The sequence below is a fragment of the Myodes glareolus genome, chromosome 1, assembly GCF_982192425.1.
Source record: "Myodes glareolus chromosome 1, mMyoGla1.1, whole genome shotgun sequence".
Taxonomy (NCBI): Eukaryota; Metazoa; Chordata; class Mammalia; order Rodentia; family Cricetidae; genus Myodes; species Myodes glareolus.
In genome coordinates, this window is record NC_142026.1 from 56,290,102 (window position 1) to 56,434,280 (window position 144,179).

General features: G+C 42.2%; 2 protein-coding genes and 1 long non-coding RNA gene across 12 annotated transcripts; 2 read left to right on the top strand and 1 right to left on the bottom strand.

Moving 5' to 3' along the window:
* The first annotated feature begins 10,028 nt into the window (after positions 1–10,028).
* Zfp14 (ZFP14 zinc finger protein) lies at positions 10,029–44,150 on the top strand. 7 transcript variants are annotated; one of them, XM_085692133.2, is made up of 8 exons: positions 10,033–10,093; positions 10,927–11,079; positions 13,289–13,357; positions 13,879–13,966; positions 29,894–30,033; positions 30,306–30,432; positions 31,897–31,998; positions 37,523–44,150. In XM_085692133.2, exons 5-8 carry the CDS (start codon positions 29,899–29,901, stop codon positions 38,884–38,886), a joined length of 1,728 nt encoding a protein of 575 aa, XP_085548259.1. In that variant the 5' UTR covers positions 10,033–10,093; positions 10,927–11,079; positions 13,289–13,357; positions 13,879–13,966; positions 29,894–29,898; the 3' UTR covers positions 38,887–44,150. The 7 variants fall into 7 exon arrangements, 6 of the variants coding, with proteins under 6 accessions (XP_085548295.1, XP_085548259.1, XP_085548332.1 ...); XM_085692206.2 differs by having other exon boundaries at positions 31,900–31,998; XM_085692169.2 differs by lacking the exon at positions 10,927–11,079 and having other exon boundaries at positions 10,029–10,093.
* A 10,446-nt stretch (positions 44,151–54,596) lies between these two features.
* On the bottom strand, positions 54,597–106,233 carry Znf568 (zinc finger protein 568). 4 transcript variants are annotated; one of them, XM_048438813.3, is made up of 10 exons: positions 105,882–106,233; positions 104,649–104,712; positions 103,101–103,361; positions 102,226–102,284; positions 93,378–93,504; positions 93,124–93,219; positions 66,967–67,016; positions 64,392–64,515; positions 62,947–63,042; positions 54,597–60,222 (listed from the first exon to the last, which is right to left on the bottom strand). In XM_048438813.3, exons 3-10 carry the CDS (start codon positions 103,132–103,134, stop codon positions 58,781–58,783), a joined length of 2,028 nt encoding a protein of 675 aa, XP_048294770.2. In that variant the 5' UTR covers positions 103,135–103,361; positions 104,649–104,712; positions 105,882–106,233; the 3' UTR covers positions 54,597–58,780. The 4 variants fall into 4 exon arrangements, with proteins under 4 accessions (XP_048294770.2, XP_085546983.1, XP_085547106.1 ...); XM_085690857.2 differs by lacking the exons at positions 103,101–103,361; positions 104,649–104,712; positions 105,882–106,233 and having other exon boundaries at positions 66,967–67,013; XM_085690980.2 differs by lacking the exons at positions 54,597–60,222; positions 62,947–63,042; positions 64,392–64,515; ... (1 more) ...; positions 104,649–104,712; positions 105,882–106,233 and adding an exon at positions 85,614–88,751 and having other exon boundaries at positions 103,101–103,261.
* Positions 106,234–106,494: 261 nt separating this feature from the next.
* Positions 106,495–121,142, top strand: LOC125403713 (uncharacterized). Its single transcript, XR_007233028.3, has 3 exons — positions 106,495–106,809; positions 113,466–113,549; positions 120,381–121,142. It is a non-coding gene; the product is annotated as an uncharacterized LOC125403713 (long non-coding RNA).
* Positions 121,143–144,179: the final 23,037 nt, after the last annotated feature.

The following is a 144,179-nucleotide window of genomic DNA, read 5'->3' on the forward strand; positions in this document are numbered from 1 at the left end:
AGTCTCAATTTACCTTTTATAATTAATTCAGAGACTTTTTCCACATAGGTTTTTAATTTTTTACTTGGTTTGTGTGATAAAAAGATCCATTCTAAGATAATATCATCTCTCTGCATTAAGATTCCTGTAGGAGAAATTCTGGAAGGCAATATGACAAGAATACAACTAAGTTTTGGATTCATCCTATCCACATGTACCTCCTGTAATTTTTCTTCAACCATTGTCAGTTCCTTTTCTGCTTCAGCTGTTAATTCTCTAGGACTGTTCAAGTCTTTATCACCATCCAAGATTTTGTTAAAATAAATTATTAGATCAGGTGTTATCCCAACAGCAAGTCATGGGCTAGAAATGTCTCCTAACTATCCTTGAAAGTCATTAAGAGTCTGTAACCAATCTCTTCTAATTTGTGCCTTTTGTGTCTTAATTTTTCGTAAACCTATTTTATAACCTAGATAATTGAAAGAATCACCTCTCTGTATTTTCTCAGGAGCAATCTGCAATCCCCATTTAGGTAAAACTATCTTTACTTCTTCAAACAGTCTCTCTAAGGTATCTATGTTTGAATCAGATAGCAAAATATCATCCATGTAATGGTAAGTTATAGACTTAGGAAATTGCTTGCGTATTATTTCCAATGGTTGACTTACAAAATATTGACACAAGGTGGGGCTATTTAACATACCTTGTGGGAGGATAATCCACTGATACCTTCTAGTAGGCTGAGAGTTATTATAAGTAGGCACTATGAAGGCAAATTTTTCTCTATCTTTTTCTTGTAAAGGTATAGTGAAGAAACAATCCTTTAAATCAATAACTATGAGAGACCATCCCTTTGGTAACAGAGAGGGCAAGGAATTCCAGATTGTAGAGAGCCCATAGGTTGAATAACCTTGTTGATAGCCCTAAGATCTGTCACCATTCTCTATTTACCAGATTTTTTCTTAACAACAAATACAGGAGAATTCCAAGGGCTGGTAGATTCTTCTATATGTCGAGCATCTAATTGCTCTTGTACCAGCTGTTCTAAAGTCTGCAACTTTTCCTCAGCTAAAGGCCATTGCTTGATCTATATTGGTTTCTCAGTCAACCATTTTAGAGGTAGGGCTGTTGGTACCTCTGAAGAGTCATCAATTGCTTTGAGTTCTTGTACAGCCTGAATGGCCGGTTTTCACCGTCTGTAATATCTTTTAATATTTTCCTCAGAAATATAGGTTTTAGAAGCAGCAGGAATGTTAATCTGGGTATTTCATTGCTGCAATAGGTCACAATCCCATAAATTCACTGCAATATTGGCTACATATGGCCTTAGTTTTCCTATTTGCCCTTCTGTCCCTATGCATTCAACCCATCTCATGCTTTCTCTTACTCGAGATAGGGTTCCAGTTCCCAGGAACTGAATATCTACCTCCTGAAGAGGCCAATTCAGATGCCAAGATTCTGGAGTAATGATACTTACATCCGCACCTATATCCAGTAAGCCTTCAATAAAAATGCCATTCATACACACTCTTAGCTTTGGTTTTTGTTCATTTATAGAAGTCTGTCAGAATATGTTTCCTCTGTATAGAAGTCTGTAAGAATATGTTTCCTCTGTTTTACCAGATTTCTTGACTCATTGCCCATATTTAACTCATTCTTCAGGCCATTATTGCTTTTAACAGCAGGCATGGGGCTTTCTAATTTTCCTTACGAGGCATGTTCTCTGCAGTAACCGGAAATGACTGGACCACATTCGCCATGTGGACCTGCGAGAGGCCCCCCCATTGTGTTTCCCAATGGTAACTGGTTGCCTTGTCTATCTCTTGTTGATCTACATTCATTCGTCCATTGTCTGCCTTTGCCACACCTCCTACATAAGCCTGAAGCCTGAGTCCTCCTATTCCTGTTATTCCTAGAAGAGGAATTATTCCTGGAATTTCATTGTTTGCAGTCCCTTTTCATATGTCCCATTTTATCACAATTAAAACATTTGGTATCTTGATGCTGTCTTTTACCATTGGAAATTGCTTCTTCTACCCATGCTTCAGTGCCATAGTCAAATGTATCAACATTCATTGTATGCAAGACCCATTGCTCCAAGGGCACTGATCTGATCTTTAAAGGCCCCGGGATACTTTTGCACTCTATGTTGGCATTCTCATAAGCCAAAGATCCAATTATTATATGTCTGGCTTCTGGATCAGTTATTCCTATTTGTACAGCCTTAGTTAGTCTTTGTAAAAAAATCACTAAAGGGTTCTCTCTGACCCTGTTTAACCCTGAGATATGATTCCACTCTCTATCCTGGGTCCTGAACCCTATCCCAAGCCTTTAAAGCTGCTGTGGCACATATGGATAAGAGGTGGTCATCATAAAGAGCTTGTTCCTGAGGATCAGAGCAAAGTCTGTCACCTAGAATTTGATCTAGGGAAATCTCAGTTCCTTTAGCTCTTTCCTGCTGTTGTAAAAGTCTGGCCTCTTCTTTGAAAAGGCACCTAAAGTGCAATTGAGGGCCGCTTTCTAGTACAACTGAGGTTAACTGAGCCCAATCGTGAAGTGTGGCCTTGTTACTGAGAGCCCAGGTTTTGAGCATCTAACAAAGGATGAATGTAGTCCGTAATTCACAATTGCTTGTTTAATTCTTTCAGATCATTCATATGTACAGGCTCCCATGTATGTTCCTCAATGATCTTAGGGTTTTTGGAGCCTTTCTGATGTTATTTGAACCTTTTCTGATGTTATTACTGGAAAGGCAGGTAGAACTCTGGGAAAACTATCCTGGAGAGAGTTTTACTTACTGACGGAGTTAAATTTTGGCTTTCTACCCTTTGCTCCTGTTCATCAGAGTTTATAATTTCCTCAGTTTTTTCAAATCTGTTTACCATTGCCTTCTGTAAGGCCTGAATCTCCTGTCCAGTATTATGCTCCAAAGCCTTCATTGAGGATTCTAAGGTATGAAGTTTGTCCATTAGAGATAATATCTCATCCTTGGACATAATCCTCATGGCATGTATTGTGCCTTCTTGTATGGAAATTCTGTCAATTAATCTATCATACTCCTTTGATAAAGTCCGATTAATACATTCAGTGGTTTGAATCCTCTCAGCTAATGTTTCAGCACCTACAGTCAAGGACTGGATTTTACGAGCCAAATCAGCTGTTCCCTCCTCCAGAGCAGCGAAGCTCTCTTTAAATGGATTAATATTAGACTATACCTTCTCAAAATTTTGCTCAGTTGACTGAGTCATATTAGACAAAGATCTAATCTCCTCCTTGAGAACTCCAAACTCTTTCTTGAGGAGGTTGGTGTCAGTCTGAATTGTTTTTGAAATTATGTCGACTGACTGAAACTTATCATCTAAGATGGTCATGCCCTTCCTTAAGCTTTCAACCTCTTTTCTAAGAATCCTGGATTCAGTCTGTAAAGACTGCATCATCATAAAGAGGCTACCAAAGACAAGAAAAATGATGAGCCCCAGAAATAGCCAAAGAAGAGGAATATCATAAGCATCTTGTAAAATCTCAGCCAGAGAGTAATTAAAAAGCCTTGGTTATATTGTCCGACATTTTCAATCAAAAGAAATTTTACTTGTATTTATTTATTTATTATTAATTTTTTCAACCGAAAGATATCTTACCTGTAATGACCATTGTCTGCCAGTAGGTGGCGGGGTGCACCTGAATCCACGTGGTGGGCGAGTCAGAACCGGAAAAAAATTCTAAAATATATATACTCAAATCCAAAGGTTAAACTCACAGACTGTGTGCTGTGTGGGTTACTTAAATACAGGAGGGTGGAGGCGCAGGCCGGACTCAGCCAGGCTCCGTTTGTTGGCTCACTCCCTCCCTTGCTCGTTCCGCGGCAGCAGCAGGGATGCAGATCAGACTTGCCAACCCACTGAATTCAAGCCAATTAATCTGTGGAGGAACAGAGAGCCCAAAGTCGAATCCCCACGGCGCGGGAAATGAGGCGTTTCTAAAACCTTAAAGGGCTCTGCCAAAATGATGGGTGTTGTGGTCGATCGATAAGTTAGAATTAACCAGACCAGTTTAATACAAAAGATTTAATAATTGGGGAAAAGAAACAGTTACACAACCAAGAATCCAAAGAACACCAGGAGCGCGGAGAGAACAAAGAGAGAGAGGCTAGCGCACCTGGATGCTTTTATCCTTTTTTCTTGGCCTCAGGGGGCCACACCCTAAGCAGAACGTGATTGGCTGAGCTTCCCCATCAGTGGGTCCCACACAAAACAAAAAGGTGATTTTCAATCAGAAAAGTCACTTGCCCTTTCTGTGTGCTCGTCTATTTAAGCTTGTATTTTTTCTCTTTCCATTGTGTGTGCATGCATGTTTTGTATGTATGAGAGGCTCTGTATGCATGTGGAAACCTGGGGTTGATGCCAGGAATCATTCTCTGTGGCTCTTCCACCTTATTCAGTGAGGCAAGGTCTCTCATTTAAACCCAGGGCTCACTAGTGTGGCTGTTCTCATGAGCTGGTTTGCTGTAGGGATCCTCTGTCTGCCTTCCAAGTCTAGAACTACAGGCGGTACACCATGCCTGCTCAGCCTCTATGCAGGGTCTAGGGATCTGAACTCAGGTTTCAAGTCTGTGGCAAGTACTTAACCATTGAGCTGTCGCCACAAACCTAAACCATTTACGGATCAATGTTGTATTTAATCAACATCTGAAAAGTGTTAAATATCAGTTTGTTTGTTGCTCTGCATAATTTTTCTAGAGTGTTTAACAAAAAGCAAGATTCTCTTTTTGTTCTTTGTTTTTTCTTTATTTTGAGATAGGGTTTCTTGGTGTAACAGCTCTGGTTGTCCTGGAACTTGCTCTGTAGACCAGGGTGACCTCGAAATCACGGAGATCCTCTTGCCTCTGCCTCCCAAGCACTGGGATTAAAGGTGTGTGCCATTACTGTCCAGCCAAGCAAGATAATCTTTATCAATTTATATTCTTTCTCAATCTCAGTGAGTGCTGCCATTGAAGAGGACAGCATCATTCTACTGCCAGATTACAGTATCTTCAACCAGCAAAATTGCTCCTTCTGTCCCCGTTCCTGGAACGTGTGTGGTGGTGGTATTTTGAGACAGGGTATTAGGTAACTTAGGCTGGCCTTGAACTCCTGGTGTTCTCATATTTTTTTTTTGATTAATAATGTGTTGAATATCTTTAAATAGCCACTCCACGATTAAACAATGCAACTTGCTAATTTATGTCTTTCCCATGTTTCTGTTTCTGTTTTGTTTTGTTCCCATTGTTGCTTATTGAAAACACTGATAACTTTTGATCTATGAAGACATGTGACTTGTTCTTCCCCAATGCAGAGGCAGGCGAATCTCAGTGGGCTCAAGTTCCAGGACAGCCTGTTGTTGCACAGAGTGAGTTCTGGGACAGTCAAAAATTACACGGTGAGACAGTGCCTCAAAAAACGAAGGGAAGGTGCTGAGGGATGGCTCAGCGGTTGAGGACCTAGGTATGTTTCCCAGCACGCACATGGAGGCTCACAACTATGTGGAACTTCAGTTTCAGGTGATCTGTTGCCAAGTACACACCAGGTACGCATGTGGTGCGCACACATAAACACACATGTATGTGCATGTAAGCACTTCTCATCACTTTCCAGACACCCTGCACAGGAACCTTCGTCGTAAACCATGGGCTCTATCGGCCTTTCTTGCTATGCTGTTCCAGTGGTCTGCTTACTCATTTCTGCGCCAACGCCATGCTGTTCTAACCAGTGCAGTACAAAGCAGCACACTGACACAGCCTAGGAAAGAGCACATCAAGGTGCCAGGGGGCACCTGGCAATACTGACTTGGCATTTCTAATAAAAGGGTATCTTAGTAATGTGTGGAACAAACCCAAAGGAAGGGGAGGAGGGAGAGACAGAAGTTGGCTCTGCAAGAGGGAGACAAAAAGGGAAGGACTCAGGCTGGAAGCTGAAGATCAGCTTGCTTCGGTTGATGGGGGAGGGAGTGGGCGTGGCTTGTCTCTTAAAGGGCCAGAGCAGACCATTACAGGCCACACCTTTTGGTGGCATCGTGTATATATAAAGGACATGGAAGAGGAAAGTTCTCTTTGCCAGCTTGCTCTGGCTCTTGCTAGCCAGTCCATTCCTTCACTAGCATTAGAGTCTACTTTTTTAGGATTCTGGCGCATACTGAAGGTCAGCTGAGACATTCAGCTTCACAGACTGGGTTCTTGGGCATTTCATTGGTAGATAGCCATTGTTGGAATAGCTGGACCAATAGAATATTTACTAATATTCTAGTAAATAATGTATGTGATTTATAATTGTATTAATTATATAAATCAATAAAAACTACTAGAAATAATAAACCACACATACATTCATTTTATCAGTCTGGTCCTCTAGAGAATCCTGACTAATACACTGACCTTGAATTCACTCTGTAGCCCACACAGGTCTTGTGTTAGGTTTCAAACTCAGACAAAAAAAAAAGGGGCTGGGTTCCCCGTTAACATATCAAAGCAGACACTGTCCATCAGCTTCTCTCAGTATCCCCAGAACCTGTTACAGAGACAGCTTGACAGGCATACCCCATCCCTTTATCCCAGAGCTGGCCTTCCCTTCCCTTAGCTTCTCTGGTCCCTATATAACCTAGTCATTTTGGCTACTTGGTATTATTATTATTATTATTATTATTATTATTATTATTATTATTTTATCTATTGGCCACTGCTCCTGGCTCCCATTCCCCTGACCTCTTGGCTCTGGCTCTCCCTGTTGCCTGTCCTCACACGACCCAATTCAGTTTTCTAATCATGTTCACTCTGGACTCCTTCAGATGTCTCTGCCTGTGCTCTCCCTCATATCTATAATAAAAACCTCAACCCCTTAGGAGCAGTACTGTCTGTTGAAGCACAACTGATAAAAACTCAGACTGGCTCTTACCTCTTCCTCAGCCCCAAAATGGTGATCCTGCCTCCAGGAATCTCAGAATGAGACTGAGGTAGAGCCAGTGACTGGCTGTTTTTCTTTAGTGACCTATCGTGGTCCAGTCCTGACATAAATTACCTTTTGGACCAGTGAGGAGGTGTGGCAATAATTGAGGCACAGTTCACATGGCAATATCAGGAGAGAGCCTCAGGGTTCATTCAAATTCTGAAGACCACCTGCGTAAATTATCCAAACAGCTTTTATATCTAAAGGTAAACTGAGGGGGAAGTTCATTAGCATTCTGTTTCCTGGGTAGTGGACTTAGGTCACTTCCACGACTATGGCTACCCTGTCACATAGACTGAACTAACACCTCTTCCCCAGGCAATCTCCCAAATTACAAAGAGGGAACAGAGTGACATTAGCGTATCCTGACCCATTTGTATAGGATGGTGTCAGTTTGTCTCAAAAGGCAAGGTGACCACCTCCTGTGTGGCAGGTGTAAATTGTGCCCTGAAATTCTGGTCACCATACAATGTAGAAATATGGGCCTGTATAATACGGCCCTAAGATCCATTCCCTCTTATTAATTTTAATAAAACCTGTGCTTCTGCAATAGGAGAGATGACAACATCTGCCTTAGGCAAAGACTTCTTCATTTACCCAAATTTACCCGTCCTTGGAACGGGCATTCTACATTCACGCAAGCTCCTGTCTTAGGCATCTAGGGAGAAGAAGCTTTAAACCCGTCTCTAACTGTTGACCTCTGTAAACAAAAGAGATTAAGGGAGAGATACTTCTGAGCTCTGTCTCTTGGAGCCAAACTTTCTAGTCAGGAGAGATCATAATGTTTTATGCATAATCACGCTTCTTAAGACTGCAGTCTCCTATTTAAAGAGAGGAGGATCACCTGAGTTAAAAATGTTTCTTCAGCTGTCTAGAGCACCTCTTAACAATTTTATACTGTATCAAAATCTAGCATTCTTAACACATGCATTAAATCCAAACATTTACAGGGTGTGTCAAACTTTCCTCAGCATCTTATAAGCAGTTACAAACATTTTCAGGTCAGTATCATAATTCTAGAATAGGAATAAACAATAAATTCATAATTTAACATATCACAATTTTTAAAGATCCACATTAATCAAAAGACAAGAAAAGCTTTTCTGTTGGGTGAGAGTCCAAATGACATTGCTGTTATCAAATACCAGTTCCATTATCTAAGCAGTAATTAAACCCTTAGGCTGCCCCGCAATTAAGTGAAGAGGGGTTTTAGTCATTTCCAGTTGAACCCCAATTTCTGTCTCTGAGTTTTTTTTGTTTATTTTAATTATGCTTCAGTCTGTAAGCTTTGGAGCCTATGAAATGGTTTGGTAACAGGTAAAAGAAGAGGTTCATGTGAGGGTCCAAGGGTTATCTTTGTAGGGGTGGGTAGAAGAGAGAAAGAAGGACTCCAAGGGTGTAAGAAGCTGGCCCTCCCTAGGAAGGACAGGATTTCATCCTTTGTGGTGAGGACTGTGAGTGATTGGATTGTTTTCTAGTTAGGGTAATGGCCTTATAAATTTGAGTGATAGGTAATCCCAGATATGTAACCTGTGGAGTGGACAGCTGGACCTTAGAGGGTGAGAGCCTATACCCCCAGCTGGACAGAAAGATTAATAAGGTAGGGATGTCTGCCTGGCTAATTTGCAGACTACAAAAGAGAAGATCATCTGCATATTGTATGAGCTTGCATTTAGGAAGAGACAAAGAAAATAAGGGAGAGGCCAGAGCCTGGCCAAATAAATGTGGGCTGTCCCAGAACCCTTGGTGTGGACTGTCCAAGTAAGATGGGTAGAAATGTGAGTGTCCAGATCAGGCCAAGAGAAAGCAAGGGTGTTTTGTGATATGAGGGTGTTATGGCCCCTCACGTGAACCTTTTCTTGCACCCATTACGAAGCCATTTTGTAAGCTCCAGTGCTTACAGTGTCCTCATTTTATTCATTTTCATTCATCTTGAATTTGCAGTCTTCCTGCCTCAGCCTCCTGAAGTTGGGATTTGTGCTATGAGGTCTGGCACAAATACAAAGATGTTAGAAAAAAAAGCAGAATTATCTTTCTAGTCGTGGAGGCCTTAACTTCATCATCAGCAATTGTTATTCCTTTGCGGTCCCTTTAAGGACTAACCACGCCCACTCCCAGCCACTTCTGACCTCCTGGTCGCCATCTTAACTCTCTCTCTTCTGTCCGTCTCTAGGCGTGTGTACACGTATCTCTGTACCTCCCTATGTTTCTCTTCATGTCTCTCTGTTTTCCTCTTCTTTAAGTAATAAACGTCTCCCTCTTCTCTAAGTAATATGTGTAGCCTTATGTCCATTTACTCTGCCGTCCACCGCATCCAGCCGCCTGACTCTACTGCTTGCCCGGGGAACCTGCACTGCTCTGGCGGCAGCCTCTGCCTGGCTTGCAGGCCACTCGGGGCATCCCAACATATCGTCTTTTTAAAGAACAAAAGCAATATCAACCAATAAAACAATACACTCACTGACTGGAAGGGATGGCAAGAAGGAACAGTGGGAAGAAAGAAAAGAGAGAACGCCTAAGAGCCTGAGCAACCTTTCCATGCATAGACCGCACTGCTCCTCTTTTAGAGGATGTCTTTAAAAAGCAGCTTGTTTTTAGTTTATATGCATTAGCGTTTTGCCTGCACGTATGTCTGTGTGAGGGTGTCAGGTTCCCTAGAACTGAAGTTATAGACAGTTGTGAGCTGCCATTTGGGTCCTGAGAATTGAACCCAGGTCCTCTGGAAGAGAGGGCAGTGCTCTTAACGCTGAGCCATCTCTTCAGCCCCTCGAGGATGTTTTTACTGAGTGCCCTGATATATATGCCTACACCCCCTCACTGGGATGTGTATTTCGAGTACCTACTGTGTGCTTGTCTCACATATTGAGCCTATGATGATGGGAGCGCAAGTTTTTAACCCCAGTAGTTCAACAACGCAAACCCTGGAAGACCCAGGCTTGCTCAGTGGGGTGGGGGTTAGAGGATGTCTCAGCCCTTCCAGCTGGTCCTCGATCACACCCAGAGGCCTCCGCCCCCTCAAGACCCCATCACGCTTGCGCACTCCGAGGCGGGCGACCCAATCTCTCCCACGTTGGACTACATTTCCCACCGGTCTGCGCGCGGCATCTTTCCGGCTGCCTAGCGCCGGGCGGCTGAGAGAGGTGAGTTGGTCGCCGGCACTGTGTAAAAGGGAGAGGGGGCGGTGCGAATTTGGCTTTCCGTTAGTTAGTTTGAGAGACTTGGAGTCGGTGACGCTGAGTGGACACTGGGTACCCCACCGTGTCCTTCGTCCTCCCGCTGCACGGCTCAGAGGCCCAGCATGGCTCCGAGTTACGTGTGCGAGCCCCAGAGTGAAGGCCCCCCGAACAAAAAGACGGCACAGCCGCAGTGGCAGAACGGGTTTGTCCGCGCGCCCTTAAGGCTGCCCGGGGTGGCCGTCGCCTCTCAGGCTTGTCCCTCCTGTGGCGAAAAGTGTCTCTGTCCGCGGCTTAACATTTCCAGCAGGCTGTGTGTGTGGAAGTGGTGGGAGTGACTGGTCGCGGGGGTGTGTCCCGAGGCCGCCTAGCCCCGCACCTTCCCGGTTCGTGATTCGTCCTTTATCCCGAGCTTGTTCATCTTCGGGAATGCGAGGGAGTCAAATGGATGGAGGAAACGTTGTTGCGTTACGTAGAAACCCAACATTACTATTATATATGTGGAAAAAAATTAACCAAGTTACTTTCTTTTTTCTATGAATTGTAATCCTTATTTTTCCGAGCACGGGGACATTTACTACTCTTTACTGTGAAAGACTAAAAATCAGCTTGGCCTGAAAAGGAGCAGCAGTTTGGTGTTAATTAGTCCAGGGAGAAGAGATGGATCCATGCAGTTAATAGAAACCACCACGCATAGATTATGCCTATGTTGTTAAATTCAGGCCCACCCCTTCTTTGTGAGGTTACAGTGTTATTTTTAAACTTATATTTCTCTTATGTGTATATTTGTGTGAGTACAGGTGCCAATGGAGGCCAGAAGAAGGTTTCCTGTTCCCAGGAACTGGAGTTACAGATGTTTGTAAGCCTCCATGTGGGTGCTGGGAATTGAACTTGGATCCTCTGCAAGAGCAGCCAGTGCTCCTAACCATTGAGCCATGTCTCCAGCCTCACAGGTTTCTTTTAAAATCATTTTTTAAAAAAAATTTTCATTTTTCTGTGTTGGGTGTTTTGCCTTCTTTTACGTCTGTGCAGGGAATCGTGTGACTGGTGTCTGAGGAGGGTGTTGGATTCTGGAACTGCAGTTACAGAACGTTTGTGAGCAGTCTTGTGGGTGCAGGGAACTGGAGGTCCTCTGCAGAGCAGTCTGAGGTCTTACCTGCGGATCCATCTCTGCATTCCAGGATGCAGCTTTCTTACCCTTGAGGCTTGCTTTGCTAGTTTGTTTGTAATTATTGGGAAAGATTCGTGTGCTAAACCACTCTCATTATCTATAAATAGCACTTTTAGTGTGTAGTGTGTCTTTTTTTTCTTTTTTTGAAACAAAGTTTCTATTTGCATCCATACTGACCAGGAATTCACTATGTAACCCAAGCTGACCTTGAATTTGTGGGTGATTCTCCTGCCTCAGCCTCCAGGCTGCAATGCCAACGCATGCATTGATCTTCAGTTAATATGTGTCTCTTCTAATCCCATCTCAGCAGTAGCAGCGGTTCAGACTCCTGCATCACCAGTCCCCTTCAAAGCCTTTTGTCTGGGGGCTGGCTGTGTACCTCACTGGTAGAGAGCTATTCTAGCATACACCAAGTTGGGGCTATCAACAGCACTTTGCGGGGGGGGGGGGCGGCAGGAGTGGCTCACACCTCCATCTCACCCTCCCATTCTAATTGCTCCAGTGCGGCTCCCGTCCTCAGTGTGTCAGTCACGATTTTATAACAGGCTACAGGCTTTTCCCAGTTCTCTCCAGTTTTAACACCCGAAGTGACCTCTTAACCTGGTGCTTTGTCCTTCTGCCTCAGTGACTAATGGGGCAGCTTCTGTACCCTCCTCCCAGTGGTTATTCACACAGGGATGAAAGAGTGTTAAGCGCCGCCAGACATTTCCCTCCGGACCTGCATTTTCCCAGCTGTATTAGGCTGATCTGCGAGTAAAGCTCAGTTGCCTAGCCAACTCAGCTCATCTTTGGAGAGGAGATCCAGGCTGCCTCCAGCTCCTGCAGCCGCCACACCCGGCATTGCGCCAGGTGTCACTGATCTCTGCTGCCCTGAGTTAGAAGCAGGAAAGTCACAAAACAGTTTGCACCGGGCAGTGGTGGCGCACGCCTTTAATCCCAGCACTCAGGAGGCAAAGGCAGGCGGATCTCTGTGAGTTCGAGGCCAGTCTGGTCTACAAGAGCTAGTTCCAGGACAGGCCCCAAAGCTACAGAGAAACTCTGTCTCGAAAAAACAAAACAAAAACAAACAAACAAACAAAAAAACCAGTTTGCTTGGTAAGAGGGACTTTCGCTTTTGGACTCCCTCTTCTAGTGCTGGGATTCCAGTCCAAGGCCTTGTGTGTTGGAAGCAAGCACTCTACCCCTGAGTTATCTCCCAAGAGTCCTCTGCATTTGAGTCTTATGAGGAGAGGAAAGATGAGAGGGGTCGTCTTTTCTTTTCTTTTTTCTTTTTTTTCTTTTCTTTTCCTTTCCTTTCCTCTTTCTCTTTCTTTCTTCCTTTCTTTCTCTCTCCCTCTCTCTTTCTCTCTCTCTTTCTTCCTTCCTTCCTTCCTTCCTTCCTTCCTTCCTTCCTTCCTTTCTTTCTTTCTTTCTTTCTTTCTTTCTTTCTTTCTTTTTTCCAGTTTTTCTAGACAAGGTTTCTCTGTAGCTTTGGAGCCTGTCCTGGAACTTGCTCTTGTAGACCAGGCTGGCCTCAAACACACAAAGATCTGCCTGCCTCTGCCTCCTGAGTGCTGGGATTAAAGGCCTGTCTGCCACCACCTGGCTGGGTCGTATTTTCAGACTGAGCTCATTGTAGGCCACTGATTCGCGTCTTAGGGAGTAATTTAGTACTTTAGTGTGCTAAATTTAGTAATTTAGTGTAGGTTCTGTGGCTGAATTGCTAGGGTACTACACTGAAACCTGTCGTTTTTTCCTGGTTTGATTTATCTCTTCACTCTGAGGCCTACTATATAGGGTAGCACTGAGTAGATGAGCTGACTGAGGGCTGGGGATGTGGTATGCTGTTGGCCTACTGTATCTAAAGCCTTAGATGCCTTCCTCAGTGTGACAGCGACTGCCCCCCTTCCCGAAACAAAGAAGAGAAAAAAAAATGTAAATCCCATAGGTAGTACTTGGCAGTGGTCTGCTAACTTAGAATAATTCCGGCTTTCCTCCTCTCCTGTGTCCAGGAATCAGGAGTAGTATGCCACATTTGCTTTATCCATGAACAAACAAGGACTGCCTGCCAGCTGGCCATGGTGAGACAGGTTTTCTTTGAGTTTATTTTATGTGTACAAGTGTTTTGCCTGTACCATGTGCATGATTGGTGCCTAAGGATGTATGTAAAAGGTATCAGATTTTCTGGTACTGGCATTATAGATGTTGTGAGCCACTGTGCAGATGCAGGGAACTAAACCTGGGTCCTCTGCAAGAGCAAGCGCTCTTTTTATATTTATCAGTGTGTGTGTGTGTGTGTATGTGTGTGTGTATGTGTATGTGTGTGTGTGTGTTTCTCTTTGTGTTTATGATGCGGTGTTAGACCTCAGTCAGAATCCTTTAGGGGTACCTGGGCTCCCCCACCGTGCCCATCTTGTGTTGGGTTGCCTCAAGAGCTTTCTATAGAAATCTCTGGTCTGGGGTGGGCTTGGGAATGGGTACAGTAATGAGGAATGATTCAGAAGCAAGATGGCGGTGGGAGAGGGGAAAGCTGCTCTTACTAACATGAGTTAATTTGGGAACTTTTAGGCATATCTGGACTCATAGGTTCTTTTTATTCCAGCTTTGCTTGTCTGAACCCCAGTTTTCCATAGAAAAACAGTGAAGAGTCAACCAGCTTCTGCAGTTCTAACACTATGGCCCTAGCCCAGGTAGGTTAATGTTTTTCTCCTTTCCCCTCAGGTGTATGAGTCTGCTGTCTATCTCCCGAGTGCTGGGACTGCAGTGTGCACGCACATTGGGCATCAGTTTCCTTGAAACACTCAGTTTCTAGATGGTTGTGGACATGTGCTCTATGCCACACCCACCCCACTCTTATTGGGATGGTTGGAGACACAGCCCATTGCTGTACATGCTTCTTCCAAGGCTCAACCTCCCCTAGGCACACTGTTCCTTCCAGAGCCCCAGAGAGCCCAGGTAAAATGCCATGAGAAGAACCCTCATGAGCTCTGCAGAGTGTTCCTCTAACGTTTTCCAGTGGAGAGCTTTGGGGTTTAATAATTCAAATATTTTTTCAATGTTTTATCTTTGTGTGTATAAGGATACATGTGCCATGTTGCATGCGTGGAGGTCAGAGGACATCAACTTTCTCTTTTGAACTTTATGTGGGCTCCAGGGATCAACTCAGCTTTACCTACTGAGTCATATTGTCATATTGCCAGTACTGAGTTCTAGCTCTTAAATTCCAGGGGGAAATTTTGTCTTAGTATAGTGTTTAGTTATTTTGTTTTTTGTTTTTTTGTTTTTGTTTTTGAAACAGGGTTTCTCTGTGCAGCTCTGGCTTTCCTGGAACTCTGTAGACCAGGTTGGCCTTGAACTCAGAGATCTACCTCTGCCTCCCAAGTGCTGGGATTAAAGGCATGTGTCCTTACTGCCCAGCTTGATTTTTTTTAATTTTGTTTCATACAGAAAATATTTGTGTCGCCAATATATAGTATGACATTTCATTATCATTTTTAAAGCTGTTTTCATCTGTGCATGTGTGCATGTATGTGTAGAGGCCAGAGGCTGACTCTGGGTGTCTTCCTCAATTTGATTTCCAACTTATTTTTGAGACAGAGTATCCCTGGACATGGAGTTCACCCACTCAGCTGGATTGCTGGCCAGCAAGCCCCAGGAGTCTTTCTGTCTCCATTTCCCCCCATGCACGTACAGGCGTGTAATTATCGGCATGTGCCTGGCTTTTTGCATGGCCTGCTGGGAATCCCAAACTCAGGTCTTCATGCTTCTGTGGCAAGACCTTCACTGACTAAGCAATCTCTCTAGTCCCCAAAATGACACTTAACAGCCTTTCCAGTGAAGTTTGTGTACAAATTATACATGTTTAGCTGAATAACTTTTCAGAAATTGAGTTTCCTTTACTTCTAAATCAAGAAAGGGATATACGAGCTCTTTAGCTGCTCTTGAGTCAGCTCCCATCCAGACAGCCCAGATGAAGGGACAATGCTCACTTCAAACACCCAGATTAATTTTACCTGGTTTGAGTTTACTTTTTCTTTTTGTTCTTTGTTTTTTCCTGTCTCTTTACTCCCCTGTCCCTCCTTCTCTTTTCTTCTTCTCTGTTTTCTTTGACAAGGTCTTACTGTGTAGTCCAAGCTGGTCTTGAACTTGAAATTTTCCTGTGTCCATTTCAGAATACACCAACTCTGCCCAGCTTTAATTTTTAAGCTTTAAGTGGAATGATGTACTTCAATACATTTTTTAAACATTTATTTATTTTTTAATTCATTTTACAATCTAACCAAGGTTCTCCCTCCTATCCCTCCTCCCACTCCCCTTTGCCTCCCTCCTCCCACTCCCCCTTGCCTCCCTCCAGCCTACCCACCATGCACTCCTCCCAAAAGATAAGGGGGTCCCATGGGAAATTGACACTGCTTGACACATTAATTTGGGGCAAGACCAAACCCCTCCCCTCTGCATTAAGGCTGAGCATGGCATCCCCTCATAGGCAATGGACACTAACAAGCTATCTCCTACACCAGGGATAGATCCTGGACCCACTGCCAGGGGCCCCTCAGGTAACCCAAGCTTCACAACTGACTCCCACATATGGAGAGCCTAGTGGACCCATGGAGGCTCTACAGCTGTCTGTCCAGAGTTCATGAGTTTTCACGAGCTTGATTCAGCTATCTCTGTAGATTTTTCCGTCATGATCGTCACCTCCCTTGCTTATATAATCCCTCTTCCTTCTCTTCGACTGAACTCCCTGAGTTCAGCCTGGTGCTTGGTTGTGGATCTCTGTATCTGGTTCCATATATTACTGGAAGAAGGTTCTAGCTTCTCTGGAGCTGTGGATTGTAGTCTGGTTATTCTTTGCTTTATATCATCTATCCACTTATGAGTACATACATGTTTGTCTTTCTGGGTCTGGGTTACCTCACTCAGGATGGTTTTTTTTTTTCTAGTTCCGCCCATTTACCTGCAAATTTCATGATGTCAATGTTTTTTTTTTTCCACTAAGTAATACTCCATTGTGAAAATGTATACATTTTCTTTATCCATTCTTCAGTTGAAGGGAATCTAGGTTGTTTTCAGGTCCTGGCTATTACAAATAATGCTTCTATGAACATAGTTGAGCACATGTCCTTGTGGTATGATTGAGCATCCTTTGGATATATACCCAAGAGTGATATTGCTGGTTGAGGTAGATTGATTTCTGATTTTCTGAGAAATAGTCATACTTATTTCCAGATGGTTGTACCAGCTTGCAATTTCACCAACAATGCAGAAGTGTTCCTTTTTCCTCACAACCTCTCCAGCATAAGTTGTCATCACTGTTTTTGATGTTGACCATTCTAATAGGTGTAAGATGGAATCTCAGAGTTGTTTTGATTTACAGTTCCCTGATGACTAAGGATATTAAACGATTCCTTAAGTGTCTTTTGGCCATTTGAGTTTCTCCTGTTGAAAAAATTCTGTTTAGCTCTCCACGCCATTTTAAAATTGAATTGTTTGGTATTTTGTGAGAGGGACCAGTCTCAACAAAAATACGACTTTCCAGGGTAGGGGCAAGGGTATTTAGAAATATAAGTAAAGAATACGGGGATGCATTTAAAAATAATGAAACAGAAACCATGGAATAGTACTGGGAAGGCATCCAGTGAATACTGACATTGCCCACTTTTCATTTTCCATACACTTTTACACCCCAATACCACAGGGGGAATGTAACATGAGGGCCGGCTTGTTGGGGTATCTGTCCCGCCCAGTACCCCAACAAGCCAGCAAGTCCCAAGGAAAATCACACAGAGTCTACATTAGGTTATAAACTGATTGGCCCATTAGGTCAGGCTTCTTGTTAACTCTTATAACTTATATTAACCCATTATTCTCATCTATGTTAGCCACACGGGCTCAGTACCTTTCTCAATGTGACAGCTTACATGTTGCCTCTTCGGTGGTCTGCCCAGGAGTGGCAGAGGAACTTCCCTGCTTCCCAGAATTCTCCTGTTCTCATTGCTCCACCCCTACTTCCTGTCTGGCTTTCCTGCCTATACTGCCTGCCTGGCCAATCAGCATTTTATTAAAATATGATTGACAGAATACAGACAATTCTCCCACACCAGGGGAAGAAGACAAAAGACTGCTTTAACATGACACAAAGGACAACCAGAACAGTTATTTGTTTCAGTACTTTGAGACATCAAGTCATTAGCATTCTGTTGTTTAGGCAGTGAACCCACCCTAGACCAAGTATCCTGAAGGCAGCCACTCCAAGGTCAATTCTCCTATTTCAAAAGAAGAGCAGAAGTATGCTTGAATTTCCTGACCATTGGTAAGGGTGTAGTGGATCTAGCTGTGTGGGCCTTCTTAATGTCAAAAGAACTAAGTAACCACACCCTGACTAAGGATGTGAAGCCCTGATTGTTGTTAACAATTGAGTGACTTCAAACTCTCTGACCTTCAGACAAGGTGGCAATAGGCTCACATTTTTGGGCATCCACAATTTTGGTAATGTGGGATGTCCTTCTGTATATGTGCTGTTTTTATTGGTTAATGAATAAAGCTGTTTCAGCCAATGGCTAGTAGAGTAAAGCCAGGCGGGGAAATCTGAACAGAGATGAGTAGGCAGAGTCAGGGAGACAAGCTGCTGAAGGAGAAGGATGCTGGAACCTTGACAGTAGACCACAGCCTTGTGGTGATACACAGATGAATAGAAATGGGTTAATTTATAATGTAAGAGTTAGTTAATAAGAAGCCTGAGCTAATAGGCCAAACAGTGTTGTAATTATATATAGTTTCTGTGTGGTTATTGGGTCTGGTCGGCTGGGAATGAAAGAGCAGTCACTGCTTACATTTTGGTGTCTAATTTCTTGAGCTTTTTATTTATTTTTGAGATAAGCCCTCTATCAGATGTGGGATTGGCAAAGATCTTTCCCCATTCTATAGGCTGTTGTTTTGTCTTGTTGATCATGTCCTTTGCCTTACAGAAGCTTCTCAGTTTCAGGAGGTTCCATTTATTGATTGTTACTTTCAGTGTCTGTGCTACTGGGGTTATATTTAGAAAGTGGTCTCCTGTGCCAGTGTGTTCAAGGCTACTTTCCACTTTCTTCTCTATCAGATTCAGTGTAACTGTTTATGTTGAGGTCCTTGATCCACTTGAACTTGAGTTTTGTGCAAGGCAGTAGATATGGGTCTATTTGTAGTCTTCCACATGTTAACATTCAGTTATGCCAGCACTACTTGTTAAAGATGTTTTCCTTTTTCCATTGTACCTTTTTGGCTTCTTTGTCAAAAATCAGGTGTTCATAAGTGTGTGGATAAATGTCAGGGTCTTCAATGCTCTTTTTATTACTATACCTGTATAGTAGAGCTTGATGTCAGGGATGATGATGCTTCTAGAAGTTCCTTTATTGTACAGTTTTGTTTTAGCTTTTCTGGGTTTTTTTGTTTTCCCATATGAAGTTGAATATTGTTCTCTCAAGGTCTATGAAGAGTTGTGTTGGGATTTTGATAGGGATTGCATTGAATCTGTAGATTGCTCTTGATAGAATTGCCATTTTTATTTTGTTGCTCCTACCTATCCAAGAACATGGGAGATCTTTCCATTTTCTGATGTCTTCTTCAGTTTATTTCTTTAGAGACTTAAAAGTTCTTGTCATACAGGTCTTTAACGTGTTTGATTAAAGTCATCCTAAGATAGTTTATATTTGTGACTATTGTAAAGGGTAATGTTTCTCTGATTTCTTTCTTGTCTCGTTTATCATTTGTGTATAGGAGAGTTACTGGTTTTTTTTTTGAGTTAATCTTGTATCCTACCACAGTACTGAATGTGTTTATCAGTTGTAGAAGTTCTCAGGTAGAGTTTTTCGGGTCACTTATGTATGCTATATGTATTTCATACTTATCACTGTGAAAGTGATAGTTTGATTTCTTGTAGGGTAAAAGGGACAATTGGAGTAGGTAAACTAACCAATCTGTTAAGTTTCTATCTGGCAGACCTGTTCAGTGGTAAGAGTGGGGTGTTGAAGTCTCCTACTATTAGTGTGGGGGGATTGATGTGTTATTTAAGCTTTAGTAATATTTCTTTTACAAATGTGGGTGTTCTTGTATTTGGGGCATAGATGTTCAGGATGAGACTTCATTTTGATGAATTTTTCCTGTGATGAATATGAAATGGCATCCTTCATCTCTTTTGAGTAATTTTAGTTTGAAATCTGTTTTGTTAGATATTAGGATAGCTACACTAGCTTGTTTCTTACATTGATTTGATTGGAAAATCTTTTCCTAACCCTTTAATCTGAGGTAATATCTGTCTTTGAAGATGATCTATGTTTCTTGTATGCAGCAGAAGATAGATTTTGTTTGTGTATCCAATCTGTTAGCCTGTGTCTTTTTATAGATGAATTGAGTCTGTTGATGTTAATGGATATTAATGACCAATGATTGCTAGTTTTTGTTTTCATTGTTGGTGGTGGTACTGTGTGTGAGTTTCCCTTCTTTGGGAATTGCTGATGTGGGATTATCTATCTCCTATGTTTTTGTGCATGCAACTAACTTCCTTGGTTTTGAGTTTTCCTTCTAGTACTTCCGGTAGGGCTGGATTTGTGAATAGGTATTGTTTAAATCTGGTTTTGTCTTGGAATATATTGTTATTGCCATTTATGGTGATTGACAGTTTTGTTGGGTATAGTAGTCTGGGCTGGAATATATGGTTTCTTAATGTCTACATAACACCTGTCCAGGATCTTCTGACTTTCATTGTTTCCATTGAAAGGTTGAATGTAATTCTGATAGGTTTGCCTTTATATGTTACTTGGCTTTTTTCCTTTGTAGCTCTTAATGTTCTTTATTTATTCTGTCTGTTAAGTGTTTTATTTATTATGTGGCGAGGGTACATTTTTGGTTTGGTCTATTTGATGTTCTGTAAGCTTCTTAAACTTTCATAGGCACATCCTTCTTTAGGTTAATAAAGTTTTCTTCTGTGATTTTGTTGAATATATTTTCTGTGGCTTTGAGCTGTACTTCTTTTCCTTCTTCTATCCCTTTTATTCTTAGGTTGGTCTTTTCATGGTATCCCAGAATGCCTCGATATTTTGTGTTAAGAATTTGTTGGAGTTAACATTTTCTTTGATCGATAAATCTATTTCCTCTATCGTATCTTCAATGCCTCAGATTCTGTCTTCCATCTCTTGTATTGTTGTTTATGCTTGTATTTGTGGTTCATGATCATTTCCCCAAATTTTCCATTTCCAGAATTCTCTTTGATTTCTATTTTTTTTATTGCCTCTTGTTCAGTTTTTAAGTCTTTAACCATTTCCTTTACCTGTTTGATTGCTTTTTCTTTCTTTTCTTTAAGGGATTTGTTGATTTCTTCCAATTTTTTGTTTGTCTTTTCCTCCATTTATTTAAGGAAAATTTCATTTCCTTTTTAAGGGCTTCAATCATCTTCATGAAGTTATTTTTAAGGTCATTTTCTTTTGCTTCATCTGCATTGGGATTGCTGCTGTGGAACTATCAATCTCTGGTGGTGCCGTATTGCCCTTTATGTTGTTGAGTGTATCTTATACTGTTGTCTACCCATCTGTTCCTCCAGTCGGTATAAGTGGAGCCTGTGCTTCAAGGGGCCCCTCTTCCTCCAGTTAGTGCAGTTTGTGGCTGTGTTCCATTGGTCACTCCTCCAGATGCAGATGGGTTCATGGCTCTGGTGGTCACTCCCTTGGTGCAGGTGGGTCTGTGGCACTGGTGGGTCTTATGTGACAGTGTATCTTTTACAGAGAATGACACTGGATACTGATTGTATCACAGGTGCTCTTTCCCAGAGGGACTTCTTAATATTGTTTCTGGAAGCCCCTTCTGGCCTAGAGCTGGGGCTGTCACCACTCTCCCTGTCTCTGATATTTTTAGGCTGGGGTCAAGGCTGCCTCCATGATCCCTCTCTCTCTCTGATGCTTCTGGGCCTGGGCCTTGGCCACACTGTGCTCCCTCTTTCTCTGACTTAAGTACATTTCTTTTACTATCCAGGGAGACTCTGATCATATTCTAAGTAGTATTGCTAGCCCATCAGAACCACCATTGGCTGTTTCAGAGTACATGCATCTTTGGTGTGAATATATGGAAAGACAGCTGACATCAACCCCTGACTTGCACGTGTGTTAAGATTTTACACTATGCTGCAGATTTTAATTAGATTTGTAAGAAGGACTTTTGTCTGCTGGGCTATTGAGTTTTATAACAGTTTGAACTTTCTCTGATGATTTTCACAGAGGCTATTTTCTGAGAGGTTCTTTTCCTCTTTTACTGAATTATCAGTATCCTCTACCAAGCCCTGAGTCCGTGCTGGGATAATAAAGCTTGTTTCCCTCAGTTCTAAATCAGTTTAGGTTTTCACCGCCTTCCCTTCTCTGTTCTTGCTATACAAAGTAGTTGGGGCCAGGCATGGTGGCACATGCTTTTAATCCCAGCAGTTGGGGAACAGAGACAGGTGGATCTCTTGTTTTCAGAGTGAGTTCCAGGACAGCCAAGGCTACATAGAAAGACCCTGTTTCAACCCAAAAGAAGGGGGGAAAAGTAGCTTGTGTTAACTAGCTCTTGACCCTTGTTTTGAGAACAGCAAAATGGGCATTGCATAAATGCATAAAACTGTATTTATATAAGCCATTTCAATTAAAAATTTATGATTTGTTAAATTCAAATTCTTAGGGCTATTAATCACATAAGCTAATGAATCTCTAAATCTCAGAGTTTAGGCATTGCTTCTGTATCTAAGTTTTTGATTTTAAGTTAAGGAACCCTATTCCAAAGTATATTTTTCTTTTTGGAGTGTCAGGGATCAAACCCTGGGCCCCATATATATGAAGCAAGCATGCTGTCAATGAGCTACATCACTAGCACCTAAAGCATATTTCTAAAACAATTAACTATGTGAAATGAGTTGGTTTAATGTAAATTGTTAGTTAGATTTAACCTTCTAAGTTCAAATTACTGTAGAACAAAAAGTTTTAAAATATCTTTTGAGGGGCTGCAGAGATGGCTCAGATGGTTAAGAGCATTGCCTGCTCTTCCAAAGGTCCTGAGTTCAATTCCCAACAACCACATGGTGGCTCACAACCATCCGTAATGGGGTCTGGTGCCCTCTTCTGGCCTTCAGGCATACACACAGACAGAATATTGTCTCCATAATAAATAAATAAATAAATATTAAAAATATATCTTTTGATATTTAAAGACTCGGATATCCAAAGTTATACTATAGTGGATTAGCGATGTTATGTTTTAGCCTGGATAGATTCATTAGTAATGATAAAATGAGGTAAATCCTTTCTGAAAGCTATAAAGTGCAATGTTAGGATATGTAGATGGAAACTGATGCCTAGCCATGGCTGGACGGAAGGTGGCTTAAGAACGAGTAAGAGTTAGGATTACGGGGTATGGTAGGCTCTTGCCTACCGGGTGCAAGGCTCTGGGTTCGATTCCTAGCACTGCAAATGAAAACGAAGCCATTACAGGATTGGTTTGTTGAAAAGAATTCTATTGTTCATAATGACCTTGAGAGAAATCTGGTATAATATTTCAGTGTTCTATTTAATGTAACAGTTTCATCATGCAAATAATGATTTTAGCAGTAACAAAGATACAAAAATGTTTCTTATAATAAATTAATGCTACTTGGAAAAAAATTTTACACTATCTAAGGCTTTCCAATTGGATGGGGTAGGTAGGGCTGTCAGTGAGGGTTTATGTGATAAGATCTAAAAATCCATGTGAGGCTGGGCATGAAGGGCATACCTTTAATCCCAACATTCAAGAGCAGAGGCAGGAGAATCTCTGTGAGTCTATGTTGTAGGGAGCATGGGGCCCTTTGTTCCGTCCCACCTGGCTAGCTTAAACCTGAAATAACCACACAGAAATTGTATTAATTAAATTACTGCCTGTCCCATTATATCTAGCCTCTTATTGGCTAACTCTCACATCTTGATTCAACCCATTTCTTTTAATCTGTGTTCACCACAAGGTTTTGGCTTACCAGGAAAGATTCAGCATGTCTGACTCTGGCGACTCTATGGCGGCTCTCTCTGACTCTGCTTTCTTCCTCCCAGCATCCAGTTCTGTCTTTCCTGCCTACCTAAGTTTCTGCCCTATCAAGAGGCCAAGGCAGTTTCTTTATTTAACCAATGAAAGGAACACAAATACAGAAGGATCTACTATACCATTTCCCCTTTTCTGTTTAAACAAAACGGAAGGCTTTAACTTTAACATAGTAAAATTACATATAACAAAACAGTTATCAAGCAAGAATTACAGTTACAATATTTATATCTATTTTATCTTTTATCGTAACAAAGGAAAACTATAACTATCTATTCTTCAACTTCATCAAAGACTCCAGAAGGATATAATATTACCTAAGTAAACAGGAAATGGATTATAAACAACTTCCAAAACTAGAAATGACAGAGACATCCTACTGCCTAGACAGTCACCCAAAGTTCTTTTGTACCGTTGGGGCATCCATCTTAAGCCTACAGGCCCATAGTATCCAGCAGACATTTCCATGAAGCAGGAGATTTCAAAGACAGTTCAGTCACTTTCTTTTGTATCCTGCAGAATGTCTCGCAGACTCTTTCATGAAGCAGGAACTCCAAAGGACCATTTCACCTTTAGGCAAGTTCAACCGTCATCTCTCTGTGAGTTCTTTATGTCCAGTTTATGCAACAGCCCAGGCAAGAGCAGTTTCTTGCCCAAATAGCTAACCAACTCCATAAGGAGCCTCTACAATGCCCATCTTCCTCTTGAAGTAGATTGGTGCTGTCAGGAGCAGACGTGTCTCATTATCATGAAAAGCCCTAAGTTATTAAAACATTTTAAATGCCATATTCTGTAGTCTTTGAAAGATATGAAGAATGCCTAACTGAAATATATCTCTATATATCTAGAAAATCTAACATGACTACAAGCTTGACTATTATCGATGATTATCCATTAACAACCTACATTTCCTAATTATACATTACATTTTTAAATGAACTACACAATCACAATACCTTAATCAAAAGCAGAAATATACATATAACAAGATTGACCTTAAATTAGTATCAGTAAACCAAGATTCATATCAATGCAAATTATTCATATCTATATCAAGTCTACATAGTGAGTTCTAGGCCAGGCAGGGGAACATAGTGAGACCCTGTCTTGAAAATCAAAATCAGATAAATAACTAATGTACTATCATCTTTGTTAGGGCCAGTGGCCTAGCCAGGTGATCCAGAAGCCTTCCTTCCCATCTAGTTCTGCTGTCTACTGGGTTATCTCCAAACCTCCTCGGCTTATACCTCTCTGGTAGCCCACAAAATAGTCATGTGAGCCATTCACATTTTCCCATGGGAACTAAGGAGCACCCAGTCCCTTTTCAAAGTCTTTCCAAGGGCCTTTGTTCCCTCCCCTCCAGAGGGTGACCTTTTATGATTTGTGATGCCTTCTCTCTGGCTGTGAGTACATATGGCCAACAAATTGCTGTTGGTCTCGACTGTATTGTGCCAGTCATTATCTTAGGGTGGAAGAGTGCTTGTTCAGCACTGTAGTTAAGAGAGCAATGCCGGGTGGTGGTGGCACACGCCTTTAATCCCAGCTCTTGAGAGACAGAGATAGGTGGATCTCTGTGAGTTTGAGGCCAGTCTGGTCTATAGAGCGAGTTCCAGGACACGCTCCAAAGCTACACAGAGAAACCCTGTCTCTAAAAACAAAAAACAAAAAAAGAAAAACAATGATAAGAACAGAAACACACACAGAAGGACCAAGACCCATCTCTGCTCTGGGCATGGTGGGCATCCCTGTGACCCTAACGCTTGGAAAGTTGAAGAGGCCAGCCTGAGTTCCATAGTGAGACCCTGCCTCAAAGAGAAAAGATAAATTTCTTCCAGAGAGAACACCACAGCAAAGCCCCTGTGCGCTATCATGGGATGCACTTGATTTGAGCAAGCAGTCTCAGCTTTGCTGCCATTGACATTTTGAGCCAGAAAACCTTTAATGGTATGGAATTACCTGTGCACTAAAGCCTGTGTGACAGTTAATTCTGGCCTCTATCATTAGGTCCCTGTAACTCTGGCATACCCCCTGTTGTGACAACCAAATTGTCTCCAGATATGGCCTTTTTGGGAACAAAATTGTTCTTTGTTGAAAAATGCTAGTCCTGTGGGGCATTGTTGTTCCGCGCTTGGTCTCGCCTGCAAGAACCATGCGGGACACAGGATTCTTCTGCAGAAATAGCTTTAATGTCTCTTGGGAGCTAGAGCATAAGCCACATGGCGGAGACCCAGATATGAAGGAAGCCATCCCTTATATATGAAACAGACCCTGCTTCGGACGTGTCACTCTTGGATTGGTCCGCTGCGCCCAGTCCCAGGTGATGCCTCGGGAGTAGGCGGGACAGCAGTGTGAAATTACCGAGCACATGTGCGTTCACCTGGCGGTGAAGCCGGATATCAGCGCCATCTTGATGATGGAGAATGTGGCTGTGGCCCTCTACATCTCCCCCTAATTTTACTTCTTTGCAGAAAGGCAACTCCCTCAGAAGGTAAAGATAGAGGTTGCACTTCCCAAAATGAAAACATTAAAATGGGCTTACACGGAATCTGCCCCTAGGCTCATGACACCTGGAAGTTATCCAGCCTGCCCTCTGCCATTTTTCTGGGAAAGGGGAATATACGGCAGGAAACCCTTATGCAGGGTGACTTATCTCTCAGAGAGGGCCATTTTCTGTGCGATGCTTTTCAGCTCCACAACCTTCAGGGCTAGCTAAGCCAAGCACTCCACCCTGTGCCATGGACCACAGTCCTAGGGGTGCAGGAGCTGGTTGGCTTAAACCTTACTGCTTTAACATAGATAACCACATATCAGTAGAGGCTCCCTGTTCCAGGGCAGCCAGTGCTGTGCAAAAACCACTTTGTCCCTAAGACTTTGGGATTTGAGTCAGCAGACCATCCAGAGGAGAAACACTATTCCATAGCAGGACTGTTCCAAAGCACTTCCACCCCCACCCATTCTTTGAAGTAGGGGATGAAGGACACGACCCAGGACTGGAATCCTTTGGCCAGGCTTATGTCCACTCGTGTGGAGTTGATTGTCACGATGGACCGTCTCAAGGAGGACAGCAAATCATCAAAATTCTCCTGCAAGATACAAAGACAATTCTCGGGACAAGTTAGCCACTTTTATAAAGTTCTCATATGGTACACTGGTCACACATAAGGCTGGAGTTTTCCATTTACAGCCCAATTGGGCAAGCTGCCATAAGATATCCACCTGTTCTTGTACTAGGTCAATTATTTGATTAAGAACCATTATTTTACCTCTAATAGATGTATCTATGGTAACCTGCTGATCCAGGGCTGTAGCCACTGTGGTAGATAACTGATTGAGGGTCTCTGTTTTCCATGGTATAGGCCGTGCTGCCATTTAAAAATGTATAATGAACAGAGCCATGGCAATAGCCATTCTTGGCATCGGGGGCAGCTCCTCCATCATTTCCCCCCCTTTTGTTTAAATAGATATTTTACAGAGAGGTGGATGGCTCCATGTGTCCCAGAATCAATCGCTCACCAACTAGCCGATGTACTGAGCACGGTCCAGGCAAAAATCAGTCACTGTACCTGGGAACACAGGGGCGCAACTCTCCAGCTGCATCAAGAAGTCTACCAGAGGCGTGTTGGAAACTATGGGCTTGGGCTGGAGAGATGGCTCAGAGGTTAAGAGCACTGACTGCTTTTCCAGAGGTCCTGAGTTCAATTCCCGGCAACCACATGGTAACTCATAACCATCTGTAATGAGATCTGACATCCTCTTCTGGTGTGCAGGAAAACATGTTGTGTATAATCAATAAATAAATTAAAAAAAAAAAGAAACTATGGGCTTTTTTTTTTCCCTAGGCCGCACTCTGCAGGCGTAATTGTCGTTGGACAATGTCCCTTTAGGGAAGCCCCGCCGCCTGCCCCGGGCTCCGTGTATGGGGACGCGGCTTGCCAGCCTCCATTGAGACCGTCCCCCGGGTACGGTGGCCTAGGGTTTCAGAGCCCGCCCCGCCATCCTCCGAGGGCTGCGCGGCCCTGGGCCTGTTTGCTGCGCGGCTCCGCGTGTCCCGGGCCAGGAAGTGGTGGCTCCACCCCCAGGCGCCCCTGCCTTCCCAGCGGCTGTGTTGGTGGGGGAGTGTGGCGGGAGCCGACACCTGGACCGGTAACTGAGGTGGCATAGTCCGGCAACATCTCAAGGTCCGCGCCAGAGCCGTTGCGGCTCAAGGGGCCGATGGGAGAGGCGGCGAACAGGGCCGCTTCCCTACTAGCAAACTCTCAACACCTGTGCCACAGCAAAAGCGGCTGTAAACTCTCACAGATCCAGCCAATGACCCAATCACCCCGAAATCCAAGGGCCCTTTGCATCCACCTCCCTGCGGATCCCGAAACACCAGACAAGCCAAGTGTATATACAGCAATCTTTCAGGAGGACTTGAGTTCTTAAAATGCTAAGCAGTTCTTAAAAACTTAAGTCGCACTATGTAGATGTAATACGGTACTGCCTGTTTACTGCGGCTAAACCTTAATTGCGCTTTTATTATGATAATTACGACCAGTCCTGCCTGAAGTCAGCATAGTTTAGCATAGCCAAATGGAACCAGAGCCATTTTAGCCTCAGAGACCCTCACAGTTTTAGGTACATTGTAAGCCTTCTGGCCTGGCTGCTTGTGGCACCGCTCTCATTTTCGGTACTGCTGTGACACCCTCCAGGCCAGGCACCAACTGAGCCGGCGCAACATGCCCTCCACCATAGCCACCGAGCAAAGCTCCGCTCCAGCCGCAGCTGCACCCACTCCGAGCCCAAACCGGTGTATGGAGCAAAGCGGAACTCAGAGAAGCAGGCTTGCTGCTCTGCAATCACTGAAAGGACCTCATTTAATCTTTTAGGGAATTTGGGCGCCGTTAGTCTCTCTGGCTGCTTCCTGCTGTATTGGGACGCTGCATTTTAGGGGTAAACACTATAACATTTCAGGAGGTCTCGGTGATTCAAACCACGTGGATCTCAAGCACATACTTAGGTTCCCATCCTCCATGGAGGCGAAAACAGAACCTCTCCTCCAAAACATCATATTCTTAAGCCCATGTTTTAAATTTAAGCTACCTTTTTTAGCAGTTCCTAAATTCAAATATCTTTCTCCTGCCCAGTACATAAAAAACAACGCAAACATTTTCTCCCCCATTCTTTACCGGAGGGTCATTTTTAACTTATCTGAGTGCGCGCACAACCTCCCACTGCTGCTCAGTTTCTGATACGCTCTCTGGACTTTAGAGCGTACCTCTCTGAGCATGCACACCTGCAGTTCTGAAATCCTCCTGGTCTCTGGCGGTGCAAAGTTTGTCTTCTTCCCGGGTATGGCACCAGTTGTTGTTCCGCGCTTGGTCTCGCCTGCAAGAACCACGCGGGACACATAGGATACTTCTGCAGAAATAGCTTTAATGTCTCTTGGGAGCTAGAGCATAAGCCACATGGCGGAGACCCAGATATGAAGGAAGCCATCCCTTATATATGAAACAGACCCTGCTTTGGACGTGTCACTCTTGGATTGGTCCGCTGCGCCCAGTCCCAGGTGATGCCTCAGTAGGCGGGACAGCAGTGTGAAATTACCGAGCACATGTGCGTTCACCTGGCGGTGAAGCCGGATGTCAGCGCCATCTTGATGATGGAGAATGTGGCTGTGGCCCTCTACAGGGCATGTTGAGGATACATCTGTAATCTCACCCTTGGGAGGTGAGGCAGGAGCATCATTGTAATCGCCCTTGCCTACGTGGAGGATTTAAGGCTGGCCTGAGCTCAACCCCTGGGACTCACATGGTGGAAAGAGAGAATGATTCTCGTAAATTGTCCTCTGAGCAAACACATAAAATAAATAACTACATAGATGTAGAAGGGAGGAAATCGCCTCCCTTCTGGTCTGGGGTGCTAGCTAAAGAGTGTTTTCATGACTTAGTGTCTTGTAGCTCAGGGACAAAGCCATTCCCTGAGACTGCTGGGCAGGATGAGGAGGGTGCCTGTCATTCATAGGGTCAGATACTCTAAACAAGAGCTAGGTGAGCATTTGGGATTGCGCCAGGCTCAAAGATCTAATTTGCTTTGTTTTGTTTCAGTGTCTTACTGTGTAGCCATGACTGGCTGGCTTTAGACTCACTGTTTAGACCAGACTGGCCTTGGAGTCATGGAAATCCACCCATTTCTGTCTTCCAAGTGCTGGAGTTAAAGACCTGCACCGCCATCATGGGCTCAAATATCTACATGTTAAAGAGATACTAGATCTATCTAATGTAGTCAAGGCGAGGACAAGTATTTACCAAAAATTTAAAACTAAAGAATTGACTGTAATAAAGAACAAATTTAAAATAGAATCTAACTTTGTAGTGAACTTGAATCAGTCTGTCTCAGATATTTTGTAGTGGATCTAGAATGAATTGTTTTCTTTTTGGAAGAAAATGTGGTCACTGTGTTTTTGTGGTCAGTGAAGCTGAGTGTCGCTATTTCTGTAGAGCTCATAATGGGAGCACACAGTGTGCTATACTGTCGGGTTCATCCATGGCGTTTGTTGTATTTATTTCCAGAATGAATGAAAAATCTAACCTTGGGCTGGCAAGACGGCTTAGGAGGCAGAGATGATGGTCTGAGTTCAGTTCCCGGGATCCACATGGTAGAAGGAACTGGCTCCTATTGGTTGTCTTCTGACCTCCACACATGCGCTGTGGTATGTCCATGCACACACACACACACTCTCTCTCTCTAAATAAAAATGAAAGAAACGTGTATTTTAAAACTCTAACTCTATGTGTGACCAGGACTATGTAGGAGCATGCCGTCACTCTGAGGCACTGACTTCTTGCTGTCTGTGTTCCTGTCGTGTTCAGCCCCATGCTGTGTGCTCCCCACTTTGCAATACAGTCCTCCTTCAGTCTCCACTCTCTCCTAAAAAAAAAACTTTTCTCATGCACTACCACGAGTTTGCTTTTTTTTTTTCAGGGTTCAGTGACGTTCAGGGATGTGGCTGTGGATTTCTCCCAGGAGGAATGGGAGTTCCTGGACTCTGCTCAGAAGAGCCTGTACAGGGACGTGATGTGGGAGAACTACAGCAACTTCCTCTCTCTGGGTGAGCGGTCTGCCCCAAAGGGTTAGCTTTCCCTTCGCTCTTACCTTCTGCTTGGTAGATTGGAAATAGGTTCTTCCATTTAACACCTAACCATTCTTGGTCTGGGGCGCCTTCTCATTTTCTCAGACTGATTCCTGGCTTCCTTCATGTTCAGGTTTCCTGGGCATCTGGATTTGATGTGGCAGAGGTATTTCTTAGAAAGCAGATTGTATACCACATGAGAGCCCAGAATCCATGTAGACACTCCCTGCTCCTCTCTAGTTTCAAAGGCAATGCACGTGGGATGGATACAAGCTTAAAACTTGGGGAACATGCTCTTTTCTGGGTAACAGCCTCTAACAGTCTACCTGCTTCACGTTTGTAAGTTAAAACCTGGGCTGTTGCTCAGTAGTCGAGCATTTGCCTAGGGCGTGTGAGGCCCTAGGTTTAATCCCAGTACCACAAAAATAGTTAAAAATCTCAGCATTTTGTATCTTACAGTGAATAGATCTACTGAAAGGGTCTGACTGTTTCTTCCCCTCTCAGCCCTGTGAGCACAGTAAGAATCATAGCTAAGACATGTGTGTTCTGTGCACTTAGTGCTTAGGTGCTTTTCCGGGTGCTATGCAACTCATCAACCCTTACAACCACTCCTGAGAGAGATGCTGGCATCATCCTCTTCTCTGTGCTCAGGCACAAGAGGTTGGGGCCGTGGAGACGACTTAGTGGGTAAAGCACTTGTGCAAATGTGAGGACTTGGTTCAGGTCCCCAGAAGCATGTAACAGTGCAGTAGTGCCTGTGTGTAGTCTTGCATTACTGTGGTGAGGGAAGAGGCAGAGACAGGAGATTCCTGGAAACTCAGGCCTGCTTGATGAGCACAGGAATGAACAACAAAAACCCTCATTTCCGACAGTGGAAAGCTAGGAGTTCTAAGGTTCTCTGATTGTATGTGTGCTATGGCATGCATATGTCCACTTACACCTAAATATACATGTGAGTGCATGCATGCACACGTGTGCACGCACACACGCGCACACACTAATTACTGAGCTGGCCAAGGAAACAGGCAGGATGTGAAGTAGCCTGTCTGTACTTGTAGTCATCACACAGTGTGGCCGCTCTGCAGAGCCAGGCTAAATCACATGAAGTGTGCCCTTAGTCATCTGATGTTCATTCTTTGTGGTTCAAGGTTTCCCTAAAATGGTTACTCTGGAGCTCCGTAGTGTGAATTTAATGCTTTAGTTTATGAAGTGCCATTTTGGAGACAGGCAAGGTGGTGATCCCAGTACTCAAAGGGCTGAGACAGGAAGATGGCCACCTTAATGCTGGGCTGCACTGTGTACTGAGTGCCAGGCTGGCTGGGCTTCAGAGTGAGACCCTGTCTCCAAACAGCACCATTTGACTTATAATTAATTTAAATTTTAGTGAAATCTGAAAGTAAGGATTTTTAGGTTTATAATTTGATTTGACATTTTTCTATTAAGCAGGACTGTCTATTTCTAAGAGAGATATAATTCTCTTACTGGATGAAGACGGGAAGGAGCCTGAGGTAGTTGTGAAAGAAGGGAGAAAAAGATATTGTCCTGGTGAGTGAGGGTGAGCTGGTGTGGGGGGCTGTTGCTACAGCCCAATGAGGTGTGGTCCTTGCTGAGAGATTTTGGGGGATTTCTCTTCCAAAGTCTTGGCCTCAAGCTTGAGACCTGAAGCTAATTCAGATTTTAAAAAGTTATGTATGTATGTGAAAGAGGGGTGGGAGATAGGCATGTATGCCATGGCATGCATGGAGGTCAGAGGACCACGGAATGAAGTTGGTTCTCTTCTTCGTCTTCCCATGGGTCCTGGCATCCAGCTCAGGTTAGCGGGCTGGTGTGGCAGGCACCGTTCCCCGCTGAGCTTTTCTCTGGCTCAAATTCCCATTTTTAATACTGAAGTAGCAAAATTGCCTTTTGTTATTGGTGGTTTTTCAAGTCAGGCTTTTTCTGTGTAGCACTGGCTGTCCTGGAACTCGCTCTGTAGACCAGGCTGGTCTCGAACTCACAGAGATCTGCCTGCCTCTGTCTCCTGAATGCTGGGATTAAAGATATGCATCACCACTGCCTGGCTACTTCCTGTTGAACTTGATTACATTGTTTCTCAACCTCCATATTTCCAGCCTGCTTTGAAGGAAGCCATTATCAGTAGAACAGGAAATATTCCCATGTATTCAAGATGAATAGACAACCCATCCCTGACCTGACCCCACCGTTTTATCTGAAATAACCATTGAGAATGCATTTGCTTCTGTAAGCTTGCTTCTTGCTATATAACCAGCCCCAAATTTAGCCCGACACGCTCAGCCACCCGAAAGCTGTAGCGTCCACGGGTGCCCGTGTAAACAAATAAAAAAAATACCTCTTGCTTTTGCATCCAGTGCGGACTGGTCTTGGTTCTTGGGCATCAGGGTCCCCAAGGGGAGGACACCCGAATCGGGGATCTTTCAAGCTTAACATCCTTTAAGGGATCTTTCGTAATAACATAAAAAAAAATGAATATAGTGTGAATTGCAGTAACGATCTGCTGGGATAATTATTAATCTGGCCTTTAAATTCAGCAAATGCAATTGCTCAAGAAGCATTATTTTAAAATAATCAGTCTGTTTCTTAGTATAAGGAACTTGACCATAGTCAGTTCTCTGCTAAATCATCTCCTAGATTCCATCCTGCTCCTCTGTGCTAAGCAACCTACTGCTTCAAAATAAGAGTTTAATATTTTAATTGGCAAAACAGGAAGGTGCAGCCATAAAAGGTGGACCGTTTTCCCATAAAACTGCCGTAAGAGTAAATTTTGTAGGCAATATAAATGCTTGCCAAGGCTGAATCTTAATTCATACTCTACCTGCTTGACTACCCATCTGGCAATTTCTGAAGGCTGTCTACTGGAATTTGGATCACTACTCCCTTTAAGAATTTCACTTATTGGTTCAAGGTCTCCCCATAGGATACTTTAAATAAAGTCTTAGCCATTGGATATTTTATTTAAAAATTGTAAGCTGTCTTTCTAATCCAAGTCGCAAGTCTGCCTAGCTGCCTTAGTTGCTCGTTTACCTTCCACAGACCCTTGACTGGCCTGGAGCTGCAGTTCCCGGAGGCTGCTTTTGTGCAGCTTGGCTGTCAGGCGTGGAAACTGGGATCTGGGCTTGAAGCTGTGGTGGGGCATGGGCCATGCTCCTTCCACTGCTTGGCCGTCCTGTCTGGGTCCTTGGGTCCAGACGGCCTGTTATTGCCTGTTCTGCCTGGGCAGGTCACAGGTCACGTTTAATGGTCCTGCCACAGACCAGCATTAGATGTGAAAGACTCCCTTGGGCGTCTTCTCTCGGGAGAGGCCCCGTGCCCCAAAGATCAGTCGAAAACACGCAGCCGGATGCAAGCAGCAAGAGGTTTATTGGGGATACACGGGTACCCGGGGCAACCAAGTCTCTCGAAGGACTTGCGCGCCCCAGGTTGGGGGTGAGGGGTTTTTATAGGAGAGCAAAAAGTGAGGTTTACAGAAGCAAGATGCAGGGTGGTAAATTTTTAACCTGGTTAACAATGAGGGGAATACTCAGCGGTTTATTGTTTCTCTTATCCTGCCTCCCCCTCTCCCGGCTGGCAACCCTATGTCTGATTTGTACAGCCCCTGACTTGTGAGCCCTGCTTTCTACGTGACTCAGGCCTCGCAATCTTCCCTTTCTTTGTTCCTATGACCAATCTATAAATCTCCTGTCTCACAGCCAGATAAGGCTGTCTTTGCTCAGGTGTCTTTGCCCAGCATTCCGGAGAGGTCCTGAGCTCCGGGGGCCTCTAATTAAGCTTGCTATCTGAAAACCTTTGCAGAACGGCATAATTGTGGTTAAGGCGAGTTAGGGTCCTTCAGATGCAGCTGACAATGTTAGCTCAGGTTCTCAGGTGTCCGCCATTACAGCGTCTCTGAGACTGCTGTGTGAGACCACTAGCTTAGGCAGTTATTGCCACGCCGATTCTTACTATCCTTGCTTTTTTACTTTAAATCTTGTGATCACAAAATTAGGAGAATTCCTAAGTCTTCTCCTCTGTCAAAATTCATAGGTTTATCCATAGAGGCTCCTTGGCTCAAGGGTCAATTAGCCTATAGGCATTTCCACTGACTGACCCTGAGCTCTGACTGTGGCAGGTATACCTCTTGAAATTTTCCTGCCTGCCTTTCCTGGTCCCACAAAGTGGGTCAGACTCAGCTGACATGCATGAACTGCCACAATCTCAGCTGTAACCTAGGCCAATTCTAGGTCAAATGCCATACTCCCTTCTTTTCACCCACTCAGTAGCAATAGAGGCTGTGGCTAGGTAACCAAAGCACAACCGCCTGCAGGGGTGAAGGCTTGCAGGGGTGAAGGTGAGGCTTTATTTCGGCCTCTCCAAGACCTGGAGCAGCCCGAAGATGGTGGTGGATAAGCCACCAGCGCGGGGGCAGGAATATAATATTTACAAACTCTAGAAATTTCTGCCTTTGTTTCTGCTTCATTTCAGCTCCTCTAGCTATCAAAATACATCCAAACGACTGTACAGACAGTTGAATCCTATGTCCTTGTCCTATATCTACAAATACTTACAGTTTTACTCCTGATTTTATACCCCACCTTTCTCTTTCCTTTTTTATATCTGCTATTTATTTTTAAATGCTAATTACTTACCTTCCACCTGCGGTGCAGTTTTCTTGTGGGGTCCCTCACGTGCTCCTTTGTACACCTGGCCACGCTTCTGTGTGTTTTGGGGTTCATTGGTCAGCCCCTCGTTGTGGCACCATTTGTTGGCTGACCACCCCACACTGGGCACCATTTGTTGGGGCCAGCCTGTTGACAATCACCTGCAGAGCAGAACTCTCTGAGCAACACCTAGGTGGGCCCTTTGTTTGAGGTAGAAGCACAGTAACCTGGAAGGAACTAGAGCTAAACCCCAACTCTCTGACCTTTGGTCAATGTGGAAATAGGATCATAATTTTGGGCCTCCACATTAGCATCTAGGTGGTTGAGTTAAATGAAATCTCTTCTGGGGGATGCCCAGGTGAGAATTTTTCTCTCTGAAGTGAGTTTTAGTGATTCAGGCCCATTTCCTGTATAAACAGTTAATTTCCTGGGCTATGATCCTGTGTTAGTTGACACCAAGGTGAAGGGTAAATACAGATTATAGTAGCCTGTTAGGGTCAGAGCAGAAGACCAGTAGATCACACTTCCTGACTCTGCTGTTAGAGCAGACATACTGTCTCCTGTATGAGGCTCCTTTCTTATCAGTGAGTACAGTCCTGTCAGTAAAGATAGCTGTGGGGGACTATTTTTATGTAGATTTTGGCTGTGAGAACAAAGGCTTGACTGACTGAATCCTTTTCACTTCAAGGATTCATGGTGTGGGGAGAGGTATCTGGTTCTCCTCCAGGAAAAGTCAGGTTTATACACTGCTGGGATGCCACTGAAGGGAGAAATGCCATGATTTCACAAGATTTCTGCAGAATTGGCAGTGGCTTATCCAAAGGACAGGTGTGCCCATAGCTCTGCAAGAACAGGTTAGTTCAGGTGGAGTGTACGTGTACACTTCCTGTGGATAGTCCGATAGGTCTGTCAGCTGTACGTTCACCATATAATACTTGTAGACTCACCACAGTATGGAGATACATACATGCCTGAAATCTTAACATTCAGTAATGTAGGCTCGGCCCCTCATTAAGATAGGCTACAATTTCATCCACCTTAATGGTAGCTTGCCTATCTTAAAGCTTCTTTTCATGTGTGTGTTGGGGAGAGGATGTTCCTGTGGGAGGTTGTGCAAGCGTTTGGGTGCTTGTTAACATGTGTGCGCGCGTGGAGGTCTATGTGGGGTACCTTCCTCAATGGCTTCTTCACTTTATTTTTTTGAAACACAGCCTTGAACTGAATCTGGAACTCACTGATAGGCTAGCAAATCCCCAGGTTTCCTCCATCTCTGCCTATGTGGTGCTGGGATTAAGGATGCACACTTTTAACCCAGGCCTTTTCTGTGGGTGCTGGGGATATAAGCTCAGGTCTGCATGCTTCAGAACAAGCACTGTACTAACTGAGTCGTTGCCTCAGCTCCTCCTTCCTTCCTTCCTTTTTTTGAGTCAGGATCTCACTGTATAGCCTTGACTGGCACAGAACTCACAGAGATCCACCCCCTTCTGTCTCCTGAGTACTGGAATTGAATGTACCACCATACCTGTCGGCGATCCCTCTTTCCCTCCCTCCCTCCCTCCCTCCCTCCCTCCCTCCCTCCCTCCCTCCCTCCCTCCCTTTCTCCCTCTCTCTTTCCTTCCTTCATCTTGGAGACAAGGACTCTTACATATCCCAGGCTAGACTTGAACTCACTATGCATCCTATGTAACTAACTTCTCATCCTCTTCTTCCATCTCCTGAGTGCTGGGATTACAGTCAAGCGCCACCACACCCAGTTTGGTCTTTACATGTTTTCTTCTTTTTGAGATGAGATCCTGTGTCACTCAGGTTGACATCTAACTCAGTGTCAAGTTCTCCCCCATAATCCTTCTCTCTTAGCCTTTCTTAAAGTTGGGAATATAAATTCTCCAGTTGAGTTTTTGTTGTTGTTGTTGTTGTTTTTTGGTTTTTTTTTGTTTTTTAGTTTAGAGATTATCTTATTTTGTATCTTAAGCTGTTTTGAGACTGTATAGCCCAGGCTGACCTTAAATGTGCAGCATCCTCCTGCATTTGCCGCCTGAGTGCTGGGATTGTAGATGTGAGCCTACTTCGCACCCAAAACAGGACTTCTTAATTTTTATGCATTTTAATATTCATGAAGTGGCTTTGGCCACACTAAGCACCTTTACCCCTTGAGATAGCAATTGTAGTGTTGTTAGTGTTTTACTGATAAATTGTACACAGTTGTATGTTAATGTGTGCTGTTTTTCCCATGGATTTTTGGTGCAGGATTTTGTATAGAATATGGGTTTTGGGGTGCACCTGTGTAGTATTTTTTTCAGAAATACCTGTTTACAGGAAGGATAGTGGGCATGCCTTTAGGTCCTTCAGTTTGTCTATAGAAGTTTTCCTCCTGGAACAGGGATGCAGCATATTTCTTTCTTGTTTTCTTTCAGATTTGGTGGCCAGATTCAAGACCAATACTTCATCTGCAGACAAGGATATTTATGGAATATATTCATTACAGTGGGAGTTGATGGAGAAACTTAAAAGCCACAGCCCTCAAGTTTCTGGTCCTAGAGATGATTGGGAATATGAAAGCAAGGATGAGCAACAAAAGGAACCACAGGAAGGTTATTTTGGGCAGTTGAAAATTACCTCTGAGAAAGGCACATACAGAAAGCACCGTTTCCTTACCGAGTACCAGCAAGTGCAGAATGGAGAAAAGTTCTATGAATGTAAAGAGTGCAGGAAAACCTTTATCCGCCGCTCAACGCTTAGTCAGCACTTGAGAATCCACACTGGTGAGAAACCTTACAAATGCAAGGAATGTGGGCAGCCCTTCAGACAGCGTGCACACCTTATCCGACACCACAAACTCCACACAGGTGAGAAGCCGCATGAGTGTAAGGAGTGTGGGAAGGCCTTCACAGTGCTCCAAGAACTCACTCAGCATCAGCGGCTCCATACCGGGGAAAAGCCATATGAATGCAAGGAGTGTGGAAAGGCCTTCCGGGTGCATCAGCAGCTGGCTCGGCACCAGAGGATTCACACTGGGGAGAAGCCGTACGAGTGCAAGGACTGTGGCAAGACCTTCAGACAGTGTACACACCTTACCCGGCACCAGCGACTGCACACTTCCGAGAAGCTGTATGACTGTAAGGAGTGTGGGAAAGCCTTCGTGTGCGGCCCAGACCTTCGAGTCCATCAGAAGATCCACTTCGGTGAGAAGCCCTATGCTTGTAAGGACTGTGGCAAGTCCTTCAGGATATGCCAGCAGCTAACTGTCCATCAGAGTATCCACACTGGGGAGAAACCCTATGAATGTAAGGAATGTGGGAAGGCCTTCAGGTTGAGGCAACAGCTTGTTCGCCATCAGAGAATCCATACCCGTGAGAAGCCCTACGAATGTCTAGAATGTTGGAAGACCTTCAGTAGTTACTCCCAGCTGATTTCACATCAGAGCATTCACGTTGGCGAGAGACCCTACGAGTGCGAAGAATGTGGAAAAGCCTTCCGACTGTACTCCCAGCTCACTCAACACCACAGCATCCACACGGGCGAGAAGCCCTACAAGTGCAAAGAGTGTCGGAAACCTTTCCGGCTGCTCTCCCAGCTCACTCAGCACCAGAGCATCCACACGGGCGAGAAGCCCTACGAGTGCAAGGAGTGTGGGAAGGCTTTCCGGCTCTACTCATTTCTTTCTCAGCACCAGCGGATCCACACCGGAGAGAAGCCCTACAAATGTAAGGAGTGTAAGAAGGCCTTCAGACAGCACTCACACCTCACCCAGCATCAGAAGATCCACAGTGGGACTTAAGCAAAATCTCAGTTCTGAGTTAGGTTGCAAAATGTCAGGAAACCCATTTTTGAGAATAATTTATTTCATGCTTATAAGTAAGCATAAGAAAGACTGTGATGCTTTAAAAACTTTCCACTCTCACTTAAATGTTACCTATCTTCAGGAAATTCCTATGAAAGAATAATTTGATGAATGTAGGAAAATCTTTAGCCTTATCGGTCATCATCTCCATCTGACTACACTCTTCCCATTGTGATACCGGACAGGACACTCAATATTAATGCCTTGTTTCCCTCACTGTCAGAATGGTGATGATAGTATCCATACGTGTTATTTATTGTTATGTAACAAATTACTAGAAAGCAGTAGTTTAAATAATATACACTTAGTATCTAAAGATTTCTATAGATCAAGAGTCCAGGCAAGCCTTAGTTGGGTCTTTGAAGTTGCAGCTGAGGCTGGCTTTCATCTGAAGGCTTAACTAGAGAAGTACCCACAATGAAGGCAACAGGTTAGACACCTGAAGCACCTGAATTCTTTGAGAGCGGATACGTTGAAGTCCTCAGTTTCTGGATGGCTGTTGGCTGAGAGATGAGTGAAGTTCCTGGCCACATTGACCAGCCCAGTGTGGCTGCTGGTTTTTTTGTTTTGTTTTGTTTTGTTTTGTTTTAATTTTAGGTAAGGAATAGACTAGGCTGGCCTTGAATTCACAGAACTTCCTCTGCCTCTGAGTGCTGGGATAAAAGGCTTGCGTTACCACTGCCCAGGGTAGCTGCTGTTTTAATTGTGGAATCCGAAAAAGGTGGTTGCTAGCAGGATGGAAGTCAGCTAGCAAGACTGAAGTTATAATCTGTGTAACCTAGTCAAAAATATTCCACCATTTTACCACCTTCTGCTGGTTAAAAATAAGTTCTCACACTCAAGAAGATCGCATGAAGCTGAAGATTACAAGACAGGGACCAGGGATGGAAATTAGAGCCCACCTGCTGTACTGCATAAAAGAATTGATTTAAGAATGAAGTAGCTAAGACTTGACAGAGAGCAGTCATGGTAGCATGCATCCCTTAAGTGATGTCCATGATTGTTGGCAATATTGTCAGTTCCTATAAAAGGAAGATGATTCTATGGAAGTAATACATGTAGAAATGCTTCTTTTTATGTCTCTGCAGTTACAAACCTCAGAGTAATCTCTTCAAGGTAAGATCTAGGAGGTTATAGTAATTGGGAGATTTTTGTCACTTCATGATGAAGAGACTGAATTTCACGAATGTGGGTTGTTAAAACTTAACCATTAAAGAATCAGAGAAAATGACATCTTCAAATTTAAAAAAAAAAAGCAGATCATTTAGAATCCCTTCTCTGACGAGATTCAGGATGAGTCACACAATCTCAAGGATAGCATTAAAGACAACTAGCCACCTGGGGATTTGGCTTTTATGCATACACATGTGTAAAGACTGGGGCTGGAGAAGGGGCCTGGTGGTTGAAGTCCATGCTGTGTGAGCACGAAGACCCAAGTTTGGATCCCAGAACCCATGTTAAATGCCAGGTAGATGTAGTTGCTCACCTGTGGTTCCAGCCTTTGGAGATAGAGCCTGGATGTTCAAAGCAAGTTGGCTAGTAAGACCATATTTGGCACATCGCTGAGCTCTGGGTTGGATTAAGAGACCCTGCCCAGTACATACAGTGGAAGAGTAGTCAAAGATTGCTTCTCAAATAACCTAGGACCTCCACATGCACCTGTGTGCATATTCACTACTCACATGAGCCCACACACATGCAAATGCATACCTCATTCACACAAATATTAAAAAGTTTTACAATCAGTATACCTTTTGTTACTCGGGTTGCTGCATTTTCAACCTGTGTTTCAAGCTGGACCTTTAATTATCGTGCTTATGACTGCACAATCCAGTCAGCAGTAGATGATGGTAGGACACCAACTCATCGTTTTAGTTAGAAATTTATTTATTTATTGAGACAGAGTCTTAGCATGTAGACCAGGCTGGCCCAGAACTCAGAGATCTGTTTGCCTCTGCCCTCAAGTGCTGAGATGAAAGCATATGCCACCATGCCTGGCTAACATCATCTTAAATTAGCAGAGGAAAGCAAAATGAACATTTATTTTTCTTTTCCATGTGAACCACTTTTCAGTGCCAACAAATCTTCATCAAATTCAGGTTTTTTTTTTTTCCCTAAACAGATTTCACCAGTAAATGCTGAAAAACAGAGAATAGGGGAGGGTGTCACCATTTTCTAGACTCTAGGGGAATAGTGGGTTCAGAAAATGAACTTCAGTGAATACTGGATTTTTGTTGTTGTTTTTGTTTTTTGTTTTTTTTTTTTTGAGACGGGTTTTTCTATGTAGCCTTAACTGTCTTGGAACACGCTCTGTAGAACAAGCTGGCCTTGAATTAACCGAGATCCACATGCTTCTGCTTCCCAACTGCTGGGGCTAAAGGCGTGCGCCATCACCACCTGGCTGAATACTAGGATTTTTATGTGAAAGACTGTGTGAGCACTTCTGATCCCTTCATTGGCTTTGACTTCAATAAAACTGACTGTCGGACAATAGCCACCTCCTGATAGGGGCAGCATGCCTGCCAAGGTCAGCTAAGGTACCTGGAATGGGGGTCCTTAAGACCAAAGGATGTCAGATGAAAGAAACTGAGACATAAGACACCGGATAGAATCGGGAGGTCTGTTTGGTAGTCGGTTGATCCAACAAGCAGCCAAACAGCCGAGAGTTTATTTTAGAATTTGCTTATATGCAAAGGCAGAACTAAGCACAGCACAGTCAGTATCCAACCACAAGACCATTCCTGTCCTTGAGTGAGCAGCCTCCTACCTAACCTGCACTTGCTGCTCGGAAGCAGCCTCACTTTCTACCTTGATGTTCCTGAGGTTTGTGTCAGTAGAATACTTTCTTCTAGGTAGAATATTCTTATGGGCAAAATGCTCTTTTCCCATGGGCCAAATCAGAACTCTCTCACAACCCTCACGGTTATTGGAAAAAGAAGAGCAGACAAGTTTGAACTCAAATGACTCAGAATGAACTCCAGATAGAAACTGAGTCACACATGAACTCCCTCAACTTTTCAAGTTCTTGAAAATCAAGAGCTCCAGGAATGGATGGGAAGAGCAGATTCAGCACAAAGAATTTTGACCAAAGTTTTTCTCAGAACAACTTACCGGAATTCTACAGCTTTGTGTGGCATGAAAAAGAAAAGGGGAGGCACCATAAAAACAAAACTAAATTAAGTATGGGCGTCACCTTGAAATAGTTTAAAGAAAAAGAGTAAGAGCATATTGGAAACAGAAAGAAGTGGCAAGTGGGTTATGACTGTGTTAGAGATGCATTCTAAAACAAGATACACCAATGTGCATTACTGGAGAGCCAGGTCTGATGGTGCACACATGTGATGCAGAGACACTGGGCTTAGGGGACTAGCACATCAGGATTGCTAGTTCAAGGATAATCTGGGCAACATAGCAGGGCTAGGTATAAAATGAAACGGAAAAAAAAATCTGGCAATAGGGTTTGACAAAGTCAGGCCTAGTGCTGCACAACTTTAGTCCCAGCACTTGGGAGGCAGAGGCAGGCAGATTGCTGGATTTGAGGCCAGCCTAGTCTGCAGAGTGAGTCCCAGGACAGCCAGCGCAACAAAGATAAATCCCTTTTCAAAAAAATGGAGTTGGCCAAACGAGTCTAGAGTGCCAGAGCATTGCTAGTGGCCGATTGTGGTTATTTGATCATGGAAGGCCATTGTTCCATTTCCACCTTAGTATGTGTCTGAAATTCCAATGTCTAACAACCAGAACAAATAGGAAACTGTGAGATGCCTGCATATTTAAGCTGGCTAAAGGCCACCGAACTGACTAGGAGGCAAGTGACACCCTTTGATACACCAAGGGAGTTCTTTGTGAACTTGATACACAAAATGGGTGTTGACTATCAACAACTGTGAAATAGATTAATTCAGTACTAAAGCAAGCAAAAGCTTTAGGAAATAATCCTTAACAAGATTTTCAAATGAGCTTGATTAAAACAAACACTAGTGAGGTGTGATGTCATATCTGTGATGCTAGCACTCAGAAGGCTGATGCAGGAGATGTGGGAGTTTAAGGTTAGCTACATAGCAAGACCATGGCTCAAGAAATAGTAATAGTGGTAATGATGAGACCATAAAAGCTACACCATGTCGGGGAGATGGCTCGGTAAAGTACATACTGCTAAAACATGATGACGTGGATCCCAGTAACCATGGGAAACCAGCTGTGGCTTTTTCTTCTGTTAACAACCCCAGCACAGGGTGGCGATGGTGGTGTGCGTGGCACTGGGAGAACCTTAGACTCACCTCTAAGACTATCTGGTATCACTAAAGATCCAGGTTCAGTGAAGACTTCAGGTTCAGCCTGAAAATGATAAGGCAAGCTGGGCATGCTGGCACACACCTTTAATCCTGTCAGGAACCAGCCTTGACAAAAAATACCTCTCGCCAGGGTAAAAGCATGGGGATTTAGAAATATAGTAAAGAATATGAAGACATGAATGAAGATAATAAAAAGGAGAAACATAGGATAGTATGGGGAGGGAGTTCCAGTGAGTACAGAAAACTCGCCTGTGTTTAATTTTCAACTGCTTAAAAATACCCTTGATCTCAAAAGGTAAGACAAAAGACTACATTAACATGATATAAGGAAATGAACATATCAATTGAAAGTTGTGGGCTACATTCACAGTTAAACATTCTGTTGCCAGAACGAAACTAGTTACTTACACCCTGGACCAAAACATTCTGTAGGTAAACCCCTCCCTGGGTGCAATCCCAAGTTATCTCCATAAAGGGAACTGGAACTTAATTGGATTCTTAGATGTTTGCTTGAGGTAGGAATAGATCTACTTCTCTATTCCTGGAACACAAGGTCTGGCAATTAACCACACCTGTAGACAGTCACCTTAAGAGAGCAGAACTCTCTGATCAACATCTAGGTGGGACCTTTGTTTGAGGTTGAGGTAGAAGCACAACAACATTGAAGGAACTGGAGGAAAGTTCCAACTCTCTGACTTTTGGTCACTGTGGAAACAGGCTCACATTTTTGGGCCTCCATATAATCCCAGCACTCCAAGACAGAGACAGGTGTATTTCTGTGAGTTCAAATCCAGCCTGGTCTATAGCGTGAGTTCTAGGACAGCCAGGGCTGCACAGAGAAGACCTGTCTCAAAAAAAAAAAAAAACAAAACAAAACAAAAAGAGGTAGAAAGCTGCTGAGGAAGACACTTGATGTCAATCATCTCCAGATATGCTTCCACTCACACATAACAAAAGAAAAAAATAAAAGATAACTCCAAAACACATCTAGAAAAGCTTCATATCTTAAAGCCATGTTCTTACTAGGTCTAAGTGAAGTATGTATTACAAAAGTTGCCTCCTAGTGCATGAAATGAGGGCATGATCACTCCATGGTGTGGTTGAGGAGAAGATTTTTCCTGTAGATATGAGGGAGAGAATAGTCAGAGGTATCTATAAGAGTCCAGAGCAGGGAGAGAAAGTGGTAGACTAGACATGGATTGGGCCATGAGAGGGAGTGGGGAGAGAGTGAGAGAGGCAGAAAAGGGAGAAAGCAGAGAGGAGGGCTCATGGAGAAAATGGTAGGGTTATATAGGTATGAGAAGCTTGAGGGAGGGGAGTCCATGAGCTGGAGTTTAGGGTAGGGGGCAGGGTGAGAAGAGCTGAGGAGTCAGGATGCCAGCATGGACTCTCTGACAGGTACTTGTGATGCTCAAAGAGCCTGGAGGCCAGCATGTGATTTGGTGTGCTAATAGGCACCACAGATTGTCATTTGCCCCAGGTTTATTTTGAATTTGACATTTTAGCCTTTTTGTTAATAAGGGCCAACACCATCTCTTCTGTAACTACTTCTTGCTAAAATTAGGATGTTGTGGTCAAAGCCCAGGAAGACTGGAATGCTGATGTTGGCCAAAGGCTGGGAAGGGAGAGATGAATGTAGGCTGGGGAACATCTACTTCACTAGCTGTCCAGGTTCTGTAGGACCACCTGGGTCTAGTAAAGTACAGGCCACTTTGGAGCAGTCTGGGGTGCAGGTTCTGATGCTGGTGCTGTCATGTTGCAAGCAGTTTGGAAACAGTTTGCTGTGTGAATTGATTGGAAATCTGTTGGGACTGATATAAACTAGGAACAGAAGGTGAAGTTAAGGAGCTTAGGGGAAAATCTTTGTCTTGGGTGTATACTTGAAACATCCTGGCCCATGGTTCTGGTGGTTGTAGGTAGGGGAGGAGTCCCAAGATGGGGGAAAAGGGAGCCCCCCCCCCTTATGGGTAGGCTAAGTAGGAGCAAAATTTAAGCTGTTGATTGACAGTGCTTACCTGAAGTGCGTTTGACCTGTGAGAGGTGGATCCATTACAACTCCCTGATGCTTAGTGAACTTTTCAGCTTCACAAGAAATAAACATTTTAGGTTTATTAGTATTACTATTACTTGTAATCCTCACTGTAAACAGCTGGTATAGACTCATGCCCTTCAATCCCAAGGGCTGGGGTGATAGGCTGTTGCCACCACATCAAGCTTTTTCCTTTCCCTTTTTTCAGATTTATTTTGGTGTGTGTGTGTTTGTGTGTGTGTGTACACACATGCATGCATGTGTGTGTACATGTGGAGGTCAGAGGACAACTTTGAGAAGTTGGTTCTTTCCTTCTACCGTGTAGTTTGTGAGGATAGAATTCAGGTTGTCAGGGTTGGTGGTAGATGCCATGCTCCCTGCTCCCTTTCTTATTGTGTAGCTCTGGGTCATAGGGATTGACACTTAGGTCATCAGTAATGTCAAGGGCCTTTGCTCAGTGAGCCATCTCATCAGGCTATCTAAGGAACTTTATTCAGCAGAAACCTCAAGGTTGGTGTCCTGGCTAGTTTTATGTCAACATGACACAAAGCTAAAGTCATATGAGAGGAGGGAACCTCAATTAAGAAAATGCCTCCATAAGATCATGTGAAGTTCTACACCTGTAGTGCAGCGCCTGCACTATAGGACTGTTAGCGCTACTATTATGGTTTATGAATCTCTGGGCAAGGGGCTGGAGATTGAAACATGCAGACACAGAGACAGACAAAGAGATGAAGACATGGGTCATCCTTGATACAAGAATCCCAACTTTATTGAGCTCAGGGGATCCTTAACTGAGAGCCATGCCCCAGCTCTCAGGCTCTTTCAGCTGCAGACCCATCAGAACCCACTCCCCCATTCCCCCAACCCCCACTCCCACCATCAAGGTCTCATGCTCAGAGCAACTGCAGGCTGTTCAGAGCAGAGGAAAACAAGTTTTTTTTTTTTTTTTTGCTCAGAGCAGCTGCAAACACAGGAAAAACAAGCCGCTTATGGGGAATTCAGGGTCTGGGACAGACTCCAAAGCAACAGAGAAACCCTGTCTCGAGAAACCAAAAAAAAAAAAAAAAAAAAAAAAAAGGAAAAGAAAAGAAAGAAAAAACCAAAAACAAACAAGAGCCAAAACCCAATTTCATACATGTATGCAATGTACTGAGTCACTTCCACCCCTGTTACTCCCACTCATCACTCATCCCACCCCCACATCTGGAGGCTTCTTTCCCCAGCTTGACTTCTACTTTCATGTCTCCATGTTGAAATCTAACTTTCTCAGTACTGTTTGTTGTAGGTACTATCTTCTCTTCTTCAGAACTCAGGTCACTGTGGTTGTGTCTTGTATGTGGATCCTCAGTTCTATTCTGTTGATCTGTGCCTGTTTTCATGCCAGCATCATGCTCTTTTATCACCATGGCTCTATAGTATAATTTGAAGTCAGGTATGGCGATCCTCCGGCAGTGTTTCATTACTCAGGACTGCTTTTGCCTATTATTGATTTCTTTTTGTTTTTTTTTGGTTTTTTGAGACATTGTTTCTCTGTCACTTTGGAACCTGTTCTGGAACTAGCTCTTGTAGACCAGGCCAGCCTTGAACTCACAGAGATCTGCCTGCCTCTGCCTCCCTAGTGCTGGGATTAAAGACATGTGCTACTACCACCTGTGTTATTGTTGATTTTATAAAACCTTTTATATAATTTGTGGAATGTGTTTTTCCGTGCCTATGAAGAATGGTCTTGGAATTTTTAAAATTGGGATTGTAAGAGACACTGGATTATAAATGCTGCTATATTAAACTAACCTATAAATTTTAAAAATATCTTGACTTCAAAATGGAAAAAGGTATGTTTCTTTGGGAGAGAGGTTATGCTTTCTTTTCCACAGGAAATGAGAAGATTCATTCCAGGTTAAAGATTCTCAGGTTTGATTGAGGAAGATCCCCTGAAAATCCTGACTACAAACATAAAGAAATAAACCTAGAAAAACTACAAAACATGTGATATATATTTTACCTACTCAAACATAAAAGTAAAATATCATTTTTGGCTAACTTGTGTACAACACACAGTCTATACTTGTACCAATGCAGATATGTGTGTTATCTTTAAAAGTTTATGTATTTTCAGAGTAAGGGGACAAGACACCAATGAAAATAGATGGTCCAAGTGACCCAGCATCTCAGAATGCCTCTGCTACAGTGTCTTTAGAGTTTTGCATTCAGAAGAGCTGTAAGGCTACTGGCTGAGGTGATCCAACCTTACAGACTGCTACAGCCAAAACTTAACCATTCTAAATTTTCTCAGGGTCCAAAGATACTAGCTCTCCCAAACAACAGGAAGTAGTCTAGAGAATGATGCTCACATTTCCAAAAGATGGATTATTGATGTTTATTATCATTTAAGGGGGTTTGGTTACAAGTCATTATTGGTAATGATCAAGAAAAAAAATGCTGAACAAGAGATTAGATCCAATTATCTTATTCTCAAAAGAAAAAGGGTGGATAGAAATGATAGGAGAAAGGGTTGAATCTACTTTTAAACTAAAAAAGCAAGTACTAGTCTGAAATATTTTACATTGGTATGGACTTCATTTTATTAATAAAATCTAAAGTTATTTTTGCTATACTATGTGAAAGTTTCTACACATTGGGGTATTGTGTTTATGCGACTCTTTTAAAAATGTAATGTATAATTAAGAAACAGGTTAATAGTTATCTAAAATAATCAAACTTGTAGTCATATTAGGTATGCTTTCAAAGTTAAACAGACATATTTAGGTAGATGGTATTCAAACACTTCAAAGACCTATATAATATAGCATTTACTATGTTTAATAACCTAAGACTTTTTATGACAGTGAGACACATCTGATAGCATCAATTTGCTTCAAAAGAAGGTAACAGGCATCAAAGAACCTCCATATGGAATTTGCTTTATTTGGGGCAAAAGCTAGCCATTTGGACAAAGAAACTACCCTTGCCTTAATTGCTGACAGTTACTGTCCAAATTGGACCAACAGGACACAAAATTGTGACTGCCAAACTTTGTCAAGACAAGGTAGGAGAGTCTTTCAAAATTTCCTGCTTCTCAAAATTGTTTGTCAGATATTCTAGGACTGAGTCCAAAGATGGATGCCTCAGTGTTGTAGAACTTTCGATGCCTGTCCAGGCAGCCAGATGTCCCTGTTGTTAGGTAACATTTACCCTTCTGGGGTCTTTGATGGAGCTGAAGACTAGATAGTCAAAATTAAAGTTTTCCTTACTTATAATAGAACATACATTAGGTATAAAACTTTAGACTCACAAAGATAAATTAGAGTACTTTCTCTAATTTTGCCAAAAACAAATAGTCTGAATATTGTAACTGTAATTCTTACTTGATCACTGTTTTTTTCATATAATTTTACTATGTTAAGTTAAAACCTTCCTTTTTAGTTATACTAAAAGGGAGAAATGTAGAGTATACTTTTACAGTGTGGGAATATCTGTTGCTGGGGTTGGTTAATAAAGAAGTTGACTGGCCAATAGTTGGACAGGATAAGGTTAGGCAGGGGAACCAGACTAAGACACTAGGAAGAAGAAGGGCAGAGTCAGAGGGTTGCCAGCCAGATATGGAGAGGAAACAGGAAATGTGAAAGAAAAATAATGCCACGTAGCAGAATGTAGATTGATAGAAATGGTTAAGCTGTAAGACCCAGTTAGTAATAAGCCTGAGCTATCAATCGAGTATTTATAATTAATATCAAGTCTCTGAATGGCTATCTGGGAGTAGCTGGTGTGACAGGGTGGAATGGAGGTCTAGATGGGAAGCTCTGCTTACAGGATTGCATTGAATCTGAAGACTGCCTTTGTAAGAACTGCCATTTTCATAAGACTAAATTCTCCAAACCCATAAACAAGGGGGATCTTTCCATTTGCTAGTGTTTTCCTCAGTTTCCTTTTTCAGTGTCTTAAAGCTTTCATTTTTTTAAAAATATTTATTTATTATGTATACAATATTCTGTCTGTGTGTATGTCTGCAGGCCAGAAGAGGGCACCAGACCTCATTACAGATGGTTGTGAGCCACCATGTGGTTGCCGGGAATTGAACTCAGGACCTTTGGAAGAGCGGGCAATGCTCTTAACCACTGAGCCATCTCTCCAGCCCCCTAAAGCTTTCATTTTAGAAGTCTTTTGTTTCCTTGGTTCCATTTATTCCCAGGTATTTTATTTTATTTTTGTGGTTATTGTGAATTGCTTTCAGCATGTTGTTTGTTATTGGTGTATGGGAAGATTTCTGACTCTGGTTTCTCAACTTTAAGAGTTTTGCAGTAGAGTCTTTAGGATCTATTAGTATGGATTCATATCATCTTCAAATGGGGATACTTTCTTTTTTCCTATCTTTACTCCTTTTATTTTCTTCTCTTGTTGATTGCCCTGGCTAAGACTTCAAGCATTACACTGACTAGAAGTTGATGGAGTGATGATACCCTTGTCTTGTTCTTGCCTTAGTAGGAGTATTTGAATTTTTCTCCGTTTATTATAATGCTAGCTATAGGCCTGTCATACATAGTCCTTTTAAAGATTTATGTATTTCCTAAAAGATTTTACATGTATGTCTGCTTGTCTGTATGTGCACCATATGCATGCAGGTACCCCTGAGAAGGCCAGAACTGTGAGCTGCCAGATGTGGGTCGTGGAAATCAACCTCTGGGCCTTCTGAAAGAGTATATGCTCTCAACTGCTGAGCCATCTCTCAACCCCCACAATTTAGGAATGTCTTACTTTCATGTGTATGTATGTGTATGGGAATTCCTGGTGCCCAAGGAGGTCAGAAAAGAGCATAAGACTCCCTGGAACTGTAGTTATAGGCAGTTGTGAGCTGTCCAGGAATGCCGAGAACATCTCAAGAGGAAGTGCTCTTAAATACTGAGTCATCTAATCCATGTTTAGCCTTTCTTACAATAGGTTATGCCCTTCTATCCCTGGCCTCTCTAATATTTTTATAATGAAGGGACGTTGGATTTTGTCAAAGGTCTTTTCTGCCATCTATTGAGATGCTTGATTTCTACCTTTTATTGTGTGATAAATTACACTTATTGATATACACATATGTTCTATTCTTGTACTGCTGGAAGAGAAGCAACTTTGTCATGCTCTTTGAAAATATGACCCTTGCAGAAACACACACAAAAATAGAAGCCGAGAAAATGGTCACATATTTATTTCATTAAAGAACCAAGTAAATAAAAAAAAGAAAATATGACCCTGAGTTCAGTCTGAGTGTTGAAATTTTTTGCATCTATGTTTATCAGAGAGATCGATCTGTCATTTTCTTTTTTTTTCCTTCATTTTTTAAATGGATTTTTAATGAGCTCTACATTTTTCTCTGTTCCCCTCCCTGCCTCTCCTCTCCTCCAAGGTCCCCAGGCTCCCAATTTACTCAGGAGATCTTGTCTTTTTCTACTTTCTACTTCCCATGTAGATTAGGTCTATGTAAGTCTCTCTTAGTGTCCTCATTGTTGTCTAAATTCTCTTGGATTGTGGTTTGTAGGCTGGTTTTCTTTGCTTTGTTTAAAAAACCACCTATGAGTGAGTGCATGTGATAATTGTCTTTCTGTGTCTGGGTTACTTCATTCAAAATAATGTTTTCTAGTTCCATCCATTTTCCTGCAAAATTCAAGATATCATTTTTTTCTGCTGTGTAGTGCTCCATTGTGTAAATGTACCACATTTTCCTTATCCATTCTTTGGTCGAGGGTCATTTAGGTTGTTTGCAGGTTCTGGCTATGACAAATAAAGCTGCTATGAACATAGTTGAACACATGTCCTTATGACATGATTGAGCATCCTTTGGATATATACCCAAAAGTGGTATTACTGGGTCTTGAGGAAAGTTGTTTCCTAATTTTCTGACAAATCACCACACTGACATCCAGAGGGGTTGTACCAGCTTGCATTCCCACCAGCAATGCAGAAGTGTTCCCTTTTCCCCACAACCTCTCCAGCATAAGTTGTCACCAGTGTTTTTGATTTTGGCCATTCTTACAGGTGTAAGATGGAATTTCAGAGTTGTTTTGATTTGCATTCTCTGATGACTAAGGATGTTGAACATTTCCTTAAGTGTCTTTCAGACATTTTAGATTCCTCTGTTGAGAGTTCTGTTAGGTCTGTACTCTTTTTTTTTTTTTTAAAATTGGATTATGTGTTCTTTTGGTGACCAATTTCTTGATTTCTTAGTAGTTTTTGGAGATCAGACCTCTGTCTGCTGTGGGGTTAGTGAAGATCTTTTCCCATTCTGTAAGCTGTTGTTTTGTCTTGTTGACCATGTCCTTTGCTTTACAGAAACTTTTTAGTTTCAGGAGATCCCATTTATTAATTGTTTCTCTCAGTGTCTGTGCTGCTGGGGTTATATTTAGTAGTTTCCAGTGCCAATATGTTCAAGTGTATTTCCCACTTTCTCTTCTATAAGGTTCAGTGTGGCTGGCTTTATGTTGAGGTCTTTGATTCATTTGGACTTGAGTTTTGTGCATGGTGATAGATATGGGTTTATTTTCATTCTTCTACATGTCGATATTCAGTTATGCCAGTACCACTTGTAAATATGTTTTCTTTTTTTATTTGATATCTTTTGATTGTCAAAAATCAGGTGTTTGAAGCTATGTGGATTGATATTGGGGTCTTCTATTCGGTTCCATTAGTCCTCTTGTCTGTTCTTATGCCAATACCAGGCTGTTTTCAGTACTGTAGCTCTGTAGTAGAGTTTGAAGTCAGGAATTGTGATGCCTCCAGAAGTTCTTTTATTGTACAGGATTGTTTTGGTTATCCTGGGTTTTTTGCTTTTCCATATGAAGTTGAGTCCTGTTCTTTCGAAGTCTTTGAAGAATTTTGCTGGGATCTTGATGGGCATTGTCATTTTCTTTATTTTTTTTTAATGGTGTCTTTATCTTGTTTTGCAATCAGGATAATATCAGTTTCATATAAATAATTTAGAAACGTTACTTTTCTGTTTTAAGAAATAATTGAGTAATACTGTTGTTGGTTTTTGAGATTTTGGCAGAATTCTCAACAAATTTATCTGGTCCTTGACATTTTGTTTTTTAATAGAGATTTAAAAATCTGTGTTTTGTGTTTTCTTTCTTCTACGTCCATAATTAGAAGATTTGGTGTTTTCATGGTGTACAATAACTCTATGTTCTTTTTTTTTTTGAAAAAAAATGGATTTTTTATTCTATGGGTATGGCTGTTTTGCTTACATGTATGTATGTGTACCATTTGTGTGCCTGGTGTCCACAGAGGCCAGAACATGACATTGGCTCCCTGAAACCAGAAGTATCTTGAGCCACAATGAGGTTCTAATAATTGAACCCAAGTCCTCTGGAAGAGTAGCCTGCACTTTTAATCATCAAAGCCCTCTCTCCAGCCCCTTTTCACTTTTAAAAAATAACTGACCTTTACTGAGTGACCCCATTCCTCTACCTTTTCTTCTATTCCTGCTACTATTTCCCATGTGACCCACTGTATTGCTAAGGGTTTCCACTGGACCTTTAATTTGACTGAGTCTTTCACTTTCAGAATAATTTCAGTTTGGTTTTTCTTAATTCTATCCCTTTATTGAATTCTATTCTATCTCGGATAGACTTTATTTTCTCTTTTTCCTCTTGTAGTACATTCATGTCTTTGAGTTGTTTAAAAGAATAATTATAACTGCTGTGGTTTGCAGGAATCATACAGTGAGATTTCAGCTGGTAGAGCACAAGGTTGACCCTCCCCCCCCCAGAATGAATGCGTTGTGATGGAGAGAAACCCAGTTCATAAAGCGCTGGCCCTACCACCTTTTGCATATCATCTGACTCTTTCAGTAGATCTCTTGTGAAACCATAAGCATTCACCCTTGGGGCAAGATTCAGCAGAGTATGGATTATTGGGCACAATTCTTTCCCATGTACTAGTATATTGGGCTATCCTAACCACTTCGTGGGACCTCCTGTGGGAAATTTAGTCACAGTCAATAACCTTGGTCCCCACAGTCTAATCTCTGCTTCATTCCCTGAGGCACATTAGAAGCCACCTTCTTGCCACTATCTTCCATTTGGCAGGACATGCTGTCAGGAAAGGAGCCTTTCGTATAGATCGCATTTGGGACCTTCAAGGATAAAGGGATGTCCAAGCTCAGAGAATTGCCTTTGTTTTGTGTGTATATAAACTGGAGATTTTACAGAATAAGAGAACAGCAGGAGAAAAAAATGCTGATGCAGAAAAGTACATTGTGGAGAGTTCATTTCGCCCTCAGCTCTAAGTCCCATTCTTGCTGTGAGTCTTCCTCTGGACTCTGAGGGGACAATGAGGCTGGATCTCAGAGGTCCCTGATATATATATATATATATATAACTATATTCAGTTTTGTTTTGTCTCTCTCTCTTTTTTTCCTGGAAGTTCTTCCAAATCATTTTCATTAGGAGCCATCAGTATGGTTTTAGTAATTTTTTGGGAAGACATGTATATTTTCTTTTGTGTCTGCCAAGGAACTTGCACATTTGGAGTTTATGTTTTGCTTTTCATTTTTTTCTAGAAATTCAAGGTTTCCCCCCCCCCCCCCCAGCCGAGTGTACAATATTCAGGAGAGGACTTAGTCAATGGGCTGAGGGCCTGTTTTCCTTTGTGGGGCTGATGTTTAGGGCTAGAGACTAGCCCTAGTGTCCCTCCTGCCTGGTCTGTAGCTAGTGCTGAGACTGTGCAATTCCCTGGGCCTAGGCACCATCCTCTGGACTACTCAGGCTTCCTCTCTGGACCTGCAACTTCCACTGCAATTTCTGCAACTCCCTGTATGCCTTTAGTCACAAATAGTCACTTTTTACTGGGACTCTGCTGCTTTTGGCAGATGCAACCTAGATTCTTCAGCTGGCACATACTGGGGCCCAGACATTTCCTCTTGAGGTGATCAGTGTGCAGATTCATTCACCAATGGAAGAGTTAATGCAGCACTTCCCGACTTACGCCACAGTACAGCGGGCCTATACCTTTATACTTTCTTCCTAAGTTAAGCATGGCTCCTGAGTTTTGCTAAATGCTCTTTAAATGAAAAATCTTTATTAAATCCCTCAGTGCTTAAAATATATAGATGTTATCTGCTTCTGTTGTTCTCTCAGTGACTATAATACATAAAAATGGGAAAAAAGCAAATACAGCAAGAATTAGGTCTGCCCTTGACAATCCCACACACTGTCCACGTTACAGCAGGATGTTACTCAGAAGTGTGTACATTTGAGTTTGCTATTACAGACCCAGTGTACTAGGTTATTTCCTCTGCAGGCCCAGGAAAGAGAGCTCCATGAAGGAAAAGCGAGACGTCATCATATTTTTCTGAAATGATTTATTTTATATAATTTCAACCAAAATTAAGCAAACAAGAATCCATGTTTAAAATATAGTGGGCCATTGTTACACATGCTACTGAGCCTCTCAATTTTTAGGAAAGAAGATTTAAGACCACAAAATACAGAAAACTACTTGGCATAGAAGATAATTCAGAAACAAAACCAGTAAAACAGCATACAGACAAAAGCTATTAAAATAAGGGCGAGAAAACTACACCTACAGGCACAATCCACCAGCTGCCGCTTAAGTGAAGGTTTGATTGACACAGTATATTCAGTTTGGCCAGAAAGGTAACTGACATCTTTGGAGAGCGACATCATTTTGCTTGGGGCTGTGCTGTGCATCACAAGACACTGAGAAGATCTCTGGCCTCTGCCCACGAGACACAAGCAGCAATCATCTTTAAAGTGACAAACAAAATGTCTGTGGACATTGGCAGATAGATGTCTACTGAAGGTATGGCAAAAGTGGCTGAGAACTGCTGGCTCAAACGGGATGCAAAGGGTGTATGTAAACAGGCTCCCAAAGCCTGAAATACTGTCTGGCCCTTCATAAAACAACATTTGGTAACTATTATTTTAATATAAACAAGGGCAAATGACATACGCTAGACTAAGACAATAAACTGCTAATGTGGCAATATGATCTAGCCATGTTTCTACAAAAAAAAAAACAAAAAACAAAAAAACAAAAATAAAACCAAACCCAAAAACAAACCAAAACAACAAACCCAACTCCAGTTTTTGTTTGTTTGTTTTTTCGAGACAGGGTTTCTCTGTAGCTTTGGAGCCTCTCCTGGAACTAGCTCTTGTAGAACAGGTTGGCCTTGGACTCACAAAGATCCACCTGCCTCTGCCTCCAGAGTGCTGGGATTAAAGGCGTGCACCACCACTGCCTGGCCCAACTCCAGTTTTACAAAGGGAGGCTGACAGCAATGTGCAAGTCACAGAAACAAAGCTCAAATGTCTCATAGGCACAGGAGACGCTCAGCCTTGCTGGCAGTTAAGAAGTGCAAATGGAAGGCACATTTTCAGTCCTGGTTTACACAGTTGGGAAACACACACATTTCTGTTGAGATAATGGCGAGTTTCACACAAAAATAATAAGGCACTGAGTACATTTTAAATCTACTATGTTAAGGCAAGGATTCAAATCGCAGGAGTTCACCTGCTTTACAGAAGCAGACACTCCAACACACGGCAATATCTGGGTCCTGAACTCACTGCTGATGGTAAAATGACCTCAACACTCGGTGGTGAAGAACAGGCTGTGTGAGTACATGAAGCTAGTTAGATCTGTAAGTGTTGACTAGAAAGAGGTTTATAGTATATCACCACGTGAGGAAAGGTGGCTGCACTCCTCTGTGTGCATGCACAATTCCATTCAATACCCTTCCCACCCAGAACCTGTTACCAACATGAGAAAAGCATGGGTGTGCCCCAGCTGGAGTGTGCATGGAGCACAGCATCCACTGACTACTAGCACCTACAACAGTGTATGCAACGTTGCTTCCCTAAAGTCACTACAGTATATTCTTGCTTTCAGGCGCATCATGATACATACATTTGGGAGAGGACATTCAAGCCTTGAAAAAAGTATGTACACATGATCAGAAAAGTACAGAGCTATCCTTCTAACACTGAAATTAGTACTAATATCACCTTTAAAAATCCTGCTTTTATTAATTTAATTCTTATAAAATGTGTGCAAGTTCTATTTTTAGAATAGTTAAAATTTTAGATTTATTAAGTTAATATACCAGTGCAGATTAAAATTCCCTTTAAAAAATACTTGATGGGCTGGAGAGATGTTCAGTCAGTAAAGTGCTTGCTGTACAAGCATGAGGACCTGAGTTCATCTCCCCAAAATCCACAAAAAAAGTCAGGTGATGTGGCATTTGCTTTTAACTCCAGTGTTAAGGCTACAGAACCAAGTGGGTCCCTGGGGTTCACCAGTCAGCCCCAGCTCATGAGGACCTGTATCAAAAAACCAAAGTGGATGGCAGGCACTCCCTACCTGACTGCCTGCACTGTCTGCAGTAGTCTGTCCCACCCTTAGCAGTTTCATTCACCACCTGCACTGCTGCTCTGCAGCGTGAGCCGGATGGACTCACTAGAGGGCGGCTGTTCTCAAGTGGAAGCCTGCAGGCAGGGAGGTGACTTCCCTTCACAGCACCTGCTCTAAGTTTCTCTTTGCTTATCAGCGCACCTATAAACATCTGAACAAAGCACCTCGTTCCTTTTCCCTGGGCTTTTGATAAGACTTGCTGTCTAGTGAGAATACCCTCTACTTTAAGTAAAACGGATTTGTAGATAGCTGACTTCATTTTAGATGCTGTCATTTTCCAAATTTGGTAAAACTGTTTGCTCCTGCATAGCTGTGAGTGCCTTGTGTCCTGAAGAGGTAGAAGATTTTTAGCTGCCAGATGACTCAGGTGTAGAGGAATTAGTGTAGTTCCTTAAGCAGGTTCTCCTTGGCTCTCACTTCATTCAGGAAAACAATACTTTTCCAGGATATAAAAAGAGATCATCAAATGCTGTAAGTAAACAGCCTATATCTTACTAAATCAAAGCTGAATATATATTTCGATAATATGGCTAAAAGTACTTTAAAAACACTGCTTCTCTATGCCAGATATACTATAAAAGCTGAAATTTTATATAAACATCCTACTTTACTGAAACTGTATATATAAAAATATTTTAAATGGTAATTTCTATGAGGTACACTGTAAAGAGCTGGATTTTCAATGTATCCATTTCTTATTCTGCAGGTCATGGTTTCCTGAAGCCACAACGTCAATGACCTCACATTGCCTAGGACAGTCTCAGCTTCTGGCCCTTTGGACTGCAACACAAATCAGGTGCTGCGTGGCGCAGAGATGTGCTCCCTGCAGGTGGGAAGACCATTTCCCTGCCTTCTTACTAAGGCCCCCGTGCACTTCTGCTCAGATCCTCTCGCACATGTGAGATCAAGTGTGCAGCGAGGAGGACCAGACTATACGTGGTCCTCCACACATGGCGACATGGCAGAGGGAAATGGTAATGCCAACAGATAGGCAAAGCCTACACTTTGCTTGTTCGACCGGCCTTAGCTCAGAAACCTTTCATCTTCAGCCCACACACAACTCTTGTGTCATCAAAATAATGGGTCTGCGTTCAAACTATGAGCCTCCTGACTAGCAGAAGGGCAAACAATGAATGACAGCTTTCAGTTTTTCTTCAAAAGGAATCTGTATTCTGTAACAGTCTAGGAGACAACGAAAATGTCCCTCCAACCACTGGGCATGTAAGGCTTTCCTTGTATAAGATTGTTATATAAAAGTTCACAAGTTTGAAAATAACAAGAAAGCAGCTATCTTTGGTATACTTTTTTCTTGAAATATCCTTCAAGCTAGCCTCAAACTTGTGATTTTCCTGCCTTTGGCTTCCAGGTGCTTAGATTACAGGCGTGCACCACAATGCCCTGATGCATTTGGTACACTTTAAAAACTAGTCAGATGCTAGTCTGCAAGCTATACACATCCTCACAGTATAACTAGATATACGATGCTAACATTGCTAATTTATAAAAGAATTTTAAAATCAGTAAGTAATTTACCCTGCTCTAACTCTTGAGTAAAAGGTAAACATGGTCAAGTCCTTTTCCACACATCCTCAGTTCAAGCTCATTTTATAGAATAAACCTGCAAATATTTCATAAAATGTGAGTGGGATGAAGGAAGAATGTGCTGCACTTTGAATGTAAGTGTGACCTTAAGTACGAAAGATCACATCTGTAGTGATTATGAATTTTCTCTTCAGGGCGAACGACTAACTCCTCTGACATATTTACTGCCTCCTCAGTGTTTCTCTGGTGTGAACTCCCTGAGGCCTATTCGGCTCTGGGCCACTGACAGGGCATTCCTACTTTCTTTATATTCATGGGAATTTCCAGTTTTCCATTAGCTAAAGCTCATGATAAATTCTGGAACAATTAAGTCACTTCCAATTTCTGTAATTGTAAGGTTTCTTACTGGTGACAAATGTCCAGTCATTTCTGGCCCTAACTGGGTCTGTATATGAATTCTAGTGTGGATGAGAAAGCCTGCGATGTTGCTGTCCCACATCTGTTAGCCACTGTAGGGGCTCTAACTGTAGGACTTTTTGGTGGCAGTGTTTCCTCATTCACTCCTCTGCCCTGTATGAATTCTCTGATGTTGGGTAAGGTGAGAGCCACGAATGAAGGCTTTCCCACACTGCTTACACTTATAGGGCTTCTCCCCAGTATGGATTTTCAGGTGTCGACTAAGTTCTGAGCCACGGCCAAAGGTCTTCCCGCACTCCTTACACTCATAGGGTTTTTCACCACTGTGACTTCTTTCATGATGTGTTAGTTCTGATCTTCGAATGAAAGCCTTCCCACACTCCTTACATTTGTGGGGTCTCTCACCAGTGTGAACTTTTTGATGTCTAAGGAGTTCTGTGGTACAAGTAAAGGACTTTCCACACTCCTTACATTTATAGGGTTTATCACCAGCATGGGCTCTCTGATGTCGGGCAAGCTCTGTGCCACGACGAAAGCCCTTGCCGCATTCCTTACATTTATAGGGCTTCTCACCAGTATGAACACTCTGATGTCGAAGAAGATGTGAATCAGAGATAAAGCCTTTCCCACACTCTTTACACTTGTGGGGTTTCTCCCCAGTGTGAACCATCTGATGTAAAGTGAGCTGTGAGGCACAACTATACACCTTGTCACACTCCTTACACTCATAGCGTCTCGCCCCGGCGTGAGTCAGCTGATGAAGACTAAGCTGAGTGTCGTAACGGAAGGCCTTCCCGCATTCCTTACACATATGCGGCTTCTCACCAGTGTGGATTCGCTGGTGACGAAGGAGATGTGAGGGGCGGGTGAAGGCTTTCCCACACTCCTTACACTCAAAGCACTTCTCATCAGTGTGAACTCTCTGGTGAAGACTGAGCTGTGCGGTAGATGGGAACGCCTTCCCACACTCCTTACACTTGTAGGGCTTCTCACCTATATGCAACTTTTGATGGTGACTGAGCTGTGAGGTAGAATGGAAACCTTTCCCGCATTCCTTACATTTATGAGGTTTCTCACTACTGTGAGTACTCTGAGGTTTTGAAATGTCAGAACCACAATTAAGGGCACTTTTCTTATTTTCATTGCTTTTTTTGCTTTCATGAAGTCTTTGGTGCATAGTCAAGTCTGACCTACAGCTAAAGGCTTTCCCACACTGTGCACACTTAGTGCCTTTTTCCTTATTGTGCATTTGCTCGTGTTCAATGAGACACGACCGGCACATGAACGTTTTCTTACATTTCTTACATTCATAGGGTTTTTCTCCCGAGTGAGCTTCTTTATGGGCTGTGCACTGGAAGGAACTAGGCCTCTTGACAGAGGTCACCACAGCTTGTTTCAAATGTCCCTCCTGAGGGTCCTGTTGCATCTCCAGCTGGCCTGTGATCTCTCTGTTACCTCTGGCCCTGTTGTTCTCAAGGCTGGACTGTGTACGTTTTTTTGCCACCTTTTGCTGCAATGATATAATTCTGTAGCCATCTTTTGGAAGTAAGTTCTTGCCTTCTCTTCTAGACGCCCAATCTGTAAGATAATAAGAGAGCGAGGCTCGTTTTCACACACCAGAGAAGAATACTGCAGGAAGTGACAGCTAAGGCAATGAAAACATAAACAACTCACAGCACAACACTGAACTCTGAAGAGGGAGAGGGTATGGGATGAGACACAATGAAGACAGCTCAGAAAGGATGGCGAAGGCCACTTTCTTCCCACTCTGGTGAGCATCCAAATCAGACAGGAAACTTACCCCAAACATGTTATCCAGGACTGCCTAAGAAAACTGAGTGAGAAGATAAGCAGGCACAGGCAGCAACAGCTCCCACCTCTAGTCTCGGATCACGAGCAGATGGCTCTGTTTCCTTCCTGTATCTCAGCCATCTTGTTCAGAACCATTATTGCTAACAAGTCACACCATGCCACCTATACAGCATGCTAACTATCCTACTAGTTCTGCTGCCACCCCGTCATGTCCACTGTGCACAGTGGTTCGAATGCTGTTGTTAAAAATAGTGAGGTCAGGCGGGCGGTGGTGGCGCACACTTTTAATCCCAGCATTAGCGAGACAGAGGCAAGTGAATCTCTATGAGTAAGAGGTCAGCCTAGACTACAAAGTTCCAGGACAGCCAGAACTGTTACACAGTGAAACCTGTCTCAAAAATGAATAAATATATAAATGAGATCATAGCACCTTCTATCAGAACCAACTCCTCCACAGAGGTTACACATACTTGCTGCTCTTGCAAAGGGCCCCGGTTTGATTCCTAAAATCTACCCCAGGTAGCTCACAACCGCCTATAACTTCAGCTTCAGAAGACTTAATGCTTCTTTTGGCTTCAACACTTATGTTCATATGTGCACACATACACAAAATTAAAAAAAAATCTACTCCTGGAGAGATGGCTCAACAGTTAAGAATATTTGCTGCTCTTGTAGGTAACTTGGGTTCAACTCACATGACCTACAAGGTGGCTCACAACCATGCATAATTCCAGATCCAGGCATCCCATTGTCTCTTCTGATCTACACAGGCACCAAGGAGATAAGTAGTGCGCATGCATGTGTGCAGGCAAAGATACTCAGACACAAAATGAACAAATCTCCAAAGTATCTTAGTGGAGCTAGAGAGAAGATGGCTCAACAGTTAGGAATACTTGCAGCTCTTATTCAGGACTCGGGTTTGGTTCTCAGCACTGCAACTCCAAGGGACTCTCACTTACTGGACTCCACAGGCACTGGAGGAATGCGGTGCCCAGACAGACAGCAGGCAGCATGCACGCGCAAACACACAGACACAGACATACGCACATAAGAACCTTTTGAAAATCTGCCCTCTAGTACTGTTTCTGACCTTAGCTAACTGCCGATGGATGCTCTTTATGCTGTGCAGCACAGCCTTCCTTTAGAGTCTGCTGGCAGATCCCTTCCCTAAGATGTCACTACGGCTCACTCAGCTGCTTTCCTGGGGCCTTATGACCTTAAAGTGCAGGGTGCTCACCGTTCTACATACTCGGTTTTTTTGTAAAGCACAGTTATTATATGTCATTTGGTATTTCCCAACACTATGAAAAATTTCAAAGGCCCTCATGCTTGTAAGGAGTGTACTCTACTGACTAGAGCTGTCTCCCAGCCCTTAACACAAATTCTTAAAAAAACGTTTTCAAATGTCAGAAAAGGAAAGAACATGTCCCAGTTAGCTCTGAGGTCAGTATTACTCGTTTTCTTTGGGTGTTCTGCTTTGATATAAGAATTCTAAAACCATTTAATGACAAGGCTACACATACTAGTGCAGACGTGAAAACAACTCACATGTCTAGCAGTAAGTGAAGAAACAAAATGCAGTGTGTCCAACCATCAATACTATCCTATGTTGTCAACAGCATACAAAAATGATGGACCCTGAAAATGTAGTGTGATGTGAAGAAGCCGGCCATGGAAGCCAATCAGAGGCTGCACATGCTGGGTGTGGACAGACTGCTACCAGGTTTGCCTGTGGTAAAATCTCTGATGGCTGTTGATGGACACCCAAGTCCACAAATGCTAAAGCCTTGCATTTGCCCACTGCACACTTTAAATGGATGGGTCTACAGCCCACGAGTTGTACCTCAATGGAGCTGTTTAAGAAGCCAAGAGAAAACTAGCCTCAAAATGCAGATAAAATGGTTATCATAGGGTTCTTCTCTGGAACAGGAAGGAACTGTGACAGGAACGTGGTGAGACAGGGGGAAAGTAAGGACTCAGAACCTCACTGGGCAGGGGTGGCGCATGCCTCTAATCCCAGCACTAGGGAGGCAGAGGTAGAGGTAGGTGGATCTCTGAGTTCGAGGCCAGTCTGTTCTACAGAGCAAGTTCCAGGACAGCCAGGGCTATAGAGAAACCCTCTTTTGAGAAACAAAAACCAAAACCAAAAATCAAAAAAATCCAAAGCCTTATGCTAACAGTGGTTCTCAACCTATGGCAAACCTCTATTTCCAAAACTATTTACAAGTCTTAACAGAGCAAAATTACAGCTATGAATGAGTGATGAAAAAATAATTGCATGGTTGGGATCCCCACAACATGAGGAACTGTATTTATTAGGGTTGCAGCGCTAGGAAGGCTGAGCACCGCAGCACTAGAACATCCTTTCTCCCCAGCCCTTGGGCTTTGGTTGCCAGGGAGCTTTCCCAGCAGCATCTAGAGTGCTGCCTTCTCATAGGTTGCCTGGGTGACAACCTGCCGGGCCTCCCCAGGTCCAGGACCAGCACTCACCGGGATGCCATTCTTTCATCTCATTCCTCATCACCATCCAGGCCTCTTTCCCCTGCTCTAAAAGGGAGATCACACTCGGCTTAGTGTCAGCAATACCTGCCCAGAGACAAAAAAGGAAGCTTATGTTGTGCATGTCAGCATCCATGTCAGTTCAGGGGGCAGAGGAAAGAAGACGGTGGGTTCAAGGTCAGCCAGGGCCACACAGTGAGACTACAGTAAAATAAGTCCATGACTGTCAAGAGAGAAAAACAGTGTCTCAGACCTGAGAGGGGAAGTGGACAGAGGCCTCCCTCCTACCCAGAAGCTACTACCTCCAACTGTCAACCACCAGCAAGGGAGAAATGAAGTTTTCTCCAGAGGGTTCTCCCTGGGGATAGGCTCCACCCCTTAGGGCAGAACCAGGCTCAGCAGTAGCTGGAACATGAACTTGATGGGACTGTTGGAAGCTCCTGTCTCAAAATGCTGGGTTTGGGGTTTTGTTTTCCTTTCTTTTTTTTAACCTTACAGATCTTTTACTTGTATATTATGGTTATGGTTGTCTCTGTGTGCATCTTCGTCTCTGCATGTGCTCCTTGTGTTTTTGCGGTTTCTTTAATTTCCTGTTTATTTAGGTTTGTTTATCCTGGTTTGTTTTCTAATGAGAGAAAGAAGGGTGTGGATTTAGGTAGGTGGGGAAGTGGAAAAGATCTGGGCAGATTTGGGGGAGAGGGAAAAGCAACCAAAATAAGTTGTATTAAAAATGAGTAAAGGTACTTGCCATACAAGTCTGGCAACTTAAATTCAATCCTCAGAACCCATGTAGAGACAGACGGAGAGAACTGATTCCAGAGAGTTGCCCTCTGACCCCTATTTGCATGCCTTTTCCCACCCCAACAATAATAATAATAAGGAAAAAATAAGTTAGGGATCAAAGTGAGTGAATACTGGAGGGCTGGGGAAGAGAAGACGTCTCCCTTCCTCTCTATGTGCGTGTATGTGTGTGTACATGTAAGAAACATCATTAGTTTAGCTCAGTACTTGAAAAATGTTCATGAAAAATTCAACAAAAGTTTTTGATGCAGGTCTACACCCTCAGCACCTGTAATGCTAAGGCAGGAGGATTGTCATGAATTTCAGACCATTCTGGGCTGCATAGGAGACTTTGTCTCAAAGAAATCAACAGGGGCTGGAGAGATGGCTCAGCAGTTAAAGAGCACTGGCTGCTCTTCCAGAGGACTGGAGTTCAGTTCTCAGCACCCACATGGTGGCTCACAACCAATTGTAACTCAAATTCTAGGGGATTCAGTGTCTCCTGTGGTTACTGCGGGTACCAGGCACGCATAGACATACCTGCAGGCAAAACACCCATACACAAAATAAAATTAAAAAAAAAAATCAACACTCATCATAAAGAACTTGAAAATTCTGAAGGGCAATTCTGAATTTTGGTGGGTGAATGAACTTACCTAGTAAAATCAGGTTGTTGTAAGTCTCCAACATTATATCCTGGTACAAATTTCTGTGGGAAGGGTGCAAGCACTTCCATTCCTCTCGAGAGAAGTAAATGACCACGTCTTTAAAGTTCAAGCCCTGAAATCACACAAATATGCCATTTGTGAAATCGAGATAAAAACTTCAACAGAAAGGACAGCAGACATGACAATTCCCTGGAGAACCTTGGCTAGACGCTTTCATATGCACAGGCCAGTGTGGGGATAAAGGTGTACACATGCGGTCTGAGCATGCCTGTTCCTTGGCACTTCAAATAAAGCCCATGTAAGTGGTGTTTCTCAACTGAATGGAACTGTACATGCAGGTACACAGACAGTCACTTCTCGTCACTGCCTCTACTCCTCCTCTGCAGACGCGTGTCTGTGTGTGTCTGCTCTGTCAAACATTTTTAATATTTTAACTTTTTTCTAACTGGTTATTTTTCTAAACCTAACTGTAAGCCTATGCTACAGTGTAATACAGTCTTCCACAGTGTAATACTCAAGTGTAATACAGTCTTCCACAGTGTAATACTCAAGTGTAATGCAGTCTTCCACTGTGTAATACTAAAGTGTTTTTAGAAGACCTCACATAAAAAACAAAACAAAACAAAACCCCAAAAAACTTGCCCTGGAAAGAGTTAAAAAAATAAAAGAAAGACACATCCATCACCACAGATGTGCAAACTACAACAGAGACACACGATTAGGAGACAATAAAGCTACCACAACAGGCATCCGACCCCAACTCCTGGAGAAGAGAAGCCAGACTCCCGAGATAGCGGCATGTCTGAGAAAAGTTTTAGAGTCCTATGTTAAAAACAATGACACAGGAAAAGGGGCTCATTGTTGTCAGCTGTGTACCCACTGATACCCAACGGGCACCCGTGGGAAGTGCCAAGTCACAGCTTGGTGTGGTGGTGCACACGTTTAGTTCTAGCATTGGGGAAGCAAAGGCAGGAGGATCTTTCTGAGTTTGGGCCATCCTGGTCTGCAAAATAAGTTCCAGGCCAGCCAAGGCTACACAGTAAAACCTTGTCTCACAGCAAACAAACCAATCCATGGGTTGCACAGAGAAACATGGGTAAACGCTACAGATCACACAACAAAACCAAAGGTCATGAATCTGGGAAAGGGACATGTAGAGATGGGGGTGTTGTCTGGCATGGGAGAAGATATGAGAGGGTTGGGAGAGAGTTATCAGAGTACATTCTATACCAGTATGAAATTGTCAAACGAACAACATCAAAAAAGAAAGAGGGGCTGGAGAGATGGCTCAGCAGTTAAGATCATTGGCTGCTCTTCCAGAAGACACAGATTCAATTCCCAGCACCCACATGGCGGTCCATTATCACCTGTAGTTCCAGTTTCTGGGGATCCACCACCCTCTTCCAGCTTCCAAGTATGTCAGGCACACATGTAGTGCAAAGACATACATACAGGCAAAATGCCCACACACATAAAATAAAAATAAATCTTAAAAAATATAAAAGAATGCAATGTACCATACAAATGTGATCTTAAGGACGGGGAGGAGTGCCGTGACATGGTCACTGCAGATTGGTAGCATTTCAACAGGCAGCAATAATTAGAAAGGAGGGGGGCTGGAGAGATGGCTCAGAGGTTAAGAGCACTGCCTGCTCTTCCAAAGGTCCTGAATTCAATTCCTGGCAACCACATGGTGACTCACAACCATCTGTAATGAGGTCTGGTGCCCTCTTCTGGCCTGCAGACATACACACAGAATATTGTATCCATAGTGAATAAATAAATAAATATTAAAAAAATTAATTAGAAAGGAGGAGGAGGAGAAAGAAGAGAGGAAGAAGAAGACGATGACATGAAGGCATGAACAAGCAGGGGGACACAGGGATATCAGGAAGAAGTATGAGGGGAAAGTTGGGGATGTGTGTGATCAGTGTACTTTGCAGGTGTGAAACTGTCAAAGAAGGAATAAGGCTACCCGTTTAAAAAGACTACCCAACACAACTAATGACACAGTCTCAGCTGTCGCACAGGGCTATGACGAGGACTAAACAAGGTGACATCTGGGAAGAACTCAAACTACAGTGACTCAGAGTAAGATCCTGAGCCAGTTGTTACTGTCAATGCCATCCTGCACTGAAAACAGAAACACAGGGCCAATCCTATGCACAGACAAAATAATCTGAAAACGCTAATAGCTGAGTGTCTTCTGGGGAAAAATGAACAGAAGAGGCCAGGCAGACCCCACTGCTGTTATAATTTCTAAGCAAGAAGGTCACTACGGTGACTCTAGCAGGGACAACAGAGATTAGGCTGAAATAATTCCAAATTCCCCGCAAATGACCAGGTTCGCTGACAAGATCTTGTTCCATACTGATTAAAGCCTGGGGAACAGAAATTCTAGGTAACAGTTTGGACAGAGCAGATGCCTAGGCTGCTTGGGGAAACTCCACAAACACGGTTTCCTCTTCTCCACAGTACTGGGGACTCTAGAGAAGACCTCTGAACTACAGTACCATTTAGAGACCAAGGAGTTTTCATGACAAAAGTGGCAATTGAGGCTTACCTTGGTCATGTCTTTAGATGCAAACCTCTTCTTTCCTTCTCTTCTGGCTTCTTAGAGAAAGAAAAAGGTGTGCAACGGTTAAAAAACTGCACAGACAGAACACACGCCTGCACCGTCCCCACCTCCAGCACTCAACAGGACCACAGATGCCCACACCTCACCACCTTCTCCAATCCTTACTTAGTAAAAAGGTGACCTCAGGATCCAGATTGGACTCCACCCCAGGTTTGTTTTTTCTTAAGAAAAAGCACCAGGCAGTGGTGGCGCATGCCTTTAATTCCAGCACCTGGGAGGCAGAGGCAGGTGGATCTCTGAGTCTGAGGGCAGCCTGTTTTACAGAGTGAGTTTCAGGACAGCCAGAGCTACACAGAGAAAACTGGAGCCTCCATTGTTAACTAGTCAAATCTCAGCCATCTCAGTAGGCACGGCTGGGCCTGCCTGGTTAGTACTTGGATGAGGGAGAACCTTTACTGTCTTCAGTCCCAGCATCTTACAGTAAGCCCAAGTTTGGCTGTAAACAGTAGATGCACTGCTGTCCTTCATCCTGTGGCATCAGCAGAATAGGGAAGTGGGAATCTGAAGGGTTCTAGCACTCCCACCACCCTCAAACCTAGAGCTAGCCTGAGTGGAACAGCATTCCCGACTCGAGAGAACCGAGTGGGGAGGCTCGAGGAGTGAGGAATGGGAGCTGTGGTCCTTGATGCTGGAACTCAAAAACACACCAGGAGCTACAAAGGCTTTCTTCACAGCTGGGATTGGAAGTAGAAGTCAGGCAGACTTCAGTCAGTATAGACCATGTCTGTGCAGCAAGTACCTCTCTCTGCCCAGCTCCCCCACACAGGCGCCCACTGTGCTTGCATAAGGAAAAGACTGCATGCCCTGGGGCACTGCTGGCACTGGGCAGCACTGAGTGTCCCACATACACGTCTACTAATGGTCCTAATGGTCATAGAGCAAGAAAAGCAAAATGCAGCAGTCGGACCCAAGAAGAGATGCTCCCTTCCATCAGGGTCCCTCTTGCACCCTCTGCTGACGAAGCTTAACATCGCACTCACTGTTAAGAGGCCAATCACATTTCATACCAAGGATTAGAGGCTAAATTTTCAATCCACAGGCAATAAACTGTAATTGTCAGCTTTCCCTCTGGCTACTCAGTACCTATAGGCCATCCGTCATAACCAACAACAAGAGGATAAGAGCATATTAAATCATATTAACCAGGCCTCAGAACAGCCACGTCTAATAAAAGCAATCCACATGGCAGCTCCTTAGGACAACACTGCAGCTATGCAAATGAGAAGATGCACGATCCTAAGAGCTGGCTATAAATACTAACTGTCCAGACTATAGTAACTACTTTTCAAGTTTAGTCACACTACACGATAGTCTTTTATCTGAAGAGTAAGTTATGGCTGGCATGTGGTTGCACACCTTTAGTCCCAGCATTCAGGAGGCAGAGGCATGAGGATCTCTGTGAGTTAAAGACCAGCCTGGTCTATATAGCGAGTGTCAGGACAACATAGAGAAACCCTATCTCAAAAAACCCAAAACTTAAAAAAAAAACCTCCCCACAGTTCTAAAACTAGCTTCTAAAAATATGTACATAAAGTATTTTTTAAAAATTAAAAAATATAGGTAATATATTGCTACACCCACGGCTGTCATGCCAGTGTAGCAGAAATGCTGACTGGACAAACTGTTGCCGTAGGATTGGGGCTAGCGCTCCACGGAGTTGTTTCCCAGGCTGTCCCTTGGCAATCAGCTGTGATTAAGATGCCACCTGAGTCGCCACCTGTACTGACTCGACCTCGCTGCCCTTGGCGCCGATATGTCTATCTTTTCCTTGTCTTTCTGTTCTGTGTGATTCTTGCATCTTGCCAACAGATCAGACTATTCCAGAAAGTTGCTGATACAAACAAGACTGCTGAGGACATTTTGAGCTCTGCCCCACCATTCATTAAAGCCTTTAAAGAAGTAGCCAGTTCTGGGAATTGGGGGTCATCATTAGGATAATTCCTTAATGATGTGGAGCAAAAAGAGTTAATCTTACTAGGAGAAACCTTAGAAGCCTTCTGCAGAAAAACAATTGCAGCAGTCCCCACTAGGCATCTGCCTGGGGAGATACGTGCAGTTGCAAACAGGAGGCCTATGAAGCCTTCCTTATGGCCAGAAAAAACATACGCTGATTACAACATCTGAGCCTGAGAGTCGGGGAGGGAGGAGAGTTGAGATTAATGGTGTAAGATGAGTTTCAGAGAAGTTTGAGATCATGAAATTTCCTAGCAGAAAGTTTTCCCAGGAAGATAGTGGCCTTCCCCTCTCCCACCCAAGATATTCTGAGCACAAGGTCACGTAGCCCAGCCAGCCACCTGGTACAGACTGAGCAAAAGTCCTTGTACCCAAGTCAAAGCATGGAGCAAAAAGTCCTTGTACCCAAGTCAAAGCATTTTTAAAGATTCTCTTTGTAAACTGTTTTATGCTGTTTCTATTTTATGATCTGATGATGGATGCCTTTGCCAAGTTCTTTGATTGTAAAAGAATATAAACCTTACACTGATTGAAGTTGCAGCAGCATATTCAACCACATTGAATGTGTCTGTCTGTCATTTCCTTGCTGATTCCTGAATTCTTCTGAGCCTTCGTCCTGATTCTCCCACAGTCTGAGTGGCTCCCCTGAGCCTGTCCGTGGCAATATATAAACACAAAACAAGACAGAACATGCAGAGTTCCCAGCAGCCATTACATTGTAATCTGACAGGAGTTACACCCTAATGCAACAATGTATCCTGTACCACTTTACTACTATCTTGCACACTCTGGGGGTCTCAGGACATTAAAGGGCTATCCATGTCCTTAAGTTTACAAGTAGAGTGACCTAAACCTTCATTTAAAATCTGACTCCTCGATCACTCCCATTCATTTCCCCCACTAAGGGGCACACAGACAAGCCAGAGAGCCTCCTGGGCTCTACAGCCCTACTGCAGCAATCTAGTTTGTCATAGGACTCAGAGTCAGTCCTTCCAAATAGTAAATTAATCTGTGTTTCTGCTAATTCCTTTTCTTCTCAATCTCCCCTAACCTGAGTTCAAATCCCAGCACCCACATGGCAGATCACAACTGTAACTCCAAGAACTGATGCCCTCACAGACACACATGCAGACAGAACACCAATGTACATAAAACTAAAAACAAAAAAGAAAGTACCATTTTGGGAGGTTGGAGAGATGGCTCAGCATTAAGAACACTGGCTCCTCTTCTAGAGGATGCAGGCTTGGTTCCCAGCACCCACATGATAGCTCTCAGTTTGCTATAATTCCAGTTCCAAGGGATCTGAGACCCTCTTCTGATCTCTGTGGTCTCCTGAACACATGTGGTGCACATACATACACCCAGGAATGTACACGTGTACACATGTGCACACACAATAAATATACTATATATATATATATTTTTTTAAAAGTAGCACTCCAAAGTTGGGTGTAACTCCAGTACCTGGGAGGCTGAGACAGAAGCTCAAGGCCAGCCTAGTTTATACAATGTGACCCTGTCCCCCAAACTCAGAACAAAACAAACTAAAAGTTAGCATTGGCAAATATTCAGAAGCTAATATACCTGCGTGAGAGTAGGGTTTCTCCAGGGTAAAATGTACCATCGGGCCTGAACTCTCCTCAGAGCCCTCGCCATGCCGCTGTCTGTCCTCTCTGAGCATTAGTGACTTTTTATTGTTTGCTTTTTTGTAGAGACGGGTTTTTCTGGGTAGCCCTGACTGTCTTGGAACTCACTCTATAGACCAGGTTGGCCTCCAACTCAGAGATCTTCCTGCCTCCACCTCCTGAGTGCTGGGATTAAAGGTGTGTGACCTAACCATTGCCAGGCCTTCTGGAAGTCAATGAACTTTTCGGAAAATCCCAGGACTGGGTCAGAATGTCTCCTGTGCTTGGATCAGAACCTACTGCCTTTAATCTGAGGTTACTTATTCTCCTTTGTGACATTTTTCACACACCTGGAAGTGAGTTAGAGGATTCAACTGGATCTGATTAATTTGTCAAAATTTCTTAGTGGGTTCAAACTCTACACATGTGGATAACTCCACACAGTAGGACAGCAATGGACACAGCTCCTATATTGCAGCTTTTTCTGCCTTGAAAACTGCCTTCCCTCTCTGTCAATCTTGTTATAAACGAAAACAAAACAAAATGACACCTCCACCAAAACAAACACCACCCTCTACTCCAGCTGGCATCTGCTCCAGCTCTTCCCGGTGTGAAGTATCAGCCTGCTTTCTTTCCTGGCTCTCTCCCTGCTGTGATCAGTCCCAGCTTCTCAGGGGAACACCAGTTTTTCTTTCTTTGGAGACCTTCTCAGTTTCCATCTTCTTGCCCAAGCTGGGTGGAAGTAAACACTTGCTGCCCAGCCAGTGCCTGCCTCTAAAAACACAGGCTTAGGAACCAGTTGTCGTTTCTCAGCAAGAAACCCACCACTTGCAGCCCCCCTGGTCAGACTAGGATTAAACAGGTACCATGTCTCAGTCCCTCAGAACTGCCCATCCACACTCATGCAGTCCTGTGACAACTATCTCATCTGTCTGGATCTCTTGGTTGGCCTGCAATGCTTGACAGTAAGGATGGAGATTAAACACATCTATGTTCCATTTTTAGCCGGAAGGGGACAGGGTGATCCACTGTTCATTACAATAACTTAAATGATTTTATGGTCTTGACTCTTGAGGGGAAAATGATAGGTAGCTAGATATTAGCAGGCTTGGAGGCCATTGGTAAGGACCTCTTCCCCTAAAGCACCCTTCTCCAGGATTTCCCATGCTAGAGACTGTCCCAAGGTTCCCCTAATGAGGAGGTCACCTTTGCCCAGCAGGAAAGAACTGCTAAAATCTTAAGTGTGCTTCCCTTTCACCTGGCTAATAAAAACCCTCAAGAATGTTCCCTGGGGCATGCCAGTGCCTGAAGGTCCTCTATTCACTTGTTTTTCTAGAGTCTTGCTCTTCTCCCCTCCCAGGCAATGCCCACCTCCAGGAATCATAGACGGCCTGCCTGAAAACACTGACCACCATCACACATGTGGCATAGAACCTTCCCCTTCCTCTGAGACCTGTAAGAAGAGACAGCTACGGGGCTGGGGAGATGGCTCAGCAGTTAGGAGCACTAACTGCTCTTGCAGAGGACCCTGGTTCAATTCCTAGCACCCACATGGCAGCTCACAACTGTCTGTAACTTCAGTTTCAGGAGACCCGACACCCTCATACAGACATTTACACCAATGCACATTAAAAAAAAATAAAATATTAAAAAAGAAAAAAGAAGGGAAAGTGTAGGAGCCCACTTCTACGAAGTCAGCTATGTTTCCTGGGTTGGGGGTCGTCAAGGCTGAGGAAATGTCAGATGAAAGGAACAGAGACAAAAAATACAGGATAGAATCGGGAGGTCTGTTTGGTTATGCTGAAACAGCCAAAGAACCCAGAGTTTATTTCAGAACTTGCTTATATACAAAAAGCAGAAGAAAGAAAGGCACAGTTGGTCAGTCAGCATCTAACCGCAAGACCATTCCTGTCCTTTAGTGTGCAGCCTCCTACCTAACATGTGCTTGCTGCTCAGAAGCAGCCTCACTTTCTATCTTGACATTCCTGAGGTTTGTCATCAACAGAATACTTTCTTCTAGATAGAGTCATCTTTTCTCATGGGCTAAATAATCAGAAGTCTCTCACAGACCTCAAGGTTACTGGAAAAGCAGAGTAGGCAAGCCTGAACTGAAATGACGTATAATCAGAATAGGCTCAAGATGGAAACTGAGTCACACGTGGATTCTCACAGAAAACTACTCTGCCCCATGGGCTGAACTCTCCTCAAAGCCCATACCATGTTACTATTCTGTCTGTTCTTCTATAACATTAATAAGTTTTAATAAATCTTATACCTACGAAGAAAAAAACAGGGCATTGTGAATCATGGAGGACACTTCTAAAACGGAACCAATCACTGCACAGCCCTCTGCCCATCTCTGTAACAGAGACTATATTGGGAATACTTTGTAAAATGGCTTTCAGTTGCCCGAAGTTGTTAAATTTAGTTGGAGAGCAGCAGCTGCTAAGTTCCATGGGAACAAGCATCAGTTACGCCCCAGAAGCAGCTGCCGAGCTCCCCGTGGGTTTGGCACAGACTCTGCCCCAAGCCGAGTGCAGCTGGCACTCGTCTGTTATTTGCTGATGCTGTCATCGGTCAAAATTACACTGTGACTCGCATCTCCATAGCTGGCCAAGCCAAGAAAAAGTGAAGCTATTAATGTGGAATTAGTAGCACTGAAACTTAAGACTTTTCATAAACACATGCCTCACATTAATTACCTCAGTATTCATCTGCCCGAGAGAAATGAAGATCCTTATCTATACAAAGTGTGCGCACACATCCATGGAGGCTTGCTTTCTGATGGCCCCCAAACTGGAAGCTGCCCAACTCTTCATCGACAGGTGACGGGATAAGCTAGTTGTGGGACATTACTTATAAAAGAAGCTACGGAGACAGAAATGTGGCTAAAGCCCACAGCATCTGAGCAAGTGAAGCCAGCTGCCACAAACAGTGACGGCTCCACTTATCTGTCGTTCCAGAATGTGAAAACTAATCCCTGCAGATGGAAGTTGGAACTGGTGATTTTGGATGGGAACGGGATCTTCTAAGAAAAGGAGCAGAGGACACTGGGGAAATGGATTAAATACTTCACTTTCTCTTTTAAGAGTAGAGACAGGTCTTTGAAAATGTATCAAGATACAAACTTAAGACTTAATACTCTATGTAAAATGTTTCCATTTTTAAAAAAGAAAATTTTTAGTGTTAAAAGAAATAAAGAATTTTCAGAGACCAGGGTTAGTAAAGAACTGTAAGAAGGAGCGATAGGCAGACATCCTGACATGTGCAGACTACTTCAGTACAGAGCAATCAATCCTCTGGCTTCTAGTCCAGTGCACACAAAGATTGGAAGTCGTCACTCTCCTTCCAAGTGGTGCACAAGCCTTTAATTCTAGCAGTGAGGAGGCAGCAGCAGGATCTCTGTGAGTTCGAGGCCAGCCTGGTCTACAGAGTGAGTTCCAGGACAGCCAGGGTTAGTTACACAGAGAAAATCCAAATCGGAAATCCAAAAACCAAACCAAACCAAACCAAACCAAACCAAATCAAAAACCTATTTTTTAAAAAAAAACCAACATTCTCTCAGCCCCATCGGAACAGTGAGGTCCTGGGACAAAGTACCCCCCCCACTCCGAGACAGGGGCAGAACGAGAGTCACAACTGATGGGAGTAGGGACCACAGCAGACAAGAGAGGGGGAGGAAAGCCCAAACCACAGCTGATACTCTCCCAGTGTTAGCGCGCAACTCTGAGAGCTAAAGTCCCGGTCCCAGGGTAAATGCTCCCACACACTCTTAAGAGTTTCTTTTTTGATAAAAATAAAGTGGGTTTCACTTAAAATATAAGGGGTGGTATCCATTTTGGTTAATAAAATTGGTCTCAAGGACTTTAATGCCATCACACAGACGGGCATGCCACGGGCATTCTGAAAGCTAAATACAAGATCAAACCGACTGCTTAGTTTGGGAAGTTGAAACACTACACTGAGCAATTTCCCTCCCTTTCTTTACAAATCCCCTGGGCAGTTAAAGTTTCAGCATCTCAAGAGTACGGTTGAGGGGAATGGGGGAAACAGAGAGCAGACCGACCAATGTAACTGACAGAGCCAGCTGCCACCTGTGGCAAACCATTGACTAGTCTGATGCCCTGACATCTTCCCAGACTGTGGTCAGTACAGTCTTGAGCAAATGTGCCCAAGACTCAGAATGGAGAAGCCTGGACAGAGAACAGACAGAATATACCTGTGTCAGTTCTCCGTTCCAGAGGGGTACAAATAACTAAGGCCAAACATGGAGACGATGGAAAAGCCCATGAACCAAGGCCAGTAGAAAAGAGGCAGCTTGGGCTCATGACCAGGGCAGTCCGTTTCCACTTCTCCACTACAGCCAATAGTAACAGCACTTGCCAGCCTTCCCCTGCAACAAGCACAGCAAGCACATGTGCAGTCTTGTTTCCATTAGCTTCTCAGCAGGTCTTGTCTGCTGTCTAGCTAAGCAGCGCACACAGGACAGAAATGGGTAGCACTGAGGAATAATACATTATATTGATTATATATTATATTATTATCTGTTCTCTCTCCCTGAGCCTTAACCCAAGCCTGTCTAACATCAGGAATGGCTGGTGCATCTGAAAGACACAACCGAGGTGCAAACAAGGCATCTGGGAGCAGGCCTATTCCAGGTGGTGGGCTTAGGAGCTTCTGCTTGCTCTCTAGAGGGCTCAGCTGTGCGTCTGACAGGAGGTGGGGAAAGCCACCTCCTGAAACACACCCAGAGCACTCTCTGTTCTTCACAAAGTCCACCGCAGGAGCCTTAAGCAAGAGCCTAACCTAGTGGAGTTTCATTAGCACTAACCGGCCTGAGGACGGGGGTTCCCTGGAGTCACCCTGCTCTACCTACTGGGTAAAAACTGGGAAGCACTGGTGAAGTTCACAGTTCACTGTCAACCGAGACCAGACATACAATTCCCTCCCCAACAAGTTCTAGAAGGGGGGACTCTCACGTAAAGGGGGAAAGTGAATTGAGAATGGAGATGCTAGGACAAGATTCCCAGAGTCTTCTAGGACTCGGGCTGCTTGATTTCTGCCTACATGGATCACACCACTAGAGGTCTGCTTGCTTGAGTTACTTTTGCCAAGAAAGGTCCAATTTTCAACAACAAAAACAAATTGCAAGGCATAGTAAAAATAAAACCGGAGTTTGAAAACCTGATTCAGGTATAATAAGACCACTGTAGTTAATCAGACTCGAAAAACCAAACCCAAACCAAACCAAACCAGTAGCATGCTAAAGGCTGAGTGGTGAAATTTACCAAAAAACAAAACAAAAAACCCTAGGTCAGAAACACTGAAACAAAAATAGATATGTGTGGGGCACAGACCTAAAACTCGCGTTTACTGAGGAAATCCCTGAGCTTGAGTATGTTTCAACAGAAACTTCTAAAACCAATAATAGAAGAAAATCTAACTACAGAAAAAGTGTAAAAGGCTTAAAATAGGAGACACGAAATCAATGATCATTAACTTTAAAAACAGCACGAGGCCCAGAAATAGTCACTAATAAATTCTACCAAACAAGGAAGAAATTACATCAATCCTGAGGGATTGTTTTCTAAAGACAATTACAAGAAAACAACTAATCACAGACTAATATCTCTCTGAACACTAACATGAAGATCCTGAATAACGGGGCTGGAGAGATGGCTCAGTGGTTAAGATCACTGACTGCTCTTCCAGAGGACCCAGGTTCAATTCCCAGCACCCACATGGCAGCTCACAACTGTCTGAAAATCCAGTTCACGGGATCTGAAACCTTCACACCAATGCACATAAAACAAAGTTAAATAAATCATAAAAAAATTTATAAAAAGATCCTGAACAAAATATTAGCAAATCAAAGTCCAAGAGGACATAAGAAAAATGATATACCTCAACCACGATCTGTAAGATTGCTCAACACCTCCAAGTTTATTAATGTAATCCAGCATATCAATAGGCTAAAGTAGCAAATCACATAATCATATCAAAAGATAGCCAAAAAAAATCCATGACAAAATTCTGTAATGAACACAATCGGTGTGGAAACCCACATGTGCACATGTAGAGGTGAGAGGTTGATTTTGAGTATCTTTTACTGCTCTCCACATGATCTTTGAATCAGAGTCTGTCTTCCTGAACATGTGGCTCACTTCAGCTACAGTGGCAGACTCTGCTCCCCAAGAAGGACTGGGGCTACAGGTTATTGGGCTAGGGTCTGAATTCAGGCCTTCAGGCCTGCACATCAAACCCTTACCAATTGAATCATCTCCCATAAACACAAACACACACACACACACACACCAAACAAACCAACCCTCTCAAAAGAACAGCAAGATGGTTTAGTGGGTAAAGATACTTGCCACCAAGCCTAAGAACCTGAGCTCAAACCTGGGACCCACATAATGAAAGGAGAGAACCACCTCCCACAAGCCGTTTTTTGAGCTGCACACATATATAGTCCAATAAACAACAGCAGTAGAGGCCAGAGAGATAAAGGTGCTTGCCCAAGTCTGACAAGCTGATCAAGCCCAGGGACCCAAATGATGGAAAGACTTCTACAAACTGTCTGCTGACCACATGCGCACCTACATACACACAACAAATAGAGAAATGCAAATGGCAATAGATTAGGACAAGCATTTCATACATGAAGCTGCTTAGGTAATGAGTAACATAAGAAAAAGGTAATCTAGGAGGTTGGAGAGATGGCTGAGCAGTTAAGAGTACTTCCTGTTCTTCCAGAGGGCCAGAGCTCTGCCAAATCACAACTGCCTGTAACTCCAACTCCAGGGGATCCAATGCCCTCTTCTGGTCTCCATGAGCACTGCACACACACACAGCACACATTCTAACACACTCACAATTCTCCCCCCCCACCACAGACAAATAAAAAATAAACCTCCAAAAAGGGGAGTCTTTGAGAGATGCCCGAGCCTTGCATATTTAGGGGAACTCCAAAGAGCCCAGGGAAATGAACAGCTAGATGACTAAAGAAGGGGAAAAAATAGTTTCTGCTACTGCCTCCTTCAGGAGAGACAGATTGGGTTTTAAGTTTAGTCAAGTTCTGCTTTTGAGGATAAAACCTACACTATTCTAAGAAGTGTCACAAAATCTCGCATTTTTCTGTATCCCACTGCATACCACCTGTGTCTCCTCTCAACCTTCCCTGCACCTCTGGTCCCTTTATACTTTCCTGCTGTTTGTGGTTACTCCATGTCATATCTCACCTGAGGATTTGGAGCTACAAACTGTGATGACAGAGAAAATGTGGCATTTGTCTTTCTGGGTTACCTTACTCACTATAAACTTTTCCAAGTCCAGTCACTTACCTGCGAAGACCATGATTTAATTGTTCTTTACAGCTAGACAGCATAGCGGTGTTTATGTACCACATGTTCATTATCCATCCATCTGGTGAAGGACATTATATTGTTGCTGTTTCCGGGCTATGATGAGTGCAGTGGCTATGCACACTGCTGGAGGAGGGACAACGGACAAATAACACCAAGGCTGTTTGCTAAAGGCATAATACTACTTTATATTTACCTAAAATTATATTATATGTGATACATAAGTGTGTGTGAAACATAAATATATATATATATATATTTATATATATTAAAAGAAATTATGCCACTTGGGCTGACAATGCTCCCCACAATGATAGACTAACAACCTTCCCCCCAGTACTAGGCATGAGAAACCTTTTAAAGGATTGGTCAGAATAGTTCAAGTGACTCCCCAAACAACAGAGACTATCAGCATAGTCTATGTTGACTCTCGGGGTTGAGGGTTGGTCCCAAGTACTAAAGACCCTGCACACTTAAGACACAGGTCTTGGATAATTCAGATTGGATTTGGCCTGAAAGCCTCTTTCCTTTGGATCTAATTTCTATGTTTCCAAAAAATACTATGCAAGCTGCCAAGGAAAGGAAGCAATTAAACAGTACTACCCAACTGCAACACCCATGAATCACGACAATGACTATGACGGCAAGATTTCTGTACAGATGTAATAAATGGCACTCACATGGCAGAACCTGGACTTAAGGCATACTCAACAAGACGGAGATTGTGACTGGTACTGGAAACCTAGCCAGTTTTCCAGGGTTAGTGAGGTCATGAACCTTAGAAAAGAATCTACGACCACCACTTTGCTGCATCAACATAATTTCCTACTACATTATAAATCTTAACCTCAGTCCCACAGATAACTGAAGCTACCACCCCTCATTAAAGAAGCCTTTCTTTGCAGGATTAAATGGAGACCATCACAGACAACCACAACTAGACACAGTGCAGGGATCAGCTGACTGCAGGGAAGCCAGCTCCACAGGACACACCTGTCCTGCACTGCACAGCTCCTGCAGCTACTGTTCTGGGAACACCAAGGAAGAGGGGATGCGGAGATTGTCAGAACATCAAGAAGTCGGCTAGGAAACAGCCTCTCCTAGAAATGGATACATAAACAAAACCAGAACAATGGCAGAATCAATGAATGTAACTAATGTGGAAGAGAAAATTTTTGAAGGGTCCCACCCCTAGACGAAGAACTACAGGCAACAAACAACTGCTGGGAGAATTAGCTTCTCCCAGGGATAAACCACCTCTGTGGGTTGTCAAAGGCAGATGGTCAGCCCTGAAACCAATTACACCCAGACAATAAAAACAGACCCAACAGGTTGTACTTAATTATTTGTGCATATATATGTGTGTGCATTTACGTTGTGTATGTAACAGCAATAATCAAAGAAAAGGGGGCTATCAACTTGAGAGTGGGGGGCATGGGAGGAGCTGGAGGGAGGAAAGGGAAGGCAGAAAATGGTATAATTCTACTTCAGTTAAAATATTTTTAAAAATATGAAAAAAGTCTAGCATCATGACAATGTATTAGTCATCATGTCCATTACACAATCAAAAGTACTAGACATCAAGGATACAGTGAAAGAAAACAAGAAGAAAATCCATTGAAGAAATGACTTTTTTAAAAATTGTTTTTTTAAGATAGAGTTTCTCTGTGTAGCTCTGGCTGTCCTGGAATTCACTCTGTAGAGCACGCTGGCCTTGAACTCAGAGATCTGCCTGCCTCTGCCTCCTGGGTGCTGGGATTAACTGTGTGTGCCAAAAGCACCTGGCAAGAAAATGACTCCAAAGACAATATAGGTACTGAAATTATGAGAGGAATTTTTGAACTTGAGTGGGAAGATTTATCATTTTATCAATTTTTTCCTGTATATTTTCATTATTATGCAGTCATGACCACGATCTCCAGACAATTCTCACCATTTGTTTTACCCACTAAACATCACTCCATTTCTCTGTTCCCATCTCTGGTAGCCTCTATGCTAACTTCTGAATTCTCATATTCTAGGTACTTCAGTAAGTTTAACTTACAGAAATTTAGTCTTTTGTATTTAGCGGCTTACTTCACTTAGCAGAATGTTTTCAAAGAACTTTCACATTATAGCATGTTCCAGGATTTCATTTCTTATTGTTAAATAATATTCCATTGTTATGTACAGACTGAACTTTCTTTATCCACCGATGGGCTTATGGCAAGAGGACCTCACCTTTTACCATTAAGATTTTCAATGAAGCTTCTGTATGTCGCCCTTAATTCTTTAATGAGATAAGCCAGCTAGAGGGAGATGACATGGCTAAGTGTCCTTTCCTTGAGACGACCTATTGATTACTTCCCTTTTATTACTTTATCGAGAGGGTTCTGTCCTCTTTTCCTAGACTCACCCTCGTGTAGCACACACTGGCCTTGCACTCATGACCCTCCTACCTTCACTAACCAACTTCTAGGATTGTAATTATGCACAACACCAAGATTTTCAATTTCTAAAAGAAAATGAGCTTGAATTCTGTCAGTTCTCCCCTTTAAGATCAGCTGAAATGATGGTGTCTTTAGTACATTAATGTGGCAATTGGCTTCATTTATTGATTCTTATATGAAGAGCTATCCTTACATTTCAGAAATATCATTTTATTATGGTGTGTGATTCTTTTAAACATATATTTAAATTGTTTTCTAGTGTTTTAGCATCAATATTTTAAATTTAAAAATTAATTTATCATATGGGTGGTGTCTTGCCTGGCTGTATGTCTGAGGTCTGCATGTGTACAGTGTCCACAGAGGCCAGAAGAGGAGGCTAGAACCTCTAGGACTGAAGTTCCAGCCGTGAGCTGCCATGGGGGTGCCAGGAACTAAACCCAGGTCCTCTCAAGAACAGACAGTGTTCTTAACCACGGAGACACCTCCCCAGCCCTCAGAGTATTTATAAGGATGCAATAGTCTGTATTATTGTTTGTCTGGCTTTTCCGCCATGGTAATGCTGATTCCACAGGAGTTAAGTGTTTCTTCCCCTTTAGGTTTTTGGGAAAGGTTTGAGAAAGTGGTGTTCCTGTTCCTAACTACATATTTTGAGTACCAAGTGTGCTAGCTATTCTCACTTCTCAAAGACTGGCGAATTTCAAACTTTAAAGGATGGGACCCTACCTCTGCAGTGACTTCTGTTAAGGTATGGGTTCTCTGGGTGCAGCCTCAGAGGCCTTGTCCTCAAGAAACCAGGACAGAAGTTTCCTTCGGTGTCTAGCTCTCAGACAGTTTTAACATTTTCTCCCATCTTAACCACTTCACCAAAGAATACAAACTTTAAAAACACATTAAATACTTTTCTTGCATACATGGTTTCTAAAGAGAAACTCAATGCTTCTTAACCCTTCTTCTATGGAACAGTAACAATACAAAATGAAACCATAATAGACATTACAACAGGAGGGTCTTTGAAAAGCTCTCCCCATTGACTTCTTTCAAGGTTTGCTTTGTCTTTTTTGCAGTTTTAGTATGGTATACACAGGTAGTTTTCATATTTCATCTGTTTGGTGTTCCTTTGAACCCACTGGATCTGTGATTTTTGTGATTATCATTATCGATTTTGAAAAGTCTCAGCCATTAATTGTCAACATATTTATCTTTTCCTTCTGACACTCCAGTGACAATCACATTACATCGTTTTAATTGATCTTCAGTTCAGACACTGTGAGTTGCATTTTAGCTTGAGAAATTTCAGCTAAAATTTCCAACTTCCTGCATCTTCCTTGGCTGTGTTCAGTACACAACAGAGGCATATTTCCTAGTGTTCCTCCTGAGCCTTTGGAATGCATCCATTTCTTTGCTTACATTACTTATCTGCTTGCATATTTGACTATGCTTTCCACAACACTCCTTAACATTTCAACCATACTTATCTTAAACTTCTTACTTATGAATCTGTGCCAGATTTGAGCCTGGTTTTATGTACTCAGTCTATTTTCAGTCTTCATGTACTCAGCCTATTTTCCTTGCCTTTTTTTTTTTTTAAACATACCTTCTGATGTTTAACTGAAAGAATGTAGTGCAAACTAAGGTGCAACTAAAAGTGCAAACTAAAAAATGCTTGACTATTTTAATGTTTGGCAGCTGGTTTGAGTTTCCTCTACATCTTGCAGGTCCTCTCATCTACTAAGATCTCTTCGTCTATCTCATAATTCTGCTCCCCCCAGACAGGGTTTCTCTAGGTAGCCTTGGTTGTCTTGGAACTGACTCTGGAGACCATGTTGACCTCAAACTCAGATATCTACCTGCCTCTGTCTCTCAAGGGTTGGGATTAAAGGTGTGTACCACCACGGCCCGGCTTCATAATTCCGTTTTGTATAGCAGCCCCACAGCTATGGTGTTCCAGTGTGCAGGAGAGGAAGCACTCTCTATAATTTTATTCCATCTCACATTGCACTGCCATGAATCCTAGCATGCAGCCTTTAGAAGCACATCTATCTCTTTTACCGTCTTTGGCAAGACAGAGGGTGTTTAGTGGCCACATGCTCTTTTCCCCTATAGATAAAATTGAAAGTCTTCTGCATAGGGAGTAGAGCTTGGTTATAGACAACACTCCCCACGGTACTTCAAAAGGGCTGACATCTAAGTACACCTTACATGGTCACCATGAAAGCACAAGAGCTTTATGTTTTTCTCTTCTTTCACATGATCCTAGTGAATTCACTTCTACTGGTATATCTCTGGTCCTAACACTTAAGGCACAGGAAGGGGGTGTAAATTTACGGAGGACAGATAATTTGCTCCCTGGTAAACAATCACAATCAGTGAAATCCCCACTTAGATCCCATATTCAGTTTATAACCAGGCACTTCACCTCATTCATCGAGTTTAGTCAGTCTTACTGGGGGGAGGGGAGGCCCAGAGAAAACCCTAAGGAGGTCCTTCCAATCTGCAGTTGAAAAATAACTCTGTTTACTTCAAATCAATGTAATGGAAGAGGCAGCAGAGGCTTGTAATTCATACACCTTATACAACTGTATACAGCATATGAAATACAGGCCCAATGTAAAAAAGAAAAACACAAGGATAGGAAAATGGGAGAAAAAAAGAGTCTAGTAAAACAAACAAACAAACAAACAAACCAAAAACCCAAACAAAAACAAATGCATTACAACTGAGAATATTTACAGAGGGTTCTTATATTGTCAATGTATAAATTTGAAAATTATTTTTATATCTATAAATATTAAGTATGCTCACAAAACTAGACTTAACATGAAGATTATCAAAGAAAAAAGTATATAGAATGACAATAATTCTTTTTTTAATATTTATTTATTTATTTATTATGTATACAATATTCTGTCTGTGTGTATGTCTGCAGGCCAGAAGAGGGCACCAGACCTCATTACAGATGGTTGTGAGCCACCACGTGGTTGCTGGGAATTGAACTCAGGACCTTTGGAAGAGCAGGCAATGCTCTTAACCACTGAGTCATCTCTTCAGCCCCTTGACAATAATTCTTTATTTATACTTTAGTAAAACACTGTTCCCATTAAAATTAATCCCTGCTATTTATGACAAGCTACTGTCCATCATTCAAAGTACCATAACAGTACAAACTGTTATAGTTATGTTTAATAACTTTTATCCAAAAGAGATTTTTACTTATGTGAAGTCAACTTCAAATAAATTAGTGTTCAAATATAAAATCTAAAGACCCCCTTTGACCAATACCCTTAATTCGTGTTTTTAAAAAAATGCATTAGTGGTTTTTTGCTCATCAACTAATACTGTAAAGATGACAAACATTTAAAAAATTATCTTAAAGATTGTCTCATATGTTAGGAAAATGAGGACCTTTTAGAAAACATTGTTCAGAATTTGGGGTCTTCACTGCTTTCAACCAAAACTAGATAAGCCTGTAAGTCAATGATTTTGAAAGGAATTAAATGGGTTGCAGGTTAAGACTGAACAAATAAATTGTGTATAGCCACCTAAGAGAAAAAGGCTTCTCATTTCAAAATATATTAACAATGAAATTAATGTTTATGTTAACTATATGCAAAATCAGAGTTAGAACACCAATATCACGAAGCAAATTCCCTAGAACATCTTATTATTTCTGTAAGATGCTAAAGACATTTGTAATTAGTTAAGAGCCTAGCAAATCCTTTGTGGAATAATGGCAGACTGAGAGAGGGGTATGTACTAGATGATGATACCCTAAAATAGTAAATAAAACACGTTTTCAGCTGGGCACAGTAGCAATGCCTATGAGCTCAATACTTTGGGAGGCTGAGGGAGAAGGATCTGAGCTCAATGACAATGCTGAGCTGCAAATGAAAACCCGTCTCAGAAAACCAAAGGTGAGGACGTAGTGAAAAGGAGCAGTGTTTCAATTCCTAGTACTACACACATACATACAAAAACATCACAAAGAAATAAAAACCACATTTTTCATTACACTAACTTCAGATTTTCAAACTTAGGATAATTTGGATTAAAAATGTGGCTCAGTTAAAGCCCTGGGTTTAAGAATCAGCAATTCATAAGCAAGGCAGGGTAGTGCATATTCTCAGCCACTTGGGAGGTGGCAAGGAAGGAGGATCAGAAGTTCAAACTGATCCTTAGCTACAAAGCAAGTTGAAAACAGACTGGGAAACATGAGACTTGGCCTCAAATGAATAAGTAAATAATTTATGATAAAGATTTCCTTAACCTAAGACATCACTGCTTGAAAGATAAATTTAATAAAGGATTGGATATATACGGCTCAGGGTTGAGCAGCTGTCCAAATAATCGCTTTACTTAACACTTTGTCAAAGAAAATAACAATCATCCATCTATTAATGTTGAGTTTATATTTCCAATGTCACAATAAAAATTTACTTGGATTTAATACGTTACTGGTTGAAAGATGAATCCAAATACCAAAAATGTTAAAGTGTGAAACAAAGTATCAAAGACTAAAACACACTAACTTCAAATTTTTAGTATATAGTACCATTCTAAGGATTGTGTGGGTATGTATATTTGTGTGTATTCGGTGTGTGCACATCTGTATGGAGGTCAGAGAGGTCACAGGACACCTTGGGTGTTACTCCTCAGGAGCCATTCATTTTGGGGAAGCAGGGGCAAAGGATTTCTAACTGGCCTAGAACTTGCCAAATAGGCTCTCAGGGATCTGACTGTCTCTCCCCAAGACTGGGATTACAATTGTGAACCACTAAGTCTTATCTTTTTTATCAAACTCAGGACCTCATGTTTGGAAGAAATGGGCTTTACCAACTAATTTGTTCCCTCAAGACAAAGTTTGTTTTTCGAGATAGGGCCTCATTATGGAGGCAGAGTGATTTCAAAATCTTAATCCCTCTGCGTTGGCTCTGGGATGTTGGGAGGCATATGGAAATATTTCAGATGAAATGGTTCAGCATCTGAAAGGGCATGTGAATCCTAGATTTTTTTTTTAACAGGCACAAGTTTCCCTTAGCGAGTTAATATGAAAATTACTAGGAAACACCACCATCACCTGGGAGGAAAAAAGGAATCATTGTGTGTCGTGGCTTCTTTGTTTAAAGGCAGTCTCTACTCAGGTGTCTTGCATGAATTGTTCCATTTTGATATTATAAAAAAAGACAAGTCATATTACTACCATGTGTCACTAACTTTTAAGATTTATTTTATGTTCTACTAGTCTCTTTAAAGACAAAACATGCCCCTTCCCAAGAACACCCTCCCCACACTCAGTCCCAATGTCTTGTGATAGACAAAACTAAAAAGGTTTTAGCATGAATCTTTCTAATCAATTTTAAATAACTTTATATACATACATATATAAAAATTTCATCAAAACCAGTTTCTAGTCAATAAATTTCAATAACCCAGTTCTATTCTTTGTGAAGGGTTTCACTGAGACTTACATGGATAAATAAACAGTATGTTGCACAGCGTCTTATTTTTCACTCCACACTGTTTTAGGTAACTACCTCTGCTACACACTATCAATCTCCTTGTTTTTAACTACTACACACCATTCCACCCTTGGGATAGGTTGTATTTTATTCATCCATTAGCCCACTGCTGGGCATCCAGGTTTTCAATTCATATACATGTAGTTTCTAGAGTCCCTAATAGAAATGAAAATAATCTGAACTAGAACTGTATCTTTTTACTTTTTCAAAACTGACTCTTTTGACTTTGAGTTATAGACAAATAGTCTGCATTTTTTTCTTTTCTTTTAAAGATAGTCTTGTGAAGTTCAGGCTTACCTCAGTTTGCTTTGAAGTCAAAGCTGGCCTTAAACTCCTCATCCCCCTGCCTCTGCCTCCCAAGCACTACGATACATGCACCATCATATTCATCAGCATCCAATGGTTTCAAGGTCAAATCCTTTGGAAGTGTTTATATTGCAGTAATGTTTATACTTTAATTTTCTCCAATAGTCAAACATTCCAGAAACAAATGACTAGATTGTTCTTTCTCTGCCGACTTATGATTTTATGTCTGACAAACACTAAGTTCATATATTTCCATAGCTCTGTATCTGAGCACTCTATAACCTGTTTACCCACCTAATTATGTTCCTATACTATACACTTTTAAGAGGCTACAAATTTACCATACATTAAAAACAGTGCTAGTCTAAGTACTATTAGGATTATACTTTTGTTTTGCTTTGAGATAGGATCTCACTATGTAGCACAAGCTGACCTCAAACTATAGATTCCCCTGACACGATCTCCAACAGTAGAAAGATCACAATAAGTATGTTTATACTATTCTTTTTCTAAAATCATCTCAGCAATTTCTGGACTTTTATTTATTTATTGAGACACAGCCTATGCAGACCAGGCTGGCCTCAATCTTGTGGCAATCTTCCTGTCATCCAAACGCTGGGATTATAGACAAGCATCACCATTCCTGGTTTACACTTCTATTTCATGTGAATTTTAGTATCACTTTGTAAATATTATAGAAAAAATGTTATGAGATAAAATGTTATGGAATAATAATAACATTATTCCAATGTTATTGGAACTGTATTATCTACAGATTTTCAGAATTGAAAATTTTATGATGCTGTATTTATCTATCTATATATATTTCTCTGCATTTGCTCATAAACTCCAAAGTTTTATTATTTTTCCAAAGAGATCTTGGTTTTGCACTTACATCAGACATTTCAAGTAAATAAAGCATTGCATAGATAAGGCATTGCCTCATTTAGTACACTGAGTGTTTCTTGCCTGTATGAGTGGAAAGGGATGCTCTCTGAGAAAAGGCCTTCCCACATGCATTACATTCAAAGGGCTTCTCACCTGTGTGACTTCTCATATGTATAATAAGTAATGAGCATTGAGCGAAGGCTTTTCCACACTTATCACATTCATAAGGTTTCTCCCCCGTGTGACTTCTCACATGAAGAGTAAGGGATGAGACTCGAGAAAAGGCCTTACTGCACTCATTACATTTAAATGGTTTCTCTCCAGTATGGATTTTTTCATGTTCGAGGAGATTTTGTCTCTGACTAAAGGCTTTTCCACACTGACTACAAAGATAAGGTTTCTCTCCAGTATGAATTTTCTCATGCTCAGTAAGATTGGATTTTTGGCTAAAGGCTTTCCCACATATAGTACATGCATAGGGTTTCTCACCAGTATGAACTCGCTGATGTCTAATGAGGTTTGACATCTGAATAAAAGCTTTCCCACACTCATTACATTCATAAGGTTTCTCTCCAGTATGAATTTTCTGATGTGTAATAAGGTTCTCTTTCCGGCTGAAGGTTTTCCCACACTCATTACACTGGTAGGGCTTCTCAGCAGTATGATTTCGCATATGTACAGAAAGGGAAGAACTTTGTGAGAAGGCCTTTCCACACTCATTACATACATAAGGCTTCTCACCTGTGTGGCTTCTCATATGTATAATAAATACTGAGCACTGAGAGAAAGCTTTTCCGCATTTATTACATTTATAGGGCCTTTCCCCTGTGTGACTTCTCATGTGCAGAGTAACAGATGACATTCGAGAGAAAGCTCTACCACACTCATTACACGCATAAGGTTTCTCCCCAGTGTGAATTTTCTCATGTTCAATAAGATTTTGCTTCTGGCTGAAGGATTTCCCACATTCCTTACACTCATAGGGTTTTTCTCCAGTGTGAATCCTCTCATGTTCAAGGAGGTTTGACTTCTGACTGAAAGCTTTCCAACAATCCTTACAAGCATAAGGTTTCTCCCCAGTATGAACTCTTTGGTGTCTAATGAAGTTAGATATTTGAATGAAAGCTTTTCCACATTCCTTACACATATATGGCTTTTCCCCAGTATGGATTTTCTGATGCGTAATGAGATTTTCCTTCCTGCTAAAGGACTTTCCACACTCTTTACATCCATAAGGTTTTTCTCCAGCATGATTTCTCTCATGCCTGAGGAGGTCAAGTTTATGAATGAAGTCTTGTCCACACTGATTACATTTAAAGGGAGCTATGGCACAGGGTGAGCGATGATAAAATGGAGCCCCATACTCATTACATTCAAAGTTATTATCTCTAACACAAACCTTATCATAACTAAGAATATCTAAGTTTTGTTCCAAACACTTATTAAGTGAGTCACAGTCATAGAGGCTTTGTCTTGAAGGAACAACATCTGAGCTCAGAAGAAAGACTTTTGCAACCTTTTTACAGTCAATGACATTTTCCTTAATCAGAGATTTCCTGGAGGTGGATGTGACTTTCCTCACAAGTGTTTCCTGTTGTTTCTCCATCTGTTCATCAACTTGCCAAACTTCTAAAATGGAGGACCAAAAATCATTACTTGTAAAATTTTCTATCACTAAACTATTCATAACAATTTAGAAATTTGCTAATGTGGTGTTGAATCTTTATAGGTGGGTTTAGTCGCCAATAAAAAAGAAACTAAACTGCAAATGCCCCCTCCTAGTTCTTAGAGATGAAGTTAACGCCTGCAGAAAATATTATGGGAAAACAACAACAACCTGACATTTGTAGATCTAAGTAGCACTGATAGATGTTTTTTAACGATTGGGTCTTTACAACCCAGGCAAGAAAAAGGCTAGAGAAAATAAACCAAAGATAATCTAGACTTAGAAGCAAGCAGATATAGAAGGATACATGTTAACAAAAAAAGTAGGAATTATATGAATGTTTATATACTGAATTGTGAGACCTCCAACCCTTAGTGTCCTAAAGGCTGTACCTCCAGGTAGGACATGAGAAAGATTAGAAATAAAAGACCTATAGATACTGGTATTTGGGACAATGAACATAGCTTCTGGGTTCTGATCTAACCAGTACAGTCTAGTACACAAAAAAACATGAAAATCTTCATTACCTTTTTAAAAAATTATTTCACCAAAGGAGGTGAAAGATAAGGCTAGAATAGGATACCACTATAAAATTTGTCTGTGTTTTTTTTTTTTTGTTGTTGTTTGTTTGTTTTCTGAGGCAGGGTTTCTCTGTGTAGTCCTGGCTGTTGTGGACTCACTCTATAGACCAGGCTGGCAAGATCTGTATTTCTATTGACTTTCTTAAACAACTGCAAGTATTACTTTGGAGAAAACTAAAAAATGCATATTAAAATACAGAGAAATCAGGCCAAGGAGATAGCTTAGTTGGTAAAGTGCCTGCCTTGCAAGCAGGAGGACCCAAGTTCAATTCCCCAACATTCACATGGAAACAGGAGGATCCTTTTAGCTCAATGGCCAGCCAGTTTAGCCTTACTGGCAAGTAACACACTCTGTCTTAAATGAAGTGGATAGCAATTCTGAGGACGATATTGTCCTCTGTCTCTCATACTCATGTGCACAAACACATACACACATACTGAAATAAACTATATAAAAGAAAAACAACATCTCCATTACATCAAGAAACATGAAACCACAAGTTCTTATTACTTTTGCCTACATGAACTATCATAGAATCCTGGTAAATCTGTTTACTCTATATACCCAAAGTCCATTAGTCTTCATAAAGTAATAATTATGAAAGTATCTGAAGATTTAGGTTGTCCAAACTAAATTCCAATCCAAAACTTTTAGTAAGTACGAAGAGAATGTCAACTATCTAGTTATAATTTATTTTTATATATGCTTAATGAATAAGCCACATTTCCAATTAAAGTATAAAGTGATCAAGAGCCAACCATCTCCATTCACTGGTTTTCTGGCTGCAGCTGCTATCAGCTCATCCTATGGTTTTCCACACCTCTGCAGTGCCGTCAACTCTGCGTCACTTGAAATTCAGACCTGCTTTAAACCTCAACTGTGGTGTCAAGGGAGAAAAGAAGGAATGAGAACATAAAGAGGACAAAAAGCTGGGGTCAGGAGGACTGTGTAAGCTGACGGCTCGGGCCACACGTTTGTTAAGCAATGGAGCATCTTATATACGGATGCAGGGGAAAGGGGACAAAGCCAGCAGAAAGCTATCATCCAGTGGGGAAAGGTCAGCAGGAAGCTTACCAAGTAATGCTGCACAAGAGAACACAGGGTATTTCAAGTATGTCACAGACCAAGCACAAAGTGGCCTTGGGATTGATAAACACAGGCCTTCCCAGACTTATTGTGGTTTTAAACACCTGTCTCCACTACCCTACAAACACAGAGTACATAATAATAAATACATCTTCAATGAAACTTTAACTCCAGAATATAAGGAAAGAACAGAACATGGGCTGGGTTAAGGTAGAGAAGAATTCCAGAAGTCAAGACCTATTTCTTATTTTGAATGAGCTATATAGGGAAGAGAGTCCTGCAAAACGTAGACGTGTCATGCAACTCTGAGATCCAGGTGTGTTGACATTGGTGGAAGGAACCTAGTGGACTTCCTTGGTCCCGACAAATGGCAAGGAAGGCACAATTGAGTAAGCAGATGCAGACAAACCTTATTCTAGTTTAATAGATTACTGGCACAGGAGGGTGAGCGGAACTTTGAACACTAAAGAAAGCATGAAAATGATAATCCCTGCAGCTTGGGATAATGGATAACCCAACTTTGAACCTGACTGCATGGTCACTGTGAAGCACAAAGATTTCCTATTATTAGCTCAGTACATTTTTTTTTTCTTTTTGTAGGAGGTCCAGTGGAAAATACCTCCATTTAAGGATGAACAATGATAATAAAAAAAGGACCACTATCAAATCTATGTAACAGCATAAAAAGCAAAACCATGAATCTTTGGGTTGGGGGAGCTGTTTGTGTTTTGTGCTTAGAATACACAAGGGGAAGCTGACTCCTAACACTAGAGACAAAGCAAACAAAGGACAAAGGATGGAAGAATCACAAGTCAAAAGGAAACTCTGATCATAGCTGGCAAGACTTCTAAATTCTAAAGCCTTAAAGAAAATACAACAAAGCAGCCTCACCTGTAAACCCTGGTTTACTTGTATGGGCAAACAGAGCAAGTGATTTATGACACAAAGCAACCAAGCTTCTTTTCCAACAATATTTAAAAGTAGAAAATAACACAGAATTGCCTAAAGCTCACAGAAAATACAATAAGCCTTTGGGAAAGAGAGCATGGCTTAAAAATTTTAGATACAGCCAATCATGTCAAATGTAATAGTTTAAAAAGGTATTTTCCTGATATCTTTAATATTTTTATGTACACTGGAATGTATTATGTGTACCACATGCATGTAGGCACTCAACAAACTAGAAAAGGGTTTCAGAACCTCTGGGGCTGGAGTTACAGATGGTTGTGAGCTGCCACGTGGGTGCTGGGAACCAAACTCAGGTCCTCTGTAACTGTTGAGTCATTTCTCTAGTTGGGCAGGGGATGTGGTTCAGTTGGTAGAGTGTTTGCCCAGCATGGACAAAGCCCTGGGTTTGATCCCCAGCACCCCAAAAACATAACACTTGAATGGGAAAGGCAGAAGAATCACAACTTCAAGGGATTTCAATGGCAGCATGGGGTTCTCTAGAGATTCACCCTTAAAACAAAAAAACCAAAAAAAATCATCCAAACAAAAGAAAACAAACACACAAACAAAAATTCTCTAAATTCTAAGCTCCACGTAGATTTTGTTTTGTGCAGTTACATGCCCATGCTCCAAACAGTATTTTATCTTTACCGCTATTACTATAATGTTCATTCTTTCATTTATATCCACTTAGTTGTGAAATATTTATGAAAGCTGGTTTGTATGTGTTACAGATATTCCTAGCACCTCAATGGACTCTCGTACAACATGGCATACTTTTTCAGCTAGTTCTAGCATTTTCCAGGGATACAATATCTGTAAATTCAAATGTGCCACTACCACCCAGCATCCCTCTTTAGTTCTAAAAGAACTTGTTTTTCTTTCTTGTCAAAAGCTTAGGTAAATCTAACAAACAATTTACATGATCTACAAAAGAAAATTTAGAAAGTTCCATTTTTCAAAGTAGATAGAAAGAGAACAAAATAAGAGCTTGACAAACTGCTAAAGTTAACTCAAGTCCAGCACAGCCCTAGGAAAATTCAGTATGTTTTCCTCCAAATAAGACAGTTAGATCTATAACATACATGCAAAATAAACAAGAGCTCTGAAGACAAAAGTGAATGCAACTGCAGAAACAAAGGACACCGTGAGAAGGATCAAAGGACACTGTTTAAATGTATCTTCTGGATGGTTCCATTTTTAACCAAGTAGGCAAATGCTCTATTTTCAAAAAGGAAAGAAGAAAGGAAGCAGGAAGAGGCCACCACAGCATTCCTAAGCTAGAAACTTAAGTTTCTAAACCATGGGTCTAGTGAAGCCAAAAATTAAAGGAAACCCAAGTATAAAATAAACCTGATTTTAAAATATCACACTCCACGAAATGCTGAATATGTAAGGAAATAAACTATGAACATGGGGGTGTGTGTGAAGATCAAACATAGGTACAATAATCATAAAGGTAAGCCGTAAATACACCAGAATGCCCGTATCCTGAAATCACATGGGGTTTCTGCCCCTCAAAAATTAAAGACCATAACTCCAACAGGGAGAGTCATTCCTAGAATAGAAATGTCACACAACCTAACAAACAGTACATCACACATAGCCTTTGTCATTTACAGACTTAACACAGTCATGGGAAATGTGAAATGAGAGCAACTCCTCACTGAACAACTGTCACGTGGCTTTCTCACTCAGAGCTACTTCTCACTTATTCACCTGCAGGGCGTCTCCAGAACATCTCTTCCTCCACCACCCAGGGTTCCTCTTCTTGCTCTAACTTGAGGATCACATCTGGTTTGGGGACTGGACCACCTATTGCAGAAACAGAAAAGACCTTGAGGATGTAGGAAGGAGGAGAATCAAGGAACTTACAGAAGTCATTAGTATCAACCCTCAAGGTCAGAGCACAGGCAAGGTTCATCCACACACTGCAGAGGGGGAAGTCCACAGTAACTAGACAGCTCCCTTACCTACGGTTACTAGGTTGTTGTAGGTCTCTAGCATCACATCTCGGTACAAACTCCTCTGGGCAGGTTTCATTTGCTGCCATTCCTCCTGGGTGAGGTCCACAGCCACATCCTTGAATGTCACTGTTTTCTATAAAAACACAATCCCAATTAATCTGAAGTCATCAAAATTAGGGCCTGTGATCAAAATAAGTAAGAATCCATTAGCTAGTAAACAGGGGTCAAAGCTTGTTAAAAACTGGTTTTGAAGTCTTCATCCTTACCAAGTTTCAGAGCGTAAATGGGGTAATATATAATATACCACAGTGACAATACCTCTAAGAGTATGTGAATCACCGACTCAGTGAGCACTCTATCCTCCATTATTAGCAGACAGCAGCACCCAGTGACTCTTGACTGTAACAGGGATGAGTAAGTAGTTCAGACCTGACAGAGGTTTTAGTGAGAAAGGGAACCGGGCAGAGTTAAGGGCAAGAGAAAGAAGCAGGCAAGAAGAAAAGGCATGAATATTTGAATTCCTAGTAGACTTCCAGATAAAACATGCAGCATGCAGTCAGACACAGGATGGAAGAAGAGAATGTGTGAGTCATCAACCTAGAACTGGAAGCTAACTCCATGGCCAGTGAGTGTGAATGGCTAAAAAAACATGTAATATAGTGCTAACAGGACTACAGAGGACCAAGTGAAACATTCAAGAAAGAGACTCAAGCTTTAATTTACAATCAACATATTAGAAATAATACTATGATAATAGCACAATGGAAATAAAAAACAAATGAAGTATTTCTGGAAAAGAAAGCGACTTGATGACTAGTTCTTGCTTTTAAATTGTTTAAAATGTCTAATACCCAAAGAGAGCACAACCCCTCCCCCCTCAGCTTCTGCAGCAGGGTCTTCGGTGTTCCACGGGACCCCTCCCTGCCCCCACTGCTGCCGCCCTTTTGTCTCCTGGGTCCTGGAAAGACCAGCTAGCCCTGTTGCACTGCTGAGGAGTTCTACCCAGAGAGAACCTTCATATGGCGATGGATGGAGATAGAGACAGAGACACATATTGGAACACTGGACTTAACTCCCTAGGTCCAAATGAGAAGCAGAGGGAGGGAGATCGTGAGCAAGGAAAGCAAAATCAGAGGGGGCCTTCATCCGACGATGGATGGAGATAGAGACGGAGACCCACATTGGAGCACTGGAAGTCAGGACCGCGAAGGGTGCATTCTCCCACTGATACAAGGGGACTGATCGAATGAGAGCTCACCAAGGCCAGCTGGACTGGGACTGAACGAGCATTTGATCAAACCAGATTCTCTGAATGTGGATGACACGGGGGCTGACTGAGCCCCCGAGGTCCAAATGAAGACTGAGAAGCCATTGACAATGGCACTGGGTCTTGTTTCGTCTGCATGGACTGGCTTTTTGGGATCCTGGCCTGTTTGGATGCTCACCTTCCTGGACCCGGAGGGAGGGGGGAGGAACTTGGATTCCCCACAGGACAGGAAACCCTGACTGCTCTTGGGAATGGTGAGGGAGGAGGAGAGGGAGTGGGGGGAGCGGGAGGGTATTGGGAGGAGGGGAGGAAGTGGAAAGAGTGTTTTATGGATACTTGAATAAACAAAAACAAAACAAACAAACAAACAAAAGAAATAGCCCAACTGAAATGTCATAGAAGTTCAGATTTTGATAATAAATTTAAAAAGCTTATTAAATAAAAAAAATGTCTAATACCCAAGTAAAAAGGGAAAATACTTTGTTTGAGAAATCTGTAAGAAAGAAAAGCATCCATATAGCCAATCTTTGGATAGAATTTATTCATCAGTAGAAATGTGATGACATACAATGACAACTACAAAAGGACTAGGCTTCAATAAATGCTTCTAGGAATTAAGATTATTCCTATCATCAATACTGCACTGAGAAGACTGATAAACCAGACGTGGGAAACTTTGGTGTGGTAGTCATTTGGTGTGTAGTCATCGCATCACAAATGCACACATGAAACACTCTTGCTGCTGCCGCCCAAAACTGGACCAACCAGACTTATTAAATGCTCACAAGACTACTGAAGATTTTGACCTATCTCTGTAATTATACGTGAAGCCAAGATAAAGAGCAACCTGGACAATGTAGGGAAACCTGATCTCAAAATGAAAGCTAAAAGAGATTTTAGACTGGAGGAATGAAGGAATGATTAAAATCAAACAAACAAAGAAATAAAAATAAAACCCTTCAGCTGGGACTGGAGAGATGGCTCAGCAGTTAAGAACACTGGTTGCTCCTCTGAGGGCCTACGTTCACTTCCCAACACCCACATGGGACTCGGAGCCCTCTTTAACTCCAGATTCGGGACACCGCACACAGGTGACACACATGCAGAAGAAACACTCACAGATATAAAATAGTAAGTAAAATGCTCAAGGGAGGAAAACCTTTAGTGCAAATACTTGGTATTTAAGAACTGATAATGTAAAAATAAATTAATCTTACACTTTAAAAGGCTATAAGTATACTTACATATATTTGTATTCTTATGTATCTTATTTTAAAAACTTAATACCTTAATACTTTCAATAAATTAAACAAACACTTGTCAAACCTAAATCAAGAATAAGATACAATCAGTAATCTTAGAGTTTAAAGAGAGCATGTAACAGAAGTATAGAGTGGCGAGTCATTTTTATTGTTTTAGAAAGGGTCTCCTATAGTCCAGGCTGACCTCAAACCTGCTACATACCAGATGAGAGTTGGAAGGGTTCAAACCCTGTTTTGTATCTTCCTGTTAATTTGCATAATGAAAGTAAATACCTCCCCTTTAAACCCCACAAATCATCACAAAAAACAAAACAAAACAAACCAACAAAAAGACTATATCTGAAGCAAGCAAGACTATTCAACAAAAAACAGTAGATAACTACATTTTTGTTAATGTAAACAGACATTTTTATTACTCTGTAGGGAATCTGTGTAAGTGCAAAGACTTTAATTTAAGAAGGCATTACATAAAAGGCATTACACGCAAAACATGCTGCCAAATTCCATGGGTTTCAAGAACTGTGTTCTGGGCTGAAAATAGTAGCAGGGAAAACAGCTCATCTTTTCAACATTTATTTTTAAATTACAACTCAAGGCCGGGAAAATGACTCAGTGGGTTTTTTTTTTGTTGTTGTTGTTTTGTTTTGGTCATACAAACCTAATGACCAAAGTTCAAGCCCCCACAGTAGGATGGGAAAATTAGCTCCCAAAAGTTGTCCTCTGTGTGCACTAATAAATAATGTTCAAGTTCTATCTCGGATTCTACTGTAAAAGCTAATTAGTTACACGGCAGCACACTTAATAACAAAGACAGACAATTTACTAAGGGTGAGTTCATTAGGCAACATGGGGAGACTGTTGCTCAGGCCTGAAGAAAGGGGTATTTCTAAAGTTAGTTATACCAGGTGAATGAAGACACCGGCACGCCTATCAAAACAAGCCTGGAGAGCAGAGCTGCTAGTCTGAAACTGTACACTTCAGCAGTAGATGGCAGGGTTGATCCTTCATGTGGCTCTATGGGCTACCTTTACCAGAGACATTGATGAAAAAAACCTATAATGTAACTAAAGAAATGGCTTCTGTTTTTATAATTTTATTTTAAATTTATTTTATTTTATGTTCATGAATGTTTTGTCTGCACACATGTATATGCAGCACATGTATATGCAGTCCCCCGGAACTGAAATTAATGATGTCAGAGTTACCATGTGGGTGCTAGGAATTAAATCTTGTCTCCTGCAAGAGTAACAAGTACTCTTAGCTGCTTTCTACAGCTCCTGAGAAACTACTTTCAAGAATGAAGCATACTAAGAGTAAAATTAGAACCAAAATATCTGATGAACACTTCGAGACCTTCAACGATATCCATCAAAGCAGAGAGCACTGTGTTAGCTTCTCACGGTGTTAGTATCCCAGTAGTTTTAAGTCAGTTGCCCTTTCTTCTTTTACACTGATAATAAAAAGCACACCCTGTCACTGAAGTTTTATTTCTTATAGATATCTAACACAAGTGGACCTGCTTGGTGATTTTAACAGTCTTTGAGCGGAGCACCAAATAATTAAGACTATGTGAGCACTACTTTTTGCTGTCTATCTATGGTAGAGAACATCACGAGCATTTGACACTTTAAGTTCCACTATGTGGGTCTCAGGGATAGAGACAGGAGAGCTGCTGTGGAATGATCTTGTACAATGTAAAGATCTGTCACTTGAATTTGTTTAATAAAATGCTGCCTGGCCAGTAGCCAGGTAGGAAGTAAAAGTAGAGCAACCAAACTAAGGATGATGGGAAGGAGAAGGGCAAAGTAAGGAGATGTCAGCCAGACACAGAGCAAGCAAGATGGGCATGCAGTAGTGAGAAAGGTACCATAAATAAGGAATATGCATTAACTTAAAATGTAGGAGCTAGTTAATAAGTCTGAGCTACTGGTTGAGAATTTCTAAGTAATATTAAGCCTCTGTGTGATAATTTGGGAAGCTGTTTGTGGGACAGAAACTTCCACCTACACATGGCACCCAAAAGTTAGGCAAGAATTTCCACATAAAGCCTCAAAAAGCTTTAAAAATGATTCTAAACACATACACACACACAAAAAAATGGAGTCAAACTTGGCTTCTGAGTAACTGCTTTTTCTAGGATAGGCTCTGTTTGCTAGCAGCAAGCAGAGGCACGGCTTCCTGACTTAGCATTAGCAGCAAAAATGGCATGGCTCTTTTGAGAGGCCCTGCCACCAAACAATTCCATGGGGTTTATGAGCAGTGGGTGGCACACTACCTATAAGCAGTGTGGACTCAGAAACTTCTCAGAGTTGGAGTGGTAAACGTGACTCCAGCCAGGACATTCAACACGAAGTTAGACTCTCAGGAAGCTAAGGAATGGGGCAGAGCCAACAGCAAGTCACTGTAGCCACACCCACTCCTTTAATAAGCCTGATTTATTGGTTGAGCATTTATAAGTAATACTAAGCCTCTGTGTGCTTATTTGGGAAACGACTCCAAGAAAGGACACTTCCACCTAGAGAGAGTACTCTATCAAGTGAGATATACCCCGAGCTATAATGACAGCAAACACTCTGTCTGCTGAGTCTTTTCATCTGCCCTATACATGGTTTTAATTTACACATTTTTATTAGTGTTTGTGTGTTTAATGTGTGGTCCAAGACAATTCTTCATTCAAAGGAGCCTAGAGAAACCAAGAGGTCAGGTTAGGCCATGTTTTCTTGGACATGATATGAAAAAAAAATAACTCTTACAAATTTAATAAAAGACAAATCAATTTAGGGCTGGGGAGATGGCTGAGCAAGCCTGATAACCTGAGTTTGATCTCTGGATCCCATACAAAAAGCTGGATGTGGTGGTACACACCTGTAATCCAACACTACTATGGTGAGATGGGAGGCAGACATAAGAGAATCTGTGGGAAGCTTGTGGGATTGCTATCCTGGAGTACACACCACAGCAACAGAACATGTGGAAGCCAAGAATCAACACCTGAAGTTGTCCTGTCACCTCTGTGTGCTCCCCGTGGCATACAGACATTCATCCACCTACACCACATACACACACACTCCACACAGTAAATTAAAAAAATTACACACTTAAAAAAGACAAACTGAGGGCTAGAGAGATGGCTCAGATGTTAAGACCTTTGACTGCTCTTCCAGAGGTCCTGAGTTCAATTTCCAGCAACCACAGGGTGGCTCACAGCCATCTGTAAATGAGATCTGATGCCCTCTTCTGGTGTGCAGGCATACTTGCAGACAGACACTGTATACATAATAAATCATAAAAACCCCCAAAAGACAAACTGGCCTGGTTGCAGGGGCACATGCCTTTAATTCCACCTCTCAGGAGGCATAGGCAGGCAGATCTCTGTGAGTTCGAGGCCAGTCTAGTCTACAGAGCAAATTCCAGGACTGGCTGTTTAAGATGTACAATAAGTGTTACAATTTAGTCTATTTTCTTAATTTGTTAACTCCCTTTATATACATACATAAAAATCCATATTAACAGCAAGTAACGGGTTTTAACCTAATAAAACACAGACTCATTAAGGCACGAATAAAAAGGACAAATGATAGGGATAGGCCAAAAGGCAAACCTGTGCACTTCTTTACTCAGGGCCACACCAGAGTGTGGGCACTAAAGTCAAGGGTTTGAACCCTGAGTTTATTACACACTGGTACCTGATTGTATAAGCTTCTTAACCCTATTTTTACTTCCTTTATCTATAAAAATGAAAATAACATCTGCCACAACGTTCTGATAATGGCTACATGAATTAAGCTATACATAGCTTATAGTGGGATAACCTGGAACACAAGAGTCACAAAGCTAGGACACAGTACTGAAGAGGATTCTTCACACAGTTAAGAGCCACCATGGACAACATCTATATCCTAATTCTGTGAGTCTAAAACTGGTGACTGCTCAGTAATTGAAAATATACCTAAAAACTGCTTCTATTAAATTGTCTTGTTTGATTTTGGTTTTTTTGTTTTGTTTTTCAAGACAGGGTTTCTCTGTGTAGCCCTGGCTGTCCTGAAATATGCTCTGTAGACCAGGTTGGAGTCAAACTCAAGAGATTATCTGTCCATGCCTTCCAAGTGCTACAATTAAAGGTGTGTACCACCCCTGCCCAGTCTAAATTGTCTTTTTATAACATAATTTTAAGTATTTGTTGGCCACCTATATTTCCTCTAATTCCTGATTCAATTTTTTCTTTGTCCATTTTTTCTTTTCTTAATTATTGATTTTTGAGAATTAGTGTGTTTGTGATATATGTATGTAAATACATGTATATACATAGATAAGAAGAAAACATCCCTAGTTTTGCCTTCTCATAGCAGGTATGGTAGTTTTGCTGAAGAAGTAAATCTATGAACCCAATCAGCCAATCTTCTAGGTTATACTGAAGTACTGAACAGTCAGCACTCCACAGCTGAGGAGAATAAGGGATGGCAATCAACTCTGGGGCACTGGTGCCCTCGACTCCCTGGCATGCTTATGGGATGCCTTCCATTACTACTCCCATTCTGGGTCATGAAACTGAGGCACAAAGAAATTAAGAGACATCTCCATCCACTGTCATGCACTTTACAGTTACTGATCAAAATTTCAACTTTAACTCTGTTTAGGGCTAGAGAAACACTATGCCGGGCTGGAGAGATGGTTCGGAGGTTAAGAGCATTGCCTGCTCTTCCAAAGGTCCTGAGTTCAATTCCGAGCAACCACATGGTGGCTCACAACCATCTGTAATGAGGTCTGATACCCTCTTCTGGCCTTCAGGCATTCATGCAGACAGAATATTGTATACATAATAAATATTTTTTTTTAAAAAAAACCACTATGCCAACAAGAGAAAAATGTTTCATGAGCCTTTAGATAAATGGTTCTCAACCTGTAAGCTGTGACTTTTGGGGTCCGAATGACTCTTTCACAGGGGTCACTTAAGGTTATTAGAAAACAAAGATATTTATATTATGATTCATAACAGTAGCACAATTAGTTCTGTGGTAGCAACAAAAAAAATTTTATGGTTAGGGGTCACCACAACATGAGGAACTGTATTAAAGGGCCACAGCACAGAAAGGTTGAGAACCTCTGCTCTAGATCATATAGCAAAAGGAGTGTGTATCTGCTTCACAACGATGAGAGCTGAAGAAAAATGCAGTCAAGGAAAAAATGTTCAAACTACAGGAATGAACAACTTCAAACAGAAAGAATCAAGAGTGGAGGTAAATAGATAACACTGTAAGACTGCACTGAGCCAGTGAGTAATGGCACTACCACCAGTCCTGATGATCTGAGTTCAGTCCCGGGGACCCATATGATGAAGGAGAACTAACTCTAGCAAGTTGATCTGAGTTCAGTCCTGGGAATCCATATGGTGAAGGAGAACTAACTCTAACAAGTTGTCCTCTGTGCTCCGCACTTACACAACAGCATACATACTGTTGCCCACCCTCCACACGCAAATAAATACAGGAAAAAATGTTTAAAATTATTCTGGCAGGATATAGCAGCACATGCTTTTAATCCTAGCACTTGAGCGGCAGAGGCAGGTGGCAGAGCACCGTTAAGTTTGAGGCCAGCCTGTTCTACAAAGCAAGCTCCAGAAAACCAAGGCTTCATAGCAAGACCTTATCTCAAAAAACAAAAACAAACAAACAAAACAAACAAAAAACCCAAATAAAAGACTCTCGCATCTTCTAAGACCATTACAAGAGAGGAGAGAGGGGAGAGAGAGAGGAAAGAGAGAGATCAAGAGAGTGAGCTGGAAGGTTACAAACAACAGAACTGCAAGGATGCCACAAAATATCCATATAATTTAGTTTAACTTGCTATCAAAAGTTCAAACTGAGAAGCAAACAAAAATCATATGAGTAGGATTATTCTAAAGTGGTATGCACATTTTACATACTATTCTATATAATTTTTCTTTAGCCAAGACTTACTTGTAAAAATTGAGCTTAAAATAACAAAAATCAGGGAATTACTTTAGAATGCATTTTTTGGTTTCAGTATCAACAAAAAGCTTTTGCTTTCCTTAAGTAGTCTTTTCCTCAGAAACTACAAGTTATGGAACAGATTTTATGTCTTCTGTTCACTTCAAGTCTCTCCATAATATCTGACTTTGAATCCAACCCGAGTAACTCTGCAGCACTCCTTTCTCCAAAGCCATACTTCCCCCCCTCTCAGTTATTCACTCTGTATTTTTCTTCACTTCCACTCATTTCGCTTTTCCCAGTTTAGTGGTAGATTACAGTAACCCAAAACAACTGTACTGCAAAACAATGCAGGGGAAATTATGTTCAGAACGTACAAAAGATCTGGTCATGTCCTCTTCTTCCTGGCAAAATGCAGAGTCCTGGGAACACCAAGCTGAGGAAAGAGAAGCAAAACAGACTTACTCAGAGTTCCAGACAAAGGAATGTGGAGAGCTTTATGACCAGATGCTAAAAGATCCTCGAGAAACTTGATCTGCAACATCACAAGAACTGTTAGATACCACATCAATCTCCACAGACTCCGAACGTACACATAACACAAAAGTATGCATGAGGTCTGATAAAAGTTTCAGGAGGTTAACTGTCCAATAACCCTACTGGCTACACAGCAATACATTATTTCTCTAAGAAAGAGAAAAAGTCCTGATGTGAATTATAGAAGGCATAAACATTTGATAAATCAAAAATTAGCAATATACAGATGTTATTCAGAAAAATGGCAACTGAGTACCCAGATAAAAATGTTCAAGTGACTGTTGCTGAGAAGTAGGAACCGGGATAATAAGGGATGAAACAGGAAAGGCCTATTTTTAGTTTCTACCACCACTTTTAAAGTATACTAAAATATATTCTCTATGAAAGGATGGAGCCAGGAAGACAGCTCGGCAGGTGAAGGTTCCTGTCTTCAAGTGTGACAACTTGAGTTCCATCCCCAGGAGGGAACCAATATCTACAAGTCGTCCTCTGGTTTCCACACATGCTCTGCAGCATGCGTGAGCCTACACACATGCACATGTATAGATACACACACACACACACACACACACACACACACACACACACCCAGTCAAGCCAACAAATACGTCTATCCTGTACAGTCAGTATTACCCACATGAACTTCCACGACAGGAGCATCAAGCTTTCCAAGCTTTCCCAAGGAACCCACACTCTGCTCTTTCTGCCACCTCACCTCTTCTAGGCATCGTCTGCGCCAACTGCTCCATGCTGGACAGCTGTGGCTGGTATTTCAAGGTTGAGATGTCATTTGGTTCTTGCTGGCTCTGGGATGGACTGGTCAGGATGGCCTGCAGGTGCAGAGCCCACCCCTGGCCAGGACTCTTCAAGATTTGGTGTGGGTCTCAGGTCAGAAGCTCTCCTCCCATGGCAGACACCTGTTCTTAGGCTTCAAACTCATACCACAGATCTGTCTCAGTGTGGGGGGAGGTAGAACCTGTAGGCTCAGACCAGAAATCACATTGCCTCATGCATTCTCACAGGCTCTCTGTCAAAGTCAGCCTCAGACAGCCCCCACAGTCAGTACTTTCCAGTAGATTACTGCTGTTTAAAACGTGACATTTTCAGACAATGGGACACAAAGCAAGAGATAATTAGCACTGCCCCCAACACTTACTTCTTTGCCCGCAACTCAAACCCAGTACTGGCTAGACATATTGGATGAAAAACCAGGTGGGCTCGGAGATAAAAGTCAGACTCAGTACCTCAGGCTACATGAAGTGCTCAACAGAGACAACTAGAGTCTAGAAACATAGAAGTGTAGCCTCAGTTCAGGGACAGAGAGAACGCTGAGTCAGACAACTAGGGCTGCAAGATATATAACTGGGAAACAAAACTTATTGCTTGAGCTTGACGACCTGAATTCTACCCCTGGGACTCATTAAAAGAGGAAAGGGAGAATTGACTCCAAAGATGTCCTCCCTCCACACGCATGCTGTGACATGTGTGCATCTCACAAGTATATGATAACGTAGCTTTGATAATACTTAGTCACAGAAATCCCATGTTGGAGTAAAGGGAGCTGCATTAAAAATCCAGCTCTTACCACTCTCTGTCTGAACTGCCTTGGTAATTTATAAATTAGGTAAAAAAAGCACTGGAATTTAGAATTTCAAGGCTTTTCATCTGAAATAAAAATTATAACCTTGTTAATGATATTAGATATAAATAAATGAAATGGCTACTAAAATATATTAGTCAACCATCTATGAGCCTTTAACAACAGAAAAAAAAGTGAATGCATCTTTGTTCAGTATGCTGTGAGTGGAGCGATGATGAAAACATTACATGTATACTCCACGTCACTGAATTATGAGTAAATATTAACATAATGAATTTTATATTGTGCATTATCTGCTGATATGGGCTATCCCCCTGGGGTTCTGAGACAGTGTCTGTCTCACTGTACCTTGGAATAGATGCAAGCAGCCTTGAATGTGAACTCCTCCTTTAGTCTCGTGGGTGCTAGGATTATTGACACGTGTCACCACACAGCTTGAGAATTTTAAAGGAGGAGAATGTGATTTACTACCCAAGAATAACAGAAAAAGATGGCTAGCTGGCTTGGCAGTCAAGAATTTAAATGTCTTATTTAAGTTTGGGTCTTGTTAAATATACATGGACAAGAGCATAAACCAAGCCAGCGAGGACAAAAAAGGGGTAAGATAAATATAAATAATAAAAACTTTGGTAATTATGATAAATAAAACAGAACTAAACTCACCTATTAACAGTCAAGTCAGATAAATGAATTAAAAGGCTCAGCTGACACTATTCTCATGAGAAACCTGAAACATAAAGACAAAGGGTTTTGAATATAAAATTCTCAACAAATGCAATTTTAAAAAGAACGAAAAAGCAGTATTATCAAACAAGAACACTTGCACTAAAAGATACGCCCCGGAATTAATACGGATGTGTCTTAATGTGGAAAATGGTGACTTGGGTAACATTGAACCGTCTTCAGACTGTATGTGGGTTACAAGCTTACCCACACAACTTTTCTTTGGCTCATGTAATAGACACATTTGGAAGCAGGGGTTTTTAGAGTCCTTGAATGATCCAGTAACCCACTGAGAAAAGAAAATGTTTTCAGAACCAGTTCTTTTTAACCGGAGTCCCAGAAAAGACAAATGGAGGGCAGATCTGAATTCATCCTGCTGCTCTGCGTTTCACCCAAAGGCAGCCAGGATCAGCTAAAAACAATGAACCTGCTAACAACGGTGATTGGAGAATGAATCTCAGCTGATGTGCGCTACTGAGCTTGGAGATACTTTTCCTTCTTTCTTTCTTTTTTTCTTGGAGATACTTTTCCTTCCTCTTTCTTTCTTACTTCCTTCCTTCCTCCCTCCCTCCCTCTCTTTCTTTAAAAAAAAAAAATTATCGGGGCTGGAGAGATGGCTCAGAGGTTAAGAGCCATCGCCTGCTCTTCCAAAGGTCCTGAGTTCAATTCCCGGCAACCACATGGTGGTTCACAGCCATCTGCAATGAGATCTGGTGCCCTCTTCTGGCCTTCAGGCATTCATGCAGACAGAATATTGTATAAATAAAAATAAATATTAAAAAATTATTAAACTAACTTCGGGGCTAGGAATGTAGCTCAGAGCTTTTGCATGGCATGACTGCAGCGCTAAACTTAACCCCAACGCTGTAAGATTAAACAAATAATAAATAAATAAAAAAGCCATGCAAACCATTAGATAATAATGAACTTAGAAAGTTATAAAAAGAAAAACTGAAAAGTTAGAGAACAAAGTGGTGGGGCAGGGGAAGATCAAGGCGAAGAGGCAATGAAGGAGGAATCCTTTTAAAAAAAAATACAGGATGTTTTCATTAGTTACTAGTTATGACAAATACTACAAACCCAAGAGAGCCTGAACTAGTACACGGTACACAACCCTCACACTCACCACCACACCCCCTCAAAACCACCAGAGTCTCTATCACACACACACACCAGTTTTTTGGCTGCAACTCCAAACATTCACAGGGCACTTCCGCTGGCCGAGAGCACCCCGGAGGCACGGCTGTTATTCGGGGTGCTCCGAGCCCCCTCGAGAGTCCGCGCTCAGCCCGCAACCCGCGGCCGGCGCAAACCGGGTCACTCGGGCCGCTCCTACGCTTCCCGCGGAGGGTTCCCGGCAGCGCCACGAGCCCCAAGCCCCCAGCCCCCGAAACGCAGTTTCCTTTCCGAGACGCTACACGCAGCTGCCCCACAGACAGATCCATAGACCCCAACAGCAGCGCACGACCGTTAAGTCCCAGAGCGCCGGTGCTCCCAGAAGGCCTCGCGGCCCGATCCAACTTCCGGTCAGCGCTCTGGCTGCGTGTACTGTGTGAGGGAAGGGAAAGCGGGCCGAGGGCGCCCTGGTGGTCGAGCCCGTCAGCGCCGCCATATGGTGACGCTGGCTGCGAGGCTGCACTGGCCGTGAGCAGCTGCGGGGGCAGCCAGAGGGCGCTGGGGGCACTTGGCTGAGGTATCTTTGTAGACTACACTTCCCAGAAAGCCTAGCGGCCGGTCACGCCTCTTGCCGGAACTCGGGCGTTTCCTCTCTCCTGGCGGGACTGTTTAGATGGATGAGGCAGAAAGCCCTGCGCTGTGCAGTAGCTAGGTTTCTGTCCTGTGCTACAGGTTCCCATCTCAGACGACTGGAAGGGCTTCCGGTGAGGACAGGCGAAGCCTGTGCGGCCACAGTGCCCTCAATGGTTTTTGTGGGTCGTCTGTAATACATTCTGATAGGCTTTCTCTGAGAACATGAAACGTCTGGTCCCTGTGGAGTTGTGGCTGTGCCCAGATGTATGTGGCATCTTGTGTGTTACCATGGAATTCCTGTCACCCGTCAGATGATGACTTCAGAACTCTGTCCCCGGGAACCCTCTCTGAGGTGAGGTCTGGTTCTAACCCGGGGCAGCAGTAAAGGAAACCTTTCCTGTAGAGTCTAGGCACTCAAATCGAGCAGGATGCCCCTTCTCTCCTGGTCACCATTCCCTGTACATGATGGATAATGGGGATAAGATTGGTAACGATCCCTGGCCTGACCAAGAAAAACCGGGCGTGTCACAGTTGTTTTTTTTCTACTCCCAGTTTTAGCCTTTGCCAGGTGAGTTGTCCAGAAAAGAGACAGAGTGCACAATGAACTACAAATAATAGTCAGGGTATGGCGGGCTTCCCTTTTCATATGCCTTCTGGAAATGTTTGCTTAGTGATAACTTGTCAGTTGGGAATATATTGTCTCCACTGAGAAAAGAATAGCAGTGCCTACTATTAGTTCCTAATTCTCAATCTACACCTAATGTTCACTTGTTGGAAAATTGACTCTACTTTCGCTTGTTGAACATTCATCTTTTTAAGTATGGAATTTGTTATTTTTTGTTGTTGTTTTGTTTTTTTAAAAAGATTTTTTTTTTATGTATAGTGTTCTGCTTGCATGCATGCCTGCACGACAGACAGAAGAGGGCACCAGATCTCATTACAGATGGCTGTGAGCCACCATGTGGTTGCTGGGAAGTGAATGCAGGACCTCTGGAAGATCAGCCAGTGCTTTTAACCTCTAAGCCATCTCTCCAGCCCCAAATTTGTTATTTTTTTTAAAAAAAACTTCTTTATTGAATCTTTTGGGGCTTCACATCATGCACCCCAATTCTATTCACTTCCTAGTCCCACCATATTCCTCTCCTCATCCCTGTTGCATCCCTCCCACACAAAAGAAAAGTGTAAACAAGCAAATAAGCAAACAAAGGCAAGAACAACAACAAACCCCCTCAATAAACCAAAACAGAACAAAACCCACATCGGAAACAGAAAAATCCCTGCTTCTCCTTTTCTCCCAACTCTCTCTCTCTCTCTGTCACCTCCTTGCCTGTCCTGATGGCATTGGAGGCTTCCGTGTGCCATATAGTATATCCCTTTCTCCAATCAGCTTGACTGGCAACTGTTCATTGCAATGAGTTCTGGTCTGGTTCAAGGCCTCTGGTTTTTGGTTCCCCATCCTCTCTGGATCCTCACTGGAGTCTCCTGTGGTGTCTGTGTCTTGGAGATCTTGCAGGTATTGTTCCACAGGACCAGTCCCTTCACAAGCTCCAGCAGGACCATGGTCGCCATGACGCACGCCAATGGCCAAAGTTTGTTATTTTAAATAAATGATTATTTTAGAAATTTCAAAACCCAGAAATTACCAAGAACAATTGACTAAGCAACTAATATTAATATTTTAATGAGTTTCATTATTGTGCCAATATCGGGTTATGCTTCATGTACCATTTGTAGCTTACAATTTCACTAAAAATACCATAAATCTTCTGTTAGCAAATGGTTTTGCTAAGTTCCATTTTAAAACGCACATATTTCTTTGTACGAGAGAGCCAGAGTTTATACTTTTCTTCAGCTCACTTGCATCAAACTTTAAATATTAAACATCTGTCAGAGGTTGGCGTGAAGGCTCAGCAGTTAAGAACATCCATTGCTCTTGCAGAGGACCCTGGTTTGATTCCCAGCGACCACATAGTGGCTCACAGCTATGTGTAACAACTTCAGTCTCAGGAGATCCAATACCCTCTTCTGGCTACAGCCAGCACCAGGCATGTACAGGGTACACATACATGCAAGGAAAATGTTTTTGTTTCATACACAGTTAAAATTTAAATTATTTTTTAAAAGACCTCTGTATCTCAAGATCATGCAACTATTGTCTATTGATTCCCAAAGTGATGAGTTTCAACTTCCCATTTGGATGATCTCCTTGTACCTGATTTTTGTGTATGCTAGAAAGTAAGGTCAGGTCTCCCCACCTTATTAATTCCCCTTTTTTCAAATCAGATATTGCAAAATCTTTTGGGTTCTCATTAATCTGCAAATGCATGTAGTATCTCTATATGTATGAATATAATTCAGAGCCTGTTATTCTATTCCATTGGTCTAAGCACTGGGGTAGAGGTCAGTGATAATGCACTTGCCTCACCTGCCCAAGGCTCTGAGTTTGAGCTCCAGCACTGAATAACTGAAGAAACCATTTCCATTGGTTTATTTGTATGTTCTTGTACCAGTCTTGATTATGTTAGCTCTTCCCCTTCAGAAGGTAATCTGCCTTTGATTCCTCTTGCCGTCTTAAGAACTGTCTCTTATTTTCTGTTGTGTTAGGGATAGGTGCCTACTAGAAAATCTTCAGTTACTATCTCTTTAGATTGCCCCTGTGCAGGGGTCTCGTTGACCTTCACAGGCAGCAGAGAGATGAGCCATGAAAGGGAAGAAGGCAGTTTGGTGTAACACGGCTCAGAAGCCAGTGTTGGTTCGAATTTCAGGAGTATGACACTGAGTTGTTTATTTTAGGTGTATGTAAACACGCCATAACCTGGTGAAAACTGTTCTTGTGATGTTTAACTCAATCGAGTGCAAAGTCTCTTTGAGGAACAAAGTAAGCTAAATACAGATTAGATGTGACTGCATCAAACTTTTTGTAGAGTTTCCACTACACCTTCCATAAACATAGTTGTATAGATTGCCTGAAAAAAATCAAGTTTTAGAGAACGGTCTGGTGTGGTCTTTGACCACACAAATTTTAAAGTTTACCAGGCTAAAAAGCACATCACTCCAGTCTTTTGGGCAGAAAACGAGTTTCTGATTCCTTTCCTTGAAGGAACAACTGTGTGTTTTTAAAATTCCAGGTTCCCTAGCTAGGTGCTGCATGTCTTTAATCCCAGCACTCGGAGGAAGGTGGATCTCTGTGAGTCCAAGGCCAGCCTGGTCTACCAAGCCAAGGCTACCCAGAGAAACCCTGTCTCAAAAAAAAAAATCCAGGTTCCCCTCCTGCGAGCCTGTGAGCCCAAAGACCCCTACCTTGTTTTCTATCCTCCCTTCCCTAAAGCTATAAATAAGCATAGGTTAAAATTTCATGTGTGTGTGTGTGTGTGTGTCTGTGTCTCTGTGTGTCTGTGTCTGTGTGTGTAGAGAGAGTGAGCACACATGTGAAGGGCAGAGATTGACTTCTGAGTGTCTTTCTCATTTTCTTTCTCCCTTATTTTTTGAGATAGAATCTCTCACTGAATCTAGATCTTGCGATATTGGGTAGGCCAGTTGGCCAGGAAGCCCTGGGAATCTGCTTGTCTTCACCCTCACTCTAATGCTTGAGTTATAGGGGCACACTGCCACACTCAACTTTTTCTTTAAATATGGGTGCTCTAGTGTCTGGTCTCCTATAGATAATAACTTAATATTGTTTTGTAGGTATTAACAAAGCACTTTGATAACAGAAAAAACAAGGTTAAAGATTAGAAAAGAAGAGGCTGGAGAGATGGGTCAGCGGTTAAGAGCACTGGCTCCTCTAACAGAGGACCCTGGGTTTGGCGCTCAGCACCCATATGGTAGATCACAACTGTCTGTAACTCCAATTCCAGAAGGATTCAGTGCCTTTTTCTGGTCCTTTGCATGTACTACATGTACATGGTACATAACTTACATGCAGTCAAAACACCCATCCACATAAAATAAAAAAAAAAATAAAAACTCAAAAAAAATTTAATTAGAAAAGAAAGTGTAGCCAGGCAGTGATGATGCATGCCATTAATCCCAGCACTCAGGAGGCAGAGGAAGGCAGATCTCTGAGTTTGAGGTCAGACTGATCTACAGAGCAAGTTCCAGAACAGCCAGGGCTGTTATATAGAAAAACCTAGTTTCAAAAAACAAAACAAAACAAAGGAAGAAAAGAGAGGAGGGAAGAAAGAAAGAAAAGAAGGTGCTGGAGAGATAGCTCAGCAGACTGCTTGCTCCACAATCGGGACCCTTAGATTTAGTAATTGACTAGGACAACCGACATGGAAACCTATGCAGTGGTGTACCACATAGCAATGCTTTGGTCAACTACAAGCCTCATGTACAAAAGTGGTTCCATAAAATTAAAGTGGAATGGAAAAATCCTGTTGCCTGGTATTTTCTTTTTTATATATTTTCCATGCTTGCCAACAGACTATTGTGTTGAAATTGCCTAGTTTTTAATATAATAACATACAGCATAAGTTTGTAGCATAGGAACAATAAGCTGTACTATATGGAAGTTCACTCAATGATGTACAATGAAACCACCTAGAAGTGTGGTTCTCAGAATATATCCTTGCTGCTAAGCAATGTGGCTATACTTGAGATTGTAGTCTTTTTTTTTTCTACAACCCTTTTATTCTTTAAAACATTTTTTTTGAGATTGTAGTCTTATTGTGAGAGCTAAAACAATGGAGCAGGAAAATGGAAGAGCTGGTAGTCAAAGTATGGGAAACAAGTGTCAGAAAAGGGGTTCAAGGATCTTGCCTAACAAAATGCCTCAAATGAAAGGTTTATTCATTAGTATCTATATTGTAGAAATTTCTGCTGTCATGAAATTTTAAAATTCAAAAATTTAAATCAGTTTTACAACAATTGCAAAAATCCCTATAATTTAAAAGAACAGGAATATTTTAAATTAATATTTAATTAATTTTTCATTTCAGAAGTTTAAGACATGGTAGGGCTGGACAGATAACTTAGTGGGTACAGGTACTTTCTACCAACAACCTCAGAACCTTAGATCAATTCCGTAGAACAATGTAAGTAAGGATTGACTCCCATAAATTATCTTCTATCATCCATAAATTTAATACATGTTAAAAAATATGAAAATGATAGGCCCGCTTCCCAGTCCCACTTGTAGCTCTTAACTCTTGCTATTTTCCCTGTGTGTTAGTGTCTCCAGTTAATGTCCCTGTTCTTACTTTCTGATAAACATTTTCAAGCAACCTCTGGCTAGATATAAGCGGAGTGGGATTCTCCTACTGTGGCAGTTATTTGATGTTGCCGTGGTAGACATTTATATCATGGTTTTGCTTAGCTCACTGCAGCCCCTGTTTTTAGGATCACACAGATACTGTTAATCTGAGACAAATAATATGTAGACCTGGGATTCTTCCTAATACAGTTTTTGCTTTTCTGAAAGTGAATTGATTTGTTTCTCTATTTTCCTGGATTCATGTACATGGAGGGCTATTTTTCACAGCCTCTTAACTTTTCTATCAGTTGCCTGTAAATACTTTCCACATCTTCAGACACTCGTAAATCTTCCTTATAAAGTTTTCCTTTTATTCCTAGCTCTTGTTTTCCTGGTCTCCTGCCAGGAGTTGTCCTGAAACTTTCCTTTTACTGTGCTCAGATTTTATTCACCATTCCTGTTTCTAAATATATTTTTTCTTTTTCCTGATTTTAATATAAGATAGTCTAATAACTTCCTAAGAAAATTATAGTAGATATAATTTTGTAATTCCTTGTAGATTGAAAATTATACTTAAAAAAGATTTATATGTATAAGTATTTTGCCTGCTTGTATGGATATATACCATGTGTGTGCCTGAAAGACCACTGCAATTGAAGTTACAGGTAGTTGTGAGCCACCATGTAAGTACTGGGAACCAAACCTAGGTCGTCTACAGTTAAGTGCTCTTAACCACTAAGCCATCTCTACAGCCTCAAGAATTCTTAATTTAATCATTACAATAATTTGACTAAGTATAGAGTTATGAGCCAGAATTATTTTCCCTTTATAAGAGTAATAAAGGGATGATTTGTTTTCTTTAGGGTTCAAGTGCTGCTATTAAGAGGTCCATTTCCAGTCAGGTAATGGTGGCACACACCTTTAATCCCAGAACTCAAGAGGCTTAGTCAGGCAGATCTCTATGAGTTCAAGGCCAGCCTGGTCTACACAGAGTTAGTTCCAGGACAGCTAGGGCTATGCAGAGAAACCCTGTCTCAACCTTGTCTCCACCAAAAAACAAACAAACAAGCAAAAAAAACCCAAACAAACAAACAAAAAGTCCATTGCCACTTGTGGCTTGCCTTTTCTTCTTTGGAGCATTTTTAGATTTGTTTCTCTCTCACATTCTAAAACCTTACTAAAAATACACTATATTTTTGAAGCCCATTATATTTTTCTTTCTGTGGTTCAATGAAAAAGTAAGAGAAGAGAAGCAGCTCACTGGACTGGCTGCTTTCTATTTCATATCATTGGCAAAGTGCAGTCCGTTGCCCACACATAGACACACCCTTTGCTCACAGAAGACATGTCCTCTAGTAATAACATCACAGCCCTTCACTAGCTCCGTCCTTTCCTGCAGAGCCTCTGCTCCATCTTGTCTCTTTCCCACTGTGAAAGCATGCTTAGAGTTTCAGGGAATCACTGCTCTTTAGGGATGTGTCCATACACTTCCCTTGGGGATGGGAACATCTGGACTCTGCTCAGATGACTTTGTAGAAAGCAGTGATGTTGGAGAATTTCAGCCCCCCAGTTTCAGTGGGCAAGGACAACTACCCTCTGAAATTAGAGGCTGTGCTTGGGAAATCTCCTTTCTCTGCTGAATTTCTGCTCCCTCAAGGAATGGCTTGTGCTGAATGGAGTGAAATAGACAGCTTCATCTTCTTCATCTTTTTCTCTGTTCCTTTAGTGGCGTCTTTTCCTTGATTACAAGGGACTGAATCTGATTCTGGGACACCCACAGCATAACCATGTCTCATGTCTTTTCTTGTGAGCAGGACTTTCCAATTCTAAACCAGCTGTGATCTTATGGAAAGAGCCCTGGATGGTTGACAGAGAGCTGACCAGAAGCCTCTATTCAGGTAAGCAAGGGATGTTGAGTCCGTAAGCTTCTTCCTGGGACAAATGCCACATTAAAACATATGCCACATTTTTAATTATGTAACTTGACTATTCCCACCCTAAGAAGTGTGTGTGTGTCCTTTCCCTGTGCTATTTTTCATTTCATATTATTACAATTTAAATATTTTTGATCAGCTTGTCTATATTGAGCAGTTCATGTTTTGACTACTTTAAAAAGTAGAAATCTACTTTAAAAAGTAGAAATCAGGGCTGGGGTAAGGTGATTGTTAGGAAGGCATGTGGACCTGAGTTGGATCTTCATAATCCACAAACAAATGTGGGCATCGTGGTACAAGCTTGTAATCCTAGCACTGGAGATGCCGAGACTGGTAGATGCCTGGGATTTGATAGCTAGCCAGCCTAGCCTAACAGTTGAACACCAAGGCTAAAAAGAGACCCTTTCTCAAGAATAAGGTATATAGTAAGCTTGAGAAATGATACTTGAGACTGACCTCTGGCCTCCATGCATGCACGTGCACACACACACACCTAAATAACCATATATACACACAAAGTAAAAATCATTTTTATTTTAAAAGTTTAGGCCTGGCATGGAAGTACATGCCTTTGATTCAAGCACTCAGGAGGCAGATAGGCAGATCTTTGTGGCAGAATTCCCACTGGGCCACACCTGGCCTGGTGCTAGGGTGTTGTTAGCACATAGCCCTAATCCCTGCTGAACTGTACCTGGCCTAGCTCCAGAGTGCTTGCACCTAGCTCTAATCCATCCTTTGTTTAGCAGATATCTTTTGTCGCCTATGTGAATCTTATCTGACAGTTTCCCAAGGATACAAAGTCTATAGTTCAGGAAACCTGGAAAACTGGTCCCTGATGAATTGAGAGTTTGTTCTTGGCATTGTATTTTTGGAAGCTTCATTCAGGTTGTTTTGAGCATATGGAAATCAATTGGCTTAATTATAAAACAAACAAACAAAAAATGGAGAAAAATAAAAATGCCCTGAGTGAAGGGAAAGTGGTTCAGTCATTAAAGCCAAATACCCTTGCAGCTACAAAAGGCTAAATTCATTTTTAAAGTGTTTCTGAGTCCTAACACCCATGTCACAACATCGACGACAGATCTTTTTATGTTCAAGGCCAGTCCAGTCTACATAGTGAGTTCCAGGCCAGTCAGGACTGTATTAGTGAGACCTTACCTGAAAAAAAATTAAGTGTAACATATATTCAGAAAATGAAATGGTTATGAACTTGTTAGGAATATTTCTTAATGCGAGCTCCCTGTTGACGCAAAATTCCCAATCAAGCCTAATCAAAACAAGCCAAATTAAGAAATATCCAGGTTTATTGTGAGTTCTGTGCTCTCGGGTGGCTCCGAAGGGAGGGAATCAGGAGGCAGCTTATGTGACCACCAGGAGGAAAGAAAAGGGACCACGTGTTCCTCTTTTCGGAGATCACTTAAATACCCTGGGGAAAAAGTATAAATATCCTGGCCTGCTGGGATTTGGAGTCCAGAGCAGGCCTGGGGACTGGAATAGATGCGAGGAACTGGGGCTTATGCTCCCAACTTGACATTCCAGACTCTTTGGATATAGGGGTGACAGAAAATTGGAATGGTAATTATGACAAACATTTAGGTTTTCTTTGGAGAAAAGGGCATAGACTCAAATCTGGCTACTTCCTGTGGGCTGCATGGGGAAGGGGAGAGCCAAGTGTCCACATTCAGCAAAGTGTGCCTGGAAAGGCATCCTGTCAGCTGTCATTCCGGAGATGCCGGCATTTGTTCCTTGAGGGAGGTGAGAAGGCAGGTGTCTAAGAAGAAAATATTGTTATTACCAAAGGTGAATATGCCAGAATGAGGAGCAGGTAGACCCTTCATTGTGGCATCCTGGAAAACTGGAGGGTGGAAGGTCCTGTCTGCTGGACAGACCAAGTGTCTTGAGTAGGTGCCCGCTTGAGCCTGGAGAGATGGTACCAGCATGGGTGTCCCAAGAGCTTGGCAGCCAAGAGGGTGGTGAGGATTACCGTGTGAGGTCCTGTCCATCGAGGTTCAAGAGACCTAGGAGTTAACTGTTTGAGGAGTACTCTGTCCTCTGGGGAGAGAAGGACAGGTTAAGGGGCATTAGGGTCTACTGATGTGGTGGCAGGGAGACAACGTGTAAATAGAGAAGGGACCTTAAAAAGGAGAGGTAGGGTAGGGACCCCGCCAGTGGAGGAGTTTGAACTGGGAGGTGATGGTTAAGGAGAAAGGACCTGCCATAAAGCAGCTCAAAAGGGCTCAGGCCTGTAGGAGAATGTGGGGTGGCCCTGAGGCGAGGGCCAAGATAACCTGAGTTCAAGGGAGAGCTTGGTTAGTTGTTGTTTGATGAGTCCCATTGTCCAGGAGATGTTGAGAGCTTCTGACACCAGCTTCATGACTCTGAGCCATCACACCTGCTGTTTCCCTGAAGACCAGAAACGTTTCTATCCATCCTGTAAAAGTGTCCACAAGTGTTAAGAGATAACAGAGTTTTTTATGAGTAGGCATATGGGTGAAATTAACCTGCCAATCTTTGCCCGGTTGGTGTCCACAAAGCTAGTGTATGTGGAGAGTTCCTTGTTGGTTGGCCTGGGCACACATCTGGCAGGAGGAGTGAACCTGTAAAATAGAATCTTGGAGATGGGTGGGGTTAAAAGGGGCTCCAAGAAGTGGAACAAAGCTTTGGGGAAGTGGCTAAGGATTTCTCCACCCAGTGAAGGTGCTGGTCAAGCAGGTATCACTAAGAAAGAATGAGAGAAAAATTGTCCTGCAAGAATGCAGGGCAGTGGCAAAATTTTAAGTGGGGAGGAATGGGTCCCATCTACCCCCATAGCTGAAACTTAAGTCCCGAGTGAGAATAAAAGTAATGGACTTACCCGCCATTTGAGTTTGACCCTAGGCTCGTAGAGGGTTATGGGATATACCAAATCTGAGCAGCATCAATCCTCTGCAAGGCTGAGACGTTTGAAGGCTGGCACAGTTTCACTTGCTGATGGTGATGAGGTCGGGCTCTGTGACTTGGCATAGAGGACAAGCCTGCATGGGGGGGCATTGTGATTTCCAGTGTCCAGGTTGCTGGCAGATAGGGCACAACCTCGGAGCAGGTGTAGTGCAATATCATGCCACGTGACCATTTAGGTCACACTTGATAGAGCCCTGTGCTTGGCTTCCCTTGTCCCCCTTCCTGTGACCTTAGGGCAGCTGCTAAGGCCTGGGCCTGTAGATTGTTGTAGCTCTGTCTGTCAGGAAGAGTCAGCTTATTTTTCTCGGGCATTAAAAACTTTAAAGGCCATTTTCACCAATTTTCATAAAGGAGTTTGGGGACCCTCCTCAACCTTTCTTAACTCCTTCCTAATATCTGGTACTGACTAAGAGATAAAATGGGTAAGCAAAAGGATTAGTAGAAAAGGAACCTAGCCATTTTTCTAACTGAGAGAGATTTGGAAGAGAAAAGGGAGCATGGGAGGGGCTAGCCCAGTGTGCAGAAGGGGTCAGGAGTGCAGCGGTGAGGCAGGAGAGGGAGGGGAAGGTGGAAGTTGACCCTGAACCTCCCAATTGGGAAAGGGAAGGGAAAGAATGTTGCTCCATAGGAGGGGGTTGGGAAGTGTGGGCTTAAGGGAGTGGTGGAGGGGCCAGTACCTCTGGCACCATGGTGGTGTGAGACACTGGCTACTAAGAGGCGGGGTGAGAGTGCAGAGACCAAAAACCATGGACATATATATGCTCTGTTCATTTGTATCAGACAGGCTCAATTTAAAAAGATTTTTGTAAGAGGCATTACAGGGGTAACAGTGGACCTGGCTTTGAACTGTAAGTGCCCATTTTAGAGTCTATGTCCAACCATGTGACTTAAGTCCATTTCAGTACGTCAGCCAAAATGTCTCTTAGGTCTAAAAGGGGCCTCGGAGATTGACTGCCTCAGCCAAGCCTGGTCCCACACATTTGACCGCTGCTGGGAATCAACGCTGCACACCATGGTAAAATGTGTGAAGTAAGCTTTGGGAGTTGTTCTTTTTGTCCTTTAAAAAAATATAATGCTAGCATGTTCCCCAGCGGAGCCAGGCAGAGGCTGCTGCCAGAGCGGAGCAGGTTCCCCACCGCTACAGGCTGATACCAGCCATGCGGCTGGGAGAGTCAGGTGGGCAGGTGAGCAGACGGTGGAGTAAATAGACATAAGGCTAAACATAAAGCTAAACATTTATTACTTAAAGAAGAGGCAGAGAGACAGAGAGACATAAAGACACGTGTGCACACGCCGAGAGAGGGGACAGAAGGAAGGGGTTAAGATGGCGACGAGGGGGTCACAAGTGGCTGGGAGTGGGTGTGGCTTGCCCCTTAAAGGGACCAGACCAAAAGGAATAACAGTTCTAATGCTAATTGTGTCTGTTTCTTATCCCCAGTAATGGTTGTATGAAAGCATTCACTTCACGTATATTATCATGTAATACAGTGGCATAGGATTTACCTAGCACATACAGACTCTTGCTTTAGTCCCCAGCACCACAAAAACAAATAGACAAAATAGCCCAAATATAGTGCTAGAGTGCTTATATTATTCCTGAAAGATTCATGGTGGCTGTGACCCTGGTAGGTCCCCTGGTAGGTGGGAGACCACGTTGAGTGGGAGACAGATGCGCCATGTGGAGAGAGCTTGGGTATAGAGTTTATTTAGTGGTTATTGAAAAGAGTATATGGATAGGGGATTATGGAGTAGAAGGAAGAAAAAATAGAGAGAGAGAGAAAGAGAGAGAGAGAGAGAGAGAGGAAGGCAGAGTCAAGGAGAGAGAGGCAGAAGTTACTTCTTCAGAAGAGGGCCTGCTGAGGAGAGAAGGGCTTGCCTGGGAGAGAAGCCACCCACCCATTGGGGATGGGCAGAGATTGTTTCTTAAAGGGACAGGGTACCCAGATGATAGGGAAGGTCAGCAAAATGATAACAACCTTGTTTGGATATGAGCTATACAACTGTTGGCTAAGAATTTAATAATTCAGTAATGTCTTGATCTGTATGAAGTTTTAAAAATCATATGCTTCTTTGATCAGCTCTCTTCATAAGCTCTTTTAATGTCTGCTTTGTCAGTGTTAAAAATTGCTTAGCCTTATTTGAGAACTACCTAAGCATTTAATTTTCTAGACATTGATATAGAATGCTGTGGGACAATGATCTTGTACTTTGTAAAGATTTGTCACTTTATTTTAATAAAACACTGATTGGCCAGTAGCCAGGCAGGAAGTATAGGTGGGGCAACAAGGTAGGAAGTAGAGGTGGGGCGACGAGAACAGGAGAACTCTGGGAAGAGGAAAAATTCAGTCTGCAGTCGTCACCCAAACACAGAGGAAGCAAGATGAGAATGCTTCGCTGATGAAAGGTACCAAGCCACGTGGCTAGACAAGAATTATGGGCTAATTTAAGACGTAAGAATTAGTTAACAGGAAACCTGAGCTAATAGACCAACCAGTTTATGATTAATGTAGACCTCTGTGTGTTTCTTTGGGACCAAACGGCTGAGGGACTGGGTGGGACAGAAACCTCTGTCAACAATAGAATGCATGGTAACTTCTATCCCAGCAAAGACAGGTGTTAAAACAGAGGCAGGGAAAAAATGAACACGCAATAGGAAACTTTAATATGGGGACTTTCCCACATGAACAAGAGAAGGGAGACAAGAAAAAGGTATGGAAAAGTGATGTAGAAACAGGTCTGGCAAAGAGAGACATTAGCCCATCAGGGAAAAGAACAGGCTATTTTTTGTTTTGTTTAAGTTTTGAGACAGGGTCTTGTCTTTTTCCCAGTAGTGAGACTATGTCACCATGTCTGGGTGTGATAGGTTCTTTTCTTTTTTCTTCAGGTTTCTGGAGTGATCTTGGGTCAGGTAATTATCTTCTATTCATGAATAGCATTTTAAAGAAGTTTCTTCCCTTGTAAGATTAGGAGTGGGGCACTGATGAGGTGGTTCTGCAGTTAATAGCACTTGCTGCTTTTCCAGAGGACTTGGGTTCAGTCCCCAGCATCTACATCAGATGACTGAAAGTTGTCTGTAACTCCAATTCCTGAGTATCTGACGCTTTCTTCCCCTCTTCTGAATTCCACAAGCACCTGCACACATGTGGTACATGTACATATACACAAAATCACACACACACACACACACACACACACACATCTTGCAAGGGAGGTCCCACTTGTTTGTTCTGGCTGCCCGGCTAACTTAGCCCCGAAATAACCACATAGAAATTGTATTAATTAAGTCACTGCTTTAATATTAGGCCCATTAGCTCTAACTTCTTATTGGCTAACTCTACATATTATTTAACCTTTTTCTATTAATCTGCATATCACCATGAGGTCATGGCCTACCAGCAAAGTCTCAGCATGTCTATCTCTGGTGGTGAGTCCATGGCTTCTCCTCTCTCTGCTTTCTTCCTCCCAGAATTCAATTCTGTCTTCTCTCTGCCTACCTAAGTTCTGCCCTTTCAGGCCAAGGTAGTTTCTTTATTCATTAACCAATACAAGCAACACACAGAGGGGACTCCCACATCACACATACACATAATAGTATATTTATAATTTTTTTCATGTAAAATACAATTTAGTGGATGGTTCTTTTCGGGAAACCTTATGACATCTAGTAGGCTTTTATCTCTGAGCTAAGAGTAGGAAGATAGGAAGGCATGCTCCATATGTTGTCAGCAGTAGAAAGAAGGGACAGATTTTAATTTTTATAAAGAAAGGAACCAATTATTCCTTCTGTTTCTTTTTCAGAATTGAACTTCCCCAGAAGAGGAAGAATTTAATATGTGCCTCTTTATTTTCTTTCAGCTCTGGAATTGATGTGTGAAGCCAAGATATTGTCACTAAAGAACAGACATGTTAGTCAAGTATAACTAAAGACATGCTCACTGTTAGTCAACATGCATTTCTTACTCCATACAAAAAGCTAACCATGAAGATAAATCCTATAAATGTAAGACACATGGGCAGACTTTCAATCAGAACTTAGAACTAATATAGCACCAGAGAATTCATACTAGTGGAAAATCCTATGAATATGAGGAGTGTGGGAAAGCCTTTAGTCAACATCAGTGTGCTTATACTAGTGAAAAACCTGATAAATGTAGAGTGTGGCAAGACATTTAGTTGTAGTTTATGTTTTCCCCAACATCAAAGGATTCACACTGGCAAGAAACTCTATAAATATAAAGAATGTGGAAAAACTTTAATGACTTCTCAAACCTTAATGATCATCAAATCCACACAGGAGAGAAACCTTATGGGTGTAGAGTCTGTGGGAAAGCCTTTACTAAATGTTCACAACTTTTTCCACATCTGAGAATTCATACCGGTGAGAAACCTTATGAATGCCAGGAGTGTGGAAAGACCTTCGATGGTGGCTCCGCGCTTACTAATCATCACAGAATCCATTTTGGTGAGAAACTATGAATGTAAAGAATATGGACGGGCCTTTATTCAGAGTCGAAACTTCTTCAACATCAGAGAATCCTACAAATGAAAGACCATATGAATGTAATGAATGTGGGAAGACTTCTAATAAAGGTTTAAACCTTACCTGACATCAGAGGATTCACATGGTGAGAAACCTTATGACTGTCAAGAGTGTGGAAAGGCCTTCTGTAATTGCTCAGACTTCATTCTCCATGAAGAAGTTCACATTAGGTAAACAGGAAGTAAGACACTTTTAAAAATCAGATTTTTCAAAGCAGATAATGAAAGCAGACCAGGACATGTAGGTTCTTCTTGTGCCTACCTTAACAAAGAACTATGTATCAGTTTGGTTTATTAAAAAAACAGAAATTTGTAATCATATTTTTGGATCCCAGAATCTCAAGAAGGTGCTGGCAAGGTTAATCCTTTCTGAGAAGTCTACAAATATTTTTTGTATTTCTTCTATGTAGAGGGTATTAGGTACTTGGGACCATAGATAGGCAACTAGGGAAACCAAGAATGTTAAACACAGAGGCTTTTCTTTTCATCAGGGGCTATGTATACCTGTTTACACCTGGAAAGCTGAGGATGGTTTTATTTTCTAGCCTGGTGATGAGGCCTGGTCTCATCTAAATCCCCTAGACTATTGTGTTTTTGCATCCTAGACTCTTCTTCCCTAAATTTTGAGCATTCTTTCTTGGTCAATAAGACACATACTTATGGGAGATGTCACTTGTACTTTACCACAGTCTGGGTAACTTCTGTGTTATCTGTAGGGCCAGGCTGCTCCTCACTCCCAGAGGCTATTATGTTTACCTCACTCATTCTCCCTAGATACTTTTCTTGAGTGTTATTTTCTGCCCCATGCTATCATCTCGCCAGCAAGAACCACGTGGGACACTAGGATCCTTCTGCAGAGAAGCTTTAATGCATCTTGAGAGAGAGAGCATAAGCTAACATGACAGAGACCCAGGACGAAGTGAACCCAGCCCTTATAAAGGAAACAGTCCTCGCTTCGGACGTGTCACCCTTGGATTGGCCCGCTGCCCATTATCCCAGGTGATGCCTCGGGAGTAGGTGGAGACGCAGCAGTGGAAAGTTACCAAACACGTGTGCGTTACCTAGTTCACCTGGCAGTGGAACCGGATGCCAGCGCCATCTTGTAATGGAGTATGTGGTTGGGGTCCTCTACATCTCCCCCTTTTTTTTTTTACTTCTTTGCAGAAAGGAAACTCCCTCAGAAGGCAAGGATAGAGGTCGCACTTCCCAAAGTGGAAACATTAAAATGGGCTTGCATGGATCTGCCCCCTAGGTTCATGACACCTGGAACTTATCTGGCCTGCCCTCTGCCATTTTTCTGGGAAAGGGAATATGCGGCAGGAAACCCTTATGCAGGGTGACATATCTCTCAGAGAGGGCCATTCTCTGTGCGATGCTCTTCAGCTCGACAACCTTCAGGGCTAGCTAAGCCAAACACTCCACCCTGTGCCATGGACCACTGTCCTAGGGGTGCAGGAGCTGGTTGGCATAAACCTTACTGCTTCAGCATAGATAACCACACATCAGTAGAGGCTCCCTGCTCTAGGGCAGCCAGCGCTTGTGCAAATAACCACTTTGTCCCTACGACTTTGGGATTTGAGTCAGCAGACCATCCAGAGGAGAAACACTATTCCGCAGCATAGGGCTGCTCCAAACATTCCCACCCCCACCCATTCTTTGAAGTAGGAGATGAAGGACACGACCCAGGACTGGAATCCTACGGCCAAGCTTATAAATCATCTCTAGGAAGGTAGGGGAGCCCCAGAGTCTTATTGGTTGTAAAAAACCAAGGAAACACCGCCACTCTATGGCTGACTGGTGTTGGCTTTGGGAAGGCTGAGAGTATCCCCCATCGGTGTTCCATCACAACCGCTGTCATCCGTCCGCAAAATGGCAGGAGGAACAGCAGCCAAATCCTCAGGCGAGTCCGCGTGTTGTGGGTCACTCTTCACCGTTCGGGTCAGTCTCTCCGGCACCCAGAATGGGCTTTCTTGATCCTGTGGGAAGACACAAACAGCTCCCCTGGATCTCAATAGAATGGGATCCGGGCCTTTCCATTCATTTGAAAGCACATCTTTCCATTTAACCAAATCTTTGGGCCGCTGCGGATCCGAACAATGTTGTATTGCAGCATTTTGGCCATTATCATCCAGATTTAAAAAATTTATAGTGAACAGAGCCATGGCAATGGCCACTCTTGGCATCGGGGGCAACTCTTTCACTATTCCCCCTTTCTGTTTAAGTAGATAAGATTTGAGTGTGCGATGTGCTCGCTCTACGATATCCTGCCCCTGGAGGTTATAAGGCAGGCCTGTAATGTGGGTGACCTGCATCTGTGCACAAAATTGTTTAAACTTTTGAGAAGTATAGGCAGGCCCATTATCCGTTTTTAAAGATGTGGGCTTGCCCCAAGCATTTCATGCCCCAAGGCAATGTTGAATGACATAAGAGTTTTTTTCTCCTGTATGTGGTGTGGCATGAATAACGCCAGAGCATGTGTCAATTGACACATGCACATACTGAAGTTTTCCAAAGGCAGTGATATGAGTCACGTCCATCTGCCATATTTGCAAGGGCGTAATCCCTCTGGGGTTCACGCCAGTGTGTCTGATAGGAAGAAACTGGCAACAATTGTGACATTGGGTTACAATATCATGAGCCTCTTTTCTGGTAAGTGAAAAACGTTTGCGCAGGGTTTCAGCTGTAACATGAAAATTATCATGAAAGGTTTTAGCGGTCTGCAACGGGGAGGCGAGAGCTACCGCAGCAAGCCGCGTGGTGCGATCAGCCAGGTCATTACCCAAGCTCATGGGGCCTGGGAGCCCTGAATGTGCTCTTATGTGTGTGATAAAAAAATGGAGCTCTCCTATTTAGTAAACAGTCCTGTATCCTCTGGAAAAGAGCTGCCACTGTACTAGTAGGTTTTATAATTCCAGCGGCCTCTAATAATTTAACAGCGTTAACCACATAGGCAGAATCAGAAACAATATTAAGGGGACAATGAAATCTTTGAAGAACCTCTAAAACCACCATACATTCCACCACCTGGGGTGAGGTGGCAGAAAAGTTCTTTGTATATATTTTAGAACCCACAACATAGGCTCCCACACCATTCTTGGAGCCATCTGTATAAACCGTCATCCCGTCTTTTAGCGGGGCAGAAGACGTAACTCGGGGAAACACAATGGGATGACATGCAGCGAACTGCAGCAGAGGATGTTTGGGATAATGATTATCAATTTTTCCTGAAAAGGTGGTAACCAAAATGGCCCAATCGTCAGAGGCAGCGGCCAAAGTTTGTACCTGAAAGGAGGTATAGGGAACTATCATAACCACTGGATGCTTACCAAAATGACTAACAGACATTTTAAGGCCTTTAAGGGCAATTTGAGCTATAGCGGCTGGATACCAATCAATACTTTTGTTAGGAGAAGTATGCAGATGGATCCACAGTAACGGTCCATCCTGCCATAACACAACAGTGGGTAGCTTTCTTGTTTTAAACACACATAGAACAAATGGTTGAGTTTCATCAGTGCGGCACAGCTGTGCCTCCTTAATGGACTCTTCCACTAGTAATAAGGCTGCTTCTGCTGCCGCATCAAGGCCCGAGGGGAGGTAATATGAGTATCCCCTTCCAAGTTATCAAACAATGGCTTCAAATCAGCGGAGGGGATTTTTAAAAATGGTCGCAGCCAATTAATATCTCCTAACAACTTTTGGAAATCATTTAACGTTCACAAATCGTCCCTATAAATTTTTATTTTTTGAGGTAGGATCTTTTCAGGGAGAACAACAGAACCTAAAAATTGGCCAGTATCTGCAATCTGGACCTTTTCAGCGGCTATTTGAAGACCCCATAGCTGTAAACTTTTAACGAGCAACGGGTAGGCTTCCTTTAGGACCTGTAAGTCTTCATGACACATATGTACATCATCCATGTAATGAACCACAAGCAAACATGGAAAACGTTCACGAAGCAGTTTAAGAGCCTCCTGCACAAACATCTGACAGATTGTTGGACTATTTGACATAATCTGAGGCAAAACCTTCCATTGAAAGCGTTTATCAGGCTCTATATGATTAATTGAAGGAACAGTAAAAGCAAAGCAAGGCCTATCAGCAGGATGCAATGGAATAGAAAAAAAAATCCTTAGTATCTATCATTACCAGACTCCAATTTTTGGACAAAGCTGAAAGCACCGGGAGTCCTTGCTGCACAGGCCCAAAGAGGTGCATTTGTTCATTAATGGCTCTCAAATCATGCAGCAAACGCCATCTTCATGATTTCTTTCTAATGCCAAAATGGGTGTATTCCATGGAGAGGTGGATGGTTCTATGTGTCCCAGAACCAATTGCTCATTAACTAGCTGATTCACTGCTTCCAGTTTTTCAGAGGTAAGTGGCCACTGGGGAACCCATACAGGAGTCTCTGTTTTCCATGGTATGGGCCGTGCTGCCCCAGTGGCGCCTAGGAAAAACCCAGGACCTGTTTGTTGATATTAGTTTAGGATTTATTGGCTCCTGTATTCCTTGCTTGGAGCGACCCTGATGCAGGAGAATTTTCTGTATTCTGTCAATCATATTTTAATAAAACGCTGATTGGCCAGGCAGGCAGTATAGGCGGGAAAACCAGACAGGAAGTAGAGGTGATGCAATGAGAACAGGAGAATTCTGGGAAGCAGGGAGGATCCTCTGCCATTCCTATGCAGACCACCGAAGAGACAGCATGTAACCTGCCCAGCTGGAAAAGGTACTGAGCCATTATGGCTAACATAGATAATGATAATGGATTAATATAAGTTACAAGGACTAATAAGAAGCCTGACCTAATGAGCCAATCAGTTTATAACCTTATGGAGTCCTATGTGTGATTTTCCTTTTGGGCTTGCCAGCTATGGGGTACTGGGCGGGATGAAAACCCCAACAAGCCGGCCCCCTCATGTTACACGACCCAAGCCCTTTCCTGGCCTATGACCCATTCTTATCATAATATCTTGGGCCTGAGATGAATATGCATTAGATAAGGTCAATCCCATATTCTACATCACATCTCTTCCCCATAAGTTGACTGGCAGGGGGAGGACATATGGTGTAAAATATCCTGACTGCCCTTCATCTGTTTCCCAGGTTAATCTATCGGAGCTAATGGTGGGGTTTGCACTGTAGCCCAAGCCCTGTAGGGCATGAGATGACTCGGTAATGGGCCAGGACTGTGGCCACCAGTGCTTGTTCGCGCTGGTATCCAAAATGCCTTCAAAGCATTTACCATTGACCCAAAGGGGCAGTTTGGGTTGATCTTGAAGGCTAACGACTAAGTAGGCCGAGTCCTGTCCTGTAGACCCCATTAATTTATTCTCCGGCCTCTGGTGGATGTCTGCCAGGAGAAGCAGTAATTGAGCTATCCTGTCTCCTTTACTGATGGAAAAAACTCCACTAGGGTAAGAGCATAGGGCTTGTATTTCAGCAGTGTGCTGGCTATCAACAAGACCTGGGTGGACAATCAGTCCCTGTAGGGTAATCGAGTCACACCCTAAAAGCAGGCCCACGCTTCCAGGGGGCAGGGGCTCAGGCAGCTGTACGGGGACGGGCTGTACCCCCATTTGGGGCATCAATAGGAAGTCGGTGGAGGCACACAAGTCCATTCTTGTTCTGCCTCTGAGGGTCCCTCGGTCGTTGCCCTGACGAACTTTTTCCCATATTTTTGGGGGCCCTGGGACCGAGGGCCCGTCATCCCGTTTTTTGGATCATCAGTCTGCGGATTTCCTAATGGTGGGAGGATCTTGCCATGGACATCCCTAACGGAGCGGCAGAGCTCAGCTCTATGGTAACCTTTACCACAGCGTGAGCAAAGGGTAGGGGGCACTCTCTACTTTTCTGATGACCTACAATCCTTTTTAAATGTCCTGGCTTCCCACATTTAAAGCAAACTCTTTTGTCTGGCACTTTAAAAGGGCGTTTTTGTGACTGCATGATGGCTGCAGCCAAACCTGCATTCGTCAGGGGTCCTCCTAGTTCTCTACAGACCCTGAGCCAGTCCTGTAACCCTTTATTTTTCCTGGGGGCTATGGCCAAACGGCACTCCTGCGTAGCTTGCTCAAAAATAAGCTGCTCAATGAGTGGTGTGGCCATATCAGCATCGCCAAAAATGCATCCTGCTGCCTCAGTCATTCTTGCCACGAAATCTGAAAAAGGCTCCTGAGTTCCTTGTATAATCTTGGTGAGCGGGGTGCTCCCTTCTCCCTTTTTTGACAAGGCTTTCCATGCTCTTATAGCAGTATCGGCTACCTGGCAGTAGGCGCCATAAGGATAGTTAGTCTGGGCAGCGGCGAAGTGCCCTCGCCTGGTCAGGAGGTCAAAGGTCCATTGCTGTTGTTCTGGAGTTAAGGCCTGAGCGTTAGCTCTAGCCTGTTCCTGGGCTGCCTCGTGCCATAGGGCTTTCCACTCCAAATATTGACCCATGCTGACGAGCGACGCTTTTGCAACTGTCTCCCAGTCCGCCGGAGTCATGGCAGTCGAGGCCAATCTGTCCAACTGGGCTAAGGTAAAATTAGCAGTCACTCCATACTTTCTGACTGACTCTACTAACTCTTTTATTTGGTTGTACTCCACGGGCGCATGCACCCGCCCGTTTTCCCCTTCGTAAACGGGGAAGGCCAAGTGTAACTTTCTCTTGACCTTGTCAGGGATAAATGAAAAGGTATTTGGCCCAGGGCGTTCCTCATAAGGAGGCACCGAAGGGGCAGTTGGGGGAGGGCGCAGCTCATAAGGAGGCGGATGGGCCGTTTGGGATGACCTCATGGCCCTGCCGCTGGCTAATTCTGCCTCCTCCTCTGTATCTAGTTCTTCTATCTCTTCTCCTGAGCCAGAACTTTCGTGCTCACTTTCATGGTCACTTGCAATTTGCAGAGCTTCGAGCCCCTGCAGAGGATATAAACTACTGTTCTTTCCTTTTTTCTTATTATTGATATCAGAAAGCTTTTGACCTTGTAGGTCAATCTTCTCCCTCATTTTTACTTTCTTAGAATCACCGGGGGGTCCTTTTCCCTTATTTCCTTTTCTCGCGCGCGTGTCTAATCTCCCACTGCACTCAGTTTCTGATATGCTATCCTGGACTTCCTCCACTTTTGCAACAACCACCTGGCAAGATTCATCTTTTAAGCAATTTCTGGCGAAAAATAAGAGAACTGCTAAGATGAGTACCAACGCCTCTATGAAACCTTCCCAATGCGGAAACAAGTCAAGTCCAAAACCGAAAAATCCAGGAATATTCATACCTCTCTGAGCATGCAGACCTGCAGTTCTGAATCCTCCCTGAATCCAAGGGGTCCCCGTTAGTGCCCGGCATCCCGGGTATTCAACACCAGATGCCCCACGCTATCGTCTCGCCAGCACGAACCACGCGGGACACTAGGATCCTTCTGCAGAGAAGCTTTAATGCATCTTGAGAGAGAGAGCATAAGCTAACATGACAGAGACCCAGGACGAAGTGAACCCAGCCCTTATAAAGGAAACAGTCCTCGCTTCGGACGTGTCACCCTTGGATTGGCCCGCTGCCCATTATCCCAGGTGATGCCTCGGGAGTAGGCGGGGACGCAGCAGTGGAAAGTTACCAAACACATGTGCGTTACCTAGTTCACCTGGCAGTGGAACCGGATGCCAGCGCCATCTTGTAATGGAGTATGTGGTTGCGGTCCTCTACAATTTTCCATCAACAGAGCCCAGCTTCATGGAAGGGGCCATTTGCATTTTGTCAGGAGTTTCATTGTTAACATGTCTTAAACAGTGTTGTACACATAAACTGCCTTATGTTAGACTCCAGAAGTTTGAATCAACACTGGCTACTGAGTTGTGTTTAGCCAGATTCCCTTGCCCCTCAAGGATCTTACTCTATCTGCCCTGGTGTTTGCAAAGACTCCCCACTCTTCTAGTTTCTGGTAACAGTCAGCAATCCTTGACACTTCTGTAGATGTGCCATTCCACTCTGCCTCTATCCTCACATTGTTCTGGGAATATTTCTTTTCAGATGGATACCTGTCATACTGGTTTAAGCTCTCCTAATGATCTTGGCTTTATCTGCAAAAACCTTATTTCCATGACAGATCTCATCATTGATACCAGGAGGTAAGTCTTCACCATGTCTTCATCTCTCTCAGAGAGAGCTGAGGTTGCAGAGAATAGTACAGTTCAAAACTATATCTTGTTAATACTATTTTATATTTATAATTTTCTTCTATATATAATTTGTTAAATATATTTTAAAATGTGAATTTAAAGTCTAAATTAAAACTCTTTCGTTCCCCTAGAAGAAAAAATTCTATCCCGGTCTGGAGAGATGGCTCAGCGGTTAAGAGCATTGCCTGCTCTTCCAAAGGTCCTGAGTTCAATTCCCAGCAACCACATGGTGGCTCACAACCATCTGTAATGAGGTCTGGTGCCCTCTTCTGGCCCGCAGACATACACACAGACAGAATATTGTATACATAATAAATAAATAAATAAATAAATAAATAAATAAATTCTATCCCAAAACTATATAAATACCCTCTAAGTGAAAATGCAATACTTTCCCTTTTAAAACATATATTTGAAAAATTTCTTTATTCAATTTATTTTATGTGTATGTGTCTACATGTATGTATATATGTGTGCCACATTTATGCAGGTAGTCATATAGGCCAGAAGAGTGTGCCAGGTTGCCCTGGAATTGAGTTATAGGCAGTGGTAAGCTGCCTTGATGTGGGTGCTTGGAATTGAACCTGGGTCTTCTGCAATAGCAACAAATCTCTTAACCACTGAGACATTTCTACAGACCCTTAAAAATTATATTTTGAGCCAAGTGGTAGTGGCACATGCCTTTAATCCCAGTACTCAGGAAGCAGAGGCAGGTGGATCTCTGTGAGTTTGAGGCCATCCTGGTCTACGGAGATAGTTCCAGTACAGCCAGCTTTCTATTGAGAGAAAACTTGTCTCAAAAAAGCCAAATGAGTGTGTGTGTATAATTAACTAATGAACTAATAACTAATGAACATTTTCTTTCTATAAAATATTACCAATTAACAGGCAGTAATCTACATTATTTCTAGCCCATAGTTCCTTGTAGTATACTCAATAAACTTGGTGCTGGAGAGATGGCTCAGTGGTTAAGAGCATTGCCTGCTCTTCCAAAGGTCCAGAGTTCAATTCCCAGCAACCACATGGTGGCTCACAACCATCTGTAATGATGTCTGGTGCCTTCTTCTGGCCTGTAGGCATACAAGCAGACAGAATACTGTATACATAATAAATAAATAAATATTTAAAAAAAAGAAAAAGAAGTATGGCTAATAGCTTTCCAGTCCTTACTGTAACCCTTGTATCAATTTGTTTTCTCTTACAGAGTCTTTTTATTATAATTACATGTACACACACAGAGTTGTTTTATATACTTATTTTTACATAAATTTATAATGTATGTCACAAAGATTAAAAAATGTAAAGTATTTGAACCATTTCTAACATATGATTAGTATCTAAATGGATATAATCTGATGTTAACAATATCATATATCATATATATATTAGATATTTTATGTATATTAGTACTTTGTCTGCATGTATGTATGTGCACCAGGATCATGTCTGGTATGCTTGGAGGTCAAACAAAGGCATAAGATCCCCTTGGTGGGCATCTGTGGGAACAGGCCTGAGCCAGAGACCTCTGTGGGACCATGTGTGAATCAGTGACCTCTGAAGTAGCAAACCTGAGCCAGCAACCTCTACCAGAGCAGGCCTGAGGCTATGACCTCCACAGGAGCAGGCACTTTTGTGGTTTTTTAAAAAATGCTGCAAGATCCCAGGCGGCAGTAGGCAGCAGAAATGTTGTAGATCCCAAATGGTAGTAGCAGGCCATGTGGCAGCAGACAGCGGGCCCTGGGAGCAGCCAGTCCCAGGCAGAGACACCGGTCCCCAAACAATGGCTGGTCCCAGGCAGGGAGACACATGGTGGACAGGCAGGAGACAGAGACATGGATAGACATGACATGCAGAGTAAAGCTGAATATTTATTCAGGGAGTTATGGGGGGAAGGGAGAAGGGAGACAGAGAGAGAGAGAGAGAGAGAGAGAGAGAGAGAGAGAGAGAGAGAGAAGAGGAGAAAGAGACAGAGAAGGAAGAAAGCGGAGAAGTGGGGAGAGAGGCAGAAGCGAGGCTGCCTCCTGGAGAGGAAGATGGAAAAGAGAGTGAGCTCAGTCCAGAAACTGAAGATCAGCCTGCCTCAGCAGATGGGGGAGGGAGTGGGTGTGGGTTGTCTCTTAAAGAGACAGAACAACCATTACAGGCACAAGTGAACAACCTCTGAGGGAACAGGCCTGAGTCAAAGACCTCTGTGGGTCTATGCATGAGTCAGGGACTTCTGAGGGAGCAGGCCTGAACCAGCTATCTCCAAGGGAGCAGGCCTGAAGCAGCAACCTCCACAGGAGTGGTGGGACCAGGTGCTAGTCAGGGACCTCTGAGGTAGCAGGGCTGAGCCAGAGACCTCAGCAGAAGCAGCCCCAAGCAAGCAACCTCCCTGGGAGCAAGCCTCATTGACTCCTGGTATTGCCGAGTGACCCCTGGGAGTACTGTACAACCTCCAGGAACACTGAGTGACATCTGGTGACTGGAATCGTGGCCCTGACTTCACCACGAGGAGCAACCATCTGAGCCTTGGATCCACTGGAATCTGGAAGATTGATCACCAGAAACACAGACAACCCCAGCTACACCAATTAGAGGAAAAGATGGAGAGACAGGGTAAGAACACACTCAACACCACAAAGAGCAACACGACACCAATAAAAACTAGTGGCCCTACAACAGCAAGACTTGAACAACCAAATATAAATGAAGCAGAAAAAAAATACCTAAAAATAACTTTAGGAGAATGTTTGAGGCCCTTAAAGAGGAAATGAAAAATTTCCTCGAGAAATGAAGGAAAAGACAAACAAAAAATTGGAAGAAATCAATAAATCCCTTAGAGAAAGCCAAGAAAAAAAACCAAACAGGTGAAAGAAACGATTCAAGACTTGAAAACTGAGATACAGACAATAAAGAAAACACAAACTGAGGGAATTATAGAAATGGAAATTATGACAAAATGGTCAAGAACCAAAAATGCAAACATAAACAGCAGAATACAGGAGATTGGAGAGAGAATCTCAAGTGCTGAAGATACAATAGAGGAAATGGACTCATCAGTCAAAGAAAACATTAAATCTAACAAAATCTTAGCACACAATATCCAGGAAATATGGGACACCATTAAAAAACCAAACCTAAGAATAATAGGGATAGAAGAAGGAGAAGAAATCCAGCTCAAAGGCCCAGAAAATATATTCAGCAAAATCATAGAAGAAAACTTGCTCAACCTAAAGAAATATATGCATATGAAGAATCAAGAAGCTTACAGAACACCAAATAGACTGGATCCAAAAAAAAGTTCTCTTGCCACATAGTAATCAAAACACTAAACATACAGAATAAAGAATATTAAGAGCTAAAAAAAGGAAAAAGGCCAAGCAACATATTAAGGCAAACCTATCAGAATTACATCTGACTTCTCAATGGAAATAATGAAAGCCAGAAGGTCCTGGTCAAGTGTTATGCAGACATTCAGAGATCAGGGATGCCAGCCCAGACTATTATACCCAGCAAAACTTTCAATCACCATAGATGGACTAAGCAAGATATTCCATGACAGAACCAGATTTAACCAATACCTAGTCACAAAACCAGCCCTACACAAAGTACTAGAAGGAAAACTCCAACCCAAGGAAGTTGGCTACATTCACAAAAACACAGACAATTGTTGGGGACCAGCCTTGACAAAAATACCTCTTGCCATGGTAAGGCCATGGGGATTTATAAATATAGTAAAGAATATAAAGACATGAATAAAAATAATAAAATGGAGAAACATATAGGATAGTATTGGGAGGGAATTTCCATGAGTACTGAAAATTTGCCTGCAGTTTAATTTTCAACTGCTTAAAATTACCAAAAGGTAAGACTAAGACAAAAGACTGCATTAACATGATACAAGGAAATGAATAAACCAATAGAAAGTCACAGGCTACATTCATAGCTGTATTCTGTTGCTAGAACAAAGCAAGTAGCCAAGTCACACTCATGCCTTAGACTAAAACACTCCGTAGGCAAACCACTCCCTGGGTGGAATCCCAAGTTATCTCTATAAAGGGAACTGTAACTTAGTTGATCCTTAGACCTTTAGGAACAATCTATTTCTCTATTCTAGGAGCACAAGTTCTGGTAGTTAGTCACACCTGTTTACAATCACCTTGAGAGAGAACTCTCTGATTTACAACTAGGTAGGTAGGACCTTTGTCTGAGGTAGAAGCACAATAACCTTGAAGGAACTAGAGGAAAATCTCAACTGTCTGACCTTTGGTCAATGTGGAAATAGGCATTTTTGGACCTCTCCAGACAATAGATGATCTCATAGCAGCAAATCTCAAAGAAGGGAAAAACACACACAATAAAATCAACAATGAAAACTAAAATAACTGGAGCTAGCAATCACTGGTCATTAATATCCCTTAATGTAAAAAGACTCAATTTACCTATAAAAAGACACAGGCTAACAGATTAGATACGAAAACAGAATCAATCTTTCTGTTGCATACAACAAATGCTCCTCAATCTCAAAGACAGATATTGCCTCAGAGTAAAGGGTTGGCAAAAAAAATTTTCCAATCAAATGGGCATAAGAAACAAACAGCTATACCTATCCTAATATTTAACAAAATAGGCTTCTCAAAAATTGATCACATACTAGGTAACAAAGCAAACTTCAACAGATAAACAAAAATTGGAATAACCCCATGTATCTTATCAGATCACCATGGGTCAGAGTTAGAATTCAACAACATCACTAATTCCAGAAAGCCCACGAACACATTGAAATTAAAACATTGTTCATCTGAATCATCAATGGGTCAAGGAAGAAATAAAGAAATTAAAGACTTCCTAAATTTCAATGAAAATGACCACACAACATACCCAAATATATGGGACACAGTGAAAGCAATGTTAAGAGGAAAGTTCATAGCACTAAATGCCTACATAAAGAAGTTGGAAAAATCCCACACTAGTGAGTTAACAGAACATTTAAAAACTCTAGAACAAAAAGAAGCAAATGCACCCATGTGGACTAGATGGCAGGAAATAATCAATTTGAGAGCTGAAATCAACAAAATAGAAACAAAGAAAACAATACAAAGAATCAATGAGACTAAGAGTTGGTTCTTCGAGAAAGTAAACAAAATAGACAAACCTTTATCCAAACTACCAAAAGGCAGAGAGAGAATATCCAAATTAACAGAATCAGAAATGAAAAGGGGGACATAATAGACATGAAGGAAATCCAAAGAATCATGAAGTCATATTTTGAAAACTTGTATTCCACAAAATTGGAAAACTTAAAGGAAATGGACAACTTTCTGGAAAAATATCACTTACCAAAACTAAATCAAGACCAGAAAAGCAAATTAAAGAGACCTACAACTGCTGAAGAAAGAGAAACAGTCATCAATAGAATCCCAACTAGAACAAACAAAGGACCAGATGGTTTCAGCATAGAATTCAACAAGATTTTCAAAGAACTAATATCAATGATCCTCAAATTATTCCTCACAATAGACAGAAGGAACATTGCCAAACTTTTTTATGAGTCTACAATTACCCTGATACCCAAACTACAGAAAGACCTTACTAAGAAAGAGAGTTACAGACCAATCTCCCTCATGAACATTGATGCAAAAATACTCAATAAAATACTGGCAAACCGAATCCAAAAACACATCAGAAAAAATCATCCTGGGATGGTCCAACATATGAAAATCTATCATTGTAATCCACCATATAAACAAACTGGAAAAAAACCCCACGATCATCTCATTATGTACTGAAAAGGCCTTTGACAAAATACAATACTCCTGCATGATAAAGGTCTTGGAGAGAGCAGGGATACAAGGAACATACCTAAACATAATAAAGGCAATATACAGCAAGCCAATAGCCAACATACACCTAAATGGAGAGAAACTCAGATGATCTCACTGAAATCAGGAACAAGACAGGCTGTTCACTCTCTCCATATCTATTCATTATACTACTTGAAGTTCTAGCTAGAGCAATAAGACAACAAAAAGAGATCAAAGAGATACAAATTGGAAAAGAAGTCAAACTCTCACTATTTGCAGATGATATAATAGTTTACATAAGCGACCCCAAAAATTCTACCAAGGAACTTTTACAACTTATAAACACCATCATATAGCAGGACACAAGATTAAAAAATCAGTAACCCTCCTTTACACAGATGATAAATGGGCTGAGAAAGAAATCAGAGAAACATCATCCTTCACAATAGCCACAAGTAGCATAAAATATCTTTGAGTAACTCTAACCAAACAAGTAGAAGACTTGTATGACAAGAACTTTAAATCTTTGAGGAAAGAAATCAAAGACGATATCAGAAAATCGAAAGATCTCCTATGCTCTTGGGTAGGTAGAATTAGCATAGTAAAAATAGCAATCTTATCAAAAGCAATCTACTGATTCAATGTAATGCCCAGCAAAATTCTTCACAGACCTTGAATGAGCAATACTTAACTTCATATGGAAAAGCAAAAAGCCCAGGATAGCCAAAACAAACCTGTATAATAAAGGAACCTCTGGAGGCATCACAATCCCTAACTTCAAACTCTACAACAGAGCTACAATATTAAAAACAGCCTGGTATTGGCATAAGAACAGACAGGAGGACCAATGGAACCGAATCGAAGATATCAATCCACACACTGACGATCACCTGATTTTTGACAAAGAAGCAAAAGATATAAAATGGAAAAAAAGAAAGCATATTTAACAAATGGTGCTGGCATAGCTGGATATCAACATATAGAATGAAAATAGACCCATATCTATCACCATGCACAAAACTCAAGTCTAAACAGATTAAAGACCTCAACATAAAGCCAACCACACTGAACCTTATAGAAGAGAAAGTGGGAAGCACACTTGAACACATTGGCACAGGTAACCACTTCCTAAATATAACCCCAGTAGCACAGACATTGAGAGCAACAATTAATAAATGGGACCTCCTGAAACTGAGAAGCTTCTGTAAAGCAAAGAACATAGTCAAGAAGAGAAAACCACTGCCTACAGAATGGGAAAAGATCTTTACCAACCACACATCGAACATAGGGCTGATCTCTAAAATATACAAAGAACTCAAGAAATTGGTCATCAAAAGTACAAGTAATTCAATAAAAAAAGGAGTACAGACCTAAATGGAGAACTCTCAACAGAGGAAATTAAAATGGCTGAAAGACACTTAAGGAAATGTTCAACATCCTTAGTCATCAGAGAATGCAAATCAAAACAACTCCAAGATTCCGTCTTACACCCGAAAGAATGACCAAGATCAAAAACACAGATGACAACTTACGCTGGAGAGGATGTGGGGTAAAGGGTATACTCTTCCACTGCTGGTGGGAGTGCAAGCTGTTACAGCCCCTTTGGATGTCAGTGTGGTGATTTCTCAGAAAATTAGGAAACAACCTTTCTCAAGACTCAGTAATACCACTTTTGGGTATTTATCCAAAGGATGTTCAATCATGTCACAAGGACACATACTCAACTATGTTCATAGCAGCATTGTTTGTCATAACCAGAACCTGGAAACAATCTAAATGCCTCTTGACCAAATAATGGATAAGGAAAATGTGGTACATTTACACAATGGAGTACTACACAACAGAAAAAATAATGACTTCTTGAAATTTGCAGGAAAATGGATGGATCTAGAAAACATCATATTGAGTGAGGTAACATATACCCAAACAGACAAATATCATATGTACTCACTCATAAGTGACTTTTAGACATAAAACAAAGAAAAAACAGCCTGCAATTCACAATGTTTAGAGTAGGAACTATAGGCTAAAAGGGTCAATGAAAGAAACCACCCTAACCCTGGAACTAGGGCTACCAAAACAAACACACCCTGACCCTGAAGCCAGAGCCTGTGAAAGAAGCACACACTGACCCTGAAATCAGAGCTAATGAAGGAAACACACCCTCACCCTGAAACCAGAGTCAATGAAACACACTTTCACCTTAGAATCAGAGCCAGTGAAGGAAACACAGCCTGACCTGAAACTAGAGATGTTCTGACCTCTTTTTTTGAGAAGCTTGGTATCAGTCTATAAAGACTGTACCATTTCTAAAAGTATCTCAGTTGACTGAGTTTTGTTAATTAAATTGTTCATATCCTTCTTCAGAGTTACGGTCTCTTTTTTGAGATTAGTTTCAGTCTGCAAAGACTGTACTATTTCTAAAAGCATCTCATTCTTAGCACTATTATCAAACTATATTTTTAAGAAAAAAAATATTGAGGACAAGACTAATCCCCAGAATCAAAAATAGGGATGTAGGAGGAAAATCATATAAGTCTTGTAAAATCTCATACATGGTGCAAGTAAAGAGGCTATTGAAACCTTGGATAGTTAGGTTGTCTGACATATTGCCCTTTTAAATTATATATTTCAGTTTGAGCTGGAGTAGGTGCAATAACCATTACCTGCCAGTATGTCACTGGCCACCTACAAAACAAACCCAGCAGGGCCTAGCTGTGCACTTGGAGTCATGTGGCTGGTCTGAATCTGATTTTAGAGTGAAATGTTAAAAGATATGCTCAGATTAAAAATAGTTATTTAATAGAAATCACAGACTGTGTACACCATGATGGGCCCTGATTGGTCAGCAGCCACAGGAACACAGGGATAACAAGATATCGGAAGGCACCCAGGAAAGCTTGTATCCTGTCTGAGTTTCTGTAGTGTGCAGCGGTGGGGCACAGGCATCAGGGAAAGCACATGGGGACTTGAAGCTGCTTCGAGGCATTTAATGAGATAATATAAAGAATCTCAGCCAATTCATAGCAAGAAAAGCTGCCACTGCGCGAGAATTCTATATCCAAATGAACTGCTGGCTCCACACACTGGCTGTGGCTGACATAAGCTGAGGGAGGACTCACAATGAGCCAGTCTGGCAGCATGCAGTCAGAGTCCGGGGTTCTAAAACCAAACGGTCGGGCGCCAGATGATGACAAAAGTCACAAAATAATCCCTCACCAGTTAAGAATTATGAATAGAAAAGGGTTATTTATTTAAGGGAAAACCTACAGATCACTGTCCTAGATAACAGTCCTGTGCATGAACAGGAACAGAGTCTAGCAGCTGGAAGCGGGAGCCAAAAGCAAGAGAGGGAGCACATGCTTTACAGCTGCTTTTATAGTATCAGAGACCATGCACAACTGGGCTGGTATCTTAAAGGCTACTGGCTGAAGGAACAGAATGTGCTCCCACAGCACCAAAGGCTAAGAAGGGCCAGTGAAAGAAATGCACTTTGGCCTTAAAACCAGAGCCTAATCTGCCCCGACCAACTGACATGAAACTAACCAATCCCTGAGCAGGAAAACTAATCCCTGAGCAGAAAATTCATCCTTGAGCACAAACTCTAGCCAATCAGAGCTTATCCAAGCTCAAGGGAATTGAAGTCTAACCAATTCTCACCCTGAAAATCTCCCTGGAAAATCTCTGTCCCTAAGAAGCCCTATATAATAAGCTCTGTGCCTGTTCAGTTGGCAGCTGCCTTTCTCCACCATGGCAGAGGCAGTCACTCTTCTGGATTCCTGTAGTAGGAAGTCTGTTTGGCTGCTTGTTAGTTTCCTAGCCACCCAGACCCCTGAAATAATCACACTGAAACTGTATTAATTAAATCACTGCTTGGCCCATTAGTTCTAGCTTCTTATTGGCTAACTCTTACATCTTAATTTAACCCATTTCTAGTAATCTGTGTGTTGCCACGTAGCTGTGGTTTATTGGCAAGATTTTGACCAGCATCTGTCTCTGGTGGGGCTATATGGCTTCTCTTTGCTCTGTCTTCTTCCACCACACATTCAATCTAGTTTTCTCCACCTAGCTCTGCTCTACTCTATCAGGTCAAGCCAATTTCTTTATTTACCAATGGTATTCACAGCATACAAAGGGTACAGATTCCTCCTTCTCAAATAAATCTCTTGAAAGAGTTTTGGGTGAAGACCTTTGTTAACCAGAGTAAATCAGAATCTCTGCTGGGAAACTCTATAGTGGAGTGGAGAAGATGCAACTGACACCTCTGCTGGGAAAGTTCCTTGGGGTGCGAAGCAGAGAAAGCAATAGACACTTTTGCTGGGAACCTTCCTTAAGGGAGCAGGGGAGGGGAACAAAAGTAGCAACTTTTTGCTGTAACAGGAACAGATTGCTCCAATTCTACAGGGGTTTCCCCCTTAGCAGTGTGAAGAAGAAGTCACTACTCCAACTGGAGCTGAGAAGAAACAGACGTGTCTCTGCTGGGAAACTCTAAACAGAGTAGAGCAGAGCTCAGCTGTAGTGGCTCTCTCTCTGAGAGTAGCAGGATTGCCACATCCTGCAGGGAGACTATCCCCCACCAGAACACAGCTTCAGGTATAGTCTGACTTTCCGACAAGTCAGGATGCCTTTCCCTCCAGAGCTGTATGTATCCAGGATACCTACCCTTCACCATTTCTGTTGTAGCCTAACTTGCCAACAAGTCAGAATACCTTCTTTCTCATAGCTGTAGGTATTCAGGATACCTCCCTTTAAGCTGTAGGCATAGCCTGACTTCTAACAGTCAGGATATCTTTCCATCCAGAGCTGTAACACTTGGAGGAACTTGGTGGAGGGCATCCATATGTTATATAGGTTTGGTATTCTCAATTTATGTTTAATTTATATTTACAATTTCAAAATAAATCTTATATGGATTACTGAGGAATGTATTACAATATGCTTTTCAGTTTCTTCACATACACTTTGTATTGCATTGTCATCATCCTTAATAAAGGTTAAGGCTTTTGTTTAAGAAAAACAATGCTTAAGCTACAAAGCATATTCTGTAATCTCTGCTAAATTTTGCATCACAATGATGAGAGTAAGAATCCCCTGCTACTAAAATACAATATCTAAATTCACTAAATTTGTAAGGTTGTGGATCTTGATCAAGGCTTCCCCCCAATTATTAGGTTCTTATTCCTGTAAACATTCTTTCTAGAATGATTTTCTGATGTTTATCGAGGTTTGGCTTCTGATAGAAGGCTTTGCCACACTCATTAGGGGTTTTCTCCTGTGTGTGTATTCCAATGTTTACTGAGACATAATTTCTGGCTGAAGCATTTGCCACATTCTCTACAATAAGGTCTTTCTCCTGTTTGCATCTTCTGATGTACATTAAGGTATGACTTTTCACCAAATAACTTTCCACATTCACTGCACAAAAGGGGTTTCCCCTTTATGTGTTCTCTGATGTTCTGTGCAGTGTGTCTTCTGAGTGAAGGCTTTCCCACAACAAAAGCATTAGAATGGGATTAACCCAGTGTGACTTTTCTAGTGTTTAATGAAGGTTGACTTATGTGGAAAGATTTTCCCACAATCAGAGCATCCATTAGGTTTTTTGCCCTGTGTGACTTCTCTGACGCCTAATGAATTCAGAGTTTTAGCAGGTTTTCCCACACACACTGCAAATATTGGGTTTCTTATGTTCATATGCAATTTTCCACTGCTGTTTTATATTCGAGTGCTGGGTTATGACCAAGAGCTTTCCCAATTCTTCGCAACCCCCAAAGTTTTCTTCATTAGATCTTCTATTATGGTTTTTATACTGTAACCACTTCCCAAGTCCATACCACCATCTTTTTTGCATAGTTTCTCTTAAAACCCATCAAGTTTAAATGATGGTTTCAATTTTCTTCACAATAATCCCAGTTATTGGGGTTTTGAATTGAAGGAAAAGGATCAGTACTCAGAAATGATATTGTCCCAAACTTATTACATTCCTGAATTTTTCCCCTTGGACGATGTTTTCTTCCTGGTGAAGTCATCTTGTCTGGAAAGCATGTCTTGCAGTTCTTTCCTCTAGACATCAACCTGCTGCCTGTCTTCTGAAGAAAGTTACAATGATCTCTTATGAGTCTTTATGATTATGATAATCTGGAATGAAGCTATTTAAGAAATGATGTCGAGATTTAAAAGGTGCACAGTACATGAATAAAAGTGATGCACCATAGCCAAAAGTATAAGTCAGAAGAGAGTGTTCTATGAGTAGAGAAGACTCAGAACACTGGCACAAATGGAATGAATTAGATCACAGGGTTCATGGAGAGAAAGAATTTAAAAGACGATGAGATGACCCTAAAGTACAGGAAGAGAGTAGAAGACTAAATATTTTATGTTTTATGAGCCATGTGGTTACTGCTGCAGTTATTCAGCTTTTCCACTGTAGAAGGAAAACCTAGACAATACCAAAGTATAAGAATGTAGTTATGGACTGGTTGTGGTGGTTTATGCCTTTAAACCCAGCACCCAAAAGGAAAAGGCAAGTTGATCTTTGTGAGTTAGTGGCCAGCCTGGGCTACACAGTAAGTTGCATGCAGTTTGTGCTACATAGAGAGATCAGTTTTCAAATGCAAAAATAAAAAAATGGTTGGTTGACCAACTAAGACTGTGGCTTGCTGATCCTTGTTACTCTAACAAAGAATAAACAGATACAATACAGCACCTTGGTATTCGATGTGAAATGCATTTAAGGAACAAGTTTGGCCTTATTTGGAAGCTTTTGAGATATACTGAATGGCAGAACTAACTTGAAATCTACTGAGTCAGAAACCTGTATTTTAGGAAGATATCCAAGTGATGAGATGTGTTATAGCATGACAAGTGCTGATTCAGCATTACTTAAAACTGCGTCTCCCCGGGCTAGTTGTAAATGTAAAAGTACATACAAAAACCTACAACACTAACACTGCCTTTTGAGGCTAGCCTTGTCTACATAGCAAGTTCTGGGACACCTAGGGCTGGATGGTGATATCTTATTTCAAAAAATAATGATGACGATTGATAATTTAAAAACAATGCACTCCTTTGTTAGAAGAATGATTAGCATATTTTTTAATCTGGTCTCAACCACCTTTTCATTTTACTTTGAGACAGGGCTTACTGTGTAACTCTTTCTGGTTTGTAACTTGATACTTCCTGAATCCTAAGATTAAAGGTGTGTGCCAGCATGCCTAGCACTAATGGCGAATCAATCCCACACCAGTTATGTTTTAAGGGGTTATTTATTTTGGGGGGTAAAACTTACATACACCATAAACCATCAGGAAGGGAGCCTAGTCGCTGGAGCAGGAGCCGGGAGCAGGAGCCAGGACCAAGCGCTGGAACCAAGAGGCCCGAGCCGAGCTCTGTGGCTCTTTTTAAAAGAGAAATATACCACGCCCCAGTGGGCTGGTATTTCAGTGGCTATTGGCTGATGGAGCAGAAGGTGCTTCCACAGCACTGTGGGCTCGTGCTTCAGCGACTATTGGCTGAAGCAGCAGAAGATACTCCCGCAGCACCTCCCCCTTTTGTTTAAGTAGAGAGTTCTAAGCTTACTATAAAATTATATACAGTAAATACAAACCTACACAACTATATACAATAAATACAAATATCCTATTCTAACTAGCTAAAGTCTTGTATAATAAATAACTTGGCCAAGACATGAGAGGAAAGTAGCTACATTTATCTAGTCTTCAACCCCATAGAAGATCCGAGAAGGGAAATAATGTTACCTGAGAAATTAGGAAGTGCAATCAAAGAACTTCCAAAACATGCAACAGATCACAGAGACAACTGGCTACCTGGGCAATCACCAAAGACCTGTTTGCAGCGTTGAAGCAACCAACTTTGACTTAGGCCTAGAATAACTGACAGATTACTTTTAACAAGCAAGAGATTTTTCAAAACCATCTTACCCTGTCTTGGCAAGATTTGACAGTTCTGTTTATCCATTTCTGGATACCGTGTATTTGTCAGTAGTTGAGGTATGAGCAGTTCCTTATCCAGAGGCCAGTTTTGTCAAGAAGACAAGCTCCAAGTGGAGTGTCTTTGGTGCTCAACAATCTCTCAAGAATAGGTCAGTGTTGCCAGGAGTGATTGTGTCTCACTACACAGAATTCTAAGATTAAATTAAATGCCATTTTCTACAGCTCTTCGAAGAGGTTGAAGACTATTTATATATAATCTCTATGTATCTAAAGAACCTGATTAGTCTAACCATAAATATGACAGACATAGATGACTATTGATCTACAATTCTTAACATGTATCTAACTTAAAGACTAAGAGAATAAACAACTGTGCAATAAATGAGGACAATGACCTCCAAATGTAAACAATAAATATCAATACATAAACAATATATGAGTATCTGAATCAGAGGTAGAAATGTACACTGCAATATGATATACATATATCAATACAATATTTATCAATACATAAAAAATGTTTTAAACAGGTAGAAGCATGCATACATACAATATTCAATATATGCCGATGTAATTATCTATAAACAATTGTGGAGGGCTGCAACCACATTCTTCATTACTTTAAGGGGCAGAGGCAGATTGACCTCTGTGACCTCAAGGTGTGGTAGTACACGCCTTTAATCCCAATGCCTGGGAGGCAGAGGCAGATTGACCTCTGTGACCTCAAGGTGTGGTAGTACATGCCTTTAATCCCAATGCCTGGGAGGCAGAGACAGTTAGATCTCTGTGAGTTCAAGGTATTGTAGCACACACCTTTAATCCCAGCATTGGGGAGGCAGAGACAGTGGGACTATAATGCGCATGTGCTTGGTAACTTTCCACTGCTGTGTCCCTGCCTACTCCCGAGGTGTCATCTGGGTTGATGGGCAGCGGACCAATCCAAGAGTGACACGTCCGAAGCGAGGACTGTTTCCTATATAAGGGATGGGTTCCCCTCATTCTGGGTCTCCGCTTTGTAAGCTTATGCTCTCTCTCTCAAGACGCATTAAAGCTTTTCTGCAGAAGGATCCTAAGTGTCCCGCGTCATTCTTGCTGGCGAGACGGTAGCGCGGGACAAACAATAACTCACAAATACCATTATTATCTATCCAATTATCCCCCCATTTTTAAAAAAGATCCCTGAGCTTATAAAATTCCTTTCCCAACTCCCAACCATATACTAATTA

Excerpts from the sequence above, each read along its gene's own strand:
- Znf568 (XM_048438813.3), bottom strand. The coding sequence starts at position 103,134 with ATGGAGCAGTTGGCGCAGACGATGCCTAGAAGAG. Across the intron at positions 93,505-102,225 it reads AGGACATGACCAGATCTTTT|AAAACAGTGACATTCAAGGA; the intron begins GTACGTTCTGAA and ends GTGTTTTTATAG. Across the intron at positions 64,516-66,966 it reads CATCTAAAGACATGACCAAG|GGCTTGAACTTTAAAGACGT; the intron begins GTAAGCCTCAAT and ends GTGTGATTTCAG.
- Zfp14 (XM_085692169.2), top strand. The coding sequence starts at position 29,899 with ATGAAAAATCTAACCTTGGGCTGGCAAGACGGCTTAGGAGGCAGAGAT. Across the intron at positions 30,433-31,896 it reads CAGCAACTTCCTCTCTCTGG|CAGGACTGTCTATTTCTAAG; the intron begins GTGAGCGGTCTG and ends TTTTCTATTAAG. Across the intron at positions 31,999-37,522 it reads GAGAAAAAGATATTGTCCTG|ATTTGGTGGCCAGATTCAAG; the intron begins GTGAGTGAGGGT and ends GTTTTCTTTCAG.